We start from the raw sequence: 133,000 nt of genomic DNA, 5'->3' as shown, positions 1-133,000 counted from the left end.
CACGTACCTGTGACTCGTTATCGTACGGAGCCGCACACGCGGCGTAACCCGACTATCACCTGGCGGCATTGCCATCAACCCCTACAAGCCTCACAGTTGGCGCTCCAGTCGACCACATCGACTGCATATAAGGGACCACCATCAACACGCCGAACACTTGGCAGCGGCGACAATATCTTGAAACAACGACTGAGCGCCGTTCTACTCTCTGTCGCAGATCACCGCCGGTACAGTTGAACGGAACCACAGACCAACAGCACATCGCACGTGCCTGCCATCGCACGTACCTGTGACTCGTTATCGTACGGAGCCGCACACGCGGCGTAACCCGACTATCACCTGGCGGCATTGCCATCAACCCCTACAAGCCTCACAGTTGGCGCTCCAGTCGACCACATCGACTGCATATAAGGGACCACCATCAACACGCCGAACACTTGGCAGCGGCGACAATATCTTGAAACAACGACTGAGCGCTGTTCTACTCTCTGTCGCAGGTTAGTGTCCTGTGTGCTTTCTTCTTTATGCCGTAGTCTTGTCGCTGCTGCCAAGTTCGCGATTTGTTCTGAAATCTTTTTGTGTGTGCTTTTTATTGTTTTTGTTTTCAAAATGGATAAGAACCTGGCTAAACTTAAGGAAGACATTAGAGCGGATTTCCAGAAGCTAAAAGATGAACTGAGAATATCCCGTGAGGGATCCGACCGAGACCTTCACACCGAGCTTCGTGAAATACGAGCTGAGCAAAGAACCGCAGCCCAAAGTATGGAATTCATGGATTCCACAATTGAAGAACTGAAGAAAAAGTAAGATGCTGAAATCGCAAGAAACATGGCACTAGAAACTGAGAACGAGACACTTCGGGCTAAATGTGAGGAACACGAGAAATGAATTGTAAGTCTGGAGCAGTACTCGAGAAACGCCAACATCGAGATCAAAGGCATCGAAAGGCTAGAAAACGAGAACGTTCTTGACATACTCGCTAAAATAGGAGATGCCATCGAAGTCCCGATTACTCCTGATGATCTTGAAGCTTGCCACCGAGGGCCAACTCGCAATGAAAATGAATCCAACATAGTAGTACAGTTTAAGTCACGTGCAAAGCGCGACGCGGCTTAAGGAAGGCAAAGAAAGCCAGAATAACTAACGAAGACATAGGCTTCAGCGCCTCGGAACCGGTGTATGTAAATCAGCATCTCTGTCCTGCACTTAAAAAACTACTCGGTGCAGCCAGCAAAAGGAAAACGGAGCACAAATGGAAATCTGTGTGGTCGTTTAACGGTAAAATCTTTGCAAAGAGAACAGAAAAGTCGAAGATTCTACACATATCAGGAGAGCGTGACCTCTCAAAGATAACAAGCTCGGAAGCAGCTAGCTTGGAAGTACCCGCTTAGGCGCACAGTATGGATTATGTAACTTTCGCTTTACCGGAATCCATTAGACCTGTTTCCTTAGCAAGCGCCTCACTTCTACATTTGAACATCTGTTCAGCAGCTAATAAACACGATGCCATTAACAATCTTTTAAGTCAATTTTCCTTTCCAATAGACACCATAATGTTCACTGAAACCTGGTACTATGAAGGCTGTAACCCTCTTACGCTTGATGGTTACAAAGGTTTTTTCCTTAACCGCCCAGGCTGAAAAGGTGGCGGCACCGCTATATATACAGAAGCTTCTAAAAAATACGACCTTGTGCCAGAATATAGCAAGGTTACTGCGGATTATGAAATGCTGGCGCTGCGATCCAACAATGAAATTGTGTCGGTTGTATACCGCCCACCCGGCGGTAATATGCTATGCTTCTTCAATTTCTTTGAACAGTTTTTGGAATACGTCTCTGAAAATAGATTCCGACTCATATGTTCTGGAGATTTTAACATAGATGTTTTAGAGCAGAGTAATACAACTATTGACTTTACATATATATTGTCCTCAACTGGTTTCAGAAACATAGTTTCTACACCCACCCGTGTCACGTTATCGAGTTCATCAGCATTGGATCTAATTATTACAAACATTGAAACGACTGTTCACCATGCTGGTACAATCACGTCCGATGTCAGTGACCATTGTCCTGTATTCATGTTTTATTCAAGAGACCCAGACAAGAAAAAGAGTATATCCCGCGATCCATTTTCCTTTCAGTGCGTAACAACAGATGCCTTAGAATCATTCAGAAATGAACTAAGTGCAGTAAACTGGTGTTCTGCATTTGAAAAGACAAGTGCGGATGACGCGTATAGCGTGTTTATCAAAACTTTTACATGTGTCTACACAAAGCACTTTCCCTTCAAAACAGCTAAGAGATCGAAGAAAATCAGAAAGCCGTGGATAACGCAGTGGCATGCTAAAATGATAAGGCATAAAAACCATCTATACCATTCATTTCTGCGTTCGCGTACACCAGCGTCACTTGAAGAATTTAAAAAGACCCGGAATAAACTTAATGGCGAACTAAAACGGGCTAAGCTTGCATATTATCACCAGTTATTTGCTAATGCTTCAGGCAAACAGCCAGACGTAGCCTGGAAAACATTAAACGAAGTCTTGGGCCGCAACCGCTCAGACTTTCACAATGATAAGATCACTGTGGGCGGCCACGAATTCACCGGCAAGTCCCTTGCTGAATATTTCAACAGGCATTTCGTCAACATTGCTGCAACAATACAGACGGTACCGCCAGACCAAGAACCAGGACAAGATGTAGAGTTTAGCCCCACAAATAGTTTTTTTATGGAACCAACAGACGAAACAGAAGTGCACAGAACTTTCAATAACCTAAAGAATAGTGCTGCATTGGACTGCGATAACTTACAGATTAAGCCGATAGAACATGCGTTAGATTTCCTTCTTCCCGTGCTGGTGCACATATACAACCTGATCTTTAAAACTGGCGTATTTCCAAGTGAAATGAAGCGTTCAAGAGTTTCCGTCATCTACAAGGGTGGTGATAAAAACACGGTAGCAAATTATAGACCAATAAGCATTATTCCAATCTTCTCCAAAGGACTGGAAAAAATCATGTTTTCTCGTCTAATGAAATTTTTTTCGTTAAAAAATGTCTTCAGTGAAGACTTGCATGGCTTCAGAGCCGGGAGATCAACCGAAACTGCTCTCGTAACACTGAAAGAGTATGTACTACATAACATCGTTCAGAACTACTTTACTTTAGGTCTTTTTGTAGATTTCACGAAGGCTTTCGATTGTTTGAGTCATAAAATCCTCATAGATAAACTGTCCCGGTATGGAGTTCGTGGTATTCCTCTAGAATTGATTAAATCGTACTTAAGCTGCAGAACAGAGATGGTATGCCTGGGAAATCACCGATCCAGTTTTCTACCCATTAATAAAGGCGTCCCACAAGGAAGCCTCTTAGGGCCTCTCCTCTTTAATGTTTTTATTAACGACATTGTCCTCATTCACAGATCAGTGAAGTTTATCATATATGCCGATGACTGTTCAATACTTATGCCGGGGCCAGATGTAGGTATGTTGGTAAAGCAATGCGAAGACTTTCTTTTAAAATTATCCTTATGGACACAATCCAATGGACTCAAACTGAGTCCATCCAAAACCAAAATTATTGTTTTCCGAGCGAAAAATAAAAGATTTCAGGTTAATCACCCAATAAATTTTGAAGCCCAAAATATTCAAATTGTAGAATCCCACAAAATACTTGGAGTCACGTTTAGTAGTAACTTGAACTGGGACTTGCATGTTGAGAACATATGCAAGAAAGTATCCGCAGCAGCCGGGGCGATCTCACGCTGTCGAACATTCCTGCCTACGCAGATAAAGATCCAGCTCTATCACGCATTATTTGCATCCCACATCCACTATGGCAATTTTGTCTGGGGCACCACTACAGGTACCAATAAGCATAAAATTCTTACACTACAAAAAAGGATCATGCGATACATCGGAAATCACCCATACCTCTCGAACACTGGTGACTTGTTCGCAACCCATAAAATAATCCCCGTGACTTCTTTGTACGACTTCCGAATTTTGCGCACGTTTTATTTTTCAAACGGCCCATTTCATGACTTTGTAATTGCAACCGCATCACAACAGCGCCACGAACATATTCTTTCTACCAGAAGCATTGATAACTGGTACATTCCGCGCTTTCGAACTAATTATAAACATCAGTCACTAAAACATAATCTCCCTTCGGTTCTAAACACGTACATATTTCCTACTAAGCCTACGATAAACCAGTTGAGGCAGCAATTTGTTAACACATTATGACAAAGTTTTAAACACTACCTTGAATGTTTCTCACTTCAAAAATGTTGGTTTTGTTATGTCTAATGTAGTTGTTGCTTTTGAAATTAAAGATGTGTAAGCTGGTTTTTCTTTTTTATTATTTCTTCTTATACATGCAGTATGTTTTCCTTTATGCGCCACATTATAAAATGTCTGACTTCGTATTGTAATTAGTATAATAATGAACTTTGAAAATGTTGTCTCTCCTGCATCTAGAATGTACACTGGACATTTAATGTAATACGCTCATTGATGACTGACTGCACTATTGCAATACTAACTGCTTGTCTACCTACTTGATTTGTATTGCGTGTCCTCATGTATGAACATGTCAGCTTCGATTTTATATTTGTTTTCTCCCTTGGTGTTTGTATTGCCACGCTGGCCTGCCTTGTTGTGGTCTCTTGGGCCCTGTCAAGCTGCCTCGAGCAGCTTTTTGCCCAAGAGTTCCTACCATGCATATGGTGAAATAAACAAATTGAATTGAATTGAATTGAATTAATGCAATGTTGTAGTCCAGGTGTAGCATGGATTGGAACAGTTTCTAATGCGAGAGCATTATACTCCTGCCATACTGGAGCGTTTAGTGCCACTTTCAACAAGTGACATTTGCTTAAAGTGTCATTTGCGCACTGTCACACGATGAGCTTTAGTGACACTCGCTGCAGAACGCACTTTCCTCGCAGTGAGTTTGGTGGGCTCCCTCAACTTGGTCCGGCAAGGCGAGAGTGTAGCCTCAACAGCAGTTCTCCGGCATTCAAAAATTTGCTCTGAGAATTAAAAATCTCCATCTTATTTTCATGATTGCGCTTTTTAATGAAAGCTTGTTTTAATTCATATGCAAAAAAAGGATAATGCGCTCACTTGAACAGCTACTCTCGCTTTGCTGACGGCGACCCCCTTCCGCGGTAGGCCTGATGAGTCCACTGGGTGTGTGTACGCAATTTCGGTGATTGGGGAGAGCGAATTCTTAAGCTTCAGCTAACCCAAAGGTACAGCGAGTGTAGTTTTGCCAGAGGTGACCTGAAATCGACTGTTGCTTACATTACAGGGCGCGCATGCACTGAACGGGAAGCGCCGTTGGGACTCGGACTGCCACTCAATGTTTTAGGCAGCCAGCAGCAGTCGCTGCCCTCGCTTGTTAATGACAAATAAGGCCGTTTCAGTGAATGCGAACGGTCACCGAATATGCTTCTGCGTAAATTGATCCAAAATGAGGTATTCGTCTCATCGAAGAAAGCAGGGACGATTACCGAGAAGCGCCGGTCCTACGCGATATGTCAGCAACCAGGCTACCAAGTGTTTCCCAGGCGTGCAGTCGCATTGGCGCTTCCTATAGAGTTGTCGCACTTTGTAAATAAGCAAGGGTACAACCGTTACAAAAATGAGATTAATTAAGATAACTAATGCGCAGGTCGCGTATTATGCCATGCAAACGAGCACTAGCAGTTTGCATACGGCGATGTAAACAAGAGTACTGGAATGCAGTCGTACTCATCGGTGCATCCCTGGGCAAATTTCGCGCTTATGCGGCAAATATTCAGTCATGTACTATGATCTTCAAGCACTCATTTAGCGTGTACACAAAACATTTGCTAAAAAAGAAGAAAAAAAAAAGCGAACAACGCGCATGAAAATATTACATCTCCGAAGATTGTCTTTGGCTTCGTCATTGACAAGCCGCAATTAAACTATACTTGTTTTTTTTTCGGCCTGTTACTGCTTTTTTTTTCTAACCTACTTTCCTTTCCGTTAAGTCCTTTCTCCTTGTGACCTCGCTTGCTTTAGCCGTTTTAATTGTATAAGCACTGAAGTCGTTTCCATAGGGCGAGTGAACATTTATTGGTTCAGTGAATTTTTTGTTTTTTTTTCTGCCTTACAACAAGCTAATTCCATGTGCTCTATCTACTCTCGAAGAGTGGAATTTCATTGATCAGGGCATATTATGTACTGTTTTTTTTTTATAAAGCAATGCCACTGTACCGCTTTCTAGTGCTCGGGGGCGTGCGGCTGTGTCAAGCTCTCATTTATGACAACTTTTACTGCCGGCCTCCACTGTTCTGTACCCTGTGACACGCGAATAAAAGCACTATTGTTATTAAAATCAATGTCCACACAACCAAAGCAGTCCGGCGTTGCTGTATGGGGGAGCGGGGGGGGGGGGGGCGAAGCGATAGCGACGGCTGTTGTTCAGTGCGGGTAGTGCAGGCTGTGTTCGAGCTTTGGAGTCATCCCTAAATCTCGAATGAATTCGAGCACCTTCGTTGACTGGAATGTATCTCAGCCGAATGCTATTATAATTTTTCTCTAGCAGCATTATGCTAGTTTTATTTGTGTGCATCTTTTTTATAAGATAAATATTCCTCGTTCCACCAAAGAGGAAGAGATGAAGGCCCAATGAACGAAATCTCTTGTGGGAAGTGCCTGACGACGTGGACTGGTGGAACGAAGAGCTGAAAAATAAAGTCACCGCAAGAACTACTTACGGAACTTCTTGAGGGAGCGCACGGAGCTACCGGTCATCCAGATTGCACCGACCACGAAGGTACCTTGAGAACACGACCAAAATTTCAGTCCAAGTTTTAAGTACCAACTCCACGGGCCCTTCCTGGGCGTACGCCAGAACCAATGCGCGCATGCGCACTGCAGGAGACGCCAGCGAACCTCGGCGAGGCGCCGATATCTGTTTGTGCTAGATATCAGCGCACGGGCGCTCGCGTACGCGTCGAAAGCCGGGTCCGGTTTGCAACAATCGGAGGACCGCGGGAGTTTCGGTGATTCTTTTCTTCATGGCTTGAGCCTCCTTCAGGTTCCCCGAACTTTTCTTCGCGGTTTAATTAATCCTTTCAGCGCCCCCAACCCCTTTTCTTCACGGCTTGAAATTCTTTCCCTCGACTCGAGAGGTGTAACGAGCCAGCACCAGAGACATGGAGATGCATGGCCCTTTTCGACGCCAGTTCCGGCGTACGCCAAGAGCGCCGACGCTGATGCGTGCGCCCAGGATGTGTCGTTGGGGCTTTACACTGTTGCAATTCACTTCTCAGCTTACCCAAACACAAACACTGGACGAACTTCCGAGACCTGCCTCATGCTTCGCGGAAACGAAATAGGGAACAAGTGAGTGCATGGTATGACTCACAACAACACAAGGTGTCGCCACGCTCCTTCAAGAGTCCCTTATCCTCCCTCCTGCAACCGGTTGCCCCCGCACCACGTAACAATTGTGGCGTAGAATGCCCAAGACTCGTTCCTTCCTTTCTCACGCGCATCTAGAGCCGCCTCTGTGTGCTGCGCATTTCCATAATTGCTGAGGTAGGAGCCAAAAAAGAAAACGTCCACTTCGAATAGACCTCTCCCGGCAGATGTCATCGGCGCACGTGTCTCTGGTGTGGCGGGCAAATCATGGGGCTTCTGACCGGGAAGGGCAGCAGGTGCTACTCATACCCTCTTCATACCAAGGCGTCTCTAATCGGGAGAATAAAGGCGGGGGGAAAATGATCGACACATAGAAAACCAGTTTAGAAGCAAAAGTGGGCGATTTTTCCCCATGGACTTGTCCCTTTGACGTCTTGCTCTTTGTCCAGGAGAGTTTCCTTTTTTTATTGCCCATCCTAACACATGTTTCCAGTTTTCACTCTTTTAAGATTCTTAACATAGTATTTTTATTGGATTGGGCAAGACTGTTTAGTTGTTCCTTTTCTTCCCCTTCAACATCCTTTGACCTGGCTTTTCGCGATCAATATTTTATTCGTTTTCATTGCATTTTGAGCAGGAAGATGAATTGTAAAAGAAAGCTGTGAGCAATAACGCAACTAATCTTCTACACTGGTAATAAAGAATAATTTATTTTTTTTTAAATGATTACACCCCAGCTTCAAGGGTACAGATGCAAACGTTCCTCAAAGGAAACCCCCAAGCCAATGGCGTCAGCCGATTGACATTACTTCGCGGCTAATCCTGTTCATCTGCGGTTTAGCCTTTTCCACCTTCCAGCCCCCTGCATTGTAACTGTTGGAGGTGCGGTGGGATTAACCGCAGCACCATGACAATCGGCTGCTGCCATTCGCTAGAGGGTCTGCTTTGTCGGGCATTTGCCGCTTAATTCCTGAGCTCTATCTGACTGTATGCAATCTCCCGACAGGCAGCGTAGCTAAATGCTACAGCCGCTATACATACCATTTATATCTGCCATTTGTAAACTGCTTTCTTGCAGAGGCCCATATAAGAGCGCTTTTTCGAAGGACAGAAGTCGACAAAATTAAATTCACCACTTTCTTCGCAAAAATTAAACAAAGTTGGTGGTATCTCGTGGTACAAGAGAACTTTGGTGACTCAAAAGCGCAGCCTCATTTCTGCAGTTACACCCCACAGATAGGATCCTGGCTATACGTCATGCATGCATATCACAGAAGTTTGAATGAAAGAGCACCAAAAGGAAGTCGCCTATAGTTCTTTAAAAAAAATGTACGAATGGTTATAATGCGTGAAATTGTTCATTGATACTAATATATTTTCGAGGTCTTGAAACGAAACGTCTTTATCAAAATCGGTTGACAATAAAAAGGTTCTGAACACAAGTTAGAACCCCAAGTCCAAACCCCTGCCACATTATTCCGAGAATGCTACAAATCAGTAATTTCTAAACAGATGGAAGATACAGTTGACCTTCTAACCGGAGGCCATCTGCTTCTAGACTTATAATTCTCTATTATTTCCGACGACATGTATTAAGCTGAACAGTTACAGAACGTCTCCGAGTAAAGCTCCATCAAACTTTTTACACCAGCATTATGAGAATAAACTCAAACACTTCCATCCGACATTACTTTTTGATGCCTGCCGTTTGGTTGCCGCTACGCTCTTCCAAAGTAACATGAATATCCAAATTCAAACTAGCTAGCTGTCATACCCTATTCTACCATAATCACAGACGCAAATAAACTTTTTGAATAATAGCACAGGGCTGACAATTCGCGAAGCATTATGAACAGCCACAAATACTTTTTGTAGCTACGTTAATTTTCACCCTATGAACTTTCTTTGTTTAAAACTACGGTTCATACACTAGGTTCGAACTCTCGCACGTGTTCTTTTCTATAAGGCATACGTCTCCTGACAAAAAGATAATCATCAAAATGGACGGAAATTCATCGCTTCGAACTATTTCTGCAGCGTAACTAGCAACCAGGCGTCATCTTTCATATGTTCGGCATTACCAGGTTTCAGATATTAAAGGCCTCGGGAAGCTTCTGGATCAAAGCTATGAGAGCTCGACGCACACCATTTTAAACAGCATATGTTAGGGTACCTAAAACCCCGGGTCATTTTCGATATCTATCTGTGTTACGGCGCTATACAGCTTTAAAGTTTGAAAAATGGGCAAAATGTGGCCCTCTCCGATTGGCAGCATCGTATAATATTCAAACGCGCTGGGCAACTTGTGTATTAACAGCCCAAAACTGAAACTTCGGCACAATCCTCATCTAAGTCTCCACTATACAAATCCCCGGGTCATTTTTTGTAGGTGCTTTTGTTCACATTTTACGATTTTTTTGCACCACTTCCCATTCAGTTACGCGCCATGTCGCCGCCACTGCCGACAGATGGAGCAAGTAGTATATGTCCCGGAAAGCTGGTAATGATTTCTTATATGGGGATAACCAGAGATGCTTCCATTTTACCAGAATGACGCCAGACTGGCGCACTTCGTTGAAAGTGTCGAACTAGTTCTCCGAAGTACGGTCTTCGAAGTTGCGGCGGGGAGCAAGCGTTACTTTTGAAACGACCTAAAGAGACGAACAAATCTGCCATGGTGAGGCCTGAAGCAAACATCACTGGCGGGATCGGAAAGCGAAAAGTCGGTAGGTGGCGAAGAGGGGCAAGCATAATAAGGAAAAAATTCATGGGTCACCTGTTGAGAAAATTACAGCGAGGCAAATGGTCTCTGTGTCGTTAATAATCTTAGCGAGGCTCTCCATAGCGTGAAACACGCTCCAAAGATTCGACAGGCCCGCGTATAGAGTCAACGAATGATTCTGCTCCGAGTTACCTGTTAAATGAAGCAGACGACAAATGAAAGGGCGCGCACGCAGTGTTTGCACGAGCTGCGCCTCTGGCGTCCCTCTTACGGTCCTAAACTATAGTATGTCATAAATCGTTTGCAAGCTTAGGAACGTAACTGCGCATTTTCTTACACTTCACAGGTTTGTAACACGGTACACACTGATCACCTCCGCGAGCATTAAGACAAAGTCAATGCCTGGCCAGTTTCCTGCCCTTAAGCCCCTCGTGACATGGCTTCCAAAGAAGAGAAAGAAAACGGAGAGAGGCCATTCTTTTGCGGCCACGGCGACACCCAACCAACCGCTAGAGCGCTTCGGAAGATCTCTTGAGATGGAGGCAGCTTTTCCGGAACGCAAAAGCCACGCTGGACGACCAAGCACCGCGGGGAGACCGGAGGAGAAGATAAGCTATCATTGTCTGCTAAAATGGGTCATTACCGCCTCGGCAGCGATCACAAAAATTTTTCGTCTTTCTGCGATGGAGTAGTGTGTGGTGAACTTCTGGAGGCCATACGGCCTGACCTGGCCATCGTGAGAGCGTGAAACGCAAGAACTTAAGGGAACACCACCGAGTTTGCAACTTTCGGATTCTGGAGAGGGTTCTAAAGGACCTGGGAAAAAGCGATGGGATTAACGTGGAGAGGCTTATCAAAGGTGCATTTGAAGAGCACCTTCGTCTGAGTCGATGGATGTGAGTCGCTGGATAGCGACTCACATCGAGTCCTCGTACTCCTGGATATCCACGGAGACTCAAGGAGCAGCAACCGGAGCAGCGGCCGCCGGGGAAGCTTGTGCCGAACTCATACCCAAGGAGCCGCAAAAATCAGCAAGCGGAACAGAGGAGCCCCAAGAAGCTTCGGAATTCGAGAATGACGAGATGCGGATGGAGTGCCTTCAGCAAAGCTTGAAATTCTACGAGAAGTACCAGGACATCAAGAAAGTTTCTTCTACGCGCGACCAGGTGAAAAATGACTCTGCTGTCCTTGACGAGATAGTTAACATCCTGCATTGAGAGCAGTAAGCTAGCTGCTATTCTTTTTTTTTTCGTGTTGAACATTTGTGTGGAACATTTCATAGCCTCTTTCTGTCTCCCTTTTGGTGCGTTGGTTGTATATGCGCCAGCACGGCAGACTAGTAGTTCTGATTTTTTTGAGCGCCTCGACTCATTCCTCCTTGATCCCTACCCCAATTTTATCGTCGGTGACTTCAATTGTGTACTTAACATCGACCGTGACGTCCGCGGACAGGGTCACGGTCGCCGTTATTGCGGTGCCCCCGCGCTCCGCGATCTCGTGACTCAGTTCCGCTTGTCTGACGCGTGGGTGCAGCTTCACGGGGATGCCTTTGGAGCGACGTTTGAGAGAGCGCAGTCAGCGAGTCGGATAGACAAATTCTATTTTCCACCAGAGCTCGCTTCTTTTGTCGTTAGCTGCGAAGTTCTCGCGTTCCCTGCAGGCACGCCGGTGATTTCCGATCACCACCCCTTGTCAGTCAGGCTCGACTTTGGTGAGGACACCCCACGTACTGTTACGTGGCGCATGGACACGAGCCTACTGGCGGACCCGGAAAGCGTGGCGTCGCTGCGTACGGCGTTGGCAGCATCGTGCAAGAGCTTCGTTGCGACTGATTCATGGGACACACTCAAGGCTCGTTGGCAGGCAACTCTGGTGGCGGCCGGTCAAGACCGCAGACGCCGGGTAACTCATGCACTGAATGACACCCTCAAGCGCATCCGTATAGTGCAAAGGGGAGCACCCTTAACCTTTGCCATGAGCGATTACCTGAGTCTACTTAAAGCACGTTACCACGTGTTGCTCTGCCAGTCATCACGGGCAGCTAGTCGTGCACACCAGCTCGGGCGGCCGATATCAGACCCGGCTGTGCTACGACACGTACGCGCAGGCACGGCAGAGGAATTCGCTGCCGCTACTGTGCCTTTCGTGACACTCCCAGACGGCACCCAAAGCAAAACCACGGCCGATATCTGCACGATCTTCGCAAGCCACTTTTCGAACCTGTTCTCTACGGACAGTTGGCTACATCTTCAGGATGGCTATGACGGGCTTCTACAAAGTTTTTTTGGAAACTTGCCACGAGTAGCTGAAGAGTTGCATGAAAACCTTTGCGCACCAGCCACAAGCCAAGAGCTACACGCCATCCTGCAGAGTATGAATGCAGCCTCTGCCCCCGGTCCAGACGGCATTCCAACAAGTTTTTATTCAAACTTTTTTACGAGATCCAAGGAGCGCTCCTGAAGATGGTCAACGGCTTCCTCGCGGATGGGTTACGTCCAAACTCTTGCCGCGAATCTCGCATCATACTCATTCCGAAAGCGGGCGGTGACCCCTCCGACCCGCAAGCATGGCGGCCCATAAGCCTCTTAAACGCAGATTACAAAATAGTAACATCTTTACTGAACACAAGAATGCGGACGATCCTACCTCACCTAATCCACCGGGCTCAAACCAGCAGCGTCCCTGACCGCTCTGTGTTTCATGCATTGGCACTCACTAGAGACCTGTTCACATTTGCCAGCAGGACGGGCTTCAGCGGGTGCTTTGTTTCACTAGACCAGGCGAAAGCATTCGATCGGGTGGAACACTCGTATCTGTTCGGAGTCCTTGAAGCCTTCGGATTCCCTCCGCAAATTGTCAGCAGGCTGCGCTTACTTTACGCAGACCTGAATGCTCGCCTCTCCGTAAACGGCCACCAGAGCGCTCCCTTCTCAGTCACCAGGGGCATAAGGCAAGGATGCCCTCTCTCCCCAACATTCTTCGTGTTATGCCTGGATCCACTCATCCGGCGCATTAACGACAGCCCATCCATACGCGGCTTCCCTCTGCCTGGCCAGGGCCAAATCAAGGTATCGGCCTACGCCGATGACGTGTCGCTTTTTCTCAAGGACGAGGATAGCTACGCCGCTTTTTCGCGGCTGTTTCTCGAGTACAGCGAGATATCTGGGGCCCTATTGAACAGGGGAAAAAGCAAGGCATTAAGGTTTGGCACCTTCACACCGAACTTTGCGGGCGAGGTGGAGTGGGTGCAGGGAGTGAAAGTCCTGGGAGTAGTATTCCTCGCCAGCGGAGAAGTAGCCCGCGAAACCTGGACTAACCTCCGCACGAACGCTGAGAAACGCCTCTCGGTGGCGTCAACTTTCCGCCTTTCAATGGCAGAGCGCTGCTATATAGTTAAGTCCACAATCCTAGCCGCATGTTTTTTTGTCGCCCGCGTCGCAAACCCACCGCGCACGTTTGCGCGCAGGCTAACCTCGGCCTGTGGCTCTTTCGTTTGGGCGGGCAAAACCGAACTTGTGTCACGAATGTTCATGCGCCTTCCATCGTACATGGGTGGGTTTGGTATACCTTGTATCCGCACCATGTGCAATGTGCTCGCCTTGCGAGGAGTACGAGATCTTGTACGCAACCCAGACTATCCCGGGAGAACACTCCTCACATACTTTCTGGGTACAGCGCGTAACGAGTTTTTTTCACAACACGTGGTTGGCCCTACAGCCGAGCAGCCCCCGGCATTTTTCGTTAATGTGCGTCGCACACTGACGTCGTTGACTGCCAGCGTGCCCGATCTGGATGTTGATGAAACCCCGCCCTCCAGGATGTGTGAAGCACTAACGGTCGCTGCGCTGACCCGCGAACAACTCCAGAAAACGAGACGGGCACGCTGGCGCCAACTGACCTCAGCTACGCTTCCTGCAGATGTCAGGGACTTCGGCTGGCTGCGAGGCTGGCGGGTCCTGCCCACAAGAGACCGCCTTGCGGCGTGGGGCGTGGCGCCCTCCGCCCGATGCCCGCAGTGCGGTCTGCTTGAAACTTTGCAGCACGCAATGTTTGAGTGTGTAGTTGCGCGCACCTTTTGGACATTAGTGTCACGCATGTTTTTAACCCGCCTGGAAGCGCGCACTAGTTCTCCCGAAGTGTTTCATAATATGCTCTTGTGTGTCGGCATGTTCGTTTTGTGGCGGCAGCGTGGAGTGGCATCCTTAAATGGGCGTCCGCAAAGAACAATGTTCCCAATGTTGCAGCGCCTGCGCACGCGCCTCTTTGAACAAGCATGCATGGACGCTCTGTCAATGAGCGAGGCTGAGTTCTTGCGCAAATGGTCGACATACTTTATCGTCCTGCGCGGCGGTCGAGTATCGGCATTTCTACTGCATTACTGACGTGCTCAGTGCTGCGTCACTGAGCATGTGCTTGACTGATCAGAGCATTAAGTTCATCTGTTTTGTTTTGTATTTTCTATGTTAAAACAGAAAAAATAAACTTCTCTTTCTACGCCCGAGCTCGTCCAGACCCAGCGAAGTTTTTTCGGCGCTGGCTTGCTGAGAAGTTTCCTCAAGTGCAGGCGGGTCTCGGATCCACTGCGGCTCCGAGGTTCCGCAACCAGCCTCTCAGCCCAGGCGCCGTGCCTTTGCCGGTGCTCGGGAAACATCGTGACCTTCATGCAGCAGCCCAGTCGGCCGCCCGTGATGTCATGGGAGGCCCGGGACCTGCTGCCCCTCCGGTGTTCCGTGCGCCGCCCCCAAAGGCGCACTGTTTCCAATTTCAAGTTACTTCCGACGCGACGGCTGATGACATCGTCGACGGCATCGAGTCGGTTGTCGGCCCGAAAGGGCTAGAGAGCCTCCAACACCATGGAGGCATGAAGTTCTGCGTCGCCTTGGCCTCGGCTGCGGCGGCGGAGAAGATGCTAGTGGAAGGCGCCTTCAACGTGAACGGCACTTCCGTCCCAGTAGCCTGGTTGGGTCCCGCCGTGGTCCACGTGACGGCTTTTCGTGTGCCGCTGTACGTGGGAGATGCGGCGCTGGCGGCAGCACTGAACTCCTACGGCAAGGTGCTGGACATCACCCATCCCGTCCTCAAGGGCCGTCGTCACGTCGGCAACGGGACGCGCGTGGTCCGGATCTAGATGAAGCAGGCGGTGCCGAACTTCTTGACCGTCCAGGGCCACCGCGTCCTGTATGACTACCGAGGCGTCCGGAAGGTGTGTTCCCGCTGCGGGCAGGACGGCCACATCGGCGCGGCGTGTCGAACGCCGCGGTGCGCTCGCTGCGAGGTGTTCGGCCACGACACGGCCGGATGCGGAGCGGCTTGCAGGCGCTGCGGCGGAAGCCACGCCACAGCGGACTGCCACCACGGTCCTATGCGGCGGCTGCCGCCTCGAGGAAGGAACCGAGCAAGGACAACGTGGCCGCAGAAACGCGGAGCACACCAACCGTCCGCACGCCTGTTGCCGACCCGGACGCTACGACCAGCAGCCCGAGTTAGCCCGAGCCCACCCCCGCGACGGAGGTGCCCGTGAAGGAGCAGCTCGAGGGGACGCCTTCAAACGAGGTGGAGCCGTTTGGTGCTGTTTTCGCGGAACCCTTGCCGCCGCCACCCGGCACAGTTTCCTTCAACACCGAGAGCAGCAGCGGCGATGAGTCGAGCGTGACGTCGGACGACCTGGAGGAGGTGGCGGACAAAGTCATGCCGCTTCGCCTGACAGGCGACTTGACGTGCGGGCAGGTGTCAGGGCCGACGACTCCTCGAGGTGCGGACGACGCGCGCTTCCCGTCACCAGCCAGCCACACCCTCCCATCGGCGACCCTGGCGTCGGCATCGGCTTCAGCTGCGAGCGTCGCCAAGACCACGCAGCAACCGGTGAGCGAGGCCACAAGCGCCGACGAACCCGAAAATATGCACTTTTCAAGACCCGACCGAGGGTGGTGCCCACCCTCAATCATCGGAATCCGAAGGGACTGTTAACGAACGTTGTAGCAAAAAAGTGCCGCGCGCGTCAAGCGCCGCCCATGGCAGCGCTCTTTAGGTTTTATCTTATGCCGTCGGTGCTCTTGCCAGTCATGGCGGTTGTGCATCTCCTCTCCCTGAATGTTCGGGGATTTCAATCCGTAGACAGAAAGAGAGAGGTGATGCACTTTGCCAGAGCTAGGGGCGTCGACATCCTGCTTTTACAGGAATGCAACTTCCGTACTTCGCTTGATGTGCTAAATTTCACCACCCGGTTTTCTGTTTTTGCTTATTTTTCGTTGACTGATTCTCATATGTGCGGTGTTGGTGTCGTTTTTGTAAACCCCTGCCTGCGCGCGGGTGCTCATTGCACTTTCGGGCTGGACGGCCGCACTCTTGCGGTCGACTTCACACTAAACCAGCGGCGGGTACGTGCGTTGGTTGTATACGCGCCAGCATGGCAGTCTAGTAGTTCCGATTTTTTTGAGCGCCTCGACTCATTCCTCCTTGATCCCTACCCCACTTTCATAGTCGGTGACTTCAATTGCGTACTTAACATTGACCGTGACGTCCGCGGACAGGGTCACGGTCGCCGTTATTCCGGTGCCCCCGCGCTCCGCGATCTCGTGACTCAGTTCCGCTGTCTGACGCGTGGGTGCAGCTTCACGGGGATGCCTTTGGAGCGACGTGGGAGAGAGCACAGTCAGCGAGTCGGATAGAGAAATTCTATTTTCCACCAGAGCTCGCTTCTTTTGTCGTCAGCTGCGAAGTTCTCGCGTTCCCTGCAGGCACGCCGGTGATTTCCGATCACCACCCCTTGTCAGTCAGGCTCGACTTTGGTGAGGAAACCCCACGTACTGTTACGTGGCGCATGGACACGAGCCTACTGGCAGACCCGGAAAGCGTGGCGTCGCTGCGTACGGCGTTGGCCGCATCGTGCAAGAGCTTCGTTGCGACTGATTCATGGGACACACTCAAGACTCGTTGGCAGGCAACTCTGGTGGCGGCCGGTCAAGACCGCAGACGCCGGGTAACTCATGCACTGAATGACACCCTCAAGCGCATCCGTATAGTGCAGAGGGGAGCACCCTTAACCTTTGGCATGAGCGATTACCTGAGTCTACTTAAAGCACGTTACCACGTGTTGCTCTGCCAGTCATCACGGGCAGCTAGTCGTGCACACCAGCTCGGGCGGCCTATATCAGACCCGGCTGTGCTACGACACGTACGCGCAGGCACGGCAGAGGAATTCGCTCCCGCTACTGTGCCTTTCGTGACACTCCCAGACGGCACCCAAAGCAAAACCACGTCCGATAACTGCACGATCTTCGCAAGCCACTTTTCGAACCTCTTCTCCACGGACAGTTGGCTACATCTTCAAGATGGTTATGACGGGCTTCTACAAAGCTTTTTTGGAAACTTGCCACGAGCAGCTGAAGAGTTGCATGAAAACCTTTGCGCACCAGCCACAAGCCAAGAGCTGCACGCCATCCTGCAGAGTATGAATGCAGCCTCTGCCCCCGGTCCAGACGGCATTCCAACAAGTTTTTATTCAACGTCTTTTTACCAGATCCAAGGAGCGCTGCTGAAGATGGTCAACGGCTTCCTCGCGGATGGGTTACGTCCAAACTCTTTCCGCGAATGTCGCATCATACTCATTCCGAAAGCGGGCGGTGACCCCTCCGACCCGCAAGCATGGCGGCCCATAAGCCTCTTAAACGCAGAATACAAAATAGTCCCATCTTTACTGAACACAAGAATGCCGACGATCCTGCCTCACCTAATCCACCGGGCTCAAACCAGCAGCGTGCCTGACCACTCTGTGTTTGACGCATTGGCACTCATAAGAGACCTGTTCACATTTGCCAGCAGGACGGGCTTCAGCGGGTGCTTTGTTTCGCTTGATCAGGCGAAAGCATTCGATCGGGTGGAACACTCGTATCTGTTCGCAGTCTTCGCAGCCTTCGGATTTCCCCGGTAAATTGTCAGCAGGCTGCGCTTACTTTACGCAGACCTGAATGCTCGTCTCTCCGTAAACGGCCACCAGAGCACTCCCTTCTCCGTCACCCGGGGCATAAGGCAAGGATGCCCTCTCTCCCCAACATTCTTCGTGTTATGCCTGGATCCACTCATCCGGCGCATTAACGACAGCCCATCCATACGTGGCTTCCCTCTGCCTGGCTAGGGCCAAATCAAGGCTTCGGCCTACGCCGACGACGTGTCGCTGTTCCTCAAAGACGAGGATAGCTACGCCGCTTTTTGGCGGCTGTTTGTCGAGTACAGCGAGATATCGGGGGCACTATTGAACAGGGGAAAAAGCAAGGCGCTAAGGTTTGGCACCTTCACACCGAACCTTGCGGGCGAGGTGGAGTGGGTGCAGGGAGTGAAAGTGGTGGGAGTAGTATTCCTTGCCAGCGGGGAAGTAGCCCGCGAAACCTGGACTAACCTGCGCACTAATGCTGAGAAACGCCTCTCGGTGGCGTCAACTTTCCGCCTTTCAATGGCAGAGCGCAGGTATGTAGTTAAGTCCACAATCCTAGCCGCATGTTTTTTTGTCGCCCGCGTCGCAAACCCACCGCGCACGTTTGCTTGCAGGCTAACCTCGGCCTGTGGCTCTTTCGTTTGGGCGGGCAAGACTGAACTTGTGTCACGAATGTTCATGCGCCTTCCCTCGTACATGGGTGGGTTTAGTATACCTTGCATCCGCACCATGTGCAACGTGCTCGCCTTGCGAGGAGTACGAGATCTTGTACGCAACCCAGACTATCCCGGGAGAACACTCCTCACATACTTTCTGGGTACAGCGCGTAACGTGTTTTTTCCAGAACACGTGGTTGGCCCTACAGCCGAGCAGCCGCCGGCATTCTTCGTTAATGTGCGTTGCACACTGGCGTCGTTGTCTGCCAGCGTGCCCGTTCTGGATGTTGATGAAACCCCGCCCTCCAGGATGTGTGAAGCACTAACGGTCGCTGAGCTGACCCGCGAACAACTCCAGAAAACGGGACGGGTACGCTGGCGCCAACTTACCTCAGCTGCGCTTCGTGCAGATGTCAGGGACTTCGGCTGGCTGCGAGGCTGGCGGGTCCTGCCCACAAGAGACCACCTTGCGGCGTGGGGCGTGGCAACCTCCGCCCGATGCCCGCAGTGCGGTCTCCTTGAAACTTTGCAGCACGCAGTGTTTGAGTGTGTACTTGCGCGCACCTTTTGGATATTAGTGTCACGCATGTTTTTAACCCGCCTGGAAGCGCGCACCAGTTCAACCGAAGTGTTTCAAAATATGCTCTTGTGTGTCGGCATGTTCGTTTTGTGGCGGCAGCGTGGAGTGGCTTCCTTAAATGGGCGTCCGCAAAGAACAATGTTTCCAATGTTGCAGCGCCTCCGCACGCGCCTCTTTGAACAAGCATGCGTGGACGCTCTGTCAATGAGCGAGGCTGAGTTTTTGCGCAAATGGTCGACATATTTCATCGTCCTGCGCGGCGGTCGAGTGTCGGCTTTCTTACTGCCTTACTGACGTGCTCAGTGTGCGTCACTGCGCATGTGCTTGACTGATCAGAGCATTGAGTTCAGCTCTTTTGTTTTGTAATTTTATGTTACCACAGAACAAAATAAACTTCTCTTTCCACGCCGCCGCCGAGTGATTAAGTTCTTTGCGGGCGCAAGTCAGCCCGAATGAAGAGTTTCGTTTCGAAGACATTCTCGCTGTTTTCCTGTTCGCCGTACTGCAGTCATCACTACGTGACATCTGGTGGAGGTGCGGGGTGCTATTCCCCCCAAGATGGAACCTGGTGCACAGCCAACGCCGGTCGTGCGTCGCCAGCCCCGTGAGCCACCGGACTTTTCGTGGATTGTATTCGGCCACTTTGGGTATTTCGTGGCCTTGTATTGTAAGCACCTGATCAGTTGTATCGTTAAAAATCATCACACCTGATTTAGTTGCGCTAAAACTGAATCCTAGAGCGTCTCCTTCGTCTCCACAGCAATTAACCAAAGTGTGTAAATCTTCCTGGCTATCTGCTAACAGTACAATATCGTCCGCATACATTAAACCCAGGAGTCGCTGCTCAACTACATTTCCGCCTAATCTGTACGATAGATTATAACCCAGATTACTTTCTTCTAGCCTTCTTTTCATATTTATCACGTAAAGCGTCGTCACGGACCAACACGCCCTCTGTTGGCTCTCTTCCCTGAATGACCTCACCGGCCGCCTTGAGCGCTGGGCGCTGCGTCTCCAAGAATATTCTTACAACGTCGTGTGCAAATCAGAGCGCTGACTGCTTGGCTCGATACGCTCTGGAGCCTCCTGATCTTCGTTAAACTGATACAGTGCCTTGATTCTTTACTATTTCTGATCTCATCAACATCGCCGACGAACAGCGCCAAGATTCCTCCTCCCGGCCCGTAATTGATGGCCTGAACTCAGAATACCCGAATCCGTCCCAGAAACTATATATGCTTCAGAATGGCATTTTCTACCGCCGCAACCTACGCCCTGGTGACCGTCCGCTATTTCTGGTCATTCCTCAACATATGCGCTCCTCTGTCTTTGAAGGACTCCAAGATCTACCGACAGCCGGACACCATGGTGTCTCGCGCAGTTATGCTCGGGTCCTGGGCCGCATTTTTGGCCCTGTTTATACGAGGTCTGTTAGAAAAGTATCCGACCTTTGGCCGAAGAAAAAAAACTGGGATAACTGGAGCGTTGGAAACCTAATCATCTTCAAAGTAGTCTCCTTGGGACTTCACACACTTCTCCCAGCGGTGCTGCCATTGTTGAAAGTATTCCGAAAAAGCCTCTTTTGGAAGGGAGTTTAGCTCAGCTGTCGTTTCAGCCATAATGTCCTCTCTTGTCTGAAATCGCGCTCTTTTCAATGTCCTCTTGACTTTGGGAAACAGCCATAAGTCGCAGGGGGCCATATCAGGAGATTAAGGAGTCTGTTGAACTACAGTAGTCTGGTTTTTCGCCAAAAACGTCTGAATCAAGTGCGAGGAATGTGCAGGAGCATTGTCGTGATGGATGCGCCAATTTCCTGTTGATCTCAATTCCGGTCTCTTGCGCCGCACAGCACCACGTAGGCGACGGAGGACGTCCCTATAGTACTCTTTGGTCATTGTTTGACCCTGTAGGGTGCGTACTCGTGGTGTGCCAGGCAGAGAGAGTCAAAGAAAGCTGTCAGCATCACTTTGACATTGCTGCGCACTTGGCGGGCCTTCTTTTGTCTCGGTGACTTGAAATGCTTCCACTGTGACGACTGGGATTTGGTTTACGGGTCGTATCCGTACACTCAAGACTCGTCACCAGTGGTTGTGGTGTTTATGAAGTCGGGGTCACTGTTTGTGGAATCTAGCATGTCCTGCGAGACTTCAACACGCAGCTGCTTTTGCTCCGCCGTGAGCAGCTTCGGCACGAATTTCGCCGCACCTCTCTCCATGGCCAAATCTTCAGGGATAATGGAATGTGCAGAAAAAATGCTGATGTCCACCTCTTCCACAGTTTCTCGGATAGTCACACCACGGTCCCACATCACCACAGCGTTCACTTCGGCAATGACCTGGTCATTTCGGCATGTTGATGGCCGACCAGAGCGTGGCTCGCTCTCTGCCGATGTGCGGCCATCTTAAATCAATTGTACCACTGTTTAATTTGTGTGCTGGGCATAGCATCTTCACCGAAAGCCGCACTATATATTCCGAACAATTTCCATTCGGTTGTCATCCCGTTTCTGGCAAAATTTGATGCAGTAGCGCTGCTCCTGTCGCTCCGCCATTTTCCTTGTAATAAAAAACCGACGAGAGCACTGCGCACTGCCTCACTCAAACGCAGCGTACCAGCGACTGACGCTATCGGCAGGCCGGAAAATATTTGCACATGCGCACGAAGGTTCAACGTCGGCTGGTGCAAGCGCGCTTGTTTCATATCCATCAGGTGTTCGCAAAAAAAAATAAAGTCGGATACTTTTCTAACAGACCTCGTATAGTAACATGAAGCGTTACGTCGCCGCTTGTGAACTGTGTCAACGCAGAAAGAGGGCCCCACACTGCCTGCCGGTCATCATTAACCCATCGATGCCTCGCTGGAACCTTTTCACCGTGTTGACATCGAGCTTATCAGCCTTTTTCCTACATCCCTATCCGACAACAAGTGGAACGCTGTCGCAACACACTGTGCGACTCGGTACGCTATCACTCGTGCTTTGCCGACGAGTGGCGCTACAATTGTCGAGGATTTTCTCTCGCAAATTGTCAGTCTGCAGCATGGCGCTCCTCGCCAACTACTCACCGATTGCGGTTACATATTTCTGTCCAGAGTCGTTGGCGACATCCTCCGTTCAAGTCCAGAGCATCAGAAGCTCGCCACAGCGTATCAGAGACAAACCAATAGGCTTACCGAGCAGCTCAACCGAACTTTGATCGACATGTTAGCTATGTATGTCTCCCCCAACCACCATAACTGGGACAGCGCCTTGCCTTACATGACCTTCGCATACAGTTCTTCACGGCATGACACCATGGGCTATTCCCCTTTCTACCTTTTGCTTGTTAGGCACCCACTCTGTCCTTCGGCACTCTCATGCCATCTTATCCTGTCTCCACCACCGCATAGGCCCGTGACGCCATCGATCAAGCCACCCAGGAGCGCCAAATAGCCCACCGTCGGCTCCAAGTATGTTAGTCATCCCAAAAGTCCGCCTACAATCGCCGACACCGTGAACTACGAACCTGGATCACTCGTATTTCTGTGGTCGCCTTCGCGTCACGTTCATCTCTCTAAGAAACTTATTTCCCACTACTGTGGCCGTTAATGTGTTGTGCGCAGAGTGGCTGGCATAAACGATGAAATCGATGCCCATGCGTCCTCACCATCGCCTCCTCGCCCCGTCACTGACATCGTCTATGTCTGCCAGCTTAAACCTTACCACGTCGCTGAAACTTCGGCCCCTTAACGCCGGGATGGCGCTTGTGCCGCACGGAGTCATGTAGGCGCTATCGACGACGATGAAGCGGTCTATGCCACGAGTCGACGACAGACGAAGACGACAAAGATCTCAATCTCGGTCCGCTCGGCACTACTCGCACCTATCCCGACTGCTAGTACGTATATCCCTGTAAATATCTGTAAATGTATTGTTGCGAAGAAGACGAAACTGGCAGTGGCGAGAAACGGAGCGCTCGCACTTGGCCAGCGGCCATTAAATCATCTCTTATCTACCGTACATCGCGCCTCATTCTTCGGCTGGCCGCCACGTTACATTTGGTGTGAGGTGCTGGGGTGCCTTCATCGCCAACCTGCTCCCGGAGCTTCGGTGTACTGCGCCTGCCTTGTACGTCGGCCGTGAGTACCTGGACCGCGCCGCCCGGCCGTGCCCCAGCTCGCCCGACCTGAACCGACCTCGCCGCTCACCCCAGCCCCGTTCCCCGCCCGGACCACAGGACACAATGCACTGAAGACGTTGCAGCGACCTTAATGACCCGACCGACCCAAGGCCGACCCAAGACCCACACGTGAAGACACCGCTCCCCTGCCCCTGCCGTCCGGTGCGTCCAAGGACCTCGGCCGTCAGCTCCTAGCACCCTATGGCCCGGATGCTTCGTGGACCGGGACTCATCCTTCGATCCTCTCATTCTCCGTGGCAGCCAGCACTTCACCACTTTGCCACTTTTCTTCCCTGGAAGCCATCACTGAATCACGCATCCCTTCGTCCATGTCTTCTTCAGTTTACGATCGGGACGATCGCTCGGTGGCCTCGGGTAATGTTACGAAGACGACGAAGCTGGCAGTGGCGCGGGACGGAGCGCTCGCGCTAGGCCAGCGGCCATTGAATCATCTCTTATCCATCGTTCATCACGCCTCATTCTTCGGCTGGCCCCCACGTTACATTTTTCCTCCCTGCTACAATATCAATAAAAGGTTTTCACCATCAGCACCACACAAATAATAAACTCTTGCTCATTCACAAGCGAAGAGTTTGTCTCCCAAAGCAACCGCTACGACCTAAATTGTGTACGGTCCATGCCACCGAGTGAGCACCGAGCCGAGTGAGCACCATAGAGTGGCAAGAAAACGAAATCATACAAGTATTTATCTTGTGCACTAGTTTCTCGCGGGCATATTTATTTATTTATTTATTTATTTTCAAATACTGTTAGCCCCTGCGGGCTATTACAGGGTGGGAATGGTATAGTCAGTCAGTACAACACAGTTCCAGCACTTTTACAAAAGTTTCAAGTGAACAAGTTTTGTTGAATATGTTTCGGTCAAGGTTATTCCATTCTATAATTGTTTTAGGCTGAAACGAAAACTTGTACACATAAACTCTCGGCATGTATGACATAACTGTGAAGGGATGGTTAGTACGCGATGACAGTCTTCCGGGCGGTCGCAAGTACAAGCTGGAATCCAGATTGAACATATTGTGATAAAGCTGATAAAAAAACTTTATCCTAGCAATTTTTCTGCGAATAGCCAATGTTGGTAACTGTGCTCGTAGTAGAAGTTCTGATACGGACTGCGTTCTTCGGTAAGACGAAAATATAAACCTTACTGCCAATCTTTGAACACGTTCAACCTTTTCTACAAGATATTTCTGATTCGGATCCCAAACTATGCTTGCGTATTCCAGAGTTGGTCTTGCTATTGATTTATATGCTTGTAGTTTGACATCCAATGGTGCATCTTTCAACTTCCGCCTTAGGAATCCAAGGTTTCGTTGAGCTGCTCCACAAATGTTTTGCACATGATCACTCCAGTTTAGGTCATGGCTAATCGTAATACCTAAATATTTTAATTTACTAGAACGCTTTAGTTCTCTGTTATTAATTATGTATGGGAACACTAAAGGAGTCTTTTTGTTCGACACAATCATAGAAGTTGACTTATCATAATTAATGCTCATGTCATATTTAACACACCAATCATACACAACCTTCAAGGAGTCATTCAAGAGAACCTGGTCTTGCAGGCATTTTACGCGACAAAATAACACAATATCATCAGCAAACAAGCGCGCTTCGACGACAGGGTGTATCTCATTTGCAATATCATTAATATATAATAAAAACAATATAGGACCCAGAACGGACCCTTGCGGAACAACAGAGGATATTGATGAAGTCGATGAGCGTTCTTCATCGATTAGTACAAATTGTTCTCTGTTATTTAAGTAAGCCTGGATCCAATTAATTATTTGTACATCGATACCCATCGCATGCAATTTGTGTAAAAGTTTGCGCTACGGAAGCCATGCTATTTACTGTAAATATGCCACGAAGGGTCGTGGCTCAAGCGTGTTGTGGGGCACGAAGTGAACGCGTTCGGGTGTGTACGACGGCAAAGTGTGTTGGGGATGTGTACCGATGTTAGACAACGGTTACTTACAAAAAAAAAAAGTTGCTGACATTCAAACACAAAAGACTTCGCAGTTCTCCAATGCAGCACATTGCAGTGGTCTCCAAGTTATGTTTATGTCGATCGACCACTGGAGCAGGCTGCTAGCTCTCGGTTCCCTAAGAGTCGCTCAGTGAGGAGACCACATGGTGTCACTTCGTGCACAACCTCCTGCGTGGCACGTGGCGAAAGTACCAGATCTAGGAAGACTGCCAATGAAATTTAAGCGAGCATCCAGCACTCGCACCACTGGAGAGTTCATCCATAAGCATAAGTCGCCGCGCACAGTGATTATCCGATGCGCGTGAACGCTGAAATACCAGATCAATGACAAGCATTGAAAAAATGCAAAAAAACATGTCGAGTAGAATTTATAACACACTGCATGTCACGTACCTTTGGGCCCTGAATTCGTTGAACTTGCCACGTCCTGGTCGTGAGGAATAATCTGCATTCACCCGCCGATGGGATCGTGCTTAAAATCGTGATATCAGCGATGTCAGCCTAGCAAATCTGACCAAACGATTCTAGCTTGCATGCCTGCCGCCAAGCTGCGCGTGGGGATGGATGCTCAAGAATCATAGAAAGCAGGAATGGAGTCAAGATGCGAAGGAAAATATTTACAGGGCGACGATGCTGTGAACTACTACATTAAATCACTTATAACTGAGTGATTGATAAGCTGTGATAGGTTTATCTCCCTCAATAAAAAAGCAGCACAGGACAGCATAATCGCAAGGGGCTGGGAAATGGTCAATCTTAAGCGGTAAAAGACGATGGCAAATATTCGTAAATTCAGATAGTCAGGGATAGACGAAATTCGAATGAAGGTAGTTTTTGACGAAAAACACTTGCTGTGGACTTGCCCAGCTACAGCTTCCGTGAGACGACGCTTCCTAAGAAAGGTAGGCGATGGGACGTTGCAGGCGACTATCGCAAGTGGACTCATGATAATCGCTTTATCGCGAACTTTTGCCGCTTTTTAAGCGAGGCTTGTTTACACTCTTTTTTATAACTTTCTTTCCCTTTTTCATTATGCATAATGGCAAACAGCTCAAATAAAAAAAAGAAGCGAGGAAAAGTGCTTGAGGACATATGAAATACTCATAACAAATACGAAAATTCCGAATAGCTGGGCACACAGTGCCATTATTTTCATTTATAAAGGATGAAGGCCTTCACCTACAGGGCACGGAGTCTGCGAGGTCATGGTCTCGCCCAAGAAGTGACCTACACACACTCACCATAAAAGATAATGGTTTATTCTTGACCAAACGAAAGCTCCCAAAGGACTACAACATGGAAGGTAGTGGCAGGGCAGAGTATGTGGCTAAGGCACTCGAGACAGCAATGCTTTGGCTACACACCGAGCTCCAGCAAAATCACGTCTACGTCCAGGTTCCTGACCTCGGATCGCCACCAACCGCTCTATAGGAGTGCTACTTCATCGCCTGTACGCCTGGTAATCAAAATTCCAAGCGTTCTGCGCCGTTTTCTGGCACATCAGCATCTGGCTGGCCGCCCACAGCGGGCGCGCTAAGCCAAGCCTACATCTGCACCGCCGGGGCAACGCCCCCCGCGCTCGCCAGCATGCTCGCAGCCGGAACGGCGGGGAGCTCGCCTAGCCAGTCAGCAGCCCAGGCGCTGAATCACAAGCACTGTGCTCCCGCGGCGCCCCGGCAAGCCACCGCAGCCACGATCGTCATGAAATTTGCGAACCACCTCAACCTCGGCAACACTTTATTCCCTGTGCTCTGTCGGTCCGTCATGGATTCCGCCCGCCTTACCAAGACTGAACGTGACAATACCTACATCAAACTCCGCACCTCGCAAAACATCCTGGCCATCGATACCCACCGCCCAGCCGCTGCTGACAAGCTGCTCCAACTCAAGCAAGTTTCACTGAACACCCAGTACGAAGTCACCTCGTACGTAGCTATCGACCCCCTTAACGCCCGTGGTGTTATACACGGCATCACCATGGACTTTACCGAAGACGACTTTGCCGCTAACCTTCGTGTTGACGGTACCCGACTCCTAAGCGCCCGCCGTCTCGGACGTACCAACACACTTCTGCTCACCGTCGAAGGGCCCCGTCTACCACGCTATGCCGTCTTCTACAGCGGAGTGTACCGCGTATACCCGCAAAATCCCCACAGCAAACAATGCACGCATTGTCACGCCATAGGACACCGTGCCGACGTCTGTCCTAACAAGCCTAGCCTTGTTCGGTGCTCTATTTGCAGCCAACCGTTTCCTCCTGACCAAGGCAAAACGACTACCCCGCATGAATGTGAACCACACTGCTGGAACTGCAAGGGCGACCACACACCGTCTCATCTTGAGTGCCCCGCAAGGAAAGACGCCGACGCTGCAGTCCTAAAGTGGCACCGCGCCCAACGATGCCATCGCGCCCGCGCCGCCCCTCCTCCCCCTAAAGCCGACGCGACCATCTGGCCGCCCCTGCCTACCTCAAACCGCTACGAGGCCCTTCAGCTCTCCTGCAGCAGCAGCAGCAGCAACAGCCCGGGGCACGAGACCGCGCAAAGAAGTCAATCTCGAACCAAGCCCTCTGCCAAGCGGCCACCGTCCACCACTTCTGGTGCGGCAACCAGCACCTCCACCTCTTTTACTAAACCGCAAGCTTCCGTGATGCAGTCACAGACTCCACCAAGTCACCAGGTGAGCGGTCCATCTCCCACATCCATCGCACCCCCTCCCCCGTCCTTCCAACACCGGTTTTACTCACGTCCCTCCACACCTACTCCACTTTCACCCCTCCCTACCGACAACGCTATTGCTCTCATACAGCAATCCCTTGCTCCCGTCCTATTGGCCTTACAACAACTGACGGCTCGCGTCGAGCAACTAGAGCACTATCCCCTCTCCCTCGCGTCCTCTGCTACATGCTCTCCCGACAAAGACTCCAATGCTCCCCCTCGAAAGCGCACAAGCGCCCCTCCAGTCCCTAACCTCGACACAATGGAGGAAGACCCGCATGATGAGTGATATCATGCGACACACATCCCCACCCCAAAACCCTCTAATTATTTGGCAGTGGAACTGCCGCGGTTTTCGTCGCAAGAAAAATGCCCTCTTGCAACACATGGGGATTAATGGCGTTAACCCAGACGTCATCGCACTGCAAGAAACGCACGGTGCCTTTTCTCTTTCAGGTTACGACCATTTTACTCAGCCAAGTATAGTCATGAAGAGAAAAGGACATCAAACGCCCCCTCCTCCGCCGATTTTGACGGTTGCATACATACGGCGCACGATACCCACCATTCAGGAAGATATATCCCACCTCAACTCCGGGACGAAAGAGCATGTCCTGACACACTCCACCTATCAGGGTCACCGTATCACGATTTTAAACTGCTACTGGACTCCCTCCGACTCTAAAACCAGCATCCCACCTTTGCATACGGCCCTCCCTGCCTCTAATGTCCCTACTACTTTAGTCCTTCTAGGTGTCTTCAACTGCCCACACCCTGCAAGGGGATACGACCGTACTTCAGCCTCCGGACGAAAACTCGACCGCTTCGCCGGTATTCATCACCTCACCCTCCTGGATTACACGTTCATGCCTACACGTCTAGGATGTGGAGCACAATCCGACACAAACCCCGACCTTGCATGGATTCGCAGCGATCTCCGCGCTTCTTGGAGTAATACGGGTGACACGATGGGGAGTGATCACTGTATTCTTCAGATAACGCTCACGTCCCAGCGACCCTCCAGACCACCCGGAACACATCTACCTCCCACTATGGTCGTAGACTGGCCAAAGGCTCGGCCGGCCCTCGACTCCTTATCAGTCTCACTCGAGGACCCCTAAAAATTGTGTAGCGCATTATGGAGACCGTCTCCCAACACACCAAACATATCCACCGATCTCCCGACTATCTATACATTGACACACACCTACTTGGGCTATGGAAACAACGTCGCCGGGGCATAAAAGCTTGGCGCAACTGTAGATCTAGCCACGCACTGAAAAGAAAAGTTGCTGAACTAACGCAAGCAGCCCAAGAATACGCTGACCAACTAGCCACGAACAACTGGCTTCAGCTCTGCGATGACATGGTCGAGGGACTCCACACACCAAAAGTCTGGCACATTATGCGCACCCTACTTGGACAGGGTAAACCTCGTAACACACTTCAAAAGCTACAGTTGGCCCTCACCGTCTCACAAGAAGAGCTGGCTGAGCAAATCCGAAATCAATTTTACCCATCCTCTACTTCTCCTGCCAGCTCCCCGTCATACCCTTACACCGAAGAAGAAGCAGACGAGCAAGGAATGAATTCCGACTTCACATTCGCCGAACTTCAGGCTGCTCTACGCTCCCTTAAGAGAAACACAGCACCCGGCCCAGATAAAATTACCTATGGTTTACTCCGTAACCTCACCGATTCAAAACTAGACGAACTTATTCAGATCATTAATACTGCTTGGCGCTCCGGGAAAATTCCCGCTGCATGGAAAGAGGCACACCTAATTATGATTCCGAAACCAGGAAAATCCTCTGCGCTCATCACTAACCTCCGACCTATATCCATGACTTCTTGCCTAGGGAAGCTGATGGAGATGGCCCTTACCCGCCTCGAATGGCACCTGCATACCAATCGCTGTCTTGCTCCCACTATGGTCGGATTCCGCGCCCACGTATGCCCACAAGACATTGGACGGCAAATCTATGAGGATTTGTACGCCTTCCCAAGCAGCGCACAGCTTCGAGTTTTGACCGGCGTGGATATCAAAAAGTCTTTTGATAATGTCGCCCACTCCGCAATTCTCACCAACCTGGCAGACACTCGCCCTGGGGTACGCATGTTCAACTACATCAAAGACTTTCTTACAGACAGGACCCTCCGAATCATTGGCCCCGACGGCACACCTTCCGCCCCCTTTCCCCTCACCGCAGGTACACCACAGGGATTCATTCTTTCACGTATGCTTTTCAACTTGGCAATGAAAGAACTGCCCCGAAAACTCGCTGAAATTCCTGGCCTACGCCACGCTATATATGCGGATATCTCTCTCTGGTCTACCACAGGAAACGCCGGGGAACTAGAATCCACTTTGCAGCAAGGCCTCGACGTCGTTCAGGAGCATGCACGGCGCATAGGTATGAGTTGTTCCGCCGAAAAGTCGGAATACATCGTGGTTTCTAACGCTCCTCAAAAAACTGCTTCTTCCTACCGCGAACTCATTCAACTCTCTATTGCGCAAACCCCTATTCCCCGACGGAGCCACATCAAGATCCTTGGCTCCACTTTTCAACAAGATAGCAAGTGCAATGTGTGGCTTAGCCAACTCCTGCAACAACTGAACCAAATTCGCCACATGCTGTCCCGTATATCTCGTCAAAAGCATGGACTTAGAGAACACGAACTCCGTCGAGTTATAGAAGCACTCGTTTATTCGAGGGTCATGTACAGTCTTTGTCAAAAGTAACCAGGCTGTATGGTTTGCTTCTAGCTTGTATAGTGGAGCCCCTGTGGCTTTCCTGAAGATTAAAATGTGTTGGAAGGTAAGAAGACCCCCAGGCCTTACCTTCAACGACCATCTCAGCTTTAGGGAAGCTGTAAGGGCTCCACTGTACGAGCTAGAAGCAAACCATGCAGCCTGGTTACTTTTGACAAAGACTGTACGCCTACCCCTATCAACGCCTCACATCCTCTCAAGTAAGCAAACTGGAAGCCTCTCTGTGTCGCTTCATTCGATTAGCCATGGGAGTTCCCATCTACGCCGCAAATGCTCTGATCGCAGACGCCGCCATTTTCAACTCCCTCGAAGAACGCGCAGCAGCACACCACCGAGCCCAGATACACCGTCTCTCTACCTCCGAGCAAGGCAGAGACCTCCTCAGCCTTTTCGGACACACCATTTCCCAACTACCCCCGCTTCAACCATCTGCTCCCCCGTGGAAAAGCCTCCCGCGTCTTACTGTAAAACCCATTCCACGCCACATGTCTCCAACGATAAATCCCGGGCGGCGTGAAGCACTGGCGAACCATTTACCCGCACTGGGCCACGACACTTACTATACCGATGCCCATATCCTCGAGCACCAAGTACTTACTGCAGTAATCGGCCCTCGAAGCACCTCCACATATCTCCACACAGGAGTGCCCTCCTCAACCGACGCAGAAACTCTGGCCATAGCAGAGGCGATTAGGCTTCACGACCACCTTTCCTCCACCATCAGCATACGTGCAGACTCTCAGGCTGCCATACGCTCATTCGAATCTCAAAAACTCCCTCCCCATATCCTAGACACTTTGCTGCAATACCTAACAGCCCACTCTACGCTCCATGTCCGCCTTGAATGGATTCCTGGTCATCAAGGTATACCGGAGAACGAGCTTTATCATGCTCTGGCCCGTGAAAAAATACCACTGGGCCCTCCGACTGCCTGGCCAGCCCATTATAATCCCAAGGCAGACCGCGCTACACACCGACAGGACCGCCGCGAGCACCTTCGCAATTTGCGGCACATGCGAAGAACCCTTCCGTCACCCTCCCATTTCGTTTGCCGTGCTGACGCCACTCTAATTCGACAGGCTCTGTGCCTGTCGAATTAGTCTGTCTAACTCCCTTCCCTGCGAACTGTATTCCCACTATGTCCTTCATAAACCGGGCAAACCCGCCTGTCTCGTGTGCGGAGAGCATCCCTCAAACCTTCATACATATTGGTTATGACCCCGCGCCACTAACTCACCCACCATACCTTCCTCGCATACCTTGCCTCCCCCCTTTCACCTCACGTGGGCCCGATGGACCGCACCACCAACCTCTCTGCAGCCCACCCTCTGGCCGCTCCTCGCCGCCCACATCAGACACATCCAAGGCGCCACCGCCGATAAATAACGCCCACCAAACGGAGAGCTAAGAAGGCTCGGATTTGAGCTGAAAAATAAAAGTTATATATCTCTCTCTCTCTTTTGCTACAACAAAACAGGCACTAACACCTCAGCGCGAGAGAACAAAAGTGAAATGATACGCGAATAGGACGAGAGGCGCAGATAAGGACTCGAAGCGGTACAAGAAACCTGGCTGATAACGTAGTAGCCACTCACACCAAACAGACTTTCCATCTTCGGAGGCGCCACTTCCATCTTCTGCCTTCGTATTGATAAAAGCTGTCCCGCCATCCGTTTACGTGACTACCCCACAGCTGGCTCGATTTGCCGAAAGCGTAACCGCGCCCCAGCGGCGCTCCTACCGGAGACCCCTTCCCCTCCCCCCCCCCCTCCCTCCGGCGCGCTGCTTTCGCCACCCTTATCAAGTCAGCGCCGCCGCGTTCACATGCCACATCACATGGATCACGTGCATTCTCCTCATGTTAATGATGTTCAGAATAAACCTGTATCTCGAAGTGGGAACTGTGTTGGCCCAATATTTAGGGGAATCCCCCAAGGTGGAGTAGATTTGTAATACGGGAGTAATTACTCATTGACATCCACCCGAGAGAAAGCTGTATAGCTTTCCTTTGTAGCCGCATGGCTGCGCTTTGGTGGATGTCAAAAAGTAATTACTCCCTTATTACACATCTACTCCACCTTGGGGGATTCCCCTAAATATTTCACCAGCACAGTTCCCTTTTCGAGTCATTGATCAATTCGCTCTCGTCCTACCGTAGCTTGCCGTCCTGGTTAGCTCAGTTGGTAGAGCTACTGCTCTGGTGAAGCGGTGGTCCCGAGTTCGAACCCCGGACCAGAACGAATTTTTTTTTAACTATGAAGTTTCTGCGAAAGATGTATAGCTTTCCTTTGTAGCCGTATGGCAGCGCTCGGGTGGATGTCAGTGAGTAATTACTCTCTTATTACAAATTCACACTGGTGTGGCACCACAGGGACAGGGACAGAGACAGAGTGACAACACAAGTGCTCACTAACAACTGACAAAGTTTATTAAAAACACAAAAAAATATATAGACGAAACATATGGTTACATGCACAGTCATAACACGGTTACAAAGGTTACAGGCAAGAACACACGTTCAATCACGACGAATCTACCTGTTATCATGGTTTAGTGTCCTTTGAAGATAATCAACCTCGGCGTCAAGCAGTAGCAAGGATGGCAAACTCACGCATACATCTGTCGGCTTCCTTATGCGGAAGGCCTCCACAATCTCCCGGGAAGTCTTATCTTTATGCTTCCAGAGAACGCGCGTTTCCTTGAACAATGGGGCACACTTGTGGCTTTTTACATGCTTAGCCAGGTGCGTCCCCGAACCCCCATCAAGGGACCTGGCGTGCTCCTGGAGGCGTACACTGATGGATGTACACAATTTTGATGGAGGAGAAATTGTTGAGGCCCGTGTACTGTGCGTTGTCAGTGCACGTTAAAGAACCCTAGGTGATCGAAATTTCCGGAGCCCTCCACAATGGCGTCCCTCATAGCCTGACTTGCTTTGGGACGTTAAACCCCGTAAACCAAACCAAGATGGTTTTCGCAGTAATCCTTGCTTTGAATACCCGCCGCTTTTTTTTTCCGCGCATGAAAAGAGAAAGCGGCAAAGCACGAGGATGACTTCTGCGCATACCTCTCACTGCGGAATGTCTGGCTTGACATGGAATGAAATGAAATGTCGCATGGATGTTACGAACTTTATTTTTTTTATGGTCTTTGGTATGCTTGACGTCGCATGGAATGAAATGTTCTATGAACCTCTCTCTCCCTTTCTTCTCTCACTCCCACCTTCCTCCCTTCTCTTACTGCGCGGTTCAGGTGTCCACCGACCTGTGAGACAATTACTGGGCCCTTTCCTTTTCATAAAAACCAATTAACCGATGTTAAGGACCTTTTTTATTTCTGTGGCATGATGGATTCACCGAACGTTGACCAGTGTCATGGGCTTTGACATCTGATGTATTCGGAATACATTGGTGATCTATTGCTCATGCACGACAGCCTTCATAGATGGTAGTTCTTTCACTGCAGGCCAGTCAGCATGGATATGTGCAATACTGCGGTACTGTTTCTCTTTGGCTTGTGCACCTGCAGGCGTACTAGAAAATCCAGAATTTAAGGTTGCGGCTTATTTTGCCGCAATTTTCTCTCAATAAAAAGAAGGCATAATTCTTGACTCCTGGACTGGATTTTTCGTATGATTCTTAAATAGTAACTTTGCCTCTCATGTTACTTGCTTGCTAAGCGATGAAGTTTAGCGGTTTGGTTTTTCTTTTAAGAAAACACAGGTGCCCTCTGTCTCCTGCGTGCAGGCTATTTCGCAAAGCTGCTCAAGCCGCATTTGATGCAGTGTTTCAGCCCGTACAGACCAAACCTTCCTCCAAAGATGTTGATTTGACGTTCATGTTGAACGAATGCTAGACCCTGTGCGTGAAAGTTTGCTTAAATAACAAAAAGCAGAAAAATGCGCTCGTAACTTAGAGGCACAGGTGCCCCCAAAAGCTTTCAGTGCACGAAAATTACAGCAAACTTTATTTCCCAGCAGTTTCAGCATGCCTCAAAGAACTGAAGGATGCACTCCGTGCTTTTCTCCACGAACAACACGATGCACTTGTTAACGCCTGGCTGTTCCTCTACGTGGCGACGAAACTGAGGCATTTATTTTCATTTCGGCGTTCTGAAAACTTTTGTGAGCGCCTGTACTTCGTTGCGGTATTTAAAAAACGTTAATTTGCTTTAGATAGCTAATTCATTCCTTTTTGTCTCTTTAATTATTCATATATAGGGGTGCGAAATCGAGAAATAAAGGGGTACTGAAAGGGCCTCTGAATCAAACTGCGGTTTACCTAGAGTGTTAAAGGGACCCTAAAACGATTTCGATGTGCATATTCTAGTGCAACATATCTGTGAAAGTGGTCTTTGTGGGTATTTGAATCAAATTTGAAAGCTTTGCGTGGACCCTATAATTTAGAATTATTTTGAACACCACTGCTTGCGATTTCAGTAGCGACGTCAGTAGCCAGACTGGGCCATCGAAGGCTTGCCCAGTCTGCCTGCTGCCGTCATCGGGGTAGGGGACGCCGCACGGTGAGATGTCACCCAAATCGGTTGCGAACTAATACAAGCAGCAATTTTAAAAAATTGTTTATAAATTACAAACTCCAATCAGAGCTTTCGAGTTTGATTGAAATACCCACAAAGACTGCCTCCACAGATATGTTTCACTGGAATATGCCTCTCGAAATTATTTCAGGGTACCTTTAAAGCTCGTCGCTTGAGAAATATACTCAAGCAAGAATTTTTGAAATGTGTTTTGTGGAAGGTCGAGTTGTCAGTAGTTACAATTTGAATTTCCGCGTCTTCGCGCCTTTCTTCCTCCTCTTCGTCAGGTTTTGCACGCTGGAATGCCGTCTTTCCTCCTACGCCACCACACACTCAGCCCCTTCGCCGACTGCAGACGTGCGCTGGAATTTCGCCCGAAGGGTGGGGGGGCACAGAGTTTCCGGCCGCCGCCATGGTAACTGCGTGACGTCGGAAACAGTTGGAACGGTAAACCAGTGATATCCCTCCACTGCTGACGTAACGAGCGCTGCATGACGCGTTGAGCGCGGATTCAGGCGCAAGCCCACCATGGCTGGTTGTACGAGGCATAGAAGCGCTCATTTTTTAAAATATATTCTAAATGTTTGGCTCGCTGTTCAGGTCTTGCACAAAGCATGAACACTCGGTGGCGTGTAATCTGCATAATAGAAACCTGAAAAACCTAATTTCAAAACTACCTTTTTAGAGACCCTTTATGATGGTTGGTAAATTGGTAAATTGGTTCTTCAGAAAAGGAAATGGCACAGTATCTGTCCCACATATCTCGGCGGACACCTGAATCGCACCTTAAGGGAAGGGAGGAAAGTGGGAGAGAAAGAAGAAAGAAAGAGGTGCCGTAGTGGAGGTCTCAGGAATAATTTCGACCACCTGGGGATTTTTAACGTGCACTGACAACGCACAACACAGGAGCGCCTCTTAAATCAGCGATTTGATACAAGGCATAATATAAAAATTCGGTTCCACGTTTTGCAAATGATGGGCAGTTAGTTCTTAAACATCAGTTAATATTTGCCTGCGAAATGTTTTGCCAGTTTCTCCACATACATTGTGCCCCAGAAAATTCAGTGCCTTATTTAATAATTCTTCTGCTTCTTGCGATGGCCGTACACAAGTTGCTGATCACGACACCATGCATATATTTGCATGTCATAGGAGCCGTGAAGTCAACGTGCAGGAGCTATACGAGGAATTTGCTTGAATGCAGTTGAACAGTTCTATTGCAAGAGTTCTGTAACAATTAGTTTATGTGCCTCATCAGTTTAGTAGAGAACAGCTCCACTAAGTACTTTATAGATGCCGCAGCCATGCCACAGCAGCTCGCCAAACTACGAATCATCAGCACGGCAGCAAACCTGGACGTGAATGGTTTTCTTACAGCCAATGCAACTTAGCTCTTGGGAGGTCCTTTCCGGTTCTCGCCGGGATGGCTGATGTTGCCCAAGCCATATTGCGCGAACTGGAAGCATGCCCTCTATAAGTCTAAGCAATAAATTTTTTTTAAATATTTGGCTGTCTCATTTATAAATGTTTACTACTTGCTAGCGGTAGTCAACAAGAAGATATTATATTTCAGTTTTTCTCATTTATCTTTCTGAAGCGCAGTAAACGTTGCGTCGGAGGTAAGTGAGACTACATTATCAGACACTTCACTTAATAGCAGCCAATGTTTATTACCACGTTGTGCTATAATTTGTAGCCATATCAAATTTATTGAAGAAGGTATCAGCGATTATGATTTTGTATTGCAAATTGAGGCTACCATTTCAAGAGTGCCGTTTCGCAAAAACCTAATGCATCAGTACTTCGCACGCAAGCTTTTTCGGACGATAACTGCTCTTACTTGACTGCCTCGAAGCATGGAGCCCACAAAGCTGCCAAAGAGCACCTAGACCATGTTTTCCTACTTTTGCTGCAGCTTCTAGATTTTCTCCTGTGCGGTGTGGGCTTATTTTTCCTGACACCTTGCGCGATGCTTACCCAAACATTTTATTGAAATAACCTCAGTAGGCCACATTGGGCACTGCATAAGATCAAGCGTACTCTTCATAAATTTAGGCCGCCGTGGTGGCTCAGTGGTTATGGTGCTCGGCTGCTGACCCAAAAGACGTGGGTTCGATCCCGGCCGCGGCGGCTGGAATTTCTTTGGAGGAGAAATTCTAGAGGCCCGTGCACTGTGCGAAGTCAGTGCACGTTAAAGAACCCCAGGTGGTCGAAATTTCCGGAGCCCTCCACTACGGCGTCTCTTATAGCTTTAGTCGCTTTGGGACGTTAAACCCCATAAACCAACCATCTTCATAAATTTTTTCACGACTGGTGAACAGTGATTCGACTCGTAATTCTGTTGAAGTACATATCCGAACCCCAGATCCTTGCATTGCTGTGGGGGCATAACTTTTTCAGTTATGCCCTCATCAACCTTTTCTGTCATGGTACCTTGAATTTTATCAAGGAGACAAACTCCACGAGCGGATAATCAGCCCCGTGCCACAACGTTCCCGATTTAGTGGTTTAGGTTGGTTGGTTTATGGGGTTTAACGTCCCAAAGCGACTAAGGCGATGAGAGACGCCGTAGTGAAGGGCTCCGGAAATTTCGACCACCTGGGGTTCTTTAAAGTGCACTGACATCGCACAGTACACGGGCCTCTAGAATTTCTCCTCCAAAGAAATTCCAGCCGCCGCGACCGGGATCGAACCCGCGTCTTTCGGGTCAGCAGCCGAGCACCATAACCGCTGAGCCACCGCGGCGGCGGTATTTAGTGGTTTAACTTTATAAGTTTTTAACGGCGTACAATAAATTGCGTTTGGTGAGACGTATACAACGAATCACATCATCCCCTAACGACAAGAACTTCGATTCATGTCATGAAATCATTATCGTCACAAACTCCACGAGCGGATAATCAGCCCCGTGCCACAACGTTCCCGATTTAGTGGTTTAACTTTGTAAGTTTTTAACGGCTTACATATAAATTGCGGTTGATGAGACGTATACAACGAATCCCATCATCCCCTAACGAGAAGAACTTCGATTCATTTAATGAAATCATTATCGTCACAAACTCCACGAGCGGATAATCAGCCCCGTACCACAACGTTCCCGATTTAGTGGTTTCACTTTGTAAGTTTTTAACGGCGCACATATAAATTGCCTTTGGTGAGACGTATACAACGAATCACATCATCCCCTAACGACAAGAACTTCGATTCATGTAATGAAATCGTTATCCGCGACCAATCCCCACAAAGTGTTCCTTTAGCTACATAATACTGGAAACCCAGTTGTTTTCACACGTGCGCGGGGTTTGAGCTTGATTCATGTCGTTTAGTTCTGCACATTGCACGTGAAATCTCACAGTCTATGGAGCTATCGTAGGGATGATAACAGGACCAATATATATCTTCAAAATTTCGGAAAAACGTGGGCTGAGCTATCCTGAAAGCCGCTGAAAGCTAAATTGTGCTCCACTTCATTGCTACGGCTGTTGATACTTGTCATTTGAGGGGCCTTGATGACGTTATGCTAACATCGAACTTCCCCACTACTTATAATAATATGCACTATTACACGTTACCTCAGAATAAGCCACCTGAAAGTGACCACATAGATTAACTAGCGAAATTCACACACACAGGACATTAGAAGGCGACAGAACACACGCTAACGACTACCAACTAGCCCAACTTCAAGCTTTAGTTGAAAGTGACAGGACAGTATTAATAATTTAGGCCAGACGGAAAGTGAGCGCATTCGGAAGTGCCCTTGAAAGGACAGATATGAAAAACGAACTAAAGGCAAAGTGTTAGGCCCCCAACGACTCCTGGCGCAAGTAGAGGTAATTATTGCATAATAATATTTTAAGAACTAGGAAATTGGTCTTTTATATCGGCGATATCTTTAAATTTATAAAAAAATATTGAATATATACTTTGTTCAGTATTTCGCGAGTAAAAAGCTTAAAGATTTCGGGCACTGAAAGACGAAAATGAATATAAATAAGCTTTAATGGTGAGTGGTAATTTCTGTATCGCAAGGCTTCTTATACAAAGAAATCGAAAAATTCAGGGGCAAGGCCATCTATGAGGAGCCTCTGGTTTGCCAACACTGAAAATTCCAATGGTTTGTTGAGGTTTTAATATAGGACATGCATGTACAAACCAGTGAAATGCTCATGTAGGATAAGCCACTTGTTTTCCAGCACTGTAAACGCCATTTGATTGGTTAAGTTCTATTATGCGTCATAAGCACAGAAGGCAGTGCGCTACACATTGCGTGCCAAAATGTTTCAACATGAAACCGATCTAGGCACGAACGATGCACCAAGGTTGGCGCGAACGACAGACCAAGGGGAGTTTGAAGGGCGTCATCGAGGTAGGAATTCTCACAGGGCCGTCAGAAGAGGAGACGACATAGGTCAGACTGATGTTCCAGGTTTTTTGCCTTGCGTCGATGTTGAGTTTTCCTTTACCTGTCCGAAAGCGCTACTTTACCAATACCAAAGCGCATGTGCGTCTCGATTGCTAACCTGCCCCTCATTCCGATCTGTTTTTTTTACCTTGTGTGATTTCGGGTTGACAGCGTCGGTGCGCAAACATTTTTGTTCCACTTTAGTTCTCCTTCAGTTCTAGGTCTGACGTTCACCCATCAACTCCTTACGATTTTAATTGAGAGGCCATGGAGAGGTTCGCATATGAATAGGGTTGGGCTGTTTTTCAGCATGTGCGTGCTCTATACAGACTCGCCAACCCTCCACATGCGGCCTGTGTGTGAGGCCTCGGTGACGGTTCACGTCTGTTGGCGGGCTAAATGAGCTAGAACAGGTGAAGACCAGGCGTTTGCGGTCCTCGCCACGGTACAAGCCGTAAAACACGCGTACGCCTTTGCCTCCACGTGCGGGCACAGTTGGCTGTCGACCGGATGGAACGAGCTGAGGCATGATAACACAAACCAGACATTGCAATTTTTCACAGGCTAATTAAGTGCTTTGTGTCGGCATTAGACAAAACATGCGATTTGACAGGGGAATAAAAATGAAAAAAAAAGAACGTCGCGGACTAATATAAAACCTTTCTTCGGAGCTTTGCGAACACTGCAAAGGGTTCTCTCTCTTTATCCATTTTGCTGCGCCCATTAAACTGGCGAGAATGTATATCATCGCACTTGCCTTGGCGGCCCTTCTCTTGCCTTTGCCCCTGCACGGGAGCCAGAAGTTTTTGGACAATAACCCAGCACTCGGCGCCTATCAAGACGTCATTAAGGTGAGGCTTTCTGCCCGAAAGAAATTAAAAAATGCTCAGTTGTGCCCCTAATTAGCACAAGGCTGGTCAGCGCATACTTTTTTCCTGTCCTAAGTCGGAAAGTGAGGTCACAGAATACTTATTTCGTTATATTTTTACCTTCCTTAGTTTGTCTTTTCTTGCCTTCTGTGCGCTCATTTTTGTGCGTCCGTGCTCCCAGTCTTGTGACATGGACAGTCTATTCATTTTCTGCACTTTCGCGTATCTAGGGACAGGCGCACCTGTGCAAGCACAGAGCGAGTGGAAATGGGTCATTGTACTAGGACTTCTATCTCTTTAACACTTTAATCCCCAACCCCAAGCTGTACTCGTTGTGGGAGATCGTAACAATGTATCAATGACCAATGTATCAAAGAGATCGTACCAATGACGAGTCACACTCGTCCGGCCCGGTGTAGCGCTGCTCCAACCGCCAAAGACGAGTTATGGCTGGCAGTGGCGCTGCTTGCACTTTATAACCACTTACGGCGGTGGTTGTCCATGCAAAAACGTCTTTTGTGCATTTAGCATGTGTTTTATTGCGAAAGCAATACTACTTTCACTTTCAAGCCTTTACGGTGAGACGGCGGTGCACATGAAATGACCTTTCGCATGACTTCTGTGTGACGTCACGCCGAAGAGCTGGGCTACCATCTCGCGCCGTCCGTGTGCAACGGCGGTGCACATGAACGGCGGCCTAACTCCCGCTCTCTCCGCCAGGAGCGCCACAGGTGTTGTGACGTCACGCCGAAGAGCTGGGCCACCATCTCGCGCCGTCCGTGTGCGACGGCGGTGCGCATGAACGGCGGCCTGACTGGACTGGATTGGACTGGATTAGATTGGATTGGATTAGATTACATTATATTACATTAGATTACATTAGATTACATTAGATTGAAATAGATTGAATTGATTGAATTGAATTGAATTGGATTGAATTGCATAACTGATGCATCGCCACAAGTCTAACCACAAGCACCACCACCAGCTACACTACCAGCTGAACCATGGCGTAGGTACGGATATTGCTTTCGCAATTACCGGGCTTAACCAAGCTAAGCCACAGCGAATTTTTTTTATCCTGGAAACACCGATTTTACAATGCCTTAGAGGAATTCAGTATATCGTTGGTGAACAAATCCTCGGCTTTAACTGAGGACGACGACCTTAATTTTCAAGCAAAAAACGGTAATCTCATAGCTATCATTACAGAATGCGCAGTAGATGTAGGTGGTCGGTTGATTCGATAGGATACTGGCAACCTATTTCAGGAGACGAAAGGTCTTATTAACACACACCAAATGATGAAGGCATCTAGCCCCACAGGCAGAATAGAACTGGCAGAGCCAGCAAAGTTAATAAATAAGCGCAAGGTAGGCAACTAAGGAAGTTTAACATGAAGAATATCAAGCATGCTCTAAGGAACGGAGGTAGCCTAAAAGCGGTGAAGAGGAAATTAGGCAAAGGTAAAAGCCAAAACCAGATGTATGCGATAGTAGACAAGGAGACCAATGTTATTAGCAATATGGATAAGATAGTTAAAGAAGCCGAAGGGTTCTACACAAATCTATACATAGCCAATGTAATCAGAATGTTAAAGACATAGGCATTAGTGCACAGCTATTGGACATCCCGCCAATAAAGAAACAGAAAGTAAACCTGGACTTAGGAGCAACGCAAAGGGGGATACTGGCCTCCCCCCCCTCGACCTCCCGCCGACCTCCTGGTAGACGTTATTGCCCATATTTTCAATGTGTGTCTAGCCACTGGTGTCTTTCCAGAGAACATGCAGAGGGCTAAAGTGACTGTCCTGTACAAATCTGGAAACAAAAATGAGCTTTCGAACTACCGCCCAGTTTCGGTGCTGCCAGTTATCTCAAAGGGATTTGAAAAAGTCATCTGTAAAAGGATTATGTCATTTTGTAAGAAGCATAATGTTTTGTCGGAGCGCCAGTTTGGTTTCCGCCAAAATATGTCTACGAAACTGGCTCTTCTAACCCAAAAAGATTTCATTATCAAAGGATTCGAAGAAAGAGAAATAACATTAGGTGTTTACGTTGACTTTTCAAAGGCTTTCGACAGAATTAATCATCAAACTCTTTTCGCTAAATTAGACCACTACGGTTTTCGTGGCATTGTCCTTGCTCTGCTAAGATCTTATTTAGAAAACAGAAAACAATGCGTTTCTATCGGAGAAGAGCAGTCCACATTACGAAGCATAACATGCGGAGTACCACAGGGCAGTGTCCTCGGACCGGTACTCTTCAATATATACATTAATGATATAACACGGGTATCCCCAGAAGCCTCTTTGGTAATTTATGCAGATGACACGAGCTTTTTCCTTCAATGTGACGATACGACGGAACTCGAAAAATTAGGAAATATTACCTTGAATAAATTGTCAGAATGGAGCAAAATTAATTCTTTAGCAATAAACAATATAAAAGCAAAGGCTGTCATTTTCTTGCCATCACAAAAATTTGTTGACCGCAATCTTAATCTCTATTTAGGATCTGAGAAGATAGAAATAACAAAAGAAGTGAAAACACTCGGTGTCACCTTTCACGAGAACTTGATCTGGGATATCCATGTAGGCTGTGTGATTAAATGTCTGGCCAGGGCTTGCGGGATACTTTGCCGATTCAGACAAGTTCTTCCACTCAAAATAAAGCTGCTACTTTATAATGCTATTTTCAATCCTCACCTAAACTATTGTAATCTTGTATGGGGACCTACATCACTAACGAACATCAACAAACTCCTTCTTTTACAAAAAAGAGCTCTCCGTCACATAGCAGATGTTCCATACGACGCTCACACAAGGGACCTGTTCCTTTTGCTTGGTGTTGTTCCTGTGACATATATGTACGAGCTGAATGCCCTACTAAATACAAATATTCCCTGAAATTTAATCGGATGCCTTTTCTACGATTATGCAATTTAACAAAACCACCCGAGGTGCCGTACAATATAAGAACAAGACAAGTATGGTTGGTGCCGTTTTCCCGCACGAATCATGGTCACAACAGACTACAATGCATTATGCCTACTTTACTTAACAACTATCATAATTCAAACACGGACATCCACACACTATCGAAACAACACCTTAAGTGTTTGTTCACTCACAATTTAGGGAGGTAACGTCAATGTTTTGAAATCTTGTTTTATTATTGCAGCCTTTTGTGCACGTATTTTTAATGGTGGCTGCATTACACTGTATGTGGTAAAACTGTGGTCTGTGCTTCTATGCCTGCAAATGCAGCAGGAAATGTTTTTAGTCCTGTATAGCCATATATCAATTTCGCCGTTAGATGTTCTTCAGTGTGCAAAATATTGGTGATTAAGTATTAGTATTCGTCTTATTGAATCCATGTCTATCAGTTACACTGAACCTGTATTATTACTTTTTACTAATATGCAGCATTTTGTGTTTGGAATTACTATGTATATTATGACAGAAGCCAACAGCCACAGAAACCAAGGGGCACAGGGGATTTTTTTTATAATTTATTTATTTTGTGCTGTTGATCAATTTAGAATATTACTTAATATGTCGTCGCTTAAAGCTAATTGATTAGAAAAACAGAAGAAAAAACAACCACATGCCGCCGGTGGGATCCGAACCCACGACCTCCGAATTACGCGTCCGGTGCTCTACCTCTGAGCTACGGCGACCGCTGTCAAATCTTCTGTTTTCGGGGGTATTTATGTTTACAAGTAACCTAACCTTGAGAGTGTTCATCAGCGCCACCCACGTTCATAAGCGGCGGACGTAGAACGTCCTGAGTTACCGGAGGAGTGACGTAAAACGTCATCGAACGGAGAGGGTGGAAGCTGTGTGAGAACCCTCTTAGGCTTCCTATGGCATCAAGGCTGCCAGAATCGAGGCCCTCGCTAAGCAATTAAGCAAACAAGGAAGGGGAATGAGGGGCTCGTTGTAAATATGACAGAAGCCAACAGCCACTATATATTATGTATTTTGTGTTTACTATATATTTTGTGTTTACAGTTTCTATGTATACTGCATGCTCTTATCTTCGTACAATTTTAATCGCAGCTTTGTATTATTTCTGCTGTTATCCGTTGCCAAGAGAAAACAAGGGGTAAGAACCGTTGTCAAGCTGCTCGAGAAGCAGCTTTTTGTTCTTATCCTTGCATTTATTTCTGTATTGAAAGAAATGCTAAATAAGTTGATTTGATTTGATTTGATTTGGAATACAGCAGGTGAGGATTAGGTAACGGCAGAATTGCTGACGCACGGAGAGGAGATTGTGCTAGAAAAACTAGCTACCGTCTATACGCGTTTCCTTATGACCTCGAGCGTACTAGAAGCTTAATTAACAACGCTTATATGATCTCAAAAAGATAGCCTGATCAGCTTACTGTCCACTGCCTGAAAAGTATTTTCTAAGGTAATCGCTGAAAGAGTAAGGACAACCTTTGGCTTCAATCAACCGAACATCAGGTTTTAGTGAAGGGTACTCGACAATAGACCATATTCACAATACCAATACCAATCAGGTGATAAAGAAATGCATAGAGTATAATAACCGCTTTACAAAGCCTTTATATATTATGAAATGACATTTGACTCAGGCGAAACTTCAGCAGTCAAGCAGGCATTGCGGTATCTGGGTGTAGAAGAGCCTTATGTAAAAATACTGGAAGATATCTATAACGGGTACACAGCTGCCATAGTCCTTCATAAATTCAGTAATAAAGTTCGAATAAGAAAGGGTGTCAGGAGGGGAGGAACTCGCCAATGTTATTGACCGCCTGTTACAGGAGGTATTCAGAGGCCTTGACGTAGAACAGTTGGGGGTAAGAGTTAATCGGGAAAACCGAACCTGCGATTCGCTGATGACACTGCCTTCCTAACTCACTCAGGAGATGAACTGCAATGTATGATCAATAAATTCGACGTGCAGAGCAAAATGGTTGGTTTAAAAATTAGCACGCTTAAACTCAAAGTAATGTTCAATAGTCTTGGAAGCCAACCGAAGTTTCCCGCAAGCTGCGGGAAGTGATAAGGGAATATGCCTACTTAGGACACGTAGTGGCCGCGGGTCGGAATCACAAGAGCGAAATAACTCGAAGAATAAGAATCGGAATTTGGCAGGTTTTCTCAGATAATGAATGGCAGTTTACCAATATTCCCGATGAGAAAAGTTTATAACAGCTGTATCTTACCGGTACTTATCTATGTGGCACAAACGTTTAGCATAAGGAAAAGAGTTACACTTAAGCTGAGTTCCATGTAGCGACCTACAGAACGTAAAATGATACGTGTAACGTTAAGAAACAGGAAGACGGTAGAGTAGGTCAGGGAACCAATGCGGGTTAATGATGCCCTAGTCGAAATCAAGAGGAAGAAATGGGCGTGGGCATGTCATCTAATGCGAAGGCATGTAATGCGATGGTTCTTAAGAGTAACGCAATGGATTCCAAGAGGAGCAAGCGTAGCAAGGAGCCGCAGAACGTTGGTTGGGCGGATAAGATTGAGAAGTTTATGGGGTTGGAGTGACTGCAGTGGGTACAAGACAGGATTAATCTGATATACATAGGAGAGACCTTTGCTCTGCAGTGGGTGGAGTCTGCTTTTTATTTATTTATTTATTTATTTATACAGAATACCCCTAAAGGCCCTCGAGAGGGTATTACATAGGGGGGGGGGGGGCACAGGCAATTGAACAGAATAAAAAAAAAACCACAAATATAAAACAAACAACAAAAGCACAAATAAGACACACTGTATGAAATAAGTAAGCAAAAGAATCAATCAAAGGCACAAATAAGACACTTTGCATGACATATAAGTAAGCAAAAGAATCAAAAGAATGGCAGCGCGGCAAAGAACGAAGATTACTGCATTATTAAAATTATACAAACAGAACACTAATACAATGAATCTTTTTAGTAACAAACCCTGCAAAAAAGGAAGCCATGAACAAAGAAAATAACAATGTATGCGAAAAGTTAAGCAGTAGTTATTGAAGATATAAGTTTAAAATATTTATCAGGATCAGTGGTGGTTGCGATATGTGAAGGCAGAGTGTTCCAGTCAGATATTGTGCGTGGTAAGAATGAATGCGCATAGATAAATGTCCTGCACGTGAAGCGTCTAACTTTAAAGGGATGATCGCGGCGGTCAAAAATCGAAGTAGGCAAAGAAAAAAAGTCGTTATGAAGTGATGGATGATGATAAAGTTTATGAAAAAGTGACAGTCGTGCAATTTTACGGCGGAGACATAAATCCTGGAGACCTGCGCGTTTCTTTAAGGCTGTGACGCTGGTGTTACGTGAATAATCGGAGTAAATAAAACGAACGGCGCGGTTCTGCAATGTTTCAATGTTATTTATTAGGTAAGATTGGTAAGGGTCCCAAATAGCCGAGGCATATTCAATTTTAGGTCGAATTAGAGTGGTATAGGCATGAGCACGGAGGTGAGGAGGAGCATGCTTTAGGTTATGTTTTAAAAGACCTAATGACCGATTAGCAGATGCAAGCATAAGGTTAATATGGTGGTTCCATGCTAAGTCTGAATGAAGGTGAAGTCCTAAGTACTTATACGTGGTGACTAGCTCGAGTGAGCTATTATTTAAGGAGTATGCTGTTTGAATTCGAGACATTCGGTTAGTAAAAGACATCAATTTAGTTTTTGAATGATTAAGTTGCATAAGCCAGGTTGAGCACCATGCTGTTACTGAATCCAGGTCAGATTGAAGGGATTGGCAATCGGTGTTAGAATAAATTTTGCGATAAATTACACAATCATCAGCAAAAAGTCTGATATGGGAAGAAATGGAATCCGGTAAATCGTTGATAAATATTAGGAAAAGTAAGGGGCCAAGCACACTTCCTTGTGGGACGCCAGAGTGTACTTGGCTGAAAGACGAATTGTGGTTATTGACAGTTGTAAATTGAGACCTGGAAAACAGAAAATGCATGAAACAGGAAAACCCATGCAATGACAAGAGGGTGAATATTAAGCAGTGCTAGTTTCATTAATAACCGGTTGTGAGGTACTCTGTCGAAAGCTTTAGAAAAATCAAGAAATATGGAGTCTACTTGAATGCCAGCATCAATCGATGAATGTATGTCTTGAATGAATCCGGCAAGTTGCGTTTCGCAAGAGTAGCCTTTACGGAACCCATGTTGATATTTAAAGATAATGTTATGTTCTTCAAGATAGTTAATTACCTGCGAGTGAATTACGTGTTCAAGAAGTTTGCAAACAGTGCTAGTTAATGAAATGGGTCGGTAATTTAGTGGTGAGGAACGATCGCCAGACTTGAAAATTGGCACAACTTTAGCTAGGCGCCAGTCCAGCGGAATCACGCCTGATGATAGAGATTGTGAAAAAATAGCGGACAAGATGCGATGAATACCATCAGATGAATTTTTGAGTATTTTGTTATTAAAGCCAACGTGATCTGATGCTGATGTTGTTTTAAGCTTCTCTAGTAAGGATAAGATACCGGTCTCACTGATAAATATTTCGGACATTGATGTATTAGAAGTGCTGACAGAAACAGGAGGTAGAGGGAGATCTTCACGGGTAAAAACGGATGTGAATGCGTTATTGAAAAGTTCGGCGCATTCGGCCACTGGAACACTGCTGCCTTCCGCGTTAGTAAGAGTAATGTCAGGATGATTAGCGGGGTTTATTATCTGCCAGAACTTCCGTGGATTGTTTGTTAGCATTGCCGGTAGATCATGTGTGAAGAAGTGCCTACGTGCAGATATCAACTCAGACTGATATTCCTTATCACATAATTTGTACCGTTGCCAAGATTCGGAGTGTCTGTTCTTGTCGGCTTGTCTGTAAAGACGCTTTTTCTTGTTATTAAGGCGACGTAGATGCCTATTAAACCAAGGTGCTGTGTTAGTGCAGGGGATACTGATGACGGGTATGAATCTGTCAATGAGAGTAGCAAGTTTCACGCTGAACAGGTTCCAGTTTGTTTCCACGGAGCGTGACGAAAAATCGTGAAGAAAATGATCAGCAAAGACTGACAACTGAGCGTTTATTTCGCCGAAGTTTGCTCGGTTGTAGCACCTTATTTGTTTAGTACGAGTTACCTTTTTATGGGGCACAAAATTCAGGTTACCCGTGATTATGGAATGGTCGGAAAGGCCTTCTAAGAGCGCAATGTTGGAGCAAAGGTAAGGATCACTTGTCAAGATAAGATCGAGAATATTGGCTGTAGTGGCGGAACGACGCGTAGGTTCAGAAATAAGTTGTTGCAAAGAGAAATCGAGACAGGACTGGAGGAAAGCCTGAGCTTCGGGATCATTGGCAGGAGCTGTTAAAGACGACCAGTTAATAGCCGGAAATTTAAAGTCACCAAGTAAAAGTAAGCTTGAATTCGGAAAACGACAAGTAAGATCGCTTAGTAAATTAGAAAACTGACTTGCGAATGAAGAATTCATGTCCGGAGGGCGGTAAATGACGCCAATGATGGCGACCGTGGGACCACAACTCAACCGAACCCATACCGATTTTATGTACGACGTGACCTCGATAGGCACAGCAGTGAGCACTTTACTGACAGCCAGAAGGACACCGCCACCTCTACGGCCCGTGCGGTCACAACGAAATATGTTGAATTCGGAGTCACAGGCGAAAATGACATCATCAGGAACCATGTCATTTAACCAAGTCTCGGTAAGCGCGATGACCGAGGAGCAGCATGAATCAATTAAAGAAGAAAGAGCTACGTTTTTAGAAAGAACACTCCTTATGTTAGTGTACAGAAAACTGACATCGTAATTGGAGCAACGCTGCGCGTTTGGCCGCCCGGGTGGTTTGCCAGCCACTTTACGAGAACTGGAAGGGATGCGTCAGGCAAGGGACACGCGCACTGCGCTACTGGTTTGATCATCCCAGAAATACGAGACACCATTGATAAGCAGTTTATCAAAAGACAAACGGACCTTGTCACCTTCTTTTTTTACTGATTTGGCATACTTCCACAGTTGGCTGCGTTTCTCACGAACCGTTTTCGAGTAATCTCGCGAAATGCTGAAATCGGTATTTTTGAGTTTATAGCCCTTACTCATAAGTGTTTCGACTTCTTTTTCGTTGAACAGCTTTGCAATAATGGGTCTCTTTTTTTCCTGAGAAAAACGGCCTATGCGGTGAGCACGGGCTAAGGAAGACAACGTGATACCAAGTTTGCTAGAACAGAATTCGTTCACAAGACGCTCAGAGTCTTCCCAAGTTTCAGACTCATCAGTGTCCTGAACACCATAAAAAAGAATGTTAGACCGGCGGGAACGATTTTCCAGGTCGTCAAGTTTTACTTGAATGTTGGATACATCGTGTGTACAACTCGTGGCAGATACTGTGGTAGGCACTGACTGTTTTTTAAGTTCCAGTTCCTGCACACGGGTAGCTAAAGACAGTAAGTCACTTTGAAGAACTGGAATAGACTCGATTTTAAGTTCAAGTTCATGCACACGATCGTTTAAAGTCTTCATTTCATTTTGCAAGCCAATATGAATTGTAAGAATCTTGTTAACACTTTCGAGGATATTCGTGTGGTTCATCTCAAGCCTTTGAACAGTTTCATATACCAGTTCGAGCTTTTCTTCTTGGCCCTTCGTCATAGGGCCTGGGTTTGTTTCAACGTCCCCACCCAGGACCAAAATGCGCCAAATGTACACTGCCGCCGAGCGGAAACGTTTCAGAATATGGGGTGGCCACGACACTGCTACAAGACAGACATCATCATCACGGTAACAAGAACACTCGTAATAACCAACCTGGAACAGCAGGAACGGTGAGTGGCGAGGCATTTCGTGAGCAGTGCCGTGGCCCAAGGGGGCGGTGAAATCCGAGTGCTTTATGTAGGTGTCCTCGTCAGCTGATAATGTAGCATGTTGCCAGGCCCGACCGTGGAAAGTGTCCAACATCGGCAGGGGTGCGCACAGATGATCGGATGAGCAGCCGCAGTCGTCCAGAAACCAGCTAGCGCCGCAAGATTGCGGAACCGGTCGGCAAGTCGGTGAAACAGGCAGGTGATAGCCGGTGAGCACCAGCACCTGGAACAGCAGGAACGGTGAGTGGCGAGGCATTTCGTGAGCAGTGCCGTGGCCCCTGCTGGTTCTGCTGCTATCGCGTTGAACCTCTGAGGCGGAGCTTGATTCTCTCCGCGTACAGTTGTTAATGCGACGGCGTTAATGCTCTAGTTGTGCAAAAAACCCGGCGTCAGCGCTGTGAGCGAAACAAAAAAACCGGGAGAAGTAACCATGTGAGCCACATACGTCACTTTAGTATGTGGTGCTATCACAACCTGCCCATCGGATTGTGAGCGAACTGACCACAGTGACGGGTGGCAGCTAAATTAATGAATGCGCACTGGAGAAGAGCAACCTGAGTCGCACACGGCCCACCGGTGACAACACCTGCCATCGCGGGGCAGTGGTGCATCGGTTAACTGCTGCACACCTGTGCCAGGAGTGGTTTGACGATTCCGAGGGATCTAGAATGTACGTATATTCGAGATTCATCTATTCCGCATATACAGGCATTAATTAACCCAGTAACGCTACCGCCTCGTACCCTTAAGCCGGAGCTTGAGCGCCCCTTTCAATTTTCGTTGTTATATTTGTTTGTTTAGGTCTATTAGGGTTTAACGCCCCAAAGTGACTCGGGCTATGAGGGACGCCGTAGTGAAGGGCTCCGGAAATTTCGACCGCCTGGGGTCCTTTAACGTGCACTGACAACGCATAGCACACGGGCCTTTAGAATTTCGCCTCCATTGGAATTTGGCCGCCGCGGCAGGGATCGAACCCGCGTCTTTCGGGCCAGCAGCCGAGCGCCGTAAGCACTGAGCCACCGCGGCGGGTTATTGTTGTGTTGACATGGACGGTCTGAATCATTTTCGCGTCGTCTGTGTGTTTATGCTTTTTATCGCGAAAATAAATGCTTCACTTGAGAGCACTGTGTTCGCTCTCATTCTTCACCCTCTGTGCGTGTATCTCAGATTGCGCCGTTCATTTCATGATTTTTCACACTCAAACAGCGCTCTAAAACGTCTTACAGCAATTCGTCTCTTGTTCATCGGGGCTTCCTGCGGGCTGTCTTCTTTATCATCAGCAACCTGCAATGATCATTACTTCGGTTTTTTGCAAGCGGCGCAATTGCATATCTCCTGTGCGAGTGCCCTGCTTTGGCGACCGAGAAACGTAGGCTGTGCTGTGCCCTGGACCGCCTTTAACAGATGATGGGGCCCTGGGACCATGGCCACAGCAACTGACTGCCGTGGGGGCAATCAATTGCTGTCAAAGGGCAGTCAATTGCAGGCAAAAACAGCCGCTCCTGAGAGCGGCTGTGTTCGGAGACCAGGTGTTACTGTGCCCTCCGCCCCTTCTCTCTTTCTCTCTATGTCCTGTCGGTCCTGTTCTCAAATGCAGGATAGCCAATCAGAACACCCTTGTGGTTAACATCCCTGCCTTCCCTCTCTCGTTACCTCTCCTTTTCTCTCTTTAACCGGTCCAAAGTGATTCTTCCAGAGGTGGTGGCCTTCTATGACTACTTTCAGCCTTCAGTTGGCCATGACAGAAGAATATGCAGGATTCTGCGTTCCGAACTGCGTTTCTGAGTTCCGAATGCAGGATTCTGGGTTCCGAGTACTGGTCAAACGCCAGTATTGCACGTACGCCAGTGCAAATGTGTCCTTGGAGAAGGTAATAAACCGTGCAAAACAGCTGTGTAGTGATTACAACCTTACGAAGGTGGCTTTAGACTTTAGGGGTAACAGTACTCTTTGTCTCAACGTGTGTTTCTCTGCCAAGACACACAAGAGTGCCTGTCAGCTGCGCGTAACTGTGTCTTGGCCTGGTACTTGGCAGAAGTGCGTCACTGAATTTATTCAAAGGCAACTCGCCCTAACCTCTGTCGACATTCCTTTTGCAGGTAAAAAAAAAAAATGCCGCGCAAGTTACCGGCTGCATAGAGTGAAAGTTTGCAAACATGCTCAAAAAAATTTCTGTGCTTTTCGGAAATTATGTAAAGCCATTGGGACGACCTTACAAGTTTGCTAGTTGTAAACACTACATACCCGAAAATTCTGGGCAAAAGCATTTGTGAGTGAGAAACCATTTATGTCCGCAATTTTTCATATAATGTAAGATTTCACTACAACAATCAATATCAATAGGTTAGTTATCTTGAAACTAAGTGTTATCGTGACAATAATGTTTGACTATTTGCGGTGTCGTGGCCACCTGATGTAGTGGATTATGTGAAGCATGTTTGTGCTGCTGCGTCGTACTATCGCGCTCAGTATGAGCTACACCGCGCGAGCGCGTGGCCGGGCGCTCGGCACGGTTGTACAGTGGCGCCGATCGTGCCGTTTTTTAGAACTATCTGGAGAGGGTGGAGCTGTTCCAGCAACCTCGCATCACCCCCACTTGCTTATTTTCCCCTTCACCCTCATTTATTTTTGTTTTGACGTCAGTTTCGAAAATGATAACGGTAGCCGTCCGTCAACGCCCAGACTCCGTGATCGGGCCCGTCTCGGTCCGCCCAATCGCTCTTATCTGGTATGCCGCTTTTCGTTTCATCATTTTACAGAACAGACAAATGTGGGCGGAAGCGCCGCGGACTAATATGCTGGAAAGTGGCTGTGTGTAGAGCCGAGAATAAACATCAATACGTTTGTCAGCTCGCAAGATGTCCCGGTTGCCCAACAGTGAGCGTTTGCGGATAGTCGAACTCTCGTTGAAACAGTATACCCAACGCCAAATAGCGGATATTACTGGGAGATCAAATAAGACTGTGAACCGCATCATCCAGGCTTATAGGGATGAAGGCCGCATCGGCGACGCTCCACATAAACGGCACCCTCGAGCGACGACTGCAGCTCAGGACAAGAGCATTCTTGAGGCCGCGCGGGAGAGCCCCCTTCAGCACCGCCAAGCAGATAGGTGCTGCTGCTGGTGTGTCGGCGAGTGTGTCTACAGTCAAACGCAGGCTGGCGGAAGGAGGTCTGAAGAGCCATGTGGCGGCTCAGAAGCCGCTCCTGACAGACGCGAACAAGACGGCACGACTGAAGTTCGCAAGTGAACACGTCGACTGCACCACCGACGACTGGAAAACAGTAATATTTTCCGACGAATCAACGTTCACAACACGCTGGGACCAAAAACAGAGAGTTTGGCGCCCTGTCTATGCCCGCCACGACCCCCGTTACGTCCAGGAAGTGGCATCAAGTGGCCGCACGACGGTCAATGTGTGGGGAGCTGTGTCCCGAGATGGACTTGGTGTCTCCTGTCGTATTGACGGACATTTGACATCGGCAAGGTATTGTGACATACTTGATTATGTCATGATTCCCTACGCGTTGGACGGCCCTTTTCCTGAAGGAGATTTCCTCTTCCAGCATGATCTCGCACCTGTGCACACCGCAAAAATTGTCGAGGAACTTCTTAACGAGCGAGGAGTGCGACGTCTACAGTGGGTGCCCAAAGGAGCCGACCTCAACATCATTGAAAATGTATGGGGAAGGATGAAAGTCGGGCTCTCCAAAAGAGGACTGCACCAATCATCCGCTGATGAGCTATGGAAGGCAGTAGAAGAGGAATGGATGCGCATCCAAAATGAAGCAGATTTTATGGAGAATCTGTACGCGTCGCTTCCGTCGAGGATGCAGGAAGTGGTCGCCGTTCAAGTGGCGATGACGCGATACTGAAGAGTGACGACCGCATTTTTTTTCTTTCTGGGTGTTTGTGATTTTGTAGTTTCTGATTTCATTTTCAAAGTGCAGTTATCGGCGCCAATAGATCGCTGTATTGTATTTGCTACATCGCTTTACATTGGTTGCAGTTCTTGTCTACTTGCTTGTATAATCAAATACTTCTTTACAATTCGTTAGCTATTATTTTGGTGCATAACTCGTTAGTTTCTTCCTTATTCTATTGTGATATTAAAGCAAATGGTATGCAGTATTCGCTCTGTATAATATATTCGCTCTAGGGAGAATTTTTACTTTATGGTAGTTTGCTTTCTATTTCAGTGAAGAAATATTACAGTTGTCAATGCTATATCTTTAATAACTTCTTTGACTACGCCATCTCTGAGTGTAGCTGTAATCTTCAGTTGCACAAAAATAAAAGAAACAAAAAGTCATGGAGCTTCGGTGTTCACTCATACCAAAAATCTATTTTAAGGTGAAAGCCTTATTTTCCCTAATTGTCAACAGAAGCTGTCAGCATCGCCGGGGTTGTCCAGGAAAGCTGCTGCCCGGAAATTGGTGTGATTTCAACGGTTATTGGTCACAAGTTACAAGGCAGTATATACGCCAAAATACACTACTGATCCAGTTTAACCTCCTGATAAACCTCTTATTCCACAATAATAGACACCTTAATTCATCTCAGGATTTCGCATTCACAACAAGCAAGCTGTCCTAGTGCACACCAAAACTTTTTCATTCAGACTGATCGGTTCGGTTTATGGGGTTTAACGTCCCAAAGCGACTGAGGCTATGAGAGACGCCGTAGTGGAGGGCTTCGGAAATTTCGACCACCTGGGGTTCTTTAACGTGCACTGCCATCGCACAGTACACGGGCCTCTAGAATTTCTCCTCCAAAGAAATTCCAGCCGCCGCGGCCGGGATCGAACCCGCGTCTTTTGGGTCAGCAGCCGAGCACCATAACCACTGAGCCACCGCGGCGGCCATTCAGACTGAATATATAGCTCAGTGATCACACGACCCTTCGAAAGGCCAGTTAAGTACCAAGTAAAAAATACCCTGCACAAGGCCTTGCGACCACGCATCTTGGAAAAGTATTTGCTGGTGCTACTTTGCATGACATGACTGGGCACAAATGTATTCAAGTAATGCCTGTAATAATCGGCAAAATCGGGGCTTGGGGCCTTATTTATAAAGCGCAATAAAATTTCGATACCATTTAACACACCTTAAGAAGGCGCTGTGTGTTCTGGAGCAATTACACATGAGGGAAGTTTGTGAAGGCCACCAGACGCGTGGTCCCAGGGATGGCCGCAAGTGAAGAAAGTAGGCTGCTGTGGCCAAATACGAAATGTTGTTACAACGGGGAACGGCGGTGGTAGCAACGGCAACGCTTTGTCGCATTAGTATACCCGGACCATGCAAACGCCATGTTGAAAACTATGCGTTGCCCACGTCGCGGCCGCTTCTGCCTTTGCGCCAGACGCTAACGCGTTCCACCAGGGCTGATATCATGTCTAGACACACAACTATTGTCGATGATGGAAGCACTCAGTCTGTGCTAACCAACTTTCGCACGCCGTGCCTCGTCGGTGGAAAAGGCGCTGCATAATCTTGCAGTTTTTCCCCCAGTGAAAACAAAGTGAACAAGAAGAAAATTACTTGCCATTCAGATGAACGGGGCTAAGGGGTTACAGAGCGCTTGCTGGAACAGCTCCACCCTCTCCAGATAGTTCGGAAAAACGGCGGGATCGGCGCCACTGTACAACCGTGCGGAGCGCCCGGCCACGCGCTCGCGCGGTGTAGCTCATACTGAGCGCGATATACATTTGGCGCCTTTTGGTTCTTGGCGATGACGTGGAGGTAAACCCAGGCCTTATGACTAAAGCGCAAGAAGACAAGCTTGACGCTGTAGCTTTAGCCGTCCAACGTCTTGATGCGAGCAACTCAAGCCTTCTTGAATCGATAAATCAAGTCTTGAACCTCCACGTCACCCTTAGGAACGACTTGGAACAGTTGACTAAAAGAGTTAATGAATTAGAATGCAAAATTGAATCTCTACCCTCCAGTCAATCTGTTTCAAATGCGGATATCTCTTAGAAAATTCAGGACAAAGTTGATGACTTGGAAAATCGCTCAAGGCGGTCGAACCTGCTGTTTTTTGGCATCGATGATTCTGATCCATCTGAGCCTTGGGAAGACTCAAAGCGGTATGTGAGAGAATTTTGCACGGATAAACTTGGCATTACTGTCACTTCAGTTGCCAGAGCACACCGCTTACGGCGTCTTTCGACTGACAAGAAACGTCCTATTATTGCCAAATTTTATAATGATAAAAAAGTAGAATCTGTCATTAGTCTTGGCTACAAACTAAAGAATACCAATTTTAGCATATCACGCGACTACTCTGAGGCTGTTCGTGATAAGCGCCGTAAACTGTGGCAGTTATCGAAGATGATAAAGAAAGAGGGGGATCGGATTCGTTTGTATTTTAATAAACTTCATGTAAACGACGACGTTTATCTCTGGGACACTACTGGCAACCGGGCTGTGCGTCTAAGTGAGCCTTCTACCAATTGACAACATTCAAATCATCATGGTGCTTCCGATCGTGCACTGCCAATCTTACCGGGACCGAAGTGTTTATATAACATTTGCTTCCTATATACTAACATCAGAAGCGTTGCAGCGAAAAGTGATGCCCTCTCCTCCCTCATCGACTCCTCTGGAACCTCGTTAATAGCACTAACTGAAACGTGGCTAACCGATTATATCTCAGATGACGACATCCTTTCATGCGAATCATGCTTTAAATTTTTTCGGTGCGACAGAAAGAACAGAAGAGGAGGTGGTGTGCTTCTTGCGATTAAGCAACAGCTGATGTCTATACCAATCGTTGCTTCTACTTTTCTCGAGTGTGTATTCGTATCCTTGGAATGTTCTACTACGAACATTATTGCTGGTGTGTTGTATCGTCCACCTGACCTGTGTGATGGCTTTGCAGATGAATTTTGTCGCTTACTGGCCGATGTGTGTACGCGCCTTCCAAATTCTGTTCTAATTATGTTTGGCGACTTTAATTTCCCTCGTATCAATTGGGAAACACTATCTGTTTCTGCAAGTGATAAGGATGCGCACGCTTTCCTACAGACTTGTCTTGATTTTCACCTAACTCAGCTCATTAGAAAGCTCACGCGACCATCAGGTACCACTGCAAACATTCTCGACTTGATTCCAACCAATAATCCCGATGCTTGTTCTAAAATATTTCACCTTAATGGTCTTTCTGACCATGATATTATTACTGGGTGCATCAATGGCAGAATTATCGAAAGAAAAACTACCGCCAAGATAATCAGGTGTTACAGCAGAGCTAATTTTATAAATATGAACCATGAATTAACCTCTTTTTCTGGGCGGTTCTTGGCTGAATCTTCCTTCCGTTCCATTGAGCAGAACTGGATAGTGTTTAAAACTACTCTAATTAACCTCATTACAAAATACATTCCGGTTATCACAATTAAGTGAAGCAAAAGTGCGCCCTGGTTCAGTGGGCGGCTGCGAAGAGCAAATAATAAGAAAAAACGTTTGTATAGGCAGGCAGTTGCTAACAACCAATTAAACACATGGTAAAAATACAAACAAAGTGATAAAAATTACCAAAAAATGCTTAAACTACCCGTCGCCAGTTTTATAGTGGTGTTTTGGCCACCATGCTATCAATTTACCACCGTAGGTTTTGGAGCGTAATTAACCCTCATTCGCGTGCTGATTCTTTTTTGACAAATTCTAATGGTGACCAGCTGGACGATGTCCATTCTGCTCAGCTCTTCAACAATGCCTTCTCATCTGTTTTCACTCAAGAAGTCATCCCTACCTCTCCAGTTCTCGACCCATTTCATGATTATTCTATGCCCCCAATAGTCATTAGAGAAGATGGTATTCTTTCTTTGTTAAATAATCTTAAAATTACCACAAGCACGGATTCAATGGGCTTTAACAATATAATAGACCCATTTCATTGACTTGCACCTTCTCCAAGCTCCTTGAACACGTCCTACACACTCAGATCATTCATTATCTTGAATATCATAACATCATATTTAAATATCAGCACGGTTTTCGCAAGGGCTTTTCTTGCGACACTCAGCTCGCCGGATTTACTAACGGCTTATTTACTTCTTTGGATGCAGCAATTCAAGTCGATGCTTTGTTTTTAGATTTTTCAAAGGCATTTGATCGGGTTCCACACCATCGACTACTTCTCAAGCTATCGCATCTTAATATTCACCCTCAGGTACTAGCATGGATTAAAGACTTCATTTCATCTCGCGTTCAGTTCACTTCTGTTAATGGTTCTAACTCTACATTGGCGCATGTCACATCTGGTGTGCCCCAGGGAAGTGTTCTTGGTCCCCTTCTCTTTCTAATATTTATTAATGACTTACCAAATTGCATTTCTTCACAAATTAGACTGTTTGCTGACGACTGTGTTGTGTACCGAACCATTACAAACGACTCTGACCGACAATCTTTACAAACTGACCTCGATTATATTAACACTTGGTGCCAGCAGTGGCTTATGACCCTAATCCCTCTAAGACAAAGCTCGTCTCCTTTACTAGAAATTCTTATCGCATCCCAACCACATACTCTCTTAATGACATAACAGTTGAAACAACTTCCACTTACAAGTATCTAGGAGTTTACCTTCAATCAGACTTAACCTCGAACTATCATATTAACTTGATTCTAGCAGCTGCTAACCGTTCTCTTGGCCTTTTAAAACGTAACCTTCGAAATGCTCCGGCACACGTGCGTAAACTTGCTTATATTACACTAATTCGACCTAAAATTGAGTACGCTTCCGCCATATGGGACCCAGATCAAGCCTACATCAAAGATAACATAGAATCCCTGCAAAACCGTGCTGCTCGTTTCATTTATTCCGACTACTCACGTTTTACTAGCGTCACGGCGTTAAAAGCTCGTGCTGGTCTTGACAGCCTTTCCCATCGTCGTAAACTCTCCCGATTAACTCTTTTTCACAAAATTTACCATCATCCTTTGCTTCACGACGATTTCTTTCACTTACCCACAGCAGTGTTTCCACGCCGTGACCATCCTTTCAAGATCAAACGTATCACATGTCACACTTCAAGTTTTGCCAAATCATTCATACCCAAAACCATTATTGATTGGAACCGGCTGCCTTCCACAATCGCAACTGAAACTAACGCGACATCATTTCATGAACTTTTAAAAACTCAAAGCGATGTGTAGTTTTCTTCTAGTTCTGTTCTGTTCACCGTAATGTGTTTGAGTTTCGCTTTTCGTTCTGTTTATTCCCATGTTTTTATTTTTTATTTTTGGTTTTTTTTGCGTCTTGTTGTTCCGCCACATTTCGATTGTTGCTGACTACCAGTTATTGCTATTTTCTTACTTCTTTTTTGCGCTGTTACTCATGTTAAATGTTCCTTTTATGGATACAATTTGTAATTTTTACCACCCCCTATGTAATACCCTCGTGAAGAGGGCCTTTAGGGGTATCTTGAAGTAAATAAATAAATATCCACAGATCAGCCGACGGCAGTCTTGCATTTTTTTTGTTAACATTTTGCCTATTTTCAAATACGTTCCCCGTATGTTTTTATGGAACTCTTAACTGATCGATGGAAACACTTTAAAACAAAGATTTTGCTACATGTAAGAAGAATGGGAAATCACCATCAATATTAACGTAACAGTATCTTAAAATCTTCCAATTTTCAAAATTTTTTTTAAGAATGCTGGGTATCAAACAAACAAACAGCTAGCTTAAAATAAAACGCAGTTCTGAGAATAGGGTGAAGTATTTCAGACCTGGGCGAGACTTGGTGTTCATTATAGAAGGCCCCTGTATCGAGCCTTTTGTCAGATTCTCCTTTCCAGCAATTTACTTGTTCTAACTGTTTCAGTGCTTCCCTGGAGACGCAGCTTTGTATCTGCTGTACAGAAACTACGAATACGACCCTTACTACGGAGGCACGTCGAAGTGCGTCTATGCAGCTCAAAACGACCCTGTTATAGACGACTCGACATTCATTACGATTGGCCATGGCAACACAGAGCGGTAAGTGGACGATTGGAACCTGTCTAATGCTTCACCTAATATCTCTTCTCTTGAGTGGAACCTAACGTAAACTAAAAATCAACAGTTCCAGAAAATGGCGTCCTCGCCAGTCAAAACGAGCCAGTCATACTGAACCCCTCTTTGAGCGTTCGTATCAGTATCGGAAGCCACAAATGCTCATGATTTCCGATTGCTTCATAGGCTAAAACTATTTGCACCTTCATGAGGCGTAGCAGGGAAGAGTATACACATAAACCAAGGAAGTCTTAGTAGAATTAAGCGAAGAGTTCTGACTTTTGTCTGACGCCGAGGAGGGTGCTGTTGCTCTAGCGGTGACCGAGGGTAACAGGCCCAGGCTTTCACTAGTAATTTTCAGAGTTCTTTTCAGAGCACACAAAGACGACACAGTAAAAGACGAGGAAGACAGGACAGGGCGCTACATGCAACAGTCTTATGTAGAAAAAAAGCAGATGACTTGTACACCGAAAAAGGGGAACGGATGATCAGATACATTAGCAGGTGCAGGGCCAAAAACCCCGAAAAGGTACAAATGAAGAGGACAGGTGCCATCTCTTACCTCTAATATTTAGTAAAGCAAGAGCTGCATCATATAATATCACAGACGGCATACTGACAAAAGCACTCTCACACTTCGTAATATGGTAGGCCTGAACCATTTCCCGCACAAGCGTCTCAGTGCTCCTCCATAGGATGCTAGTGTCTTGCAGCCTTGCATCACAAGTTGTTTTTTTTGTTTTTTGTCTTACGTCATTCTCTTTTTTACGTTCATTAATATGTACCGGCAGTAGTCAGCCGGTACCGTTCCGCAGAGACAAATTGTGTTCTCTGAGGCGCTCATTGACACATCGTACCGATTGCCCAATGTACACTTCATATTTCAGCTGAATTTTATACACTACACCTTTTTCACCCTGCACAAATTGTTTCACACATTAAATTATGCACTCTGAGTAGCTGCCACTGTCGTATAAAGCCAGACGACACAGTAAAAAGTGTCCTTGGGGCCGAAGAATACACGGTTACCTTGAACGTGCTTTGCACGCGCTGTACGTTATGTGCAACTTCATGCTAATAGGGGCGACTACTGGTTTTACTTTCTTTTGAGGTACTGTGACTATTGAATACTTCATTTTCCTTTTCGTTTAATCTTCATAAGCAAAGTTTTTGCAACCGAACTTATCAATAACAAGAGAAAACCTGCCTGTTTTATCTTCATGATCTGATCGTCTAAGGTTTCCTGCGCCCTGAGAAAACAAAAACTCCTAAGGGCTGTCTCAAGGTACGCATATATCAGAGCGATAGTACGTTACAACGTTTCTGAGTGCTTGGAATCAAGCGGCAACAATTCTTTCTCTGCACGCGGCTGCTCGTACTTCCAGCAAAAGCCTTCATCCTCAAGCGTTACTTGCAAGCGTTACTTGCAAGACTAGGTTCTGCAAGGTGTCCCTTTCACTGATTAGGCACTTGAACGAAACACTTTTTTTATGGGCATACGGGAACTCTGAGCAGACGCCTTCCCCTCCCCTCTCGTCAAACACCGCGTGTGCACTAAGCAATGTGCAGCCCACTGCCCCTTATGCAGCGACACCACGTCCATGTCTACAGCCTTGCAATGCCGAAGACTTTCGGGGGATCAACGCCATTTATGCGAGGATGGTGCGTCAGTATGTTTGCTCAGATTTCGTGAGTGCACTGACTCCTGGTGGCCACTATGCGTTACACACAAACTAGCGCCTGCGCCGCTGATTTCTGGTGACCTCTGTGCGCTGCTCCGGAAACTAGTGCCAGAACGGTGTGCAGTTTGAGACGCGGGGTAGGAGTTGAAGTTTGTTTGTCGCTCTTAGTGGTACAGGTATCACTGGGAGAGAGAGGACTCAGGGAAAAAAGCTGCTTGAATGCAGCTTGAGAGGCACCCTGCGCCCACACTGCTGAGGCAACGTATTGCCGCAGTTGCTTGTTTACAAGGCAGCTACAGGTGAGCAAGCCGAAAAAAAAGTATCAACATGAATGGAATATTTACAGTGGCTTTTCAAAAGTAGTATCACAATCACAACAAATAAATACTCAAGACCCAAAGCATCACATCATCCAGGTGTACAACATAAACAGAATTCCCTCGTTCAGAACAAGTTCCAGTTAAACGTCTTCAAAAAGGTACAAAATTAAAAGCTCTTCGGCATATTCTGCAACTGCTTGAAACCGTTTGGGATATCTTCCAGTTAGTTCAAGTTCATTGCTCGCTTTATCGAAGAATATAGCACGAGTGTGTAGTACCTAGAACGAAGCATTTGGCAAATGTTTGCTCTATGCTGCGTAATGCGCGCACTCAGTGATAGATGTTACGCTTCGCTACCTGAACGGTGTTGCTTTATTTTAGTGTGAGTGTCGATTTTTTTCTTCCTCTCTGACTCCTTTGAACTGTTGTGTTTTAAAGCAATCCCATTAAATGAGTCTGTGCAATCGGAAATGGCTACCGCCATCACGCCTGGCGTGTGGCATAATGAACCCTAGTATGCCACCTCTAATGTAACAAATTTCAGTGCGTTAAGCTCGGGTATAAGGATCCTAAGAATTTTTCTCGGGTATAGCGAGTTCTTGTTTGTAAACCTCGGTTAAAACGAACTTTAGTGTGTTAACCTCGGATGTAACGAACTTCAGTGTGTCAAACTCGGTTATGCTTAAGCGTTCAAACAATGCACTGAAGGACGCCTGAGAGTTTTATTCGCATGCAAATGCCCCCTGAGTTTCTGCGTTGATGTTCGTATTCTAGTCTCTAACCACCGAGAAATATCTTAGCACTGGCCCGTCCTTGGCAGTTTCTTAAAGGGAGACTAAGGAACTATAGAAACTACCTTGTATAGGGTATCGGGTTCTAATCAGACCCCTCTGAACAAAAACGGAGCTTTCGGAAGCTGCAACAGCCAGAAATTCGTTATAGGGGTGTAGCCATCCCCGACGGAACTCTCAGGTAAGTACAGGCGCGGACAAAAGTAAACGGAGCATGCAACTGTCTTCGAATATTTTTCACTCGTCACCTTTTCCAACAGTGGTACGTGCATGCTGGTAGCGGAGGTTGGTGGGTTTTCTTGTAGACAAACAACCCTTGTTCATTTACAATGGAGAAGGCGTGATTGCACCTGGTACGGAATAGCGTGCTCCGTTTGCTTATGTCCGCGCCTGTACGTACTATCAGGGACAAAAGTGGTATACTCCACGCGACCGGAGCTGGAGCAACGGGAAACTAGGGTGCCTCGATGCCAACGCCGCATCGAGGCACCCTACGGGAAACTGCATTGCAACGCCATCTGCAGGCGGCATCTCGGACCCAGACAGCCAATCTGTGACCTTTATTATCAGCAGGCATGTTGCTTGACTCCTTTCAATATTTTTTTATTCATTTGGAGATACGTCAATCCTTTTAGGGATTTTTACAGGAATGGATTAAGTGCCCGTATACATTTGCTCATACAGCCATACACACGTTTGTACACAAGAGTATGCTAAGACCACTACAACAAAAAAGAGGCAACCACATAAAAAAACACTTAGGATACCGTCATTCATGCACTGGCGTTATCAAAGATTTACATTTATACATAAAAAGCAAAAGAAAGACACATTAGTGATGACATCACATCCTCGTTGTTGATAGTACAGAACTGCCAGCAAGTTCAACAAATTTGTCAATTGAAGACTGCGAGACCACACTCTCATCTAAAGAATTCCACTCACGCACAGCTCGCGGGAAGAACGAAAAACTGCAGGTATTATTTGCACAAAAATATTCTTGGAGTGTGAATTGATGCTTATGAAGGGTTTCTCTGCAAATATTGAAAGAAATGTAGGTATCAGGATTTACTTTAATCATGTTATGCAAGATAAGGTACAAAAATTTCAGACGTTGTAGCAGCGCACGGCTGGTTAGTGTATGAAGCCGAATCTCGGTCAGCATCTGCGTGGGTGAGTCGGTGCGCTGGTATCTGTTGCAGATAAAACGTGCGGCCTTCCGCTGTTCAGCTTCGAGCGTAGATATTTGATTTTGGACCACCGGAAACCATGCCACGTTCGCATATTCCAAGATCTGGCGAATACACATCACATAAGCCAAAAGGTTGGCTTGCCTCGTAGAGTACTGCAGGGCCCGTTTCAGATACATTAACTTCCGCATCGCTTTGTTTGCCACATATTAAGGCGGAAGCCTTTAATGTCTCATCGTTGTAAGCAGCAGTTGTCGACAGAAAATGTTACACTTTTCAATTGGTGGAAACGGTCGTGACGTCACAGTGCGCGAATTTCAAACGGGGCCAATTGTACTTTGGCTAGTAACCATGCAACCACTTGAAGGGATCGTATAGTGATGCTCCAATTAAGTGGGACTGAGCTTAGTTAATTGCTTAATTACCTAATTAGCCTAATTAGCTTTACTAGTCAGGCCATATAAATAAATAAAACCGATTAAGAAATTGGTCGAGCTCAGGAATCGAACCCCGGTCTCCGGCGTGAGAGACGAGCATGCTATCCACTCCGCCATGCCAGCTCGATGGTTTGGAATGAACAAAGGCGCGTCTAGTGAATACGGTGTCTTCACTCACTCTCATCCTCCTCCATTCCCTTCCCGCGAGGTTTAGGTGTCCACCGACAAATGAGAGACAGATATGTTTACGCAAAAGGCGTACTGGCGCTAAAAAACGAAGACAACACACACAACAGGACAGGACTGGCGCCTGTTGTGTGTGTTGTCTTCGTTTTTTAGCGCCAGTACGCCTTTTGCGTAAACATGTCAAGCTACAACCAACTAGCTCAAATCAAAGTATTGCTGGAGAGACAGATACATTTCCTTTCCTCAAAAACCAATTTACTGACGAGCGAGGCGTAGAACCGAATGGGCGATGGCGTTCTATGGACTCCTTGGCAGCGTTGCAAGACGCTGTCGTGTTCCACTCTTAGGGGCATCAGTGACCACACTTTAGGTAAAAAAGTGCCCCCCCCCCCCCCCCCCGAATTTTGTAAGACAGTTACTGCGTAATTTCCTTTCCTCAAATACAATTTTCATTTTCTTCATTACGGCTCCTCTTTATCTATCTTCTTTCACTCCCACTTTCTCCCTTCCTCTACGGTGCGGTTCAGGTGTCCACCGAGATGACAGAGAATTACTGCGCCATTTCCTTTCCTCAAAAAGCGTTGCGTTCAAAGGGCAAGGCATCGCGCTGAACGGGTGGTGTTCCGTGGACTCCATGGCAGCGCTACAACGCGCTGTCGCGTTCTACTCCTAAAGGCGAAGCTTAAGCGTAATTAATTAGCAGTTAATTAGTATTCAGGCATTAATCAGTAATTAACCATTAATTAGTGATTTGTCATCACTTAGTAATTAGTAGTGACGCCACCGGTGCCACAGAAACAGCGAAGGTGGTGCGGAAAACGCTTCCGCCTCTACCCACTTTAGACAGTCAAAGTGCCCCCGGAATTTTCTACATGAGCTGACCAACCCATATCTGATGAGACCACGACGCCCAAGTACTTATACTCAGTGACTGCTTTGAGGATCGTACTGTCACATCCGTACGAAAAACAAAGCTTAGATCTCTTTTTTGTTATAGACATTGACACTGTTTTGCTAAGGTATATGGCCATTTGCCAGTCCGTACACCATTGGGCTATCAAACCAAAATCCTTCTTGAGAGCAATTTGGTCTTGCCGGTTCAGAACTTCTTATACAGGACGCAGTCATCTACGAATAGTCTTATCTTGGAATCCACCTGACTAGTTATGCCGTTTACAAACAAGAGGAACAGGATAGGCGCTAAAACGGAGCCCTGTGGTACACCCGAGAGTACTGGCATTGTTCGGGAAGTATAGGCGCCGAACTGAACGAACTGGCGGCGGTCAGAAAAGTAGCAGCGGACCCATTGCACAACTGGCCCATCCCCTAGAACATATTTGAGTTTAAGAAGCAATTTTGGATGGCAGACACGGTCAAAGGCTTTTGAAAAGTCCAGGTAAATTACGTCTATTTGTGTTTGGTCATTAATTGCTTTAGCGAAATCATGTAGTATCTCAAAAAGTTTGATGACAGTAGACAGACCTCTTCTGAAGCCATGCTGGTGAGGGTAAAGAATGTTATTTTCTTCGACAAACTGCGTAATAAATTTTAAAATGATATGTTCTAACATTTTGCAGCAAGTACACGTCAGAGAAATGGGCCGATAATTTGACTGGCAAGAAATATCTCTGGATTTGAAAATAGGCACTATTTTTGCAATTTTCCAATCCGCTGGGAGGCATTGTTAACTGATGGATTTATTGTAAATTAGACATATATATTGGCTTATAGGCTCCGCATAACGTTTAAGAAAGCAATTAGGGATACCGTCTGGGCCATTACACTTTTTGTCATCTAGATTTAACAGCAGCGAGAACACTCCTGCTTCAGTTATAGCTGGTGCTCCTAATGCATCGTTTCGCTGCCTAATTTCTGGCTTGTAATCATGCATCGTGCCATTATCAGGAGTAAATACGGAATGGAAGAAGACATTGAACGCTTCAGCTTGCTTCCTTCCTTCCGTCGGTGACAACGGTTATCGGGGGTTTTGTGGCTAATACAGGGTCTGTTCTGAAAGTAGTAGGACTGATTTTTTTTCCTAAATTTTATTCATGATAATACTACAAATGATTAGCATTTTTCAAAGGAGCACCCTTCCGCATCTGCACACTGCTGCCAATGAGTTTTCCAGTTTTCGTACGCCTCCAGGAACGCCTGGACCGGAGTGCTGTTTAGCTCCCTCGTCACGGCCTGTTGAACCGCTTCTACCGGTCCGTGATGCTTCTCCTTGAGCGTCGACTTTATTCTCGGGAATAGAAAGAAGTCTGGCGGGGTCAAGTCTGAGCTCTAGGGGGGCGAGGCAGCGTTGCCACCTTGTGCTGGGCAAGATACTCCATTGCGAGGAAGCCTGTGTGGCTCGGCGCGTTGTCATGGCGCAGCCGCCATTTGTTGGCGACACGCCATGGCTGGGCGGACACGAACAATGCGTTTTCGCAGTGTTGTGAGGACTTCCACGTAAAAACCTCTATTAACTGCTTGTCCGGGTGGTACGAACTCTTTGGAGGTGACTCCAAGTCGATCAAAAAAGCAAATGAGCATGGACTTTTCCTTGGATTTGCTCTTTCGCGCTTTCTTGGGGCGGGCGGAAGAAGGGGTGGGCCATTCTGAGCTCTGCCGGTTGCTCTCCGTGTAGTATTCAAACACCCACGTCGCATCACAGGTCACTACGTTATCCGAAAAATTGGGGTACTCATTCACGTGATGAAGAAGATCCTGGCAGATCACTTTCAGGCTGGCCTTTTGCTCCTCTGACAACACTCGTGGCACCAAATGCGCTCACACTTTCCTCATGGCTAAGTTTTCTGTCACGATCTCAAAAACTTGGGTTTGAGGAATGCTAAAGTCATCAGCAATCATTGTGATACTCATCCTGCGATCACTGTTAAGTAAATTTTTCATCGCGACACATTTTCGTTGGTCTTGCTGGTCGATGAGCGTCCGGAGCGGTCGTCGTCTTCCACTCTTTCCCTACCTTCTCTGAACAGCTTGTGCCACTCAAAAATACCTGACCTACCCATGGCAGCATCACCGTAGGCCTCCTTAATCATGTCGTGAGTCTCTTTGCCCGTTTAACCAAGCTTTACACAAAATTTGATCGCGTATCGGTGATCCAGTAAACACTCCACGATTCTGCGTGACGAGGCGTTTCGACAGGGGTCCACAGTACAAGCGGCCTGATCGCTTCAACGACCGAGAGCAGACTGCCGATTTTCCCCAGCGTTCCCAATATCCCCCTTCACCAATCCTCCGCGCGCAGACAACCTTTCGTCCGCCTGTTCGCCTAGGAAAAAACCAGTCCTACTACTTCCAGAACAGACCCTGTATAACGCCAGAATTTCTGGGGCGAATCTTTGATAAAATTGCTCAGCGTTGTACTGCAAAAGCGTTGTTTGGCTGCTCCTGTTTGTTCCTTTATTTATCAGTTTAATGAATGTACTTTTTTGTGGTTGTCTGAAACTGAGCGTAATTTCTTATATTTCCTTAACCTTTTAATTCTGCGTTTTAAATGGATCACTTCACGTGTATTCCAAGGATTGTGTTTATTTATAGTCTTTATTCCCTGCGGTAGAAATTGCCTCAAACACTGCATTACATGGGCTTTGAACTGTAACCAGATTTCATCTATGCTAGCAGAGCCCTCTGTAAATAGTTCATAGAAATCGTAGTACTCGTGGGCAAGGTAAGTAATAATGGCATCATTATCTGCTTTGTTAAATGCGTACACGCGCTTTCTAGTGCTGGGTTGGCGAATTTGATTTGTAATTGATAGCGTGCACAGAACCGTATCATTGTCGGATAAACCTTCAAGTATATCGACAAAAAACCTTCCTTTTAAGAAGTAGTCACTGACGAAAATAAGATCTAATATGGAACTTGAAGTGCCCTGCACACGAGTAGGCTTGGAAACTATTTGGGTCAGGTTGAAGATAAACAGAAAACTGAGCAAGATGTTGTTCGTAACGTTCGATGGGCTCAAAGAGCTCCGGTTCACCTCCGGCAAGTTAAAAGTCTCCTGCCATTATTATGGCACTTCCCACCATATGTGTGCGCATATAGTCTAGAAGCTGTTCAAGATAAGATACCTCAGCCTGGGGGGGTCTGTACACGGCACCGACGCAGACATGGCCCCGGCCGGCCTGGATCTTACAGCAGACCGCTTCTACACCTGGGACATCTGGCATTACTGAGTAGCTTATGCCTTGTTTCAGGAGCAAAGCAACACCGCCGCCTCTAGATGCTCTGTCTTTTCGCACAATGGTATAGCCTGAGGGAACCAGTCTGTGGTTTTCAATGTCAGCGTGCAGCCATGTCTCAGTCAGGCAGATAATATCAGGCGCGTGGGCGATAAGGATCGCCTCTAACTGTTCAATTTTGTTCACAAGGCTGCGCGCGTTAACATTGAGAACAGTTACGGCCGACGGCGGTTTCGAGTCCGCTTGGCTGGTCCCTCGTCCATGTCTTCGTTTTTTGCAGCTTCCACTATGTCATTGGTTTGTTCGTCCCAGATGTACATACAAGCGGTTATTTATTTTGACTTTGACGTAAGACAGAAATACCTTCTCTTTCCGGTCCCGATGAACTTTCGTTCTTTCCCATATCTTCTTTCTGACGTCTCTTACTGTTCGCGAAAAGTCCTCACTTACTGAGTATTCGGAGCCTTTGAGCTTCTTACAATTGTTAAGTATGTTGGCTTTATCGCGATAGTCGAGTAACTTCATAATGACATGTCTGGGCTTGGGATTATCAGTCTCTTGCTTTCGGCCAAGGCGGTGTATTCTTTCGAAACCAGCCGTTTTTATTCCGAACTTATCTTCAAAGATTGTTTTCTCGACAGCATTCAGCAGATCTTCATGAGTTTCATTTTCGTGTTTTGTAATACTCCCCCTTCTTTCATTGGCACATGTAGCGTTGATAGGTGATAGTCAATACAAGCACATCCACAATCACTTTCCTCCCGGAGAACATGCACCATACATTAGGTTTCAGAGCGGCGCCAAAACCAATGACATAAGGAAACTGATAGCCGCTGCACCACAGAACATCACGCACTTCGTCATTCACTGCGGGACTAATGACCTGAAACACAGCAGTGCGGAACAGACCATTGAGGCTATGAATACACTGGTACACGAGGTCCATGCCAACAGACCAAACACGAAACTGCACTTGACAACCGTGCTTCCTAGGGTAGTCAACTTGCACCACAGACACATGCCACAATTTCGCCAACTCGCAGCTCACGCACAGGACTCGTTTAAGCTCAACAATTTTTTGCTGGACATGGAACATTACCAAAAAGACGTTGAAATCATCCACCACGCTCAGATCCATCATGACCCCGAGGCACTCCTGGCCAGAGATGGACTTCACCCTAATTTTTTTGGCGTCCAAGTAATGGCAGACAACATAAAGTACCGGCTGAGAAACACATTTAGGCGGACGCTACAGCCCACTCATGCTCCCTCTCCCACTCTGGCCAACACTCAACAACAGACCACCCACAAAAGCGACAACACCCCTGAACGAACACAGCCTGCCCCCGCTAGGACCCAGGACACCTCCACACAGTTCACTCCAGAGACTCGCGACGCTGGCACACAGACGGTAACCGTGGATCCCACACCAGCGGAACAGCACGTAGGAATCACACCGAAAGTAGCCACTAAACAACAAAGCGACCACTTCACACAGACACCTAAGCGATTAGTGACGCACACTAGCACCCAGATTGCCACCGACGCCGACCTCGACACCGATACCACCCCCAAACAGAAGTCCCCTAAACACACAACACCCGTCAAGAGGTCCACTAGGCACAAGCGCAGATGACTCACATCTGGCAGCACCAATCGCCCCGAACCCAAAAGACGAATTTTCCTGGTCGCCAGAAAACTAGCCACTAAACAAACTAACCACCGATTCCACCTACACACTTACAAATCCTACTCGCAGCACAGGACAATACCCAAAGGACTTCGAGTTAATGTTAGGTGCTCCCTCGGTGCGCTCAGGCCTGAACTCCTCGCTCGATGGGAAAAGGTTTCAAATGACGCATCCCTTTCATTCATAGCTATTTTAAAAGAACATTGTCAAGAGCAGTTAAATTCCCTCGATGACCAACTTAGTAGGATAGAACTAAATTCGGGCGAAATCCAGGCACTAGCAGATTTTGTAGCCAGAAAGGAACGCAAGCTGCACGATAAACAACAGCATAAACAAATTAGAGATAAATTTCCGCTAGATACGAATACATCTGGACAGTTTAACAACCGCCCTCCAATTTCGATACAGACAAAAGCTACGCATTTTCCGCCGCAGGACACTGACAGCAACATTGTCGATATTTCCAAATCCCTAAGTGATAGCGACAAACGGATTCTGAAGCATGGCCTTACATTTTGTCCAACTAACAATAATTTTAACGAGTATGAACTTCACAGAGACCTCACAGAATTTGCGCGAAGATTGCGAATTATGGAATTCTTTGCCGAAAAAGCAAACACCCCAATTACTAACCTAGCTCTTTCCTGTAACACGTGGTCAACAAGTGCTCACCCTACTGCAGTAACCAGCCTTAATCCCATCCCTCTCAAAGCCGAAAGCACGTGGACGCCGGAAGCGCAGCAGAGTCCCGAATTAGATTTGTACACTAAATCTGTCTGGAAAGAAATTATAGACCAAACAAAGCTAGCTCGAAAACGCAGAAACGTTACCCCAACGAAACAGGCTACTCTGAACCACTTAGCTTCTAGAACCGATATAGTCATTAAACCTGCAGACAAAGGAGGTAGCATAGTTATCCTGCCAGCCGAAAAATACAAAAAAGAAGCTTTTAGGCAACTTAACAACCCTTGTCATTATAGGAAATTAGATTCAGATCCCACTTCAGAGTTCTGCAAATTGATTCTGAACAAACTGGCAAACTTACTATCAAGAGAACTAATCACGCAGTCCGATTACCACTTCTTAAATCCGCTAAACAAACAGGCAGGACGCTTTTACCTACTTCCCAAAATCCATAAGGTTTCCGCAGAAGACTTGTTTACCGCAGATATCCCTGGCAGACCTATCGTTTCAAACAATAACACGCCCACAGAGAACTTATCAATTTTCCTGAACAACTATCTTGCAGATATTCCCACCCACCTCCCTTCCTTTGTCGAGGATACACCGCACTTTCTCCGCATAATAGAGTCTCTGAATGACGCTTCCATTATCCCAGCAGATAGCATACTTGTCACACTTGACGTCGCCGCTTTGTACACAAATATTCCCATTAATGAAGGTATCGACGCACTCTTAAAAATTCTAACTCAAAGTCCTCACCCGCACGAAACTGAAGTGTACCTCACGCTACTTGAATTGGTACTAACACTCAACTACTTTGAATTCAATTCTTCTTACTACCTTCAAGTATTTGGAACAAGCATGGGCACTCCCTTCGCACCCACCTACGCGAACATTTTTATGGGGCTACTAAAATCTAAACTTCTAAATTCATTTCTAAAAAAACCACTCATATACCTGCGGTACATAGACGATATTTTCATGATATGGGAGCATGGGGCTGAGACCCTGAAGGCCTTCTTCACACATTTCAATTCATTCCACTCCAGCATTAAATTCACCTTCAACTCCTCGAAAACGCAAGTCAATTTCCTTGACACCACTGTTCATTTAGAAAATAGCAAGCTCAAAACCACACTTTACAGGAAGCCTACTGACCGACAACAATACCTAGATTTCACTAGCCATCATCCAAGACACTGCAAACAAGGTATATTCGTAGGACAGGCAACGAGACTAAGAAGAATATGTAGCGACGACGATGACTACCTGAAACACCTCCACTCGCTAAAAAACACACTAATCACCAGAAACCATCCACAGACAACCCTTAATAATGCATTCCAACGAGCAACCACTTTGAAACGAGATGTAGTTCTTAAAAAACGAACAAAAGCTAACAGTCAACGACCTCCTGCACTTATAACGAAATACTCAAACGCGCTTCCAAACATAAACAATATCCTGCGGAAATACCACCCCATTTTAACTGGTAACGACCGTCTCAAGAAAATATTTCCCGACGCACCAAGGGTAACATACAGACGCAACACAAACCTGAGGGACATCCTGGTGCATGCTAGGCTCGGTAAGAAACCACCACCGACAGTAACTTCATGCTCTCGGCCTAGATGCAAGACATGCAAACATTTACAAAGGGACACTACGGTTAAAAGTACGGCAAGCGATTTCAGTTTCGATATAAAGACCAGTTTTGACTGCACATCGTCCAATATTATCTACATGCTCCAGTGCTCCTACTGCCAAAAACAATATATCGGAGAAACCGGACAAACAATGAGTGCCACATTAAACGGGCACCGGGCTGACACAACACGGAATGAACAGAAGGCAGTGTCGACCCATTTTAATCAACGCCATCACAAATTCGACGAACTCAAATTGTTCATTCTTCAGTCAGGCTTCAAATCGACTAGGGACAGAAAATACAGAGAAGCATTCCTAATCCACAAATTTAAAACACTGCAACCAACAGGGATTAACATGTCCAGAGGAAACCTGGAATCTCTCAGGTACATTCCAGGGTCAGCATAATTTTAAATTAACAAATGTCTTGTACGTGGTCAGACTATTTCCTAGAACCTCACATAAGTATATTGTCGCTCCTTGCACCCTTCCCACGTCATATCTTCCACCACATTTCCGGCCTTGTCACCCTCTCCCTTTGTTCACCTTTTTCTTTTTTTCTTTTTTTCTCTTCTTTTTCTCCTAATCCCCTGCTACCAGTTCTCGGAAACCATGACACTCCTGTTACCCCCTCCGCCCCCACTTTTTGACTTTCTCTGAACACGAGCCATTCCCCCCCCCCCCCCCCTGCCTTGTCCTTCCTTGGAAATGCCCCCTTCCTTTCTCCTTCCGGTGCCAGCCCTTTTTTTTTCTCATTTCCCTGTACCACGCTGACTAATCCTTTTATCTGAGTTTTGCAGGTTCACCCAGCGCCCCCCCCCCCCCCGTCGCAGCCCCTTCAAAGCCTTTTGTTCATTACACACCCCCCAGATATAAGTTGTTCCACTATTGCAGCCTAAGGAATCATGATTCACCTCCCTCCCCTTCCTGACACGCATCCCCTCCCACACCACTTTCCTTCCCCACCCCCGGGGCCTTCCTCCTCGGAGCGAAGGCCCTATTTAATCCCTGCCGATGATGAACGCTTTGCCCAGACGAAGACAAGTCCCCTAGTCGAAACGTTGGCTCTAGCAACCTGAGGTTTTCCCCTCCCTTGTTCATTTTGTGATCGCCAAGGACCATCTACCGCACCCTCTCTCTACCATACACGATAAGGTTAGATCTGCGGCTTCTGTTTTCTAATTCGTCGACTTTTTTAGTCAAGGACAGAACCAGTTGTTCGAGGTTGTCAACTCTATCTACGCATTCTGATAGCTGTTTTTCTATTTTTCCTAATTTTTCTAGCTTTTTGTCTATCGCGCCTAGGTTTTGATTGGTGACCGCTTTTTCATTCTTTATCTCTCGGATGTCTTTCGCAATTGCTTTAAGTTGATCGATGAGTGTTGAATCGTCGGGCCCAGGGTTAGTCTCGACATCCCCTGCTAGCACCAACAGAAATCGCAAAGAAACAAGCAGATCACAAAACCAATCAAGCAAAAGGTGTGGGCACGGCAGCACAAGAAGGCAGACATTGTTGCTGCGAAATAATTCGCCAAAGCGCTTCGTGGTTTTTCTCGCGAAAATTCTGAGCGGTGCTGCAGCAGTAGCAATCTGGCGGCCCTCTTTTCGCTTTGTGTCTTTTTTTTTTCAACGCGCGTTCGAGATATGGCTTCAGAGCCGCCGCTCGCACCGTCATGATGCGATCAAATGCCCGCGCGCGCGCGCGGCTAACTTGTCGTAGAAGCAGCGCATTTTTGAAACATTGAAACGAGCCAAGCGACAGGCCTGCTGATAATAGAGGTCACAGATTGGCTATCTGGGTCCGAGATGGCGCCTGTAGATGGCGTTGCAACGCAGTTTCCCGTTGCTCCTGATCCCGCCGCGTGGAGTAAACCACTTTTGTCCCCGATAGTATGTAGAACAGAATCTTTCGGCGCAGTTCAGAGTACGCTACATCACCGTTCACTTAAAAACGATAACAACTCGTCCATTCCGGTAACGGAGTTCAGAATTTCAGTCGATTAGCAGGGATGCTTTTAATCACATTTTCTCAGCGATAAATGAGTCTTCTGCTGCCGGACATACCTCAAAAATAACAGGACACAAAGTTGGGCACGCTAGCGCGGAAGACGAGGGCAAGCGAAAAACAAGCGCCCGTGCTGTTTGATTTTTGTTTTATTCTCGTCTTCCACTCTGTTAAACTATGGGTCTCAATATAGCCTGAAAGAGCAAGACAACCAATGTTTAGTTAGAGCAGTGATTGGATTTTGTTCTAATTAACCGCGTCACCTATCGATCGCCTTCATTCTCCGTGCAGCTGCATCTAATCTTGTCCTTCCTTCTCCGTTTTGGTTGCAAACCATCATCGCGCACTGCGCCTTTGTATTCCCTCTGACGCTCACCGCCCGACGCCGCTGCTTCCACATCCTTCGCCCGCCGAGCTGCAACTTTAATGTACCCTGCTGTATGTTAGCCATCATATATAATGGGTCCAAAGTCTCCTCTATTCTCATTGCCTGTCACCTGAACTATTTTACAATTCGAGAAGCACGGAGCCCCGTTCACCACTCATCCACTATGCGGCGCGCTCTAGATGCAATCCCTAGAGTAAATGCGAAAAATTCTAGGACCCCGCGCTATTTCAATTAAGCTCCAACGCAGCGCGTCTCTTTCTGTAGCCTCGGTGAAGAGGCACGGTCTGGTGACACTTCACATGACAAGACTGAGTTGAGGCAGGTAGGAAAACTTGTAAATGGGAAAACGCACCACTGTGGGACACCACAGAGATTAATCCTCCTATTTTGTCTGATTTTAGAGGCATTAACGTATGCTGGAGGCTTCGGCCTGGATCGTTTAATGCTCACGCGTAGCCTCGTTGATATCAGAAGGAACGACCGCAAAGTGCTGCCCAGTAGTTTACGCTACAGAAACGTTTTGAAGGCAATGCTGTACGCAAACGGCCCAATGCATCCTGAAAAAATAGTGTTCCAAGGGCCTTTCTAAACCTGCATGGACAATATCGTTGAGGTTGCGAAGGATCTCAAGGGAACCCCTTATTTCGAAAGGAAATTGATTTAGACAAGAAAATTAGGATATTGGTTTCTTCGAGAATGGATGTTAATAATGAGCGACAAGCTGCGATGCTGAAAGATCCTAAGCGTTACCGAATAAGGTTTTATTCCAAGACTCTACAGCTTGATCCTGCTGGATGCATTGGGCTTGTGTGCAAGAGATGCATGCCGGCCGTATTGTTTTACGTTCTTGTTAGGGCAGGGCTAATCTACCATATGTGTCATCGAGCCTGGATTGTTAGGCGGGAGTATGGTACTCTATCCCTCGCAATGGGTACATTGCAAAAACAAGACATTTGCTACCGCAATGCACACTTTAGTAATTTTTTCCAGGAACTTCTCAGCAATAGCAGGAGGCGCGTCTTACAAGCCTCACAGCTATAACTACTACCATTCACTTCAATCAATATCTGCCCGACTACGCCTACAGCAGGGCAAAAGGCCTCTCCAATATCTTTGGATTTTAATTTGAATTTATTTCTAACAAACATGCTTACATACATGCTTAAGGTCTATGAGATTAAAGCCGCTCAAGAGCAGCTTGACAAAGCTCCCATAACCCTTCTATACTCCGCAATGCAGGACAGAAAACACAAATTACACTAAAAAAGTAACAGATAACAAAAATCAGCCAGAATCAGTGCAGTACAACAAAAATTGTGCACATACAACAATACGAGGCAGTACTGTATGTTCACTTTAAAATGGTACTCTTGCAATCAATAAACAGGTGCATTAGAAAATAGTTCCTTTATGCTTTTGAAAGAAAAAGAAGAGCTGGTAATATTTTGCTGTGTAACTTTATTTAATGTGTGTGGCAAAGTATAGTTAAGTGTCTGAAAGTCATAGTTAGTGCTGGGATATCTCTCCAATTAACCCTTCTCCTGCGCCAGCTGCGGCCACCCTAACACCGCAAACTTCTCCATTCTCTTTATTTTTGCTTAAAAGCCAATAGTAGTGATGTTATCTCAAAGTCTATATGTAGATAATAGGCTCGTATTAGTGTTACGACTGTGTGGCTTTCCTTTGTTACAAAGATAAACCTGTGCACTGGGAAAAAATCAATTCGTTCTTAATGCCAAACATTTGTAATGCTTTTAACAGGCGCCTCAGGTTGACTTTTCACTCGGGGCCCGGCTACACCGTGAAGAGGAACGCCCACTTCGAAGCTCTCGATGGTAAGCATACCCAGTGCCGAGCGCTTCGTATTTACCTTTTCGTCTTAGTTTTCTAAGAGTCAGCTTGTAAAAAGGTGCTAGTACACGAGAGTAATAACCAAGTCGTGTAGTGAACTGCAGTCACCAACCTTTCCAAGCACTTTCAGACAGCAAATTTTTTTCTGCGTTTTTGTCGTTGTTATCGTATTATTCAAGGTGTGAGCCACATAAAGGCGGCCAGCATCTACCCTGGACACATGGTACCCTGGAGTGACGTTGTCCAGCAAAGTACCACTCTCAGTGGGCCCAAGAAGCAAACATTGACAGACCGAAGCAAATGCGAGGAACAGACAGAGAATGGCCTTCGTCACGCGGAGCGGCTTTTAGGAGTGTTGGGTTGTGCCACTGAGGCTTTCCACAGCACAATCAACATTTCATCCAACTCTGAACTTGGTGTTTGGGGGTCTATCTAAATGGTAAACGTCTGTCGTTTACCTGGACGACGTCCTAGCCATCTCGAAAAATACTATGGTCAACAAAACTGGCTCAAAACAGTGTCCTGGCCAATGCACACTCCAGGACTAACTCTGAAGTCTCAGATGGATTCCTTGGCCTTCAAGGTACACCCGTTTCTACGTCATTTCGACTGCAAGAGAGGAGTATCCCTGGACCCGCAGAAGACAACTACTATCAGGCCATTCCTGCATCCTGCCGACCAGAAAGCTCGTCGCAGGTTTTTGGGACTGTGCGCCTAGTACCGGAAGCTGTTGAACAACTCATGTTTTGAAGATTCGTCGATATGAGATGAATGCAAACGTTCAGTTTGCATCTGAAGACTGGATTTCTTTAAAAAGCCGCTTGAAAGCACTGCAACTTCTCGATAACTGCGATAAAAATGTCTGCTGGTTTATCATTGCTAAGCACGAAATATTGCGCGAAAGCACAGTTTCTATGAGTGGACATCACCGCCACGTACCTGAAAGCGTGATTGAGGTATGCATTGACCCAGGGAGCCAGTTATGCGCGTCTTCAACATTTTAAATTTCAATGTCAATTTACACAATTCGCGCCGGTGACCGATGCGTCAGTGCCGCGTCTCTGCAGCAATGTTGTAAACTATAACACGCATTTCTGTATTAACGTGTTTCTACGACAGTCAACGCATGAAGCGCGCATCTCTCTCTCTGTCACAACTCTGGCAGATGTCCGCCACTACCAACACATAGCCCAAAATGGGATGGTTGGTTTCATAGTAATACTATTTGATGAAAAATACGATGCGCAATGTACAGTGCCAGAGTGTGATGTAGTCTTACACAAGGCGTGTTCGGCAGCGGCGATAGCTTAGTGCCCTCGAGCAGTGACCAGCGAAGCTGATCTGTTGGCGCCACCGCAGTTTCGAATCCCAGCGGCGGAAATTTATTTCATTTATTTTTACTTACTTGTGTAACAAGGCACAAGCCAAGAAACACCGCAAGCACACAAACATCGCAAGCTCTTGCTCTTTGTTTACCCTTCGGAAGACTGCTTTCGTTATATAATCACCGAAACGAACACTTCGACTGGTCGCAGAAACCTCGGAACAGGTCAACACTCGTTGATCGGAGGATAGGCCACTTCTCTTGCAATTGTGGAAGTGAAGTACACCATAAAGCAAATTAATGTTTTACACCCGCTGAGGCTGCGTCGACATTGCACCCCAACAATTATTGCAGACCATTCAAGCATGGCAGCGAAAATTTCGCGCTCGGCTCGCTTGCGACCTTGAAAGGTCCATCGCGCCTCGTCGCTTGCTGGTCCACCACTTCGATGTCATCGTTCTGGAATGCTTGAAGAGGGAAACTCTGACGGCGACTGCTCCCAGCTAAACTTCCTCGATACACCTCCCAAGAGTTAATGGGATGAAAACTTTCGGTGCTCAGCCAAGGGAACAACTTTTTCTTTGCCACAACTCTACGATCGGAGTTGTCAGTGCTTCACAGAATATTATTTTCAATTAAATTTACGTACCTATGCCCGTATCTTCTTTTCTGGACATTATTGTAATATGGTGTCACGCGGTGGTAACCGCGCCGGGCGCAACGGACTAGCAGACAAAAGGGACGGTTAAGTGAATTCTTTGTTCGGCTGACTTGCGCCCGCAAAGAAATGAACAAATCGTGGCGGCCATAAATACAAATGCACTCGGTGATCATCGATGAAAACAATCATCGCTGATCCCGACCATGCTCAGGTTAAAACAGGCAAAGAAATATTGGGAGAAGCAATGAATAGTATCTATGACACTCTCGTACAACCTAAAAGCAGTTACGCATTGTTGCGATCATTCCAGGTAAACCTTGTTTGATCTCACATGAGAAACGAAGTGATAAAGCGGCATGCCAGTGGCTTTGAGCATAAACAACGAAACGCTGCAAAGTTTCGCACCAAGAAAATAAAGCAACAAATTTCATATGTTTAAAACCTGCAGAGATTCAGTCGCTCCAGATGCTTTGCAAGCAACCCCGCTGTAAATTCTCGAGTGCACGCTTGCATTCTTTCTACAAAATGAAAGCCCCGCAAAGGACATCACACCTTACACGCCCCTTACATCTTGTTGTTCTTACAAGCCTTCGAAAACGAATGCCTCCGCCTTGAAACTACGAAGTGATGGCTGGGTACCTCACATCAACTTGCTCCAAACAAACACTTACCAGCAAAATTACTTACCGGCACTCACATATGAGGCAGGAACGTGAAGTATGTCAATAAACTTAAATTTGGGACAACCCAGCGAGTATTATAAAGGAAAATGACAGGTGTTGAAGAGAGAGGAAAAGGGCAGAGTTGGTCAGGGAACACACCCTGAATAATGAGATCCTGGTCAAAATCTAAACGCAGAAATTGGATTGCGCAGGGCATGTAGTGCGAAGACAAAAGAAGCGATAGTCTTTAAGGTTGACGCAATGATGCCAAGAGGAGGCAGGCGTAACAGAGAGCGGCGGAAAATTGGGTGGACAAATGAGATTAAAAATTTGCGTGGTCATGGTGGCTGCAGCTGACACAGGACAGGGGTAATTGGAAAAATATGGGAGAGCCCTCTTTTTGCATTGGGCATAGTAAGGCGAATGATGATGATGATGGTCAAATTTGAAAACTTTAAAAGGGCGCAAACACACACGACCACAAAGTACAAGAGACGAGACACAAGCGCCGCTTGTGTCTCGTCTCTTGTACTTTGTGGTCGTGTGTGTTTGCGCCCTTTTAAAGTTTTCAAATATGAACCAACTTGCCCAAAAAGAAGTGTTAATGATGGTCAAATGTTTAGGGGAATCCCCCAAGGTGGAGTAGATTTGTAATAAGGGTAATAAGGGTAATTGTAATTTGTAATAATGTGATGAATCACTGAGGCAGACGCCAACCTGGCCCGCTAATCAGAAGCAAGAGCCCAAATCCACGTTGATCCAGGGCAGGGAAAAGGCAATCACGGCAGAGGTTAGGCAAAATATCTCCACTATAGCCACAAGTCGAACGCTATACCTTGGAACGCTACACTTCGCCCGTTGTAATTTTCGCCTACAAACAGTGATGTGCTGTAGGCAACCCGGTTGAAGTGTGAAGCTTGCGCGGAGAAATGACGACCATTATCAACACTTTGCTACCAAACATGACCGAAGAAGCTGACCTCGATGTCGTGACTAACTGCAGCATGCTATCGAAGCTCGCCAGCTACACAAGCTAAGCAGTAAAAACCAATACTCGGCGATAAAATCTGCACCTATGCAACCAGCAATACAAGCCAGGTGATGACAAGAATGCTGAACTGGGCAAGTTGGAGAAGATGCATGTTTGGAAAAAATTTGCTGGGGTTAAGCTTTGGTTAAACCTGGTAGGTTTCGTAAGCATCCATAGCGTTACATTCGGTATCATCACCGGTTGTAGACGATTCGGTTTCGATAGAGGCGCGGTGCGCCCGTCTAGCCGCGTCTTGAGTGCGCCGCTTAGCAAGGCGCTGTTCGCGTTCTTCATCTGCATCCGAAGCCCGTTGTCGTTTCCTGGCTTCGTCAAGCCGACGTAGCCTCCCTTTCTGTTTATTAGGCGGCATACCGACGGAGCCGGCAAGCGAGCGAACGCATTTTATACCACATTTCTATAACAATAATCGAAGCACACTGATGTCATAAAAATGCATTATAACAATTTTGTTTAAAATTACGAACATATTTATTCACTAAAGCGGCGGCAAGGTCCCAGTTGTTTAACTGAACATGAGCGTTCTTAAGAAATAAAGTTTTATTATTGTCTTTTATTGCGCCCTAAAAACTTAATTGGGATCAAGTCCTTCCGTTCGTGACCTATGCATATATAACACCGCATCCCAGGCAACCACCGGCTTTTCCCCATTCTTTCTTTTATTTGGGCGCGAGCCTTCCTGTCTGCTGGACACAATCCTTCCCTACAACCCCGACAGCTCAGAATATACTTCCATTTCTGACATTACCCGCCATGCTGAGCAGTGCCGCCAGTTGGCTCGCTCCTTCACCGCCGAACGTCAAGGGCTCCGGAAGCATGTGTCGGACCAAGACACGCCCGCTACACACTTCTCCACTGGATCATAGGTCTGGCTCTCTGTTCGGCTCCGTCCAAATTTTCGGCCAAGCACATTGGTCCTTACCGCATCTTAGAGCGTACGTCACCAGTGAACTATATCATCGAACCGGTGACACCTTCTTTGGACCATCGCCGCCGTGGTCGCGACGTCGTTCATGTCAGCCGCTTGAAGCCTTATTACAGCCCTCTCGTCGTCTCCTCGCCTTGAGTCGCCAGGATGGCTCCCTCTTTCCGCCGGGGCAGTTGGAATGAAGATGATGATTCAGCACCGCCACCAACGACGACGAAGCGCTAGCGCCGCCCGTAACAGGCTCGTGCTGGAGAACGGCCGCTTGTGTGCCGGGCTCTCACCTCGCTGGTTCCTAGACGTCTTGCGCCCGGGTCTTCGTTGCCGGCGCTTCAACGTGCCAATAAACCACTCTTCACTAGTTAAATATTCGCTTTATTACCTCAAAATATTAATTTCTTTACTATTGAAAACCTGTTAAAAGCCATACAACTGCTTCATTAAGTGTATGACATATAGTAAAATCTATATGCCACATATGCAATAGCACATTTTTTATGCATGTAGCAAATAGGGAAATTAGGGAAAAAATATAGAGTGGTTTATTGCTAACGGGGGAAATGTTCTTCAGACACATAAAACTGTGTATTCGGATATTGCGATCACAATCCCAAAGAACGATTCGTGCGGAGTCGACCACGGCATTGTATTGAACTGCCTTATTAAACGTCTCTTGGCACATAACTTCATTCTCCATGTCTTCGTACTTTCGAGAGAGTAACGAAAGTCTTCTGTTCATGCCAGAGCTTTGTTCAGGTAGTTCAGTGCCACATTACAATAAACACCTCTTATTCCACACTAAATTTTTGTTAAACGCACGCTTCGTTCGCAGATTCGTGGAGAAACAAATCATAGCTGTCTTCTCTACCTGTTCGAACCGTGTGAAGAACCTACCAATTTCGCGAACTCTAAAAGCTAGTTTGCGCGGCCAGTAAAGCTTATATCCCAGTCCAATATTAGCAAACAGCGCACAGCACCCGCAAGAGAATTTTTATGACCAGAAACGTTTTTAAGCAAGTTCTTTCATGTTTTCATGTTCTGTCAAGTTTTAAGGATTTTCTCTCTCAAACGAAAAAAAGACAAGTTTACGAACGTATGATAGCTTCAAAATATTTTTTCTTAGCAGTGAGGGAAATGACTTTTTTGACAAAGCTACACAGATTACTTCTCCTGGCTTGGTGCATCCGTAGCTGTAACTGGGCGATCTGTTTTCAATACCAGTTTCAGTTGTTACACCAACCCGCTCCCTGTGTTATTCTCTGGTGTTTACGTCTTTTGTGGCTGGTAGTAGCCCTTTGAACACGCATTACAAACTCACTCTCCAATCAGTGTTGCTTCAGTTTCATCAAAGCCTAATCAAAAATGCTCTTATCCCTTCAGGGTCTAACGACAAGTACAACCTCACCGTCGCTTACGTCGACTGCCCCAAGTGCCACATTCTTCGCAGTGACTACATTGACGCAGGTGAAGTATACAGCCTTAAAGGGACCCTCAAATGATTTTGATGCATATCCTATAGCGCGACAGATCTTTAGAGGTGCTCTTTATGGTTACACGCACGGACGCTATGAAGCTCTGCGTGGACGCTATAATTTAGAAGTGATTTTTAAAAATCGCCGCTAACAGTACCTCGCAACCTATTAGGGCGACACACCTCACCGCGCGTCCGCTAAACCGATGACATCAGCAGTCAGACCGGGCAAGCTTGAAGGCTGGCTCTTCTGCCCACTGACTTCATCGGGGTAGAGGATGCGCGGTGAGCTGAGTCTCCCTAATCGGTTCCGAGCTACTGCGAGCAGAGATTTTAAAAATTATTTCCAAATAGGTTTGGAGAAGGTCTGCTCTTGAGCTAGTTGGTTCATAGAAATTTGAATGGCTTAAGGCAACGAAAGCAGGAATACAGGAAGAGCTCCTACTACCAACTGAGTTTATTGCGGAAAACACCACGTTTATACGTCCGCACATTATCGTTATCAGCCGCCGCGGTGGCTCAGTGGCTATGGTGCTCGGCTGCTGACCCAAAAGACGCGGGTTCGATCCCGGCCGCGGCGGCTGGAATTTCTTTGGAGGAGAAATTCTAGAGGCCCGTGTACTGTGCGATGTCAGTGCACGTTAAAGAACCCCAGGTGGTCGAAATTTCCGGAGCCCTCCACTACGGCGTCTCTCATAGCCTTAGTCGCTTTGGGACGTTAAACCCCATAAACCATAAACCAAACCATTATCGTTGTCACTACAGAGGCAGAACAAGCCAACGGGAAAAAAAAAGAAAACATACAGAATCAAGATCATATTTGTACATAAACGCCAGTGCATTAGTTCTCCCAGAAAAAGGCATGAAACAAATTTCGGAAAGACGATAACATGACCGAATAACAATATACGTCAGCACATTTATACGTCAGCACACTATCATTATCACTACAGAGGCAGAACAAGCCAACGAAAAAGAAAACATACAGAATCAAGATCATATTTATACATAAACGCCAGTGCATATCGAAAAAATCCAGCTCCCGGCAGTTCAGTGTAACTGACGAATTACTTATGCATGTCGGTCCATATATCTGTATATGAAATTCCTCGATTACTTCTCTTTCAACTCTGCTCTCAGCCTTTGCCAATAGATTTTACGCCTTCCAGCAGAGGTTGCCCTTTCCATCCCAACCACTGCAGAGATTGTGAAGACTGCGACCCGATTCGGGCGACCGATTTCGACATTCAGGCAGCGGTCGCCGACATTCAGACACAGTGTGTAGATCACAATGCAAATTCACAGTTCTTCCCTATTACAAAAGTACTAGAAGATGAGAGAACGAAATCCTCACTGGTCGGCTAATATGCACGCGCATTTGCGTTCCAACTGTGCCCTTATTTATGTCATTCTAACACAGGAGCAGGCTGCCAACTCTTTGTCCCCGAGGACGCACTCCAGGAGGACAACACCTGCTGCCATTTCGTCTTCGACCTCCTCTGCGGCACGTCGCCCAAGTACCAGATCTACGAAGGCTGCCACTAAAGAGCGGCCCTGCGCTGACATGGTGCCCGTCGTGGACATACTATGCGATCGTTCCAGAGCATTTCAATAAATGAGAGCAAATATTCTGTGTTCCGCTTAATGTTTTATATGCTTGGTCTCACACGGCCACTCTACACCGTATATAATGCAGTATTCTTAGAACTTAACGGATTCTAACCAGACCTTCAAGAGTGGAATTAATGAGGCCGTTATTTTGGAGGGTAAGGTGAAAAAGTCGGAATGAATAAATCATTCAAATTATTTTTAAGAGGGCCAGTCAATGAAGAGGACAGTAGACTGTTTATTGCGCAGAAATACAAATTCTAGCCTCCTTCACAGGTGCCGGAGCAGAGTAATGCAGGAGCGCATGCGCATTTCGTTTACCTCCGCCCTCCAAACGCCAAGCGCGATAGAGCTAGAATGCCTCAGTGCGCAGTTTGAGCTCTGCGTGGCAGGTACGGTGCCTATCTGCTCAGTATTGTTTTCATGACTGCAGATGTTAACGGCACTCCCGGAGTATGAATACAGCACCTTCCGCGCAGCAAGGTGCTCGGCTGGAAAGCTAACTGGCACTATAGAGTAAGAATGGCGCAGGGGACCGACACAGTGACAGCAGAACACAAACACTAGCATTTTTTGTATCGCGAAAGCACCAGTATATGGGAGGTATGGTGCATATCAGTACAGTCAAGGCCACGCTGGGCAGTATGGAGCATATTAGAGGTCAAGGTCACGCTATAAAGTTGCCCTAAATGCCAATAAAGCGAAATTACTTGCACAATATCAAGGATTAAAATGTATAAGAATTAAATCCTAGGAGGCAGACCGAAAAAATAAATGATATTTCAAAGTTAATAACGATAAACATTAGTTCATTGGATGGTAAAGAGCGAGTAACGCAATTCATGAAAAAAATGCGAACAGACGGTGAACGAAGCAAAGAACAGAACCCACAGGTTTGTTCTTGACGATAGATTTCTTTCTTTCGTCGGTGGTCTGCTTCCGCTGTTAAATTCGATGATGTATGACCAACTTGCTTAATTGTCGGTTTTACATCCGTAACACGAATTTTCAGCGTGAGATGGCGTGCGGGGAAAGCGGCATAAAAGACCACACATCATTTCCAATAGACCACTGCGTGCTATGCTTCCCCTTCGCCGTGCCGCCAGCCCCAAGAAGGCAGAAGGAAGTCATCCATGTGCGTACGCAGAGGGGTGAAGAACCCACAAGAATCATCTCAAGCCTGGCGGCATAGTTTGGAAAGGTTAAAGTCATGGAGGCAAAACGCAAAAGGCGCCCTTATGCTGACCCGGCGCGGTGGCTCAGTGGTAAGGCACTCGTCTACCGAGCCGGAGTACCTGGGTTCGAACCCGGCCGCGCCGGCCGCGTTTCACTGGAGGCGAAACGCAAGAGGCGCCCGTGTTGTGTGCGATGTCAGTGCATGTTAAAGATCCCCAGGTGGTCGAAATTATTCCGCAGACCTCCACTACGGCACATCTTTCTCTCTTTCTTCTTTTACACCCACCTGCCTCCCTTCCTTGCGGCACGGTTCAGGTGTCCGCCGGTATACGTGAGATACTGCTCCATTTCCTTTCCTCAAAAACCAATTTACCTTATGCTGTGCGACGTCCCGACACCTTAATGGTCCCCAGGCGGTCGCAATTAGTCCGAAGCCGGCCACTACGGCTCCTCTCTCTCTCTTCCTTGTCCTCTATTCCTGCTTCATTTCTTCCCTCACGTAAGGCTGCGGTGTCCAAGCATAAGTGAGACAGTTACTCCGCCTTTCATTTCCACAAATCCAAAATTTTTGGCGGGAAGCTGGTAGAGGGAACTGCCAATGAAGACAGTATTAAGCTGCGCCTCTGACTCCGGACTCTCCAGATCTTGCTACAACTTTTCAATTCAATTCAATTCAGTTTATTGCGAATCTCTTTTACAGAATATACAAAACACTTTTTGGACCCATAGCCAACGGCTAGTTCGGGTCCAAGTACAAAAAATATGTAAAAGCGAATTAAAAAACGGCGGACTTCAACAGAATAGCGAAATGTAGTACATGATTAAAAGCAAAATATTCTAAATAACACTGGTAGATAACATTCGGCAAGACAAAAAAAGAAAGAAAATAGCTTTGAAAACATGACATGCAAAGAGAAGTTTAAGACAACGAGTGTTAGTACAGACTGTCGTGTTACACGCAAAGTCCATAATAACGAAAAACTATGACGAAAAAAGAAGTTCAGGTTAAATCAATTATTTCAGTCGTGTTTTTTAAACATGCCAGCAAAATTTCGCTTCTCGCAGGGATGCCAAGGTGACCGGGAGAGACGGGCCACGGCCGCGTGTCGGTACGCTGAAGCACCCGCCTTTGAGAGCATCGGAGTACTAGCTGTCTCTGAAGAGCCAGTAAGAGCTAGTGCTCTGAAATCAGGCAAACTAAATTTTCAGCAAACCCAAAGAAATTGTTATGGAAAGGAACTCATCACATGTCTTGGTGTGCACTACACCTTGCGTTTTGTTACAGGCAGAAATAAAAACAAATGCTTTTAACGTGACAACGTTAGAACTGACGTGCGGAGAAAGAGGCCGGCGTGTTCTGACACTAATTCAGGATTGCTCAGCAGAGGTCGTGACGTCGCACCACGGTAAACCAATCAGATTACTAGATTAGCACCAGAAGTTGAGCTATGTTGCTGCCTTCTGGTTTATGGTGAAAGCTTAACAAATTTGCGGCCTACATGATTTACCTTGTCATGAAATAGTCTGGAGTCCACTCTCAACGCATGCCCGACTTGGCTAGGTTGCAAGCGTGGCTGCGCGGGCTAACTGTAATTTATGACAGCTAAAAACGAAACAGAGCTCAATTTTAAGACAGGCACGAAGAAAAGACGGGACACCGCAGTGTTCACTTAAAAATAGTTTTGCAACAAAAACTAGCTGAAGCCAGAGCTGTGGTGTTCTGCGTTTTCTTCGCCCCTCACCGAAAGTTGCGCTTTATTGCATTTTTAGTTGCTAGGCTAGCTTACTATTTGTGTAGAATGTCAATAAGGATACGTGCTGGTGCAGCCATTCACTGAGGCAAAACCTTGTCTCTCTTATACTGACATTACCGCGCGGAAAAAGGTAGAAGAGGCAGTTTCGGACATCAATATGTCGGGTAGCATGCTACTTGTCGCAGGCGGCTAAATTTGGAGGTTACTTTCTGGAACAGGGGGGCCAAACGTAATCCCAGAAGAGCGCAGTAGGCGAAGGCCTGCTCTCTCTCACCCCCTTAAACACCCTCCCCCCCATATGGGGCTAGAAGGTAAACTTGATGCATTTGTACAGCAATAAATTTGTCGTCTAATCTCTGCTATGCCTGGACTGCCCCACCAGCAGGATGCATACCCATCAATGTTTTGACGACTTGCACAAGCAAGGAAAAGGCAAGGATGGTTGTCACTGAAGAAAAAATTATCCACTAATTATGGCGTAGCGAGTACATATAAATACCAGCGCAAACCAGCAAGACACAGGACGAAGAACGAGGACACAGAAGCGCTTGTGTGTCCTCGTTCTTCGTCCTGTGTCTTGCTGGTTTGCGCTGGTATTTATATGTTATAGATCGCCAACTAGCCCTACTGTAGTGGGTACGATACGTCGTCTTGGAATTTTCACCTTTTACCGGAGTCTCGATGCAAACAGTTGTTCCTAGTTTCATGTTGTTTATGCACTCGAGGAGCGGACAAGACGCACCAAAAATTATCCCCCTCCAAGAGAGAAGCGCCTTCACTACAAGTACGTGTAAGCGCAGGCAAGGTCCCATGCGAAGTAGGCTACGAATATGTGACATGTTCTCAATTTTAACTGAGAACGTGTCAGAAAGAGAGAAACAGCGTGTTCCAGAAGCATAACAAGCTGTAGTGTTTTCAAAGGGTTTCTCTTCGCCGACCTCTTAAAAATATTGCGCATACAAAAGTGGACAACATATACTTTTCGGACGGTGTCTTTGATATAAATATTTGGTTTCCTTCTTCTGCTTCGCCCCTGTAAAAATGAGAGATGTTTTTCAGGAACGCTGTTGTTGTTAGTGTAACCACTGATTCTAAGCTAATACATGAGCAAGTGCTCTTTGCGTAATCTTCTACGACTTCCATGGCAGTTGAAAGAGAGGGAGCGTATAGGAGATCCGTTGGTGCAGCAATCCATTCGGCGGTTGTTACTGCGATGCGCCTACTCCTTCAATCTTTTCCTTCGCAGCTATTTATTTCAATCTCATTTTGTCTGTACGTGCCAGGAATAGCGACTGCGTCGGCGATAAGAACTTTCCCGCGTTTTCCCGTGGTCTGGTCGGACAGCAACCATCTGCGGAGAAGAAGAGGTCCAAATGCAGCCGCTGAACGCATTTCTGCATTAAAGGAGAACTTCATAAGCAGTACCTAAGTACAGTCACAACGCAGCAAGGGCTTTCCTCACGCGCTATAGTTGCTTCCTCATCTTTGAGGCTCAGCGTCGAGGTCGCGAGGGGCGTGCAACGACCTGGCCATGCCAGACGCAGGACCGTCGGGTCAGAATGGATGTGCTCTTGAGCATGAGAAGTGCGGCCTACTGGAAAATCCAGGCACACGTGAGGCGAAACGACAAGTAGGTGGGTTTCGCGATCAAATGGGGCATAGGTCCCGAGCCGAAACAAGGCCTTAGTGAGGTGTAGGGGAGGGCTTCAGATTATTAGGCGTCAACTTTTTTTAGAACCCGTTGCCGGCGTGCCGCAGGTCGAATGGAAGGAGAACATCGAGGCGAGCTTAAAAAAACTTTAGTGAAAGTTATGTATTTTGACTGACACGGAATAGAAAACTGAGGCCGATATTTACTTGGTGTGGGTTCGCCAGGCCTGAAGCCAACGAGAATTTGGCACCTGGTATCAGCGGGCGTCCTGCCGAACAATCCGTACTATTTTTTTACTTGGCCACGGGGGCCACATCACCGTGCCCTCCTTTCCTTCATTAAAAAGACCCACCTTTCCTTATTCATAAAACAGCACTTTTTTTTTCTTTTACCTTCACAACTTTCTTCATGCCCTTAGGCGATAAATAACGTTATAAAACACAGGCAAACGCACCCATTGGCTATGCGATATCAGTGCACAGGGTCCCAATCAAACTGCAGCCCTCGACTGCAGCGTCCTTTGTACACATGTGTCGCTCCAGGACGGTAAGCAAAGTAATATATCTACTAAACGAATATCTCGCGACATTTAAGCATTGCTTTAGCACAGGACGCTCGTGTGTAGTAAAACCTTTATGATTTGCTCATCACATTTTCTCCACGTTTGACGGCCGTCAACAGGTGAAATGTGTGTTTTGAATTTTATGAAGACTGGATCCAGAGCCTAAGTCACTTTTGCACAACAACTTGTCTTCTATGACCACAGAGAAAAGAGAAAAAAAATACTGTGCAACAAACACATGGACAATATAATATAATACAATATTAATATTATATTATAATATTATAATATGTCAATATTATAATTATGTCACACCAAGCGGAGCGAAAACTGGAGACCAGCTCGGCTCGTCGGCGCGGTCCCAGGGTAACCACGGCGCGCCGCGCACCTGCTGAGCGCCGCAGCCGCGAGGAGGCGATCGTTGTGGTGACGTCACACCAAGCGGAGAGAAAACTGGAGACCAGCTCGGCTCGTGAGCGCGGTCCCAGGGTAACCACGGCGTGCCGCGCACCTGCTGTGCGCCGCAGCCGCGAGGAGGTGAACGCTGTGGTGACGTCACACCAAGCGGAGAGAAAACTGGAGACCAGCTCGGCTGGTCGGCGCGGTCCCAGGGTAACCACGGCGCACCGCGCACCTACTTCGCGCCGCAGCCGCGAGCAGGCGATCGCTGTGGTGACGTCACACCAAGCGGAGAGAAAACTGGAGACCAGCTCGGGTCGCCGCCGCGGTCCCAGGGTAACCACGCCGCTGCTGCTCTCTCTCTCTCTCTCCTTCCCTTCCTCTCTCTGAGAGAAGATTACGTGTGGTTGCGTATATATTAGGTGTTTCGACCAAGGCCTCGTTTGCCTTCACAACCTACCAGGCTTAACCAAGCTAAGCCTGTGCCATTTTTTTTTTTTTCAAGATTGTGGGAAACCTGGTGCTGAAGTTATTTTCTCGGCCCCCCACCAGTCTTTGCTGCCGGGTCAATGGTTCAGGTGAAAAAGACACCTGTCGTTAGCACACAGTCAGTTGCCCTCTCAGAAAAAGTGCTTTGCTTCCTATCTGCTTGAATCGATTCTGCGCCTCGTTTGGTTCTTGCCTTTGACTTCTAGACCACTTTTATGCTCGCCTTTTAAATTCTCGCGCTCATATTCTTTGTCGCTGCATTTCTTATCCAATGTATGCCTTTAGCGTTCTGGTTCTCAGACTCCATTGCCTTCTTTTTTCCCATAACCGTGTTCTGCTAGCGGCCACACACCTAAGGATCATCGTGTTTTTATTGTTTCTCCTGTGTTTTCATTTCGTTTTGCTTCTAAAGGCTTTTCTTGTTCTTTCTACTTTTTTAACCTTTTTAGCTCTTTGCCATGTAAAGGTGCGTCCACGGTACTTTAGGTTTCTATACTTTTAAACTTTTAGCCTTTCCACATTTCATGGTTTTCGGTGGTACGTTGATTGTACATGACTTTCGCCACGTCGTTGTTTTTAATTGTTTTTTATGGTTTTCCTCTTTCTTATTCATTTTTTTAGCCGTGTTGTTCGTTGGCATTCATCAGCATCTTTTTTAGGCATGTTTTACTTGCGCGTCACTTTGTTAATTTGTTTTTTCCGTGTTCGTTCGTGCACGTGCTCCCATTCTTCATGATTAAACTGCGCGAAAAAAACACGTACACACGTAGAGCGCAGAACTTCCAACTTTTATTCGAAAAACGCATCGAGCATTACCTTTTATACGCTCTAAACAATCACCACATGACACAGCCGGGATCCAAAACATAAGCATTGACAGTTACGTGAACATGATGCGCGGACTCGCCAGAGCGCCAAACTAAACTACACCAGTGTGTGCAAGCTTACGCACCATTGATACTTTGATAAAAGGATAAAAGGAGACGGGAAGATAAAGATCCTGAAAGTGAGGATAATACCAATACCACGAAAGAGAGCATCAAAAAACGCTGTATTACTAGCGAAACTTACTCAGCAAAATGGGATGAGACGCGGAACCGGCAGTAATAACAGTAAACTATGAAGGTGCAAAGCCACTAAAAAACGTAAGCTGAAAAGAACTAAGAAAAAAAAACAACGAGGCTAAAACTGTGAAACTGAGAGTGAAAGATGGAGACAACAAAAAACAATGGTAAAGGCGACGCGACCAACGAAAAGGCAATAACCAGGCTAAAATCTATGAAGGATCGAAAAAACAAGTAACAAGACTACAGGTACGGGGTTAAAATGGACGGTTTAAAGTGTTCATTTCTAAAAAGATTTCTTTATCAGAAAGCATAATGGGCAGTGTGCTCAGACAATTCTTCAAATTCTTTGCGATTAGGAAGGCCTCAGTTATCTCCCTTTCAGTTTTGGTTCTATCCATGCCGAAGAACTCGTTGCTTTCGAGAAACGGGTGACAATTAGTTTTTTCGCACTTCTTACAATGTAATGCTAAATTCCTGCTGAGTTGGTAGAAAGATTGCGACCATGTTCAGCCGCCCTCTCATTAAAACATCGCCCTGTTTGATCGATGTACATCTTTTCGCAGGGTAATGGCACCTGATAAATAACTTCTCTGGCACATTCAGTGTACTCAAGGCTGTGATTTGAGGCGCATCTTTGCTGTCTATCAACTCGGTTCATGATTCCACACAGTTTAGCGAGCTTACACGGCGCCGCAAGCACGAGTTGGACGCCGTATTTTCCTGCAACTTTATTCATATTGTGAGACACTCGGTGCAGGTAAGGAATTGACAAACACTGGTTTTCAGTCCTCGTTCGTATCGCGGTTCGTATTCTTTTGCGTACTTCGTATTTATTTTGTAATTCGGCGGATCGTATTTTTTTATTTATTTATTTATTTATACATACTGTAGCGCAATTTATATGCGCTATGGCAGGAGTGGGAAAAAACACAAAATGCAAGGAAACAAAATGCAGCAAAATGTACAAAGTGATAAATACAAAAAGTTAAAATCACAAATGAAATATCAATCAAAAAAGGAACTGTTAACAACAGGGTAAGAATACAGTCCCGGAAGGTAGCGCCGCTTCAGCAACGCCAGTTGTCGACACCAACGGCGATCCCGGCAGAGGGCTACAAGCATCGGCTACGCAGCTATAAAGGACGGCGTAGCCAACGCCTCTCCGCTGTTTCGCAGGAGCGCACCGTCGGGGCCACATCGCGTATCTTATCTGCCTTTTGTAGGTGAGGCATTATTGTTAATTCTTGCGCCTGTGTATTTATGCGGAAATTGTGCGCTCCTGCCAAACAATCCTGACTGATCGGTTGAATGTGGTGTATTTAAAAAAAAACGCTGTAAAATGGGAAAAGACGACCGCGATACTGCAATTACAATCGAAGACCTTCGGCGTGGGCTAAGAGCTGAATTGAGAGGTATAAAGGATAGCCTACAAGGAATGACAGAGCTTAAAAATGAAATTCAGCAAGTGCTGAAAGAGAACTGCGAACTGAAAGCAGAAAATGACAAACTCATACGCAGGCTTGATGAGCTCGAGCAGTATCAGCGCTCCAACAACCTTGAGATCAAGGGAATTCTACTGGATGGGGAACCATTATCTATTGTGCAAAAAATAGGTGTCATTGTTGGAGAGGAAATTACTGAACAGGACATTGACATATGCCATCGTGTACCCACTGCACGCCATTATGAATCAAACATTGTTGTTCGGCTTGTCCGCAGAACTAAGAGGAACGCAATACTTAGTTAGGCCAAGAAAGTCAAGATGGACGCAAAAGAACTTGGTTTTGAAACCTCCTCTCCTGTCTACGTAAACGAGCACCTGACAAGGCTTGGTAAACAGTTCCTTGGTGAGCCGCCGCGGTGGCTTAGTGGTTATGGTGCTCGGCTGCTGACCCGAAAGACGCGGGTTCGATCCCGGCCGCGGCAGTTGAATTTCTTTGGAGGAGAAATTCTAGAGGCCAGTGTACTGTGCGATGTCAGTGCACGCTAAAGAACCCCAGGTGGTCGAAATTTCCGGAGCCCTCCACTACGGCGTCTCTCATAGCCTTAGTCGCTTTGGGACGTTAAACCCCATAAACCAAACCAAACCAGTTGCTTGGTGCGGCGATTAAGAGGAAGAAGGAGGTGCGATGGAAGTTTGTCTGGACCGCAGGATGCAAGGTTTTCGCGCCAAAAGATGAGGGCTCTTCGGTCGTTAGGATCAGTTGCATGAATGATCTTGAGAAGATGACAGCAGACGAAGAGTAGACAGACTGTCCTACATTTCTGCCTGGCACGCACCAAAGATGGACACAGACAAACTGCGAATACCATAATCTTGACTGTTTTAACACATTCCTACACAGCCCGCAAAATCGCCTGACAGTATGACATATAAATGCTCGCAGTATCCGCATTAACTAACTAACTGTATTGAACTTGCCCAAAATCGCGCCGTTCGATTCATCTACTAAAACTACTCATACTCCACCAGTGTTACTTCCTTCAAAAATAATCCATGCTTACCTAACCTCAAGCAACGTCGCACAGTTGCAAGGCTGTGCTTGTATCACAAAATGTATCATAACTTTTCTTACAATTGTCCTATCCAGCCTGCTTATCGTTCTTCAGCCCGCACAAGCCACCAAAATGCCGTTTGCCCACCTCCTGCTCGCACCGTTACCCATCTTCATTCCTTCTTCATCCAAACAGCGCGTGACTGGAACAGTTTTCCCACAAGTACCATCCTTCATACAAACCCGGACCATTTTAAGAAAGCCATCGAAAAAATGTTATTAACACCAGGTTGCTAGCCCAGCCCTCATGAAAAGCCCTCACCCGAGGGCTCTTGAGGTATTTGTAATAAATAAAAAAAGTACGAGGAACTTTAGCGGCTAAAGTGCTGAAAGGCGAAAGCCTGAGTGCTGCATTCTGCTACGCGATTGTTCACTTCACATTTTGTTGGTACATTAATTAACTGCCAATTAATGACGCTTAAGCTTCGCCTTTAGGAGTGGAACGCGACAGCGTGTTGTAGCGCTGCCACTGAGTCCATTGAACGCCACCACCCGTTCGGCGCGACGCCTTGCCCTTTGAACGCAACGCTTTTTAAGGAAAGTAAATGGCGCAGTAATTCTCTGTCGTCTCGGTGACACCTGAGCCGCACTGTACAGGAAGGAGGAAGTGGAGTGAAAGAAGAAAGAGGAGCCGTAGTGAAGAAAATGAAAATTGTATTTGAGGAAAGGAAATTACGCATTAACTGTCTCGCATATCTCAGTAGACACTAGTCGAAAATTGTATTTTACGAAAGAAAGTTGCGCAGTAACTGTCTCACATATTTCGGTGGACACCCGTCAAAATTCGCGCGTGGTGACATCACGACAATTTGGACCAATCTGAAACGCGGACAAATACGCCTTGCTCGTCAGTAAATTGATTTTTGAGGAAAGGAAATGTATCTGTCTCGCATATCTCGGTGCACTCCTGAACCTCGCCGTAACGGGAAGGGAGGAAGATGGGAGTGAACGAAGACACCGTATTCACTAGACGCACCTTTGTTCATTCCAAACCATCGAGCTGGCATGGCCGAGTGGTAGCGTGCTCGACTCGCACTCCGGAGACCGGGGTTCGATTCCCAAGCTCGGCCAATGTCTTACTCGGTTTTATTTATTTATCAGGTCTGACTAGAAAGGTTAATTGGACTAATTGGTGGAGTAAGCAATTAACTAAACTCAAACTTACTTGGAGCATCACTATACGATCCCTTTAATTGGTTGCAGGGTTAGTAGCCAAAGTACAATTGGCTCCGTTTGAAATTCGCGCACTGTGACGTTACGAACGTTTCGACCAACTGAAAATTAGGAGTCACTTTGGCGACTAAAGTGGTGCAAGGCGAAAGCCTTAGTACAGCATTCTGTCACGAATGTGGTTGTGAATGATGATTCAAGTGCTGCCAGCGAATGACGCGTCCATTGGCTGTCTGCGTATGTTACTGATGTGTGGTTAACATGTTAAGCTTCGCCTGTAAGAGTGGAACGCGACAGCGTCTTGCAACGCTGCCAGGGAGTCCACAGAACGCCATCGCCAATTCGGCTGTACGCCTTGCTGGACGGTAAATTTATTTTTTGAGGAAAGGAAATGTATCTCTCTCGCATATCTGGGTGGACACCTGTACCTCGCCGTAAGGGAAAGGGGAATATGGGAGTGAACGAAGACGCCGTATTAGCTAGACGCGCCTTTGTTCATTCCAAACCATTCAGCTGGCATTACGGAGTGGCTAGCGTGCTCGTATCGCACTCCGGAGACCCTGGTTCGATTCCCCAACTCGACCAATTTCGTTCTCGGTTTTATTGATTTATGCGGTCTAACTAGAAAGGTTAATTAGGCTATTTCATATTTATATTATTATATTTCTATCCATCGTGTTCTGTCATTCACCTGTCAATTGTTGGAACTGTCTAGGATGTTCGACACAACGTATATGAAACGAGCAACGTCGAACTGAGTGGGGAAGTGTGTGGTGGTGGAGCGAACGCGGCTTCGTACTTATCTGTTTTTTTCAGCAGCGTCTTCTTCCGCGGACGCTGTTGTCGCTGCGGCGCGCGTCTTTTCTTTTTCTCTTTCTTCTGACCTCTTCATTCTCTGCTATCTTAATTAGGTTAATTGATTAATTAAGCAATTAACTAAACTCAGTCCAACTTAGTTGGAGCATCACTATACGATCCCTTTGATTGGTTGCATGGTTACTAGCCAAAGTACAATTGGCTCCATTTGAAATTCGCGCACTGTGACGTCACGAGCATTTCGACCAATTGAAAAGCGTGACATTTTCTGTCGACAACTCCTGCTTACAACGATGAGGCATTAAAGGCTTCCGCCTTAAAAGCGTGACATTTCTTGTCGACAGCTCCTGCTTACAACGATGAGGCATTAAAGGCTTCCGCCTTAATAAACTGTATGATCTGTTATCATCCTTCTCATTTCCACTAGATGTTCTACTTTTCTCTGAAACCTGGCTTTCATTGGGTGAGTCTCCACCGTAATTTGAACAATACAGGTGTAACGGCTTAGTTCGTTCGAAAAATAATGAAGGGGGTGTGGCCGTGTACGTGCTGCAATCACAAAAACATGAGGTCATATCGCAGTTTTCAATCGTCACAAATGATGCTGAATGCCTAACGGTGCGCTTAGATAAAGCTGTGATTGTAGTAGTCTATAGGTCAAGAGCAGGGAACAAATTGCACTTTTTTGAGCACATTGAAGCTGTTCTTCATTATCTCAGTACTGCAGGGCTTCCCTTTGCAATCATGGGTGATGTGAATATACATGCTTTCTGACAACCCACCGTCAAGGCAACTGAACGAACTGATACATTCTTCTGCGTGTGTGAACCTTATTACAAAAGCCACGCGACTCACGACAGACTCGGCCATGCTACTAGATATCTGTTATCAGTAATATGCACCCCCCCCCCCCCCCCCGGCAGTCTTTCTGGGTTATTATCAGTGGATATAAGCGACCACCTACCAACGTTTTGTTCCATTCCACTTGAGCACTTTAAAAATAAAGAAAGAGAAATTAAAGAGTCACGTATTATAAATGAAAGTGCTCTGCAAAATCTTTCGCTGTCTTATCACTACCACCGACTGGCAACCTGTTCTATGTGAAAAAGACCCGAACAAAGCGTACGACGTGTTTTCAATAAACTTACATGGTGCTACGATCAGTCTTTTCCAGTAAAGACACAGAAGCGGCACAGTAAAAAAATAAGAAAACTATGGATCAGCAAAGCTATATTGAAAATGATAAATAGAAAGAACAAGATGTACCACGCCTTCGTTAAAAGTTGTGACCCGACAGAGTTTACTGACTACAAGAAATATAGAAATATGGACAACTCGCTGGTAAAACAAGCAAGAACTCAGTATTATGAGCAGCTATATTCTGAAATAAGAAGCAATCCCCGAAAAATATGGAATGAAGTTAGAAATCTAACCAATCAACAGAAATCAACAGTCAGTGGGCTCGGCAGCACATCTACGATGGGCATCACTAACCTGCCTCGCTTCTTCGCTGTGCAGTGCCTTGGCATCTGGTGGCTTCAGTCCCTGGGCTCCTTCGGCGGGCAGGTCTCCGGTCCTGCCCTTGTGACCGGTGCGCTACCAAGCGTTCCGCCTGGCCCGTGGTCGATGCCCCGTTGCGTCGCTCGTTCCGAGCCTGTGGACTACAACTTCAACTTCACGCCCAAGCCATCGATGTACCCGGAGAAACTGCGTCTCTCGGAAGCCGCTGCATCATTTGACGGCTGCGCATCCCAGTGTGCGCAGCCCCACCTCCCTTCTCTGGATCAAAGGCCGTGGCTATCTTCTCATCTGGTCACCGGAACTTCAGTCATGCTATCGCCATCACGGACAGCCAATATATTCCCTTCGCACATCGGCGCACCCTTCAGTGGGCTCGGCAGCACATCTACGATGGGCATCACTAACCTGCCTCGCTTCTTCGCTGTGCAGGTAACGAATTGTTATTGCCTCTATGCTAAGCGTACTAGCAACCGTTGTCTATTCGTGCTGCCGGGCCCACGCAGCTCTTGTCTCATTATGTACGACTGTGCCTGCATGCTATTGAAGTTACTGTTATTAGCTGGTGATGTAGAGACTAATCCTGGACCTCCTCATGATGATTTTGCCCAACTGCTAGAAGGGATACGTGAAATCAAGTCCGGGCAGGCAGCTATGCTTGGAGAATTGAAAACCATTCGCTCCACTTTAACCGAACATGAATTAACTTTTAATGAACTGAAAACGCGACTGACGAAAATTGAAACCGATTGCGCGTGCTTCTCTGATGTCAAAAATGAAGTAGAGAGCATCAGGGCAACGACTAAGGAGTGTAAGGATTTCGTCTTGACATTGTCTGCCCGGATTGACGAAGCGGAAAACAGGTCACGTCGATGTAATTTAATATTTTACGGTCTGGAAGACAAAGGCAAGGAATCATGGGATGTTTCCGAGAAACATGTCATCGACCTTTGTGCGGAGCAGCTGGAAGAATCTGTTGAACCACGAGATATTGAGCGCGCTCATCGGTTAGGTGGCTTTCAAAACGGCAAGACTAGGCCAATAATTGTTAAGTTTGCTCATTTCAAGGATAAGCAGCGCATAATCTCTGCAAGTGGCAAGCTGAAAAACAGTGGCTTCAGTATTGCTGAGGATTTCTCGCCCCGAACACGACTTGCTCGTAAACGCCTCGTCGAATTCGGCCTTAGTCTAAATCTCAGCACAAAATTTAAACTGCGATACGACAGGCTGCTCGTGGGAAACAAGATTTACGTGTTTGACCATTATTCCAACAAAGTTATTGAACTAACAAAATAGCAACCAGTCACAACAAAGCGCAAAACCAGCCATCATGACCCATATCCTTTATCATTTTTGTTAGCCAATATTCGAAGTGTCATCCCTAAACGAGATCGCTTATGCAGCCTAATTTCTTCGTCTTCTTCCAATATCGTTTTACTAACAGAAACGTGGCTTAGTTCAAACATTCGTGACTCTGAGATTCTGCATTCACTATCAGGTTTTGACGTTTTTCGCAAAGACAGAGATGACAGCATGCGCGGTGGTGGTGTCCTTATAGCCACGAAATCGGAACTGCGTTGTTCCCGCTTAGCTATCTCATCCCCGCTTGAAATGATTTGGCTCATTTGCACTGAAATTTTTCCAAACGTCATCTTTGGTGTCTGCTACCGCCCGCCCAGTTATGATAGTTCCTTTGTACCTCTCTTCCATGACGCGCTGAGCACTATCACCACCACACACCAAAACACTCCTATCATGCTCTTTGGCGATTTCAACTTTCCGTCAATAAACTGGTCTGATACAGCGTCCATGCTAACCAAATGTACACTACCAAGCGAATTCCTAAACACGTGCCTTACGTTCGGTTTAACACAGTTAGTTACCACTCCTACGCGTGTAACAGATCACTCCGCCAACATTTTGGACCTTGTTCTAACGACTCATCCAGAGAATTTTTCCTCCATAACTTGTATGCATGGCCTGAGTGATCATTTGGCAGTTCACACTACCTTCTCTTGCAGCATGAATAATCACAAAAGAATTAAAAAGACAATTACACTTTATGATAAAGGCAATTACGTAAGCATAAATCGCGACTTAACAGCCTTCTTAGATAAGTTTACACCTGGGTTTCCTTCTCGCTCCGTCGAATCAAACTGGATACTTTTCAAATCGGAATTTCAGCGTCTCTTAAAGCTATATATACCAACCATAGAAATAACCGAGCGGGCTGGTTCCCCATGGTTTAACGTATCGCTAAAACGACTAAATAACAAGAAAAAACGCTTATTTCGAAAGGCTAAGCTCACTAACTCTCCCCTAGCATGGACGAAGTATTACAGCGCCGAAAAACACTACAACACTCAAACAGCGCAAGCAAAACGTACCTTCTTCTCCAACACTTTACCATCAATGCTACAAAATAACCCCAAGCGATTTTGGAAAACCATTATGCCTCATGAACCTTCTGTCATTACGCTCTGTGATAATTCCGGATTTCCGATTAATGATTCTGATGTGGCGAGTGTCCTTAACTCTGCGTTTTCTTCTGTGTTCACCAATGAACCTGCCGATAACCTTCCCGATATCCCATTTTTGGATCATCCAGTCATGGAAAGCATATCATTTGAACCTCAAGGCATTGCAAAAATTATTGACTCGCTAACCAATACTTCGTCCTCAGGTATCGACGCCATAAATTCAAAAGTTCTGAAGAATACTAAAGATATTAGCAGTGTGATCTTGTCGCTCATTTTTCAGCAATCGCTATCATCAGTATCTTTACCACGTGACTGGCGTATCGGCAAAATCATTCCAGTGTTCAAAAAAGGTAACCGTTCATCCCCGTTAAATTATCGCCCGATTTCACTCACCTGCGTTTGCTGCAAAATCATGGAGCATATTTTGTACTCGCATGTTGCTGCCTTTTTAACTTCTGTAAATTTCTTCCATCCTAATCAACATGGATTCCTTAAAGGTCGCTCATGTGAGACACAGCTTGCCCTTTTCCTACACAATTTACACTCGTACTTAGACCGTAATATTCATTGTGACGCTGTGTTCCTTGATTTCGAAAAGGCGTTCGATAAAGTTTCTCATCCCTTATAAAAATTTCTATAGACAGTCCATAGACTGTCTATAGACTTTAGTCTATGAAGTCTATAGACTGTCTATAGACAAATCCTTTAGACTGGTCTATAGACCGTCTATAGATTTATGGCCATACACTTTTAGTAGACTTTTGTCTATAGACAGTCTATAGACAAATGTCTACTGAAAGTCTATGGGTCTATAGGAAGTTATAGACACAGGTCTATAGACAGTCTATAGACGATCTATAGACTTATGTCATACATTTCCTATAGAGGTGTCTATAGACCGTCTATAGACACTTGTCTATAGACGGACTATAGACGACCTATAGACTTATGGCCATAGACTTCCTGTAGATTACCGTCTATAGACAGTCTACAGACAAGTCTACTGGTCCAGTAGACATATGTCTATAGACTGTCTACAGACATTCCATAGGTGTGTGGCCTGGCAGTGCTATAGACCTTTGTCTATAGACAGTCTATAGACCTCTGTCTACTAAACTGTTAGTAGACCATTATCTATAGACTGCATATAGACTGTCTACAATCATTGAAAAAGGTCACCAGACAGAGTTCACACATGAAACAATCAATATACTTACAAATTTAGTTTATTTCCAAGCTATCCAAGCTGGGAATATGCAATACGTGCACCATAAGAATGCACCACAGTTACATAAAAGTTGAAAGTAACAGTCCGGCTAGTTTCCTCAGAAGCATTCTTGTGGCCTGTTGTCTGCAGTAAATCGTCCGGGCACGTTTACCTGAACAGCACAAAGGAAAAAAATAATATAAGAGGAACCGAAAAAAAAAATTCCCATTCCATCTCTACACATGTGCTTTACAATGCAAGCTGGCTATGCCATTCTAGAAAGGCAATCTTGATCTTTTGGTTTGGGTTTATGGGGTTCAAAAACCCAAGGCGACACAGGCTACGAGACGCTGAAGTGAAAGGCCGGGGAATAATTTCGGCCACCTGCGCAGAGTACACAGGCCTTTAGCATTTTGCCTCTATTAAAATGCGACCGCCTAGGCCGGAATCGAACCTGCATCTTTCAGGTCGCCATACGAACATGATAGCCACTGAGCTATCACGCCGGCTCAATAATATCAGTAAATACACGAAAGATTATATGCGTCGTCACAAAACATTGTAACAAAGAACCCTAAGCCCTGGAGCACTCTACTCTGAATCCAGTACTGATACTGATTTCTGTATGGCAATACTGTTACAGCCAATACTGACCTCTTTATGGCAATCCTTTTACTTTATTTGTAACGGAAGACTTCGAACAATTGTGCCACATATCTGCATTGTCTCGCAAGGAGCTGTTAAGAATGCCACCTCCATAAAATACAGATTCAGTGCACCTCACACAGGGATCCAAAAAGGAGAATATTGCAGCATTTATTCTTATAACCGCTATAGAAGAAGCGCTTCAAAATACCCTGCGTGAAGCCTGGTACACCCGGCCAAATTTTTAACTGGCTCGGGTGTTGCATCGCTAAATGCACCTTGTAAAAAAGGTGCCTTTCGGCAACACTGCTGGCATATTCATGCTGTAATTTAACGAGTGAAATGTCATTTCGTGCTTCCTTTTTGTTCATATAATGTTTGAGTGCAGTACTTGCGTGTTTAGATCAACGTTATCAGAAACATTCGTCTGCCACTACGAACAGCTGAAACAAGCGGCATACGCAGAAATGGATCTGGTCCATATGGCCTCATTCTCTGGGTAAAGTACCACTCCTTTCATGGCGGACAAGTCGTTTAGCCAGATTAGTGCAAATGCGCCACCAGAACCATTGCTTCGTATTCCGCTTGTTTCGGCTCTTCGTATAGCGGCAGACGATGAATATTTCTGATAACTTTGATCTAAACATGCACGTACTCCACTCAAACATTAAATTAACAAAAAGAAACTCACGCGTAAAATTACAACATGAATATGCCAGCAGTGTAGCCAAAAGGCACCTTTTTACAAGGTGCATTTAGCGATGCAACACCTGAGCCAATTAAAGATTTGGCCGAGTGTACGTAAGCTGATACTCAAACGGGCACCAGCTATACAAAACCAGCAGGCAGAAGCAACCAGTTCACCACAAATTTTCGCCTATAACTTGAAGCACAAAGACGGAACAGCATACTCATACATCTGCGCGCGCTCTTAGAAACAAGCGGGTTGCAGCGCTTCCATGCCGCGCTCATTATTCAGAATACTAATACAGCACACAGAGGCTGCAGCTGCGCCGTTTCAAAAGCAGTCGCGAGGTTGAGACAGCAAATTACTGTCACGATAAAATACCGTCTGAAATTCACTTAGTTTTTCCTTCAAGTGCAGCCCCAACAGCGCAGTAAAGAGGTGTGTTTATTGCATTGAGGTAGCCTAACCCAACGCTGCTAGAAAAATCACCGAAAGCATTGAACGTGCTCAAAGTAGGAAGTATTTCAATGAAACAATTACAGGCGCAGCTATAATAACACGAGAGCTTAATTTAATTTTAGGCGCAAATAAGCGGCGAGTCACATCGGCGCTTTCGTAACGTAGAAGTCTTAAATCAGAAACACATACTTTGGCTCTAGCGCAAATGGTATTCGAGAAATCTGTGCACGTGTGAGCGTGAGTCATGAACGAACCACTCGGAACGAAATGTAAGCCACCTCTTGTCGAGCCGACCTTTACCCAGCTTTCAAAATGAAGTGCCCGCAAGCCAGCGGCGGCGGCCAACGGCTCTGATGACAGACACGGACGAATCCATACGTGTGCAACGAAGGGGAGATGGGATGGAGCTCGTGGGTTCTTCGCGGTGTTTGAGCACGCCGTCCATTCGCACCGGCAACGAATTTTATTCACCCATCACACTACAAGCATTCCTCCAGCGCCGCTTGACTACAACTTTGACAAACGTCTCGCGCTCCAGTCTATAGCGTTACAAGACAACTTTGTTGAAACGTCGGCGTCCATGACGCGCACCGAGCGAGCGTCCATACGTAGCAAGCAATGCACACCTCCAAAAGAACAGCACTCCATGGTCCAGACAGGCGATAACACAAAGATAAGAAAATAAATGTAATCCACCACTGAACGAGACTGTATGTAAGTACGTTTTCGGAGGTGCAAAGTAAATAGAGCTCACACGGCGCTAACTAACACACAGTTCCATTTCGGCCGTCATTCACAGGCTAAACGACATTTCTGGCCGCGCATCTACCTTGAAACACGAAAAATCTAGTAGACAGCTCGCGAGGAGCGGCTTATCATCAAGGGCATCGCACAGACTGCCTTTCCGCGCGTTAGTAAAGACAGCGGCACAGAGATAAGCGGCATTAGTCGAGAGCACGATGGCTTCCGCCTTAGAAACGAAGATAGGACGTTGTAACTGCGCACATAATCTGTTCTGCACACACAGCTCTGCTTAGAGCGGTTTAGGAGACCAAATGAATAAAATATAAACGTGTAGACTTACCGTAAGGGGACGATGAAGCTGGATTTTGAAGAAAACGTAATCCGCGAAAAACACGCCACCGCCATTGATGCAGCCACGCACAGGGTCGTTTGCAGCCCGAATGATTTTCCGCCGTCTCGCGGTAAAATGGGTAAAACGTGAAACAGAAACCCATTTCACGGTCGTATCTTTATCGCTCGCACTCTTGCCGTGTGCAGCTTGATCTGATATCCAAGACCACAGAAGGCAATCGGTTTATAAGCTTAAATTCTTCGCTTACCCCCTAAAAATTTTATTGTTTTCGTGAAAACACAACCGAAATCTAACTTGTTGTCGGTATACGCGCCGCATCTCCCGCCGAATAGTATGTGGTACAATTCTCAAATAATAATTATAAGGTTACATAGCATAACGTCTTTTTTGCGTGTGTTCGTGTTTAGAAAACTGATATGCGCCACATCAGCGTGTCATCGGCTCCGAAGCAACAGGTGCAAGGGTAGGAACGAAAAAATACTGGCTTTGTGATTATTGCGTCGCAGCACTTATTCACGTGAATACAAACTGCAAAGGTAGAAATGGCAGATGTTAATCGCAGAAAGGACCAGGCTCTTTGAGATTAATCTAAGATGTTTCTAAGGCATGGGCGCTTCCTTGAATTCTCACACCCGTATTTCCCCCTTTATTTTCAGGACGTTCTAAAGAGAAATGTAGATCCGTTGATACAATGTTTCTGATTTCAGCACGTTGGACAGTAACGATTGAAAGATGGGATGGAATTTTGTCGAGCGATTCCTTTAAGGGACAGCGTATTCGTTCGATGTAGTACAGTTTGCGGGTGCCCTTACTTCAAGAACGGCTGCTTTTCCTCGGCTTAGTTGTTAGGATTAAATATTTAATTGTATTGACAATATACGTCACGGTATAACGAAAAGGAGCTTGTCAAGGCTCCTGAAAACAATATACAGGAGGGTGTTGTAATGGCCTTACGCAATACATTTTAATTTGCGTAATAGCGAAGGAGGTGGGGGAATCCCGACATAGTTGCGGTCACTAGATGCAGGTCCCCTCAACATACAGTGCAAAAAGAAATTGACATTGTTCTGGACTTAGTCGAAGGTCAGTGTATCGAACATTGTTAGATAAATTACGATTGTTATAGACTGGTCTATAGGCAGTAGACTATCTATAGTGTACAGTCTATAGACGAAAGCAAATTGAGGTAGTTGTAGACTGTAGTCTGTAGAGACCGTCTATAGACGAAAGGAAATTGAAGCAGCTATAGACCGTCTATAGACGAAAGTAAATTGTGACAGCTATAGACCTTAGTCTATAGACCGTCTATAGACGAAAGGAAATTGAAGCAGTTATAGACTTAAGTCTATAGACAGTCTATAGACAAAAGGAAATTGAGGCAGCTATAGACCTTAGTCTATAGCGATTCTATAGACCGTATATAGACGAAAGGAAATTGAAGCAGTTATAGACTTTAGTCTATAGACAGTCTATAGACAAAAGGAAATTGAGGCAGCTATAGACCCTAGGCTGTAGCGAGTCTATAGACCGTCTATAGACAAAAAGAAATAGAGGTAGTTATAGACTTCAGTCTATAGAAAGTCTATAGACCGTCTATAGGCAAAAGTAAATTGAGTCAGCTTTAGACTTTAGTCTATAAAGTGTCTATAGACAGTCTATAGACGAAAGGAAATTGAAGCAGCTATAGACCTTAGTCTATAGAGAGTCTATAGAGAGTCTATAGACGAAAGGAAATTCAGGCAGCTATAGACCTTAGTCTATAGAGGGTCTATAGACAGTCTATAGACGAAAGGAAATTGAGGCGGCTATAGACCTTAGTCTATAGAGGGTCTATAGACAGTCTATAGACGAAAGGAAATTGAGGCGGCTATAGACCTTAGTCTATAGAGAGTCTATAGACCGTCTATAGACGAAAGGAAATTGAAGCAGCTATAGACTTTAGTCCATAGATTTTCTATAGACTGTCTATAGACAAAAGGAAAAGTCTATAGGATGGCTATAGAGTCTATAAAAAGTCTATAGAAAGTCTATAGACCACTTTTATAAGGGATGGTCGCTTAATACACAAACTCTATCGTCTGAATCTGCACCCCTTCATCGTTAATTGGATTCGTGCCTTTTTAACTGACCGTCATCAGTTCGTATATGCTAATAGTCACTCATCATCTCTTTCACCTGTGAAGTCTGGCGTCCCACAGGGAAGTGTACTAGGTCCCCTTCTTTTCCTAATATATATTAATGATCTTCCACTTAGTCTTTCTTCCAACGTCCGACTGTTTGCTGATGATTGTGTCATATATCGCCCCATAACAAATTCTTCAGATATCGTCACTCTTCAAAAAGACCTTTCAAAAGTGCAACATTGGTGTAACACGTGGCTCATGTCTCTTAATATTTCAAAGACCTCACTGATTTCTTTTCACCGTCGCCCCAACTTCATCGCGCCAGTGTACACTATTAATAACTGCCCAATTTCTTCCGTCAGTCATTACAAATACTTAGGCGTCCATATCTCTCGTGATCTAACTTGGACTCTCCATATCACCAACATAACTAACTCCGCAAACAGTGTCCTTGGGTATCTTCGGCGCAACCTTGCTCTAGCACCAAGTTCTCTCAAATCGCTCGCTTACAAGACTTTCGTCAGACCTAAACTTGAATATGCTAACTCTGTCTGGGATCCCCATCATACTAACCTAATTAATACCATTGAGTCTGTTCAGAATCGTGCCGCGAGGTTCATCTCATCTGACTAGTCCTATCATACCAGCATCTCAGGTCTGAAATCACGATTGCAATTGCCTACACTAGTCACCCGTCGGAACACAGCACGTCTCTGCTTATTTCATAAATTCTTCCACAACTTTACAGAAGCCAACCAATTAATTCCACGTGTCCATCGCATTTCCCGCCATAACCACCCGAACGCTGTTTACCCTGAACGTGCCCATACCACCACATTCCAGCAATCATTTTTCTTAAAGACTGCCCGTGACTGGAATAACCTCCCTGCTGAAGTGGCCACCATCATGATTCACCGACTTTTCAAGACCACCATCGAGGAAGCCCATTCATCAATGTAATATTTGTCCATTTCTTATTAATGTATAATATTTTTGTTTTGCCGTGTTATCCCCACCCCTCATGTAATGTCCCGAAAGGGACCTTTGAGGAATAATAAATAAATAAATAAATAAATAAATAAAAAAACCATGTGTAGACTTTCATATTACAAAGCCTAATGGCATTTTTTCTGGTTGTGCAGCTGCAATCGCCATGAATAACTGCTTTGTTTCTTGCTCTGAAAGTCCGGATTCTAACACAAAAGAAAAAAATAACCCTGCTACTTGTTGCGCTGACCTTGCAAATTCGATCATGCTAACTCCCGTGACGCCCCCTGAAGTGAAAGGAATAATTAATTCTCTAAAAAAACAATACAGCTGCTGGCTATGACGGCATTTCAGGTGGACCGATAAAATATGTAGCTCATTTAATATCTATTCCTCTGGCCCATATTATTAATTGTATGTTCGAGATCGGTGTGCTTCCAGATCGATTACAGATAGCTCGCGTACATCCGATTTTTAAGGGTGGGAACACCTGTGCTTTGACTAACTACCGACCAATTTCAGTCCTGCCGATCCTGTCCAAACTTTTTGAAAATGCAATCAACGTCAGGATACAAAACTTTTTCTGTAATTATCACGTTATCAGTCTTATGCAGTACGGATTTCAAAAAAAAAACAAATCTACAGAATCAGCCCTGCTTAACATAAAGAATGAGATAATAACAAATTTTGAACGAAGACAATATACGCTTGGAATATTTCTAGATCTACGCAAAGCATTTGATTCTGTGTGTCACGATGTCCTCCTAGTTAAACTGAACAGGTATGGGATCCGCGGAATACCACTAGAATTAATAAAAAGCTATCTGTCAAACCGCTATCAATATGTCAGTTTTAATAAATATACATCTCCAGTTCTGCCAGTTAAAAGAGGCTTTCCACAGGGATCTATTCTCGGGCCCTTGCTGTTAAAAACATACATAAATGATTTATGCTCTATTCCTATTACCCCAAAACTAATCATGTACGCAGATGATACCAACGTCTTTTTCTCTGGCCACTCACTCCCGGAAATTGAACATGCTGTCAATAACTATTTGCTCCACCTGTCAACTTGGTTAAACACAAATAAATTATGCTTGAACATCGAGAAAACCAAATACATATTGTTTGCACCACTAAACAAGCCTAGAAATTCTGCCATAAATATTTTGTTTGATGGCAAAGGAATAGCTCAAGGCAAAGCCCAAAAATTTTTAGGTGTGTGGTTTGACGAAAGCCTATCATGGAATTCTCATGTCAAGAGCCTCATAGCTGACCTTAGTAAAACAATTGGCTGCCTCTTTAAGATTTGCCCACTCATCCCTCAATGGTTACGGACTGTTCTTTATTACTCACTCTTTTATTCCAAGCTTTCCTACTGCACTTTAGTTTGGGGTACCACTACAAGTCACAACTACACAAGATTAATTAGCCTCCAAAAAAAGTGTTAAGAATATTTGAGCAATATCACGGCCCACCGCAATTACTGCGTACAAGACCGCTTTTATTAAAATATCAAATGTTAAAGGCCAATCAAGTTTATTATTTCAAATTACTTCAGTACATAAAGAAAGCGCCGCTTTACAGAGTACAAAACTCCAATGCAGCTCCTGCATACACTCTCCGTAGGGACACTTTACGGCCACCCAAAGTAAGAACGAATTATGGAAGACAACTTATTGAATATCAAACAGCTAACCTTCTGAACAAAATACAAGAATTAACAGATCTCAGTGCTAATGTCTCTAAGAACACTCTTAAAGCTCTGCTGCTCGAAAATAACTTGGACTTCACTTAATCTGCCATGTTTCTGTTCATAGTTTGTATTTTCTGAAAGTGCATTATCGTTTTGAACCCTGCTGTTGTGTGTTGCTATTATGATGTTGCTATCATGTTGCTAAACTTGCAACAATCATGCTCAGAAATGTGAAAAATTGCTTCTTATTCTGTGTTGGCATGTACGCTCTATTGTTTGCTACATACGCGTTTTTTTCCGCTGAATAATTTATTTACCTTTTTTCCCTCAGTGCTGTGGCATTTTCTTATTTCCCCCCGAAGGTTTTGGTGTGGGACTTTTAGCATAAATCTATGTTAAATGTTTGTTTGTGCCAAACTGTATGCGGGGCAAGAGCCATCGTCAGACGTTTCGCCTTTTGCTCTTGCTCCTCTTTCTGTATCAGAAAGGAAACAAATAAATCAAATCAAATCAAATCAAATCAAAATGTTCACGTAACAGTCAATAATTATCTGTTTTGGATCACGGCTGTGTTTTGCGGTGGTGGTTTAGAGCGTATAAAAGGTAATGCTCCAAGCGTTTTTCGAATAAAAGTTGGAAGTTCTGCGCTCTATGTGTGTACTATCGCGCTCAGTATGAGCTACCACACGCGAGCGCGTGGCCGGGCGCTCGGCACGGTTGTACAGTGGCGCCGATCGCGCCGTTTTTTCGAACTATCTGGAGAGGGTGGAGCTCTTGCAGCAAGCGCGCTGTAACCCCTTAGCCCCGTTCATCTGAACGGCACGTCATTTTTTTCTTGTTCACTTTGTTTTCACTGGGGAAGAAACTGCAAGATTATGCAGCGCCTTTTCCACCGACGAGGCATGACGTGCGAAAGTTGGTTATCACAGACTGAGTGCTTCCATCATCAAGAATGGCTGTGCGTTTAGACATGATGTCAGCACTGACAGAACGTGTTAGCGTCTGGCGCAAAGGCAGAAGCGGCCGCGACGTGGGCAACGCATAGTTTTCAACAGAGCGTTTGCATGGTCCGGGTATACTAATGCGACAAAGCGTTGCCATTGCTACCACCGCTGTTCTCCGTTGTAGCAACATTTCGCATTTGGCCACAGCAGCCTACTTTGTTCACTTGCTGCCATTCCTGGGACCACGCTTCTGGTCGCCTTCACAAACTTCCCTCATGTGTAATTGCTCCAGAACACACCGCGCCTTCTTAAGGTGTGTTAAATGGTATCGAAATTTTATTGTGCTCTATAAATAAAGCCCCAAGCCCCGATTTTGCCGATGATTACAGGCATTACGGGTATACATTTGTCCCCAGTCAGGTCATGCAGAGTAGCACCATCAAAATACTTTTCCAAGATACGTGATCGCAAGGCCTTGTGCAGGGTATTTTTTACTATGGTACTTAAATTGGCGTTTCGAAGGGTCGTGTGATCACTGAGATATATATTCAGTCTGAATGAAAAAGTTTTGGTTGGCACTAGGACAGCTTGCTTGCTGTGAATGCGAAAGCCTGAGATGAATTAAGGTGTCGATTATTGTGGATTAAGAGGTGTACCAGGAGGTTAAACTGGATCACTGGTATATTTTGGCGTATATACTGCCCTGTAACTTGTGACCAATAACCGTTGACATCACGCCAATTTTCGGGGAGCACTTTTCCTGGACAACCCCGCTGATGCTGACAGCTTCTGTTGACAATTAGGGAAAATAGGGCTTTCTCCTTAAAATAGATTTTTGGTATTTGAGTGAACACCGAAGCTCCATGACTTTTTGTTTCTTTTATTTTTTTGCGAGTGAAGATTATAGCTACAGTCAGAGATGGCGTAGTCAAAGAAGTTATTAAAGATATAGCATTGACAACTGTAATATTTCTTCACTGAAATAGAAAGCAAACTACCATAAAGTAAAAATTCTCCCTAGAGTAAATATATTATACAGTGCGAATACTGCATACCATTTGCTTTAATATCACAATAGAATTGGGAAGAAACTAACGTGTTGTGCACCAAAATAAAAGCTAACAAATTATAAAGAAATATTTTGACTATACAAGCAAGTAGACAAGAACTGCAACGCAAATGTAAAGCAATGTAGCAAATACAATACAGTGAGCTATTGGCGCCGATAACTGCACTTTGAAAATGAAATTAGAAACTACAAAACCACGAACACCCAGAAAGAAGAAAAAATGCGGTCGTTGCTCTTCAGTATCGCGTCATCGCCCCTTGAATGGCGACCACTTCCTGCATCCTCGACGAAGCGACGCGTACAGATTCTCCATAAAATCTGCTTCACTTTGGATGCGCATCCATTCCTCTTCTACTGCCTTCCATAGCTCATCAGCGGATGATCGGTGCAGTCCTCTTTTGCACAGCCCGACTTTCATCCTTCCCCATACATTTTCAATGATGTTGAGGTCGGCTCCTTTGGGCACCGACTGTAGACATCGTACTCCTTGCTCGTTAAGGAGTTCTTCAACAATTTTGGCGGTGTGCGCAGGTTAGAGATCATGCTGGAAGAGGAAATATCCTTCAGGAAAAGGGCCATCCTACGCGTAGGGAATCATGACATAATCAAGTATGCCGATGTCAGGTGTCCGTCAATACGACAGGAGACACCAAGTCCATCTCGGGACACAGCTCCCCACACATTGACCGTATTGCGGCCACTTGATGCCACTTCCTGGACGTAACGGGGGTCGTGGCGGGCATAGACAGGGCGCCAAACTCTCTGTTTTTGGTCCCAGCGTGTTGTGAACGTTGACTCGTCGGAAAATATTACCGTTTTCCAGTCGTCGGTGGTGCAGTCGACGTGTTCACTTGCGAATTTCAGTCGTGCCGTCTTGTTCGCGTCTGTCAGGAGCGGCTTCTGAGCCGCCACATGGCTCTTCAGACCTCCTTCCGCCAGCCTGCGTTTGACTGTAGACACACTCGCCGACACACCAGCAGCAGCACCTATCTGCTTGGCGGTGCTGAAGGGGCTCGCCCGCGCGGCCTCAAGAATGCTCTTGTCCTGAGCTGCAGTCGTCGCTCGAGGGTGCCGTTTATGTGGAGCGTCGCCGATGCGGCCTTCATCCCTATAAGCCTGGATGATGCGGTTCACAGTCTTATTTGATCTTCCAGTAATATCCGCTATTTGGCGTTGGGTATACTGTTTCAACGAGAGTTCAACCATCCGCAATTGCTCACTGTTGGACACCCGGGACATGTTGCGAGCTGAAAAACGTATTGCTGTTTATTCTCGGCTCTACACACAACCACCTTCCGCCATATTAGTCTGCGGCGCTTCCGCCTACATTTGTCTGTTCCGAAAAATGATGAAACGAAAAGCGGCATACCAGATAAGAGAGATTGGGCGGACCGAGACGGCCCGATCACGAAGTTTGGGCGTCGACGTACGGCTACAGTTATCATTTTCGAAACTGACGTGAAAATAAAAATAAACGAGGGTGAAGGGGAAAGTGAGCAAGTGGGGGTGATGCGAGGTTTTTGGAACAGCTCCACCCTCTCCAGATAGTTCGAAAAAACAGCGCAATCGGCGCCACTGTACAACCGTGCCGAGCGCCCGGCCACGCGCTCGTGCGGTGCAGCTCATACTGAGCGCGATAGTACGTGTTTTCGGTCTCTGTCCACGTTTTTTTCGTGCAGTTTAATCATGAACGATAAGCACCAACTAGCCCGGCAGAAAACCCTTCTCCAATTCTTCAGTCTCCCGGTTTTTCCAACCCTGTGGGTGATGATTAGAAGAACGCCTGCCATCTTCGGGGGAGTGTCACGGGTTCTTCATGCGCATGCGCACCACTCCCTTCCTTCCTCTTCCCCATATGAGGCGCGGATCGGCCGTCTGACAATAAAAGTTGATAGTCAGCGCATTGTGTGTCTTCTGTGTGTCTTCATTCTCGTCCGTTGTCCGCCAGCGCTGTGTTTCAAAAGAATGCTCTGCCAACTCGCCCAGCATCATACCTTGCTCAACTGTCAAGTGGCCAGCCCATTGGCGACATTCGATGAAACTCATTGTCTCCCAGAAAAAGAGGAGCAGGTCACGGCTGCGATGGAAAGGGGATTAGATACGGCTGCAGTCTGCATTGCTGCAAGATTTTCACACTAAACAACACAGGTTGGTGTAGGAGTCTCCAGCCGGCTTGCCAAAGAAAGGGACAATAAAAAGCGGATAGAACGGCTTCGACATACATTTCACTACTACAAAAAAGGAGCTTAAGGGAATTAAAAATATTGCCATTTTGGTGACCTGGGGTACAATTGCCATCAAGAAAATCACAAGCATATTCCGGCAGTCAACTTGGCGCCAGGACCGAGTGGGTTCGTATGCCCTTCTGATAAGCTGCTTCATATCTTGGAGACCCTGCGGGAATTTGTACACACAGCTCTTGAAAAAAATAACAACGCTTCAGGAGCCCCTCAAGACACTCCTAGAAGCGGCTGTTCCTGCTGTTTCAGAGTCTGGCCTCTTTCGCTGCCCCAACGTTGAACACTATCAGGGTCTACCTGAGTTGGTCTGCACAGAGTTCTTTAAGCCACTCCTTGTCAACGGTGCCTTTTCAGAAGCAGATGAAAGTGATATCTACAAAGCGTTTTCTGAGAAGCGCTTTTCGAGAAAGTATGTTAAACTATAAAAAGTGGCTCCACTTGTGATATTTTCTTTTCGCTGTAAATAAATTATCATCGCGTCCTTTACCATGGGTGTGAAAAAAGTAATTTTCTTTCCAACGGGGCGCAATAGCCGCACGTGCAGTCTCCCAGCAAGCGAGTGCTTAATTCATTTCACACCTTTCTCCTGTCCCTGATGAAAAGGAGGTTCTATTTTTTAAATTTTTTTATTTATCGTACCCCTCCGGGCCAGAAGCATTACAGAGGGGGAGTGGCAAAAACACAACAATCAGATTAGAAAAATGCAGCAAAGAGACAAATTTAAATAACTCCTGAGCATACAGTGCTAGCTACAACTTCGCAGAACATCTCGTAATTATTGATGTCGGTGATATATACGGGTAGGTCATTCCATTCATACGAGGTACGCGGCAAGAATGACTGAGAAAAATGGTTGGTGTTAGAAGAATCGAAACCGAGTTTATGATTACGGTCAGTACAATGGGGTGCATAAAAATTAGCTGCGGTTCAAGTGCTGCTGAACCTGGTTACAGAGCGAAAGCTATGGCTCATCGGGCAACTATAAAGGGCTTGGCGTCTGCAACGTTGAGTGCGTTCCGGACAATGGATAGGCATCGCTCCCACCCTACCTCCCTGGGAGGTGGCATTTTATCGCTGGTCGCGAGAGTTTGCTTACCCAGCGAACGCTGAGGCCTATTTCAGCAGTGCTGCGTGTCTGCCACAACGTTGTCAGCACTAACGCATGTAGCCCATATCTCTCTCTCATCACCTCACGTAGCTATAAGCGCGATTGAGGCGTCCCTTGACCCAGGGAGCCAGTTATGCGCACTTCCTTTCCTTAAAATCATCGGAGTGTAAAACGTTGTCAACGCCAACGCCAATGAACACAACGAACGCCGACGGCCTACGGCTTTACTGCCGCGTTTCCGGCGCAACGTTGTCGATGCCAACACATTCAGCGCACATCTGCCACTACCTACACGTAGCTTAAAGCACGACAAGTGTCCACTGTTCCAAGAGGGCAGCTATGCGCCTGTCCTTTGCTTTCGAAGCTCAAGGCCATTTGAAGGTGAAAACTATAGGCACACGGCGATCGAAGCACGAGGTCCCGTAGTGAAGCTTTCGTTTCAAAATGGCTGTCGGGTAAGGCGATGGCGCCGAAGAAGATGATAATACAACTTGCGAAAAAATGCGGTACGAGACACTTTTCGACGAAATAACAGTAATGGGATTTGTAATCTCAAAAGTTGTAGTATGACTGCCATAAGGAGGATCCCAGACTGATGATGTATACTTCAGTTTGAAACGAATTATTGTTTTACATAGCAAATGTTTCACAGAAGGAACGTTGAAAAAATTGCGACGTAAATAACCTACCATGCGATTAGCGTTGTTGATTATGTGCTCGATATGAAGACACCAGCTTAGGTTAGTAGTGATATGAACGCCAATGTATTTATAAGATGTTACAGACTCTAAAGACATGTTATCAATATATTACGAAAGCGAGGCAGTAGATTTTCTTGAAACACGCATGACTTTGGATTTGTTAATGTTTATTTGCATTGACCAATTATTGCCCCAGTTAACTACAGTGGTAAGGTTAGACTGAAGTAGGCAGCTGTCGTTAGTATCGGTTATTTCTCTGAAAATAACGCAATCGTCCGCACAAAGGAGGACATGAGAGTTAACAAGAGTCGGAAGATCGTTGATGTAGATTAAGAATAATAGAGGGCCAAGGACTGAGCCTTGGGGAACGCCTGAATGCACTCCTGTAAAACCGGAATTAAAACCATTGGCGGTTACAAACTGTGAGCGATTAAGAAGAAAACACTCAATCCGTTTCAGTAGATTAGGGTCAATATTAAGTTTATTTAGCTTTAAGAATAGGAGTCTGTGACATACCTTGTCGGAAGCTTTACTAAAATATAAGAATATACAATCAGCTAGTGATGATTGGTCAAGGATAGAGTGTAATGCATGTGTAAAACATACTAGTTGTGTCTCGCATGAATACAATTTCTGATAACCAGATTGTGCCGATAGGAAGAATGCGTTTGGCTCAAGAAAATTAAGGAGATTAGTAAAAATTATATGTTGATACATTTTGTGACATGTGCTACTTAGGGAGATGGCACGATAGTTGAGGGGAGATATTTTGCTACCCGACTTGTACTATGGAATCACCTTCCCAGTATTCCACTGTTTCGGTAGGATAGATTGGTCGTAAGACTGTTGGAAAATTGTCGTTGGCATAATGGAAACATAGGCCGAAGTGTTTAGCATTAATAAGAAAAGTCAGCATTACTTAGCATTAGTAAGATCACAACCTGGAGCGGAATGAAGATTTGGATTATCAATAAGTATAGTGGCACGAAAAGTATCAAATAATATTGGTGACATAGTTTCATAGTGGTAATTATGAGTTGTAGGTAGGTATGTGTGCATCTAGTATGACAGAAAAGTTCTCAGCAAATGAATGGTTAAGAATTGTAGCAACAAAATCGTAAGCAATGGGATCAGCAGATGAGTTCATTAAGGCGATATTTTCATCAGTCCAGGGATTAATAACGCGCCAGAATTTTCTGACACTTGTGAGCACAGACGGAAGGATCTGCGAATGGAAGTGTTTCTTTGCGTCTTTAATTCCCTCCCTTAAGCCTTGGATGCAGCCGAGTACGAAGTCCAATTTTCCCTGGTCGTGGAAAGCTTAGCGATGCAAAAAAGTCGCTTCTTTTTATTATATAAGCTCTTGATATGACTGCCACACCAGGGAGCATTAATGTGGTTGATGATGGTGCGTTCAGGAACGAACCGTTCTGTGAGCTGCTTTACATTGGCTGAAAACATTTTCCAGTTGGTTTTAACAGCACGATTGTCAAAGCCATCAAGAAAAATGTCAATAAAAGAAGAGAGTTCAGTGCTTATTGCCTGAAAATTGGCTCGCTTATAATCGCGTACCACTGTTACCCTTTTGTTAGATATTGGACAGGTTAACTTAGTGGAAAAGTTGAGAAGATCGTGATCGCTAAGACCTGGCAGATAATTTATAGGTGAAACTACTTCGGGTCGACTAGTGAGGATTAAGTCTAATGTGTTGGCAACATTAGCTGTTAGTCTTCTTGCTTGCGTGCACATTTTCTGTAATGAGAATACTGAGGATATATTCAAAAATCCACTGGCTAGAGACGAGTAGGGTGACAAGATGGGAATGTCGGAGCTCCATTCGATGTTGGGGAAATGAAAATCACCGAGAAAAAATATCGGATATGCGGGAAAACGTTTAGTAACAGAATTCATGACAGCGTGAAGCTCATTGCCGAAGTTGGGAGAGGAAGATGGTGGGCCATAGCAAACTGTTATTAAGGTTTTCTGGTGATTAAGTGATATTGCTGTCCATGCCATTTCTAAGTCAGTCTGAACATGTACACATGATGAAGTGATGTCGTTTGAAATCGCCAACAGCAAGCCTCAACCTCTCTGTTTTCCATAATCACAACGAACGAATGCAAAACGATGAGCGTATAAGAAAGGTATAATCACTGACACGCGTGGTTAGCCAGGTTTCTTTTAAAGCAATAAATTTTGCAGAGCATGTTTCGATGGCAGATGATAACGAGTTATGTTTGTTAAGAACACTTCTGATGTTAGTGAAAAGAAGAAAAGAAATGGGCAAATGCAAGCATTTGCCCATTTCTCGTCTAATACACCCTCTATCTACTGCATTAATGGCGTCACTCTTGAAACGGCGTCGTCTTATAAATATCTGGATGTTCACGTCTCTTCTAACCTGTCTTGGAAAACTCATGTTGACTACATTACAAATAACGGCAACCGCATGCTTGGATACCTTCGCAGAAATTTTTCATGTGCACCGAGTTCATTAAAACTATAACTTTACAAAACATTGGTCCTCTCTAAATTGGAATATGCTTCATCGGTGTGGAACCCTGGGGTCGAATCTCTCATTTATGACTTAGAATCAATTCAAAAACGGGGTTGTTGCTTCATACTTTCCAACTATCATCGTACTAGTAGTGTAACTGCCATGAAAGCTAACCTTTCCCTGCAGCTTCTTTCCCATCGCAGCTCAATAGCTTCATTATGTACTTTTCACTAAATTTATCATAATCCTCATCTTAAAGAGCAGTTATTAAAAAGACCGCCTGAACAGTGGATTTATTAAGGGGTCACGGCGACCAACGCACGCAGCGGTCGGGTGGTAGCAGGACGGCAGAACCAGCCGAAGGAAGCAGCTCCAGCACGAGACTCGCGGCCGAACAACCCGCGATGGCGACGAAGCGCGGCACTGCTGAGACGTCCTCTTTTTCTTCTTACACACCGTATATTTAAGCATGCATTGATCACCTACACAAAGTTTGGATACCTCCTTGTCGTACAAGATGTTTTCACGATTCATTCATCATGCAGGTTGGTGCCCAGTATTCTTTGCATACAAAACGATCTAGTAACTACTTCCTTATTCAGCTGCCGAGCCCACTGTGTTGCGTTTCCATTGTTGTTGAGTGTAGTAATGTTGTGCGTGCCTTACTTCTTTTAGCAGGCGACATTGAATCTAATCCAGGTCCTAACAACTCCGAAGCGGTGCTTGCCGAACTAACAAACCTTTCCGCCGGTCAGACTAAGCAAATTTCCGAAGTACTGGGCGTTAAGAACCAGATCATTTCAACCGACAACTCTATAGCTAGTCTGCCTAAGCGCATAGCCGATCTGGAAGGACATATACTAGCCTTTTCAACGTTGCAGACTGAATTGAAAACGATTAAAGCTGAAAATGCTGCAATGGCCTCCAAGATTGACCTCTTGGAGGCTCGGATCGATGACGCAGAAAATCGCTCACGTCGTAATAATCTCATATTTTATGGTATTCCCGATACTAACCCGTCCGAAAATTACGCAGACTCATAAGAAATAGTTATACAACATTGCCTCGCTAACATCAGCTTAACAATCAGTCCAGACAGCATTGAACGCGCTCATCGCCTTGGGCGTTACACACCTAAACGCACTCGTCCAAACATTGTCAAGTTTAATTCACAGAAAATTAAAAGCACTATACTTTCGAATGGCCGTAAATTTAAAGACATCAATTTTAGCGTCGGTGAAGATTTTTCGAAGAAAGTCCAACTCGTTCGAAAGCAGCTAATCGCGTTTGCTAAAGAAAAGTCCGCGAAATTCGCTTTAAATTACAATACTTTACACATCGGTTCAAGACGCTACATGTTTGATGAAAGCTCAGAAACAGTGCAAGAAATAGCTGCCACCCATTCTCAGTCAGTAGCTGCCACCCAGTCTCAGTCAGATTAGCAATCATCTCGCCATGCACCCTCGAACACCCGTTTGAATAATCGTCCCGTATCTAGTACCTCGTTTTTCGTTATATACACTAACATTCGCAGCTTTCCTTCCAAGCGGGAGCTTATCTCTAGTCTCGTTTCATCATCAGGAAGTAATGTACTGATACTAAATGAAACCTGGCTGAACGGTGACGTCTCAGATAATGAAATAGTAGCTGACTTGCCAAATTTTCAGCTTTTTCGAAAAGATCGCCGCGATGGACGCGGAGGGGCGTGCTGATAGCTGTCAGCCAAGACCTTTCATGTTCACTAATAGATGATTCTTCTGATTTAGAAATGTTATGGCTACACTGCAACACTGCACCTAACACAGTCCTACTCGGCGTTTGTTACAGGCCACCTCACAGCATCCCTGATTTTTTCCCCCAAATTAATAACACACTAAGTCGACTGACCACAAAGCACCCTAATTCGCACGTCTTCCTCTTTGGCGATTTTAATTTTCCGAATATTGATTCGCAAAACCATACCATACCCATAGATAATAATAGCGCAGCAAGGGAATTCATAGATTTCTGCAACAACAGGAACCTCACTCAAGTTATACTAGAACCCACCCGCGTAACTGATAATTGCGCGAATATCCTAGATCTCTTATTGACAACTCACCCAGACAGTGTTCAGCCCATTACCTACCTGCCTGAAATCAGCGACCACAAAGTCATTCATGTTAACATTGTCCTCAAACTAACGCGCCGACGAAAACTCAATAAAACTATTCGCCTTTATGACAAAGGAAATTATTACATGATTAATAATGAACTCAATGCGTTTTTTCCAGTTTTTGCTTCACGCTTTCATTCTCAGTCTATTCAAGAAAACTGGTCGTTATTCAAAAATAAACTAGAAATTTTAACCAATCAGTTCATTCCCCTTTTTAGTTTTCAGAAGAATTCCCATAAGCCATGGTTTACTAAAACACTTAAGCGTTTAGAAAACAAGAAGAAGCGTCTTTACCTTTCAGCCAGGTTTCGCAGTACGAATTGCGCATGGGCAAAATACCACCAGGCCGAAAAATCATATCTCTCCGCTAATCGTTACGCTAAATATACGTTTTTCCACTCAGACCTACCCAATCTGTTAAAAAGTAACCCGAGAAAATTTTGGCAAGTCATAAACCAACATCATGCAACTGAGATAACGCTCTCAGATGAGTCAGGTGCAGTCTTCACTGAAGCCGAGTGTGCCGCCATCTTCAATGCTGCCTTCGCATCTGTATTTACTAACGAGACTGAAAGGCCTTTTTCGACACTACATTCCCAAATAGTTTGTGCTATGCCACCAGTCGTTTTCTTGTCATCAGGTATTTCATCCTTAATAGAAAATATGAAGCTTTCATCTTCACCCGGTATTGACAATATTAACTCCAAGCTCCTGAAGAATACCAGGGATATTTCTGCTGAATTTTTATGCTTACTTTTCTCACAGTCACTCTCATCAGGACGAATGCCAGATGACTAGAAAAGTGGTAAGGTCGTTCCAGTCTTCAAATCCGGCAAGAAAGATTCCCCTCTTAATTACCGACCCATTTCTCTTACAAGCGTACCCTGCCAACTCATGGAACACGTCATTTACACAAACATCATGACCTTCCTCGACTTAACTTTTTTCATCCGTTACAACACGGTTTTAGAAAAGGTCACTCATGTGAAACACAGCTCGCTATTTTTCTTCATGATTTGCATGCTAATCTTGACACTAGCCTGCAGAGCGATGCCATCTTCCTAGATTATGCAATAGCGTTCGACAAGGTGCCACACAAACGATTACTACCAAAACTGTCATACTTGAACTTGCCTAACAATATTTTAAAATGGATAGAAGAATTCCTCGCTAATCGCACGCAGTTTATCACTATTAACGATCACAATTCTAACTCCATTCCTGTGACATCTGGTGTCCCTCAAGGCTCTGTACTCGGCGCACTTCTGTTTTTAATTTATATTAATGACTTGTCAGGCAATATCAATTCTAAAATTGGCATGTTTGCAGATGACTGCGTCATTTACCGTTGAGTTACTACCATTAATGACCAAAATTCTCTCCAGGAGGACCTTAACCGCATTCAGGAATGGTGCTACCTTTCGTTAATGGATCTGAACCCACATAAGTGTAAACGCATGTCTTTTCACCGCCACCATAATCCGCTTGATTTCCCATACCTAATTAGTAACGTCCCTGCACAGACTTGTATATCATATAAGTATTTAGGTGTCACCTTGTGTAACGACTTGTCCTGGAGTGCACACATCACTAATATTATCTCATCTCCTAATAGAACACTAGGTTTTTTACGACGTAATCTCCGTCATCTTCGCCATCTCCGATGTCATCTCCGCCACATCATCTCCGTCATCTCCGCCATGTAAAATTACTAGCATACAAAACACTTGTCAGATCAGAATTAGAATGTGCCTCACCTATTTGGAGCCCGCATCATGCTTACCTTATCAACGCACTTGAAGCAGTACAAAACAGAGCAGCCAGATTCATTCATTCTTCATATTCCTACGACATCAGTGTGTCAGGGTTGAAAGATAAATCAGGGTTATCACTCCTCTCAGTTCGTCGTCGCATCGCCAGCCTTTGCTTATTCTACAAATTCTACCACAGTTCACTTTCCTGCGCGCCCTACATCGTCCCGCCAACCCGCATATCTCATCGCACTTCTCATCTTTTCCAAGTTTCTCGACCACGTGCCCGCACGGTTACTTTTGCAGCCTCATTTTAGAGCGCAGCTCTTTGGCGTTCGTTCCTGGGTTTCGCGTCGTCGTCGGCCTCGTAACCAGCTCCGCCCCCAATGTCACGCTTTTCAATTGGTCGAAATGCTCGTGACGTCACAGTGCGCGAATTTCAAATGGGGCCAATTGTACTTTGGCTAGTAACCATGCAACCAATCAAAGGGATCGTATAGTGATGCTGCAACTAAGTTGGACTGAGTTTAGTTAATTGCTTAATCATTCAATTAGCCTAATTAATATAGAGGAGAATGAAGAGGTCAGAAGAAAAGAAAAGAAAGACGCGCGCCGCAGCGACAACAGCGTCCGCGGAAGGAGACGCTGCTGAAAAAAAAAACAGATAAAGAGAAATTTATTGGACCCACAAGTACATAAAAGGGACCACAGTCCCTCGAACAGGCAAATGAACAATACAGCGACATTCGTCGCTCAATAACACGAGTCGCGAAAAAAAAGATACAAAAGGCGACAACCAACACAAACACCAACAAACTCCACGAGAGTCCGGATTGTCCTCAAATGTCCAGAACGCGCGGGGGAAGCACGCACTACGGTACATACCACCAACGCGCACGTCACACACTTAATAGGGCAGGAGCCGCACCGTCACGCGACCCCTGTCGGCGGCGATGAAGCGGGTGCTCCACCGCCGCAAAAACTCCTCTTCTGGTAGTTGGATTCTGTCCAAGCACGCCTGTTGGAACAGGCGCGCTCGTACGCGCTGGAGCAGGGGGAACATCGCGCGCTGAGGCCGACCCTGCAACGAAGCGACGCCACGCTGGCGCCACAAAACAAAGGCGCCCACACAAAGAAGGAGGCGCACAAAAAAGTCGCGCGGCCTAGTGCGCGCGTCTAAAGAAACAAAAAACATGCGAGACATGAGTCTCCAAAAAGTGCGCGCCACGACGCACTCGAACATGGCGTGCTCGAGGGTCTCGGTCGCACCGCACTGGGGACACCGCGAAGAAGGAGCGATGCCCCACGCGGCGATGCGGACCCCCGTCGGTAGGACACTCCAGCCTCGCAGCCAGCCGAAGTCGCGGACGTCGGGTGGTAACGAATGCGACGTCAAGTCCCGCCACCGCACCTGCCTGCTCCGCTGAAGCTGGTCTGGTGTAGCCTCCTGGATGGCAAGGAGCTCGCAAACGCGGGAGGCCTGCGTCTCAGAGACGTCGACCTCGGGCAAGGTGGCGGTGAGGGAGATAGCCGCGTTCCCTCCACCACCACGCACTTCCCCACTCAGTAAGACGTTGCTCGTTTCATATACGTTGTGTCGAACATCCTAGACAGTTCCAACAATTGACAGGTTAATGACAGAGCACGATGGATAGAAATACAATAATATGAATATGAAATAGCCTAATTAACCTTTCTAGTTAGACCGCATAAATCAATAAAACCGAGAACGAAATTGGTCGAGTTGGGGAATCGAACCAGGGTCTCCGGAGTGCGATACGAGCACGCTAGCCACTCCGTAATGCCAGCTGAATGGTTTGGAATGAACAAAGGCGCGTCTAGCTAATACGGCGTCTTCGTTCACTCCCATCTTCCCCCTTTCTCTTACGGCGAGGTGCAGGTGTCCACCCAGATATGCGAGAGAGATACATTTCCTTTCCTCAAAAAATAAATTTACCGTCCAGCAAGGCGTACAGCCGAATTGGCGATGGCGTTCTGTGGACTCCCTGGCAGCGTTGCAAGACGCTGTCGCGTTCTACTCTTACAGGCGAAGCTTAACATGTTAACCACACATCAGTAACACACGCAGACAGCCAATGGACGCGTCATTCGCTGGCAGCACTTGATTCATCATTCACAACCACATTCTTAACGTACGCTCCCTTCCCGCACATGCCAAGGACGTACACCACGATCACATTCTGCGCCATTCCTCTGTACTTTGCTTTGCTGAAACCTGGATGGATCCCGAAGAGCCTCTCGAAATCATACATTTCCTATACTGCTGTGGTGCTCGCAGAGACCACAACAGAGCGGCGGGAGTCGCTATCTACTTGCGCACAGGTCTCTCTGCAATACCAGTCGAAATGTTTGGCACGTCACATGAAGTTGGCGAACTGTGCGCCGCAAAGTTGCCCAACGGCTTGCTGGTAGTAGCTGCCTACTTCGCCCCTACCGCACTCACGAAAGACGTCGTGCACTTCCTGCAACTCGCATTAACCGTCCATCGATCCACACCGATGTTAGTAGTGGGGGACTTTAATGTTGACATAAAGACAAACAGCAATTTCCTAACACCTATGCGGGAGAACATCCCGTTCCTCTCGCTCGTAACGCGTCCCATGGCTGTGACAACCTCGCGAGGCACTTGTATAGATCTCGTCTTTGAGAATCAAGCATTGGTGTACCAAGTCGAACATATATCAGTCTATTTCTCCGACCACAAAGCTTCCTTCATGACTGTCAAGAACTGTTAGTGGAATCTTTGTTAAAGGAATACGTGTGAAAAATAAAAAAAAAAACTCTGTGATAGCGCATACATGTGTTGCTCGATTTCTTTGCCTCAATCTATCGAAAAGGTGAAACAGCTTATTTGCTGCGCTCAAATTTCGCATTAGGAAGTAACGTAATCGTCGGTAATTTTTTTCTTTTTTCCCCTGCACCATTGTGGACTGGAACGACTTTCCCAGCGACATTGCAGCCGTCATGTGCTCCGCGACCTTCGCTGACAATCTTCAGGTTGGTTGGTTGGTTTATGGGGTTTAACGTCCCAAAGCGACTAAGGCTATGAGAGACGCCGTAGTGGAGGGCTCCGGAAATTTCGACCACCTGGGGTTCTTTAACGTGCACTGACATCGCACAGTACACGGGCCTCTAGAATTTCTCCTCCGAAGAAATTCAGCCGCCGCGGCCGGGATCGAACCCGCTTCTTTCGGGCCAGCAGCCGAGCACCATAACCGCTCAGCCACCGCGGCTCATTTGTCATCGTGTTAACACTTGCCGCCAACGAATATTGTACCCACCCCTTACGTAATGCCCCTCACCGGGCCTTTAAGGAAAATAAATGAAATGAAAATACCCAGAACTTGTGTCAGCTGGAATCACCTTCCCCACAATATTGCTGTAATTACTGATATTGCTGCATTTTGTAAAGCTGTTATTAATTTTATATAAGTATGTGTCTATCGCACGCTGTATGTATGTGCGTCTACCCTCATTCGCGTGCTGATTCTTTTTTGACAAATTGTAATGGTGACCAGCTGGACGATGTTCATTCTGCTCAGCTCTTTAACAATGCCTTCTCATCTGTTTTCACTCAAGAAGTCATCACTACCTCTCCAGTTCTCGACCCATTTCATGATTATTCTATGCCCCCAATAGTCATTGGAGAAGATGGTATTCTTTCTTTGTTAAATAATCTTAAAATTACCACAAGCATGGATTCACTGGGCTTTAACAATATAATACTAAAAAACATATCTCACACTATTTTCCAAGTTTTGTCTGCACTTTTTTCTCAGTCTTTATCATCTGGCTCCATCCCTCACGACTGGCGTATAGCCAAAGTAATTCCAATTTTCAAATCTCGCGTCCGCTCGGATACTCTAAACTATAGACCCATTTCATTGACTTGCACCTTCTCCAAGCTCCTTGAACACGTCCTACACACTCAGATCATTCATTATCTTGAAGAACATAACATCATATTTAAATATCAGCACGGTTTTCGCAAGGGCTTTTCTTGCGACAGTCAGCTCGCCGGATTTACTAACGACTTATTTACTTCTTTTGATGCAGCAATTCAAGTCGATGCTTTGTTTTTAGATTTTTCAAAGGCATTTGATCGGGTTCCACACCATCGACTACTTCTCAAGCTATCGCATCTTAATATTCACCCTCAGGTACTAGCGTGGATTAAAGACTTCCTTTCATCTCGCGTTCAGTTCACTTCTGTTAATGGTTCTAACTCTACATTGGCGCATGTCACATCTGGTGAATCCCAGGGAAGTGTCCTTTGCCCCTTCTCTTTCTAATATTTATTAATGACTTACCAAATTGCATTTCTTCACAAATTAGACTGTTTGCTGACGACTGTGTTGTGTACCGAACCATTACAAATGACTCTGACCGACAATCTTTACAAACTGACCTCGATTCTATTAACACTTGGTGCCAGCAGTGGCTTATGACCCTAAATCCCTCTAAGACAAAGCTCGTCTCCTTTACTAGAAATTCTTATCGCATCCCAACCACATACTCTCTTAATGACATAACAGTTGAAACAACTTTCACTTACAAGTATCTAGGAGTTTACCTTCAATCAGACTTGAAACTATCATATTAACTTCATTCTAGCAGCTGCTAACCGTTCTCTTGGCCTTTTAAAACGTAACCTTCGACATCCTCCGGCACACGTGCGTAAACTTGCTTATATTACACTAATTCGACCTAAAATTGAGTACGCTTCCGCCATATGGGACCCAGATCAAGCCTTCATCAAAGATAACATAGAATCCCTGCAAAACCGTGCTGCTCGTTTCATTTATTCCGACTACTCACGTTTTACTAGCGTCACGGCATGAAAAGCTCGTGCTGGTCTTGACAGGTTTTCCCATCGTCGTAAACTCTCCCGATTAACTCTTTTTCACAAAATTTACCATAATCCTTTGCTTCACGACGATTTCTTTCACTTACCCACAGCAGTGTTTCCACGCCGTTACCATCCTTTCAAGATCAAGCGCATCACATGTCACACTTCAAGTTTTGCCAAATCATTCATACCCAAAACCATTATTGATTGGAACCGGCTGCCTTCCACAATCGCAACTGAAACTAACGCGACATCATTTCATGAACTTTTAAAGAATCAAAGCGATGTGTAGTTTTCTTCTAGTTCTGTTCTGTTCACCGTAATGTGTTTGAGTTTCGCTTTTCGTTCTGTTTATTCCGATGTTTTTTTTTTTCTGCGTCTTGTTGTTCCGCCACATTTCGATTGTTGCTGACTACCAGTTATTGTCTTTTCTGGCTTCTTTTTTGCCCTGTTACTCATGTTAAATGTTCTTTTTATGTATACAATTTGTACTTTTTACCACCCCCTATGTAATACCCTCGTGAAAGAGGGCCCTTAGGGGTATCTTGAAATAAATAAATAAATAAATAAATAAATAACTTTGTTTTAATTTATTAGCTGCTGTTTTCTTTTGTGTTTTGTTTTGAGCAATGCTGCGCGCCTTTTGTTAAGGCTGTTATTGATTTTATACCAGTGTGTGCTGTAACTATATTCAATTTTTCTAGTTCCTGTTTTGTTTTATGTACTTATATGTTATTCCCACCCCCCTCTGTAACGCCTAACGGCCCTGAGGGTAACTAAATAAATAAATAAATAATAAACCGATAAAAAGGCTTTAGGTACCCGACCACTACCCTTCACGTGTACTTAGGATGTGCTGAGTTCGCAATCGGCTGCGGAGGAACCAGAGCCTGCCCTGAGTGTCGGACTGTTGACGATTGCGTCCGTCGCCGAGTCATACATGTAGCAGTTTTCACTAATATGCAACTTGTTGCATGTGCAGTCTGTGTTTTTGGGCACCAGCTTGGCTTTTAGTAAATTCAAGAATCTTTTACGAGCGCCTTTTGTTGCAGCTGAAAAGCCTTCAGTAAGGTGATTTTCGTGTCCTTCAGACTATTACGTGTAGCGAGAATGGCATCTTTTGTTTTCCAATTTAAAAACTTACCAATGAAGCGGCGACAATTATTCGGACTGATAACTCCCAACCAATGCACGCCTCCGAGCGCATCTGGAAGAAGGGTATCAGCTGGACAATTGTTAGGAGCAGAAGTTAGTTTTTCTTCTATTTCTTGCCATGCGTGGTCAGAATCTGGAATGCCGTAGAATAATAAGTTGTTACGTTGTGACCTGTTGTCATGTTCGTCTATTCGCGTTTGCAAAGTGCTGACTATCTCAAAGTTCTTCAGTTTGGGTTTGTATGCTGGAAACTTCATAGCTGATTTCTTCTAGCTTTTTGTAATTTTCTTCTACTACTTCTAGACGATTCTGCACTGCCGTAATTTTGGTTTAAATGTTCTTTTGTCCCGTTGTATTAGCTTTAACTTCGGCTACAAGTTCTATGTGGGTTTTAGAACTTTGTACAGACCACGTATGAACACTTTAAGCAATTGAAAAATAACTTTCATTTGATCCCCGGGGTCGGAGGGCAAAGACTCGATGCCAAGAGGCGAATTAGTGCGCAGGGTTGGGGGCCCGGGGTTGCTCCCAATGTCCCTGGCACGTAACAAAAGCAGGGCCATAGAAAAGCATTCGCAAAAAACTTCGCTCAGTACCCGTGGACACGGAAACGGCACCAAACAGGCGTTATTAGTCCTCTTCGCGTACAAAGGAGGTTTTGTACCTACCTGAATTGTGTAATGTATCTTTACATGCCGTAAATACGTCTAGCGGAGGTTTGCGGCGCCTTTCAGCTTAATCTCTTCGTAATACGCGCAGGATAAGCCGCCTGGAGAAGGTCAACTATGCGTGGGCTGTCAGTTCGGGAGAATCACATGTGGGCCCGTCCTCGCAAGTTCTATTGAAAACAAGAAACGCATAGCTCGGAAAACGCCTCCTTAGCAGTTTCGTAATATGTGCGCCGCAAAGCCAGGCAAGGTGCGCAAGAAACTTTCGCAGCCTACGCCGGCCCCGCGTGTCACATGGAGGAGCGCAGGATTTAACCTATGTGAGTGGCGCAAGCACGATGATGAGCGGCGGTGCCGCACATCATCGTTTGATCGGTCATCGATGTAGCGGGCCCAGAAAGTGGAGAGGAGGCCGTGGTCGATAGTAAGACTATTGATAGTAACAATATTGATATTATGCATTTGTTCGCCAACGATATAAACCAAAGCATTTGAGATACCTGATTGGTTACACGGTCTCATAAGGCTTAACGTCCCAAAGAGACCAAAGCTATGAGGGATGCCGTAGTGGAGTTCTCCGAGTAAATTTCGACCAGCTGTGGTTATTTAACGTGACCTGGGACAGTTCGGAAAAATGCCTGCAACTGCATCCGACGAAAGAACAAGCACTGGGACAGTTCGGAAAAATACCTGAAGCTGTATCGGACGGAAGAACAAACAGCACAAGTTGTGCTGGCTTACACAACACTATCGTGCTCTCCAGATGTCGTCTTGCTGACGTAACCGCTGCAGAAATGCTTTTCGCACACATGCTTCTTAACTAGTACATTCGCGCGCTAACATTTTATCCAGCAGCTTTACGTAGGGAACGTCTGCAGACCTCGGTGACGCGTACGAAGCGAAAATGGGCTAGTCCCCTCAGTTACTAATACCATCACCTCCATACCACACCTCACAGGAAACCAAGTTTAGGATGCAGTTAGTACGCGTGGTTGATTTTATGGAATGGATAGTAGTGCCAATAGAAGTATCGATAGTACTATAGATAGTCTTTTTTGCCATCGATAGTTCGACAGTGACTCAACTGTCGATAGTACTAGCGATAGTTTTCCATCACTCTCCTTCGCCCATCACGGGACTAGGAAGACGCCGTTGTTTATGCGTGCGCTGTTGCGGTGGCAGCGCAGTAGGCAGGCATGAGGGCATGACTGACAGTTTCGGCCAAGTTCGTTGTTCGGTTTCGCCGTTTCGTCTCGGTGGTCTCCTTCCGTTCCGGAGAGAAGGTCATCCGCGGCGAACTTAAAGCGGGAGCTAAAACAATTTGATGCTTAAAACTACAAATGAAAGACAGATGGCGCCCGGCCCAGCAGTACTTTGCTAAGCTTAAAGTCATCATCATCATCATCATTAGCCTGACTACACGCACTGCAGGGCAAATGCCTCTCCCATGTCTCGCCAATTAACCTTGACTTTTGCCAGTTGCGGTCACCGTATCCCAGCAAACGTCTTAATCTTATCCGCCCACCTAACTTTCCGCAGCCCCGTGCTACGCTTGCCTTCTCTTGGAATCCACTCCGTTAGCCTTAAAGCCAGTACAAAACAAATTAAAATGGCACTCGTCGCGCTCGTGCTCCCGTGGCTCGCCGTCGACGAGTCTCAGTTGTGCTTACCGCTGAAGAAAAAAAGGATCGGTAACATAGCCATGCCTAAGAACGGCGGTAGACAAAGACCTCGCAGCAGCAAGAGAGGCGCCGGCGACAGTCCGTAGAGCGCGGACCTTCAACTTCCGCATGTAATGTTCAGAGGAGGTTCGTGCTCGGAATGGGGTGCTGGAGCTGGAGCAAAGGCGCAGGATGCGTCAGCGTGAAAAAAGAGCCGCCGCCACCGGCCAGCGGCCAGCTCATGCCGATTATTTCACTGGGTGGTTGCCTAGTAGTACAGCCAATGCTCTACTTTTTTTTCACGCGAAGCGTTAACGATCCCATTCACTGGCGAAATCGCTATAGTGGTGGTGCTGGCGAAGTCACGTCGAGAAAATCGGGTTTCGTCGAGAGAGTCTTGGCACCGCAACCACACTCACACACCAGAAAAATGTCTTCGCGGTGGCTCAGTTGTTATGGTGCTTGGCTGGTGACCTGAAAGCCATGGTTTCAATAGCGGACGTGGCGTTCGCATTTTGAACTAAGCTGAATGCACAAGTAAGCTAAACTGGGCTAGTCAGAGCAATTGCATCTTAGAAAAACGTAGCGCTAAATTCTAAAGGCCCGTGTACTATGCGACCTCACTGCACTTTAAAGAGTACCAGGCGCTTCAATATTTTCGCAGTCCGGCACTACGGCGTCCTTGGTAGCCTCAGTTGCTTTGGGACGTTAAACTTTAGAAAACCAAACCAAAAGTCGGAAAAGGATCATGCTGTACAACAATAATGACGCCAGTACGCAGTGCCGCATTGTTGTGCATATATAAAAAAACGATAACTAAAGAAGTTGGTTGGTTGGTTTATGGGGTTTAACGTCCCAAAGCGACTAAGGCTATGAGAGACGCCGTAGTGGAGGGCTCCGGAAATTTCGACCACCTGGGGTTCTTTAACGTGCACTGACATCGCACAGTACACGGGCCTCTAGAATTTCTCCTCCAAAGAAATTCAACCGCCGCGGCCGGGATCGAACCCGCGTCTTTCGGGTCAGCAGCCGAGCACTATAACCACTGAGCCACCGCGGCGGGTCGATAACTAAAGAAGTAGAACCATCAACAAAAATGAATGAAATAAAATAAAGAACAATGTCTATGTCTGCGAAGTCATATGAAAAGAGGACGACACCAGGCAGCTGAAGGGACCAATTAATGCTATCTCCTAATACCCTCAAGGCGAGACAATGTCCGCCGTATTTTCTGCACTTCTTTCGTTCCGTTTTCAGTGAAGCCAACACCACGATTCACTGCATATTGCAGTCTGTTTCTATATCATATTAGAACAAACCCTGCCAAGACATTGAACTTCACCCGCGAAGTACACCCCTTGACCGAGAGTGATTTTCCGTGCATTCAGAGCCCTTCGCTACCGCATCTCACTGTCACTTTATTCTTTTACTCCTATCTTTATCCCTTCCCCCCTGGCTCCATTCAGGCCTCCACCAAGAACTGCGATAGTTACTGTGCCATTTCTTATCATCATCAAAAACCAATCAATCAATGCCTATACCCGGTCTCCCTTGGAACGCGTTCCCAGTCGGCATCTCCTGTGGAGGTGCAGCTTCCCCTCGCCACTCGACGGTAACTGGCCCAGGTAGGAATGCCTCTATAAATTGATTGGAATGACAGACACGGCAACTGTTCCTCCCTTGGGTATGCGGGAAGAATATTATTCATAACAATTTCTCTTCAATTGCTTTCAACCTCCATGCCTGGGTCTCATAATACGGAAGCAAGGCCTTCTTGTTGATATGTGTTCAGTGTTGCCAGCCACTTTTGCTTGATTAACTAAAGTCAATAAGCCATAGTCGCCGCTTTGACCTTTGCCTGTCGAGTATCCTTTCTGGTTTCCGGAAAGTATGCCCTACAGTGAGGCAACTGGTATCTATAGTGTACGCCATTGCCTCAGTTCTTGATAATAACAACCAAGTGACGCAATCTTTTTAGATTTTAACAAACCTATGCTGTTATTCCTCGTAATAGGCTGATAAAGAAATTAAAGCAAATTTTATCCAATATATTCATGTTTTTTGGATAAGTGGCTACCTGAGTAACCGAATGCTATACCTCGCTCTTGGCGGTAAATAATGCAGCTTTCGTCTCGTCACGTCCGATGTACTACTCCTTTTGTACTATGTACTACTACTACCATTACTACTTTTGTTATATACTAATGACATTTTCATGTATGTTTATCGTGGTGTCCAGACCCGATTGTACGCTGATGATTGCATATCACGTAATAAAACT

At 46.1% G+C, this 133,000-nt stretch overlaps 1 protein-coding gene across 1 annotated transcript; it reads left to right on the top strand.

Moving 5' to 3' along the window:
* The first annotated feature begins 40,630 nt into the window (after positions 1-40,630).
* LOC149345599 (uncharacterized) lies at positions 40,631-85,382 on the top strand. The gene is made up of 5 exons (XM_089585255.1): positions 40,631-40,744; positions 60,430-60,584; positions 77,574-77,647; positions 83,664-83,747; positions 85,175-85,382. Exons 1-5 carry the CDS (start codon positions 40,631-40,633, stop codon positions 85,297-85,299), a joined length of 552 nt encoding a protein of 183 aa, XP_089441381.1. The 3' UTR covers positions 85,300-85,382.
* The last annotated feature ends 47,618 nt before the right edge of the window (positions 85,383-133,000 follow it).

The sequence above is a fragment of the Amblyomma mixtum genome, chromosome 4, assembly GCF_055824585.1.
Source record: "Amblyomma mixtum isolate Tamu chromosome 4, ASM5582458v1, whole genome shotgun sequence".
In the NCBI taxonomy this organism is placed as follows: Eukaryota; Metazoa; Arthropoda; class Arachnida; order Ixodida; family Ixodidae; genus Amblyomma; species Amblyomma mixtum.
This window is presented reverse-complemented; position numbering and strand designations above follow the sequence as displayed.

Coding starts and splice junctions, on each gene's coding strand:
- LOC149345599 (XM_089585255.1), top strand. CDS start 40,631: ATGTATATCATCGCACTTGCCTTGGCGGCCCTTCTCTTGCCTTTGCCC. Junction 60,585..77,573: donor GGCCATGGCAACACAGAGCG/GTAAGTGGACGA, acceptor TGCTTTTAACAG/GCGCCTCAGGTTGACTTTTC. Junction 77,648..83,663: donor CCACTTCGAAGCTCTCGATG/GTAAGCATACCC, acceptor TTATCCCTTCAG/GGTCTAACGACAAGTACAAC.